The sequence below is a fragment of the Mesoplodon mirus genome, assembly GCF_964341445.2.
Source record: "Mesoplodon mirus genome assembly, chromosome: 3".
Lineage (NCBI taxonomy): Eukaryota > Metazoa > Chordata > Mammalia > Artiodactyla > Ziphiidae > Mesoplodon > Mesoplodon mirus.
In genome coordinates, this window is record NC_138978.1 from 24,580,971 (window position 1) to 24,723,692 (window position 142,722).

General features: G+C 49.1%; 3 protein-coding genes across 6 annotated transcripts; 1 reads left to right on the top strand and 2 right to left on the bottom strand.

The window, feature by feature from the left end:
* Window positions 1-297: 297 nt before the first annotated feature.
* GPR3 (G protein-coupled receptor 3) lies at window positions 298-2,751 on the top strand. Of its 3 annotated transcripts, none has more exons than XM_082615213.1 (3): window positions 298-403; window positions 1,201-1,383; window positions 1,462-2,751. In XM_082615213.1, the coding sequence occupies exon 3, from the start codon at window positions 1,467-1,469 to the stop codon at window positions 2,457-2,459; it is 993 nt and encodes a 330-aa protein (XP_082471339.1). In that variant the 5' UTR covers window positions 298-403; window positions 1,201-1,383; window positions 1,462-1,466; the 3' UTR covers window positions 2,460-2,751. The 3 variants fall into 3 exon arrangements, with proteins under 3 accessions (XP_082471339.1, XP_082471340.1, XP_082471341.1); XM_082615214.1 differs by having other exon boundaries at window positions 1,201-1,313; XM_082615215.1 differs by lacking the exon at window positions 1,201-1,383.
* Window positions 2,752-10,481: 7,730 nt separating this feature from the next.
* WASF2 (WASP family member 2) lies at window positions 10,482-83,235 on the bottom strand. Its single transcript, XM_082611891.1, has 9 exons — window positions 83,064-83,235; window positions 31,947-32,119; window positions 24,876-25,010; window positions 24,197-24,350; window positions 21,969-22,086; window positions 20,815-20,945; window positions 17,939-18,094; window positions 15,454-15,968; window positions 10,482-14,497 (listed from the first exon to the last, which is right to left on the bottom strand). Exons 2-9 carry the CDS (start codon window positions 32,074-32,076, stop codon window positions 14,340-14,342), a joined length of 1,497 nt encoding a protein of 498 aa, XP_082468017.1. The 5' UTR covers window positions 32,077-32,119; window positions 83,064-83,235; the 3' UTR covers window positions 10,482-14,339.
* Window positions 83,236-115,351: 32,116 nt separating this feature from the next.
* Window positions 115,352-131,370, bottom strand: AHDC1 (AT-hook DNA binding motif containing 1). 2 transcript variants are annotated; one of them, XM_082615847.1, is made up of 3 exons: window positions 131,336-131,370; window positions 126,032-130,939; window positions 115,352-115,789 (listed from the first exon to the last, which is right to left on the bottom strand). In XM_082615847.1, the coding sequence occupies exon 2, from the start codon at window positions 130,863-130,865 to the stop codon at window positions 126,075-126,077; it is 4,791 nt and encodes a 1,596-aa protein (XP_082471973.1). In that variant the 5' UTR covers window positions 130,866-130,939; window positions 131,336-131,370; the 3' UTR covers window positions 115,352-115,789; window positions 126,032-126,074. The 2 variants fall into 2 exon arrangements, with proteins under 2 accessions (XP_082471973.1, XP_082471972.1); XM_082615846.1 differs by lacking the exon at window positions 115,352-115,789 and adding an exon at window positions 125,066-125,704 and having other exon boundaries at window positions 131,336-131,359.
* Between the last annotated feature and the right edge of the window lie 11,352 nt (window positions 131,371-142,722).

The following is a 142,722-nucleotide window of genomic DNA, read 5'->3' on the forward strand; positions in this document are numbered from 1 at the left end:
CCGCTCCCCCTACACATCCCCCTCAACCTCCCGTGGACTTCCAGGCTCTCGCACCAGCGCCCCCGAAACCCCCGGCCCCTAGAGGGCGCCGCGTCAAGGACAGCGCGCGCCGACTCAGGAGGGGGCGGGGCCACAGCCACGGTCGCTTTTTATGAATGGGGGAGCGGGCGGCACGAGGCCTCATTACTATGCCGAGCGGCGCGCGCTGCGCCCCAGCGCGGCTCACCCATTGGCCAGGCGGGCCGCTGACGTCACCAAACCGGTGGCCGGGGGCGGGCCGGGGCGGGGTGACTCACGTCGCTTCTCCCGCGGCCGTGGGGGCTTCTCGGGGTCCGCATACACCCTGCGCAGCCTGGACCCGAGCGGAGCCTCCCCGGGGCCCGGCCGCGCCCGGTCCCGAGAGGTGAGTAGCGGGCCCCGCCGCGGGCACCAGGCGTCCGGGAGGGCACTCAGGATTCTGGGGCGCTGGGCAAGCGGTAAGGCTCGCAGCGGCTGACTGGGGTCGGAGGTCGAGACCAGGAACCCTGAGTCTGGGCTAGCATGAGGGGAGCCAGTGTCTGAGTGCTGAGAGCCGTCAGCTGGGTAGCCCGGCGCGGGGTGAGCCCTCCTGCAGAGACCCGAGGCCCTAAAGGGACTGATGGTCATCTGAGTTTGGGCCGGCAGGAGGCGTCTGGGGCAAGGACCCAGGCGTCCGAGCAGGAGGAGGTGTCCGACTTAGGAATCCAGACCTCCGGGCAGGAGGCGGAGTCAGGCCCAAGATCCAGGTGTCCGGGCAGAGGGAGGGGTCTGACTCAGGGATCCACGCTTCCAGCAGGGGGTGTCTGTTCCAAAGACCCAGAGGTTCAGGCAGAAAGAGGGGTCTGGCTGGGGATAGAAGTCTAGGTGGGTGTGTGTTGGGGGAGGCTGAGTTCCCAGGTGTTGTTACCCCAGGAGTGCAGGGTGAGGGCTGTCGGGAGCTTCACGAGCATTCTCTGGGGGCGGAGTCTGGGTTTGGCAGTACTGAGAATCGTGAGGGGTCTGGTGAGCCTCAGAAGCTGAGCGTCATCCTCCCTGGTGGAGAGGGAGCAGAGCTGCTGTCAGTCTTAAGATGTTTTTCCCTCCCCCAGTCCTGGGCCTCTCCCAGCTTCTCCTATGGATCCTATGGGCCTCCATCCACTTACGGTAGTCCTTCGTCTTGTCCTCCTCTGGTCACACATGTAGGAGAAAGAGACCTGCAGGACTCCGGGAGTTGGAAGGGAGAATGAAGAGACCCAAGACAGGGATCCCCAGGAAAAGAGACTCCTGCTAGCCTGGCAGCATAGGAGAGGTTAAAGGTACCCTGGAAGGAGCTTCAGGGCAGGAGTGGGGGCGAAAAGGCATTGGGACTCAGCCAGGTATCCTGAGGTGAGACTCCCACTGTTTCCAGACCCCTCCACTCAGCACCCAGCCCTGCCAGCTTCTCACAGGGCCTTTCTCCTACAGGTACCATGATGTGGGGTGCAGGCAGCCCCCTGGCCTGGCTCGCTGCTGGCCCAGGAAACATGAACATGAGCAGCGTGGGCTCAACAGAGGGGCCCACAGGCCCAGCCACGCCACTGCCCTCACCTAGGGCCTGGGACGTAGTGCTGTGCATCTCAGGTACCCTTGTGTCCTGTGAGAACGTGCTGGTGGTGGCCATCATCGTGGGCACTCCCGCCTTCCGCGCCCCCATGTTCCTGCTGGTGGGCAGCCTGGCTGTGGCAGACCTGCTGGCAGGCCTGGGTCTGGTCATGCACTTTGCTGCTGTCTTCTGCATTGGCTCGGCAGAGATGAGCCTGGTGCTGGTTGGCATGCTGGCCATGGCCTTTACTGCCAGCATTGGCAGCCTACTGGCCATCACCGTTGATCGCTACCTTTCTCTGTACAATGCCCTCACCTACTACTCAGAGACGACAGTGACGCGGACCTATGTGATGCTGGCCCTAGTGTGGGGATGCGCATTGGGCCTGGGGCTGCTGCCTGTGCTGGCCTGGAACTGCCTGGATGCCCGGGCCACGTGTGGCGTGGTATATCCACTCTCCAAGAACCATCTGGTGGTCCTGGCCGTTGCTTTCTTCATGGTGTTTGGCATCATGCTGCAGCTCTATGCCCAGATCTCTCGCATCGTCTGCCGCCATGCCCAGCAGATTGCCCTCCAGCGGCACCTGCTGCCTGCCTCCCACTACGTGGCCACCCGAAAGGGCATTGCCACCTTGGCCGTGGTGCTTGGCGCCTTTGCCGCCTGCTGGCTGCCCTTCACCGTCTACTGCCTGTTGGGCGATGCCCACTCCCCTCCCCTCTACACCTATCTCACCCTGCTCCCTGCCACCTACAACTCCATGATCAACCCCATCATCTATGCCTTCCGCAACCAGGATGTGCAGAAGGTGCTGTGGGCTGTCTGCTGCTGCTGTTCCTCTTCCAAGATCCCCTTCCGATCCCGTTCCCCCAGTGATGTCTAGTCGCATCCTGGTGACCCTTCAGCCCTGATCACTACAGAATTCCAGAATGTTAGGTCCTCCAGGGCTTTGTTCCAACCCTCCAGCTCTGCACCCCAAGACCCAGCTGGTTCTGGAGTTCTAGGACTTTGGGTGTTTCACAGAATTCTGTTCAGATCCCTGCAGGGCCCAGCTGGCTCCATGGTTCTAGAATGTTCAGGTGGTCAGGGTTCCACTCAGAAATGTCCCACAGCCCAGCTGGCTTGGAGTTCCAGTGTGCTGCTGGGTGTTTTACAGTGCCATTCCAAGTCCCTGATCTTCCCCCTCCCTTGACCTTGACCATGTCGCTTTACTTTTGAGTTTCTGAACTAAAGAGTCAGAGAGGTTAGTTACTCCGTTGATAGATAAGAGAAAGATTTATCTGTATATATGTGCACATACAAAGAGAGTATCTATTTATTATTTATTTATTTATGAATTTATTTATGGGTGTTAACGGGAAAAAAAGAGACCCACACCTTGAAATCCAGGCCATACCAGGGTACTCCCAGTCCCCAACACCCTCACTTCTGACCTCAGTTCCTAGACGGGGGAAAGGGAGAGAGAGAAACCACGTATTTTGTTATTATTTTTGCTTGTTTTTTATCAGAGAGATCATAGAAACCAGAGCCTTCTCCCAGGGCCCGCCACCCTCGGGTTTGCAGGGGGAACACACCAGCCTCTGGTTTTTTATTTTTTTAAGAAACCATCACCTGAGAAACCGAGAATTCCTCTGCGCTGGGGGCCGGCTGCCCTCTGGTGGCCATTTTGGGGAAACTGCAGCCCGGCCGGCAGCCGGGACCAGGCCAAGCAACCCCAGCTCCACTCCAGCCTGGTGTCCAGCGCCACAGCCAGAGCCTGGCGGCCAGGCTTCACCCTGCGGTGCCCTAGAGGAGGCAGGGTGCGAGCCAACACCAGACCCCTCTGCCAACTGGGGTATGGTCCCCAGTGCAATCCCTATTCCTGTCCCTGACCCAACCCTCAATAAAAAATGATTTTGTGATAAATTTGTCTGTGTGTGTGGAGGGGGTGGAGTGGGGCCTGATGCGGGACAGCCTGGAATGGGAGGATTATGCCAGGCCTGGGGGCCTGTGGGGTATATGAGGAGCTGGAGACTCAGGTGGAATGTGGCCGGCAAGTGACACCTCCCACCCCAGGATGCCAATCTGATGGGTCCCCCTGCTCAGACACAGGCACCGCCAGGCAAGAACCCCACCTCCCCCTGGGGACTGGAACCCCTGTTGCTAGACCCTTTTGGGTTGAAGATGCCTACATCCTGCCCACATGAGCTTTAGCTTGGGCTTTGGCATGAAGTACATACTCAAAGCATGTAGGTGTTCTAACAACAGCCCTTTCCAGTGATGGGTGTTTGCTGTGTGCTAGGCACTGCGGTAAGTGTACTACACCCATTACCACATTTATGCCTAACAAGCATCCCATGGCACAGGTAATAATAACGTCTCCATTTTACGGATGAGGAAACAGGCCGAGGGAGATTCAGTGGCCAGCTCAAGGTCATACAGCTAGGAAATGATAGAGCCAGAATTCAAACCAGGAACACTTGTTTCCAGAACCTGTGCACTGTCTAGTGGCCGATGCCCACCCCCATCTCCTTCCTTCCCAACCCTAGGGCTGGACTCAGGTTTGTGTTGGGGTTCATTCTCACAGTCAGCAGCCACATTTTGGGAGGTGGCCGGTGGGGGTCTGTCCATTCAGGAGCTGAAAGAGCTTTTTTGCTATGCAAAGGTGAGTGATGGTAAGTGTGTGCGTGTGCCCTTGTGTGCATTTGAGGATGTAAGTGTTCAGAACCCTGAATTTCGGTGTTTTGGAACCAGAAAGGACATGTTCAACAGGCAAGGGCAGGAGCCGGTTTGGGGTGTGGCTGAAGAGGAAGCTCTGACTACCCAAACCCTCCATCTTCCTGGGTGGGCAAAGCCTGGAGGTGGGGCCCTCAGAGCATCTCCACTGTACAGATGGGGAGACTGAGGCCCGAAGAACAGCCACTTGCTCAAACTCACACAGCTGTGCCAGGCTAGGACTCAGGTCTCTCTCCATTTCCCTGGCCAGAGATTTTTGCCTGGTGTTCAAGACCCCTCCCCAATAGTAGCCACAGGAATCCAAGGGGAGTGGACACACCACTGGGTGTGTGGGTGCTGGGTCAGAACTGGTGGAGGGCGGCCCTGGGCCTAGGTACACATAGCTCCAGTCCAGGCACAAAGTGGGGAGGGTCCACCAGATCTGGCTGAGGCTTATCTCTCTCCCCACCTTCCTGGAAGGTCCCTGGGAAAAGACCCCCATTCAGGAATCACCTGTTCTATGCCAAACATTGCACACAACATCACCATGGTCCACTGGGTGGTACTATTGCTCTCCCCACTTTACAGAAGAGAAAGTTGAGGCTCTGAGAGTAATGGGTTTTCATTTATTCACTTCTGTCCTTGTGGACAGCTTAAATTCTAGCCAGGGGAGACAGTAATAAAGAGATAAGCTAAAACATGGTAATGTCAGAGAGTGATGAGTCCTCAGAGAAAAACAGAGAAGGGGCACAGGGAGCGTGTGTAATCTCTAAATGAGGGGGCCCCCAAAAGGCCTTCCTGAAGGTGACGTTTGATTTGCCTAAAGTCACATAGTAAAAGAGTTGAGCTGAGATTTGAACCCAGATCCATTTGACTCCAAATCTGTTTCTTTCCTAGGTGAGGGAATGGGTTTCAGGAGCAGCTCAGAAACAGCAAGCAAGGAAACCAGGGCAGGGAGCTCTGTCCCCAGGCTAGGGAAAATTTGGGGCTCTCCAGGCTACCCCTAGACCTTTGGGAGGGGCGGTGTAGGAACAGGCCTCCTTGCTGCCTCCGCCTCACTCCCAAGGAGCACCCACCAAGGACCAGAAGGAGAGGGGCCAGGTGCCTCTCCTGCCCTGGGTGGGCTTGGCCCTTTGCTTCCCCATCCTAGCTTCTGGCTCCAGGGCCCAGCAGGGCCGAATGCTGGCCAGCCTCATGTCTGCGAGGGCCTGTGATGGACCCTCATGCTGTGAGTCCTTCTCTGTCTGTCTGGGTGTGGCTGTGGGGTGGATCTGAGACATTTCTGGGAGCCTGTATCTGCGGTCTCTGCCTTGGGTCCTGGGCCCACCCTGAGGGTGTCTGAATCTGTCCCTGGGTTGGGGCCTCTGTGCGTGGTGGGGCTAGCTGGCTTCTCCCTGCTCCCGGGATTCTTCAGATACACCTCAGGTCTTCCCTGTGCTCCCCACTCTGTGTTTCCTCCAGGAAGCCTCCTTGGCTAAGCCCTCCTGTGGCTGTAAAGATGCGGTTTATACAACACACCTTGCTACGCTTCTCCTTAGTAAATATTTATAGAGAAGTCTTGCCTTCCTCGTTGGAATGGGGGCCCCTAAAGGCTGTGTCCCCTCTCGAACTGAGGGTCCCTGAGAGAAGGGACATGTCCACCCCCCCAAACTGAAGCCTCTATGTCTATTTCAGCCTCAGACTCATCTGGTGCTCGGCCTGGGGCTGCTCGGCACCACATGCCTGTGTGTGCGCGTGTGCGTGCCTGTGTGTTTTTTGGGGGGGAGTAGTCAAGCCTTCCAGCCTCTCTGCCTTTGCCAGTTGTCCAACCCCCTGCCTGACCCCACCCAGTTGCAGAGGCCTGGGAGGGTGAGCTGGGCAGTGGGGGCTCCCTGGCTTGGGGGAGGCAAAGGCTGGGGTGCAGAACCCTGCCTCTCTGCCAGGGTAGGCCTTGGGGTGGGGGTGGGGCCCATCTCTCCTCCCCTCCTTCCCGGGTCCTGTGTAGAGGAGGGGGGCAGCCCCTGCCACGGCCATGACCGCCTCTCCCTGCAATAAGTGAGGAGACAGCAGCTATTAATATAAGATGAGTTCACGGGCTCACAGCTTCTGCAGGCTGGAAAACAGGCTCCTGGGGCCGGGGGCTACGGCAAGTCTCGTCTGTCAGATTCTCTCCCGGAGCCTGGAGCCCATCAACCCCGCATCCCCCAGCTCCCTACATGCTGAGACCTGGGCGCACACGTGGGGGTCCAGGTCTCTGGCTGTTCAGAGAACACACACACACATGCACACATATCCAGACACGCACATATACCCAGATGTATCTGCATACTGGTACGCACACCTGTGCACACAGATATATCATGGTACACATGTACACAGACCATGTCAACTTCATGTGCACATGTTCGCATGCAGAAGCACATACTTAAATGTATGCAATGCCCTTGCACACACATGTATACACACAGACACACTTACCCTTATATATACATGTGTGCACACAGGTCCAGACACGCTTGCATACCCAGACCCATCTGCATACCACTGCACACCCACATATACACAGGCACAAAACTGCACACGTGCATACAGATGGCATCCATAATCATGTCCATACATTTGCATACAGGACTACATGCAAGGACCTGAATGCACGTACATGTCTTTCGCACACAGTGTACACACAGGCACACAGGCTCCTCACTGTGAGTGCTCAGCAACCAGGAATTCACAGGCAGACCCTTGGCTTCCAGCACCATCCGGCTGGCTCAGCCTCCCCTCCCCCAGCCTCGTGACAGGCAGCTCATGCTCCTGCCAACCCCAATGCCCGCCTTTGGCTTCCCGCCCCCCGGGGGTCCCCAGATCCCTGATTAACCCCCTCACTAATTGGCCACCAGCCCCTTGACTTTGCTGCAGGCCTTCTCGGGAGCTGGGAGCGAGAGGCTGCAAATTGGCCACGCAGGATGGGTCTGGGGAATAGAGTGCGAGGCGGGTGGTGGGGGGTGCTATGAGCTCAGGGCCTGGCTGGAGCCAGGCAGGGCACCCCCTATACCAGGGCTGGGGGGGCACTGGTATTGTATTCTCATGGGAGGGCACTCTAGGATTCGTGTGTACCCAGTCACCTGAGCTTTCCCTGAATGCACTTTTACACACACTTACCGGTCATGTGGGTGGACATGCCCCACCCCACTTCTCCACACAAATGCATGTGAACATTTGCACACACCCAAGTACACTCATGAACAAACCCAATAAGCATACAAGCAAAATCTTGCCTGTTCATAAATTCACCCGCCAGATACACAAAGACCATTTACGTACATACATCCAAACATACTTCACCTAAACACACATATGTATCACATGTATACAGGGTTGCAAACACACAAACTTACATGTTACACATGCCTATGAATGTACACCTAAGTATACCTGTAGGCATGCAAGAACATACATCCACATCTGTGTGTGCACACCTGTGGAGTCCAGGCATGCGTGCACACACCACTCCGGCGTGTGCCTACCTTGATGAACTAGCAAGTAGCCACAGAATAGGGAGAACCCCCATAGCCAGCCACTGGCTTTGCAGAGGAATAGGGAACTTGAGGTTCCTGCAGTCTATAGGCAGGGGTGGGGAGTGGTGGAACTCAACTAATGCCTAAGCCTGGTACTTCCTCTGGGTTCTCCTCAGCCTTCAGGGCAGAGGTTCTGGCTTTTGCTTCTGTAGTTCCTGTCTCCTTGGCTCTGGACCCAAGCCCATAGGGTGTTCTACTTTCTTGTAGGCAGCCTGGGGCATTGGAAAGAAGAGGGTTTCTATTTCCATGCCTGCTGTCAACTTGCTGTGTGACTTCAGACAAGTTGCTGTATCTCTCTGTGCTTCTGTTTCCTCAACTATAAAATAGGAATAAAAAGCTTTTAAAGTGTTGGTAATCCTTCCAGAACTGGCCTGAGGAGTCCACGGGGTCATGTTTATGGATGTGCTTTACTCAGGAACACATCTGGGAGAGGTTAGTTTCCAAGATAGTGAGATACTGGGGGGTCGGCGGTGGGGGGGCAGCATACATCATCCTGGTCAACCCCTCACTGAATAGTGGAAGAAGCTGAGGCCCAGAGAGGGAGCAGCAAGGTGGGAGCAAAAGAGCTGACCTCTGACTTCTCAGCCAGGAAATCTACTCCTCTTTAAATATGTATGCAGAGCGTGAGCAGGTGTGTGCACAATTCCCCAGGTAAGGGTGGGGATGACAGCCTGCTGTGGTGGGAAGGTGTCTCTGCAGGACTCCTGCCACCATGGTACTGACAATTCTACCATGAAGAGATCCTTTTGGGTGTGATAGGCTTATTTTTTGTCTTCCAGCTTCAGACCCCTCACTAGACACCTCTTCTCCTGGGGCTAAGGCTGGCTTTGGGGAGCATCTGAAATAGCTCCTAGCCTCATGATCTGGGAGGGAACTAGCTGACAACCACCCCAGAGCAGAACTTACAGGAAGTGGTGCTAGGTTGCCCTGGCCACTGGGTGACCAGGAGGGGGCAGTGAGGAACTGGCAGAGGCAGCACGAAGGGAGGGGTGGCTCCTGAGGACTTTGTGTGAGGTCTGCTCGCACCTACGTGTGTTCCTGTAACTGTGTGCTGATCTGTGCCCTTGTTTGCACAAGGATAGGACTCTGTGTGCAGTGTGTGCACATCTCCGTGTGTATCCATGTCCGAGTGTGCATAGATGCACCCATCTGAACAGGCGTGTGCACATACTGAAGGCATGTCTGACGGAAGCCCCAACCCATACCTAGGGAACTCACTTTGTTCCAGGCAGTTGAGGGCACAGGGTATTTTAACTCTAAAGGTCTAGGATAGCCGAACCCTCAGTCTAGCCCACTTGATTTCAAAGTAAGAGCAAAAATAACCATCACCTATAAAACCGGGCACCAGGGGGTAGGGTAGACCGTAACAGAAAACCTTTAACACACCCCCTCACACCAAAGACCACGATGCTAGATGGAGAGGTTCTGAGAACGTTTTAAGTTCCATGGTGGACAGAGCACAAGAGACCCATGTGCAAACCATGGCTCTGCTCCTGGCCAGCTATGTGATCTTAAGCAACTCAACCTCTCTGAATCCTTTCCTCATGTGTAAAATGGGAGACCCTTGGTTCATGAGGTTGAACTAAAGTGTATGCAGTCTTGGGCAGGTAGTAGTAAATGCTCATTCTTCTCAGGATTAGCCCAAAGAGCTGAAGCTCCCAAGCGGAGGAGCCGGAATTCAAGCTCAGGCCTCCTTCTTCCCAGAACCACATTCCTTCCCTCCAATTCCCCACCAAGGGCGGCTCCTGACACCACCATTTTGTCTTCTCCCAGGGCGGGCGTCTGGCTGCCTGTCAGTCACGGGCCTCGGGAAGCCAAGTGCTGACTAAACACAGGCCTGAGCAGGAGGGTGGAGCGAGGGGCTCCGCCTGGGGCGAACTGGCTCCCGCGCCCCCTCCCCTGCACCCCACCTCCAGCGATGAGCTCAGAGTGGCTGGCGCAGCACTTGCTGACAATTCAAAACTTCTGCCCCCTCTCCTGGGATGCCAGCGGGTGACTCTCTCTGAACAGCAGGCGTGACCAGCCAAGTCACTAACCCTGCTCCCAACCCTCTCCCGGGGCCACCCCACTGTGTTTGCTGGGCCCAGAATTGGGTGTCTACTCATAAATTACCCCCAGGGACAGTCACCCGCAGCAGCCGGGTTCGGAACAACTGTTGCTTCCTGGGTAGGTCATTTTTTGGGGGTCAGAATATAAACTCAGCTCCCTCACCTTCCCAGGCAGAAGGGGCATGCAGCACCCTAAACCTTCTATCGGATTCCATTGTAAATCATTCTATTTAAGGTAAGTTGCTTGGGTCTGAGAGGCAGACAAGATGCCGGCCAGATGCTGGGAGGCGGCATCAGCATTCAGCCTGTGCTCCTCTCCTGCCTGATGCAAGGAGTCTCCCGGGCCCCAGCACACCCCTCTCAGCCAGCTGAGGGCCTCTAGGTCCCCCAGTTGGGTCTCACCCTAACCCAAAATGATTTCCAGCCTTCACCCCCCACCTCCTGCACAGGGTGCACCATCCAGACCTAGAGGCCTCCCGCCCTCCAAGCCCACCCACACCGACCTCCCTCTGGAGCTCTGGCCACCACCCGTGGCTATCAGTCGCCCCCTTATAAATGCTTCTCCCATTACACACATATACGTGCACACACACACACCCCAGAGGTGGCTGCGTGGTTACAAAGACTTTATCAAATTATTTAAGATGTTGGCATTTATGCATTTGCATGTATACGTAAAACAATTACACAGAATCTTCAGGTCACTGGGGTGCTAATGTGGTACACACATGAGCCTGGCAGGGACTCAACTAGGACCAGGCTTGGAGGCACAGGGCTTTGAAAAACTAGACCTCCTTCTAAGGACCTGAGAGGAACAGGGTGACAAGGAAAGGGTCACTTCAGGGGTCTGGCTTAACCCCTGAAGGTTAGAGCTCAGAGATCCATCTTACGCTCCTTTCCCATCTTCAGGGGAAGGGGGCTCATTTTCAGACTGTAACCCCACTATGTAACAAGCCCAGTCCCTAAAATCTTGATGTGGCAAACACACCCAAGAATCCACTGGACCAGGTCCTCATAAATATGTTTGTATCAGAGAAAACAAGGCACTTCGGGAGCATGACGGCTCACTCTCCTACACATACATCATTCTAGACAGAAAGTAAAAATTGGTTAGTTTCTCAAGTGAGTTAAGTGACTAAACTTAATACAATAACAAAATTGTTCCCTAGCCCTTCCCGAGGCACAGGATGAGGCGCATCTCTGGGTAACACCTGGTCCCAGGTCAGCTGAACCCCGGTAGAGCTCAAAGCCTCTCTCCTGAGCAGAAGCCCCTGGCCTTGGGGTCACTGCCCCCCTCCTCAGGCCCTGAGATCAGGTGAGGGGGTTGCAGCAGGCGGCAGGCTGACAGCAGAGCTGGGACACGGTGGGAATGCTTACGCAGGGTCACCAAAGCCACAGAGACCTCAATCTGTCCGAGCTGGCGCTGCTGAGCCGGAGGATCGGCGCCACGGGAAGAGATTTCACATTAGCCCTGACAACACCGCCTCAGCTCTGCGGTGACACTGGCCAGGGTCGTTTCTGAGGGCGCTTGAGCTTCCGCTGGAGGCGAGCTGGAGCTTGGGCCAGCTGCTCTGAGCCTCCGAGGGATCGCTGAGACTGCCCCCTCCCCGTGGCTGCTCCTCTGGAATGTACTCATCTCACAACCAAGGCAGAGTCACAACTCACTTCTGACACTGCCGAGTGGAAGCTGGGCCCCTGGGCCGCAGGAATGGGGGCAGGTCCCCTGGGCTGGGCAGAACAGGGGAGGGAGGCGGCTCCTTGGCTTCAGCCCTTAGAGTCCTTAGGGTCCATTGCTCCATACTCTTACCAGCCTCAGCCCAGTTTAAATAATCACTAAACTTTGCATTCTACAATTACAGGATTCCAAAGATAACACAATTACCTGCACAGGGTCCTTTATCATCTTAAAGGGCTCTGGGTTTAAAGAAGTTTTTTTTTTTTTTTTTTTCTTTTTGGTGCACATATGCATAAGGAGAGCCCAGAGGGCCTCTCGGCTGACTGGGTCCCCAGCCCCCCGAGCTGAGGAGGCTTCGCAAGCCCGGCTGCTACAAAGCGCCGAGCTTGGCTGCATAGATTTTAATGAGAGCATCGGGCAGAGCTGTGCTGTTGCTCTCCGGGACTTTCAGATCATTACCAAACCAGCTGTAGGATGAGAACACAGCATATCGAAACCCTAGGAGGTCACTGAGCTAATGATCTAATCCTACCTTCTGCAGGCGGTGGCCCTCCCCACCTCCTCCTGCCCCCAGCCCTTTCCAAGGCAGACTCCGTCCATTCCAGAAGCTAGGCCAACACCGCCCCCCTTCAAGGTCAGAGAAGAATGATAGTGAGTAGTGCTGGCTCCCCCTTCTCCGGAAAGGAGGGGGATGGGGGTAATTTAGTCAAAGCCATTAGGCCCAAACCCTGGCCTAGCCAGGCCCCAGGCCTCCTATTTGGGAGAACCACTGCCCTCCACCTGCCACTTTGGTCACCGCTGGGTTGCAGCCGGGGGCACCTTCGACAGCCATTTTAGAGTTCTGAAGAAAGCACCTTCAGCTTCCAGAGTGCACAGTGGGAGGCAAGGAGGGGGTGCACACCGTCTGGTACGCTCAGCACTGGGGCCTGACGCCAGCCCTGTGCCAGAGATGCGTGATCTGGGAGAGGAAGGAGGGCACACTCTGGAGCAGCCCCTGCAGGAGGGCATGCTGGCCTCTAAAGACTCGGTCCCCACACCCCAAGTCCACAGAAAGAAGGCTGACGGGGAGCATTCAGCCAGGGCACAGTGGCAGTACCCACGATTACACCCTCTCCTCAAGCTGGAGGGGTTGATGAGGGCTTTGGCAATTACTATAACCATTTGCTGTGCTGGGTAGACAGATCCTGTTTCTCTTTGTTTCAGGGCTCGAAAAGCCGGAGAAGCCAGAAGCCAGTTTCAGCACAAGAGGCTACACAATAGTTAGGGCAGAAGAGAAGAAACCTCACTGTTGGCCAAAGTTGACCAGTTTTTTCTGAATAATAGCACCTGTGTATTAGCTCTGGGAATAAGGGGGAGTGAGGGAGGGAACGTCACTGTGCAGTGAGGAGGGGAGCTGGAAACAAGACCCAGAGTCCTTCTGCCTTTCGATCCTCCTCATGGCCCCCCACCCCAGGGCAGCTACCTGCAGCAGCTGCCAGCCTGAAGGACTGAAGTTTCTACAGTTGGAAGGACCTATGCTTAAACTGGGGAGATAGAAGGGGGAGGAGTTGCAGAGGAATTGAAAGCAGCACCTGTCACGCTGCCTACCCGCTTCCTTCTCTCACTACCTCTGGTCCCCCAAAAGGGCAGCTCTCAAGGCCAGGTGCTTGGCTGGTGATAGGAAAGGGGGAGCAAACAATTACAAGAGAGGCCATGAGGGTCTGAGCAGCACTGATAGGCCTGGCACAGGCCCTGAGCCCTTCTACTGGGACCCCCACCTGTGGTGAGGTCTGTAGTAGTACAGAGCCAAGAACTGCTCTGCCCGGGCTCCAGCAGGTACCCACCATGTGGTCCCAGAAAGCACAGGTGACTTGGAATCAGGAACTCTGGGGTCTAGCTCTGTCATCATCCAACTGTGTGACCTTGAGCAAGTCACTTCCCATCTCTAGGCTTCAGCATCATTCAACCCAGTTCCACCTTTTTCCAGTCCTGCAGTTACAAGTCTCTAAGCTTGGCTCCCGAGAGCCAGAAGAGGCCCAGATCCCTGTGTGTCAGGGCTAGTTTGGTCATGAGTATTAGAGGTTAGAACCGGGCTGTGGTGCTTGGAGGCACCTGGTGGTGAGGGAGGGGCATTTAAGGAACGTGGAACACCACATTCAGGGGAGGGACCCTGGGAAGGAGGGAACCACCGCTGCCTCCAGAAAGGCACTGCTCTGAGAAGAGGGGTAAGACATTTCTTTGGGGGCTTGATGGCTCCTGGAATAAAGGGCATCCAGACATAGAGATGGCTTAGCAAAAGGCAGCCTCACCCTGCTGATGAGGGCAGAAGGGGGAGGCACTGGGCATGCGGCTGCTCTGCCCTCTCAGTGCATGGGAAAGGGGCCAGCTGTGCCAGGCAGGCTTTAGGACCAGAAGATGGCTGGCATTATCCAAAGTAGCTGAGGGCAAGGATTCTAGAAGAAGACCACAGAAAATGGCTCCTAGGGGAAGGCACCAACTCCAATTTAAACCCAATCAAAGGGATCTGCTTTGGGGTTTTCCCTTCTCTTCAATATGCAACAGTCACTTTAAGGGAAGAGGGAACATCTCAGCTACTGAACCTCAGGAGCCCCATGGGCCTGACCTCGGGGAGATGGGAAATACATGTTGATTTGGAGGAAGCACATGGATATATCTTTGGTTGTTTCAGGGAAGGCTCTGGCCCCTTGAGATTCTTTTTTTCCTCCCTTTTTTCCCCTTGGGACTGTCGGGGTAGGCATCAAAGGAGGCACGTAGGAAGGAAAGAAAAAGGAAGTGGGCAACAGGCAGAAGAGTTAATCCGACCACTCGTCCTCATCAAACTCAGAGGAGTCATCTTCTGAGTCGCTGTACTCCACAGCAATGCGACGTGACAAGATGGTGGCCACGTCATTGCCCACAACATCCCGCTTCTCTTGTTCCCGCTGCTCCTCAACCCTGCGCAGCTGAAAGCCTAGTGGGAGAGAGAGAGAAGGGTTAAGTGGTGCATCAGTCTCCGAATCCATCCAGGACTGTGGAAGAGGGAGCGGCCCTCTTGGTGGTGGGTATTGGAAAGGACAGTGAAAAAGAAGGACCCTCTAGGAAAGCAAGATCCTCAGGACAAGAAGTAAAGACAGGTTTTATGAAATTGTGGCCCCAGTGCTATAGGTGTGTCTGAAAGGAGCCTGCCATTCTTCCCAGTTTCCACGCTTCCCAGTTTCTCAGGCTGGTGAGGATGGTACTTCTCCCAAGACCGAGTTGGGAGTGGCTGCCAATCCCCACCTAGTGGGCACTCAGTCTGCCCAAGTCATTGATTTTCATGAAGCTCAGCTGCCTTAGGTTGTCTCCACTAGACAACCCTTCAGTTCCTGGAGGATCAGACAGAAGAAATCACTCCAGTCCCTTGGGACCAGAACCGGCCTCTGACAGAAAGAGAATAAGTGCCCCATGATAGTGAGATGATGATGAGGGAGGGGAGGAAGGTAGGGTGAAAGGAAGGGAAGGGGATAGGAGAAAAAGGGGAGAAGGAAGGGGGTGGGAAGCGGGGGAGTAGGGAGGAAGGATATGAAAGGCAAAAAAGTGGAGGACAAGGAGTGTCTGAGTCCAGCTGAGGAAGTACCTTCTAAGACAGTGATTCCTGTTTTTCTCTGGGGCACAAAATGGATGCAAACATACACAAAGCATAAATTTCCAAGGAGTTCAAAGACCCCACGTTAAGAAGTCTTTACTTTAAACCAAGGTGGAAAGAATATAAACCTCTATTTTTAGAGTGAAGCCTTTCTTCACGCTGATCTGAGGTCTTAATCTCTCCCCACCCAACGAAAGCTATTCCCTTGGAAGGCCACAGAACCCCCTGTCCACCCTCCAATCAGTCTCCCAGCTGCAGAAAGACAAGGCTTCATGATCCCGGACCCACCACTGGGATTTTACCTTGACGGATGGCTGAAAGCAAGTCGCTGCGGGCATCGCTCACAGGAGGCAAGGAGGACTTGGGCTTGGTGGTGTCAGAAAGTGGTGAAGGTGCAGCAGGCTGGCCGTCTGTACCACTGTAAGGGGGAGGAGGGGGCCCCGGAGGAGGGGGAGGCGGGGGAGGCGGAGGTGTTCCTCCTGCTGGCTGGGACAAGGGAGGTGGTGGCAGAGGTGAGTAGTCAGCTGCTGGCGGTGGGGGAGGAGGTGGAGGGGCAGCAAAATCGGGGTGAGGTGGGAAAGATGGGGGTGAAGGTGGTGGTGGCGTCCCTGGAGACCCAAATCCTCCAAGTGGTGGTGGGGGTGGAGTGCTCATCATCGGAGGTGGAGGTGGAGGGGCAGGTGGTGGAGCAAACCCAGGTTTGGGGCCTGGCGGAGAGCCCAGAGGAGGAGCTGGTGGTGGATGGCTTGGGCTGACCACACTGGATCTTTTGGGTCCAGCTAAGCCAGACCCTCTTTGGTTACTGTCTGCTGGGTAGCTAAAAGGACAAAGCAAAAAGACCCACCGTCACTCTCAGGATGCAAACCTCCACCTTTAGTGAAGCTTATCTATAAGCCTAGGTTCATTTTGGTTGACAGTATCATTTCATTTTGCCTCAAATAGAAAGAACCCGGGGATGGTCAGAACAGACCAACAATGGAATGGGCACCCCTGTAAGGTAATGAGCATCCCATTAGCAGAAATTGAGAAAAACTACCTGAAAAAAGTGGACTTAGGATTTCTGCAACAGGTAAGGGCTGGCCAAGATCATCTCTTAGGTCCCCCTCAAACTTTTCAGCTCTCCAAGGGAAGGCACCCTTCTAAGAAGAAGGGTCAGTTCAAGCCTGGAGCCAGGACTAAGAAGGCACGCAAGAAAGAACTGGAATAAAAATTCAAACACCACTACCCACGGGCTCTGCTCCACAGGCTATTAACATTCACCAGGTCTTATGAGGGCAGGAAAGCCAAGCCAAGCTGACCGAACCTGAGCGGGGTACAGACTTAGGTGAATGTACCTTCAGTGCTCATGTGGAAAAACTTGAGAGAGAACGAGGGTCTGAGGATCAGCAGAGACGGGAAATGAATGTGCTGCCAGACTTGACCCGGGTGGAGAGAGAATTAAGGTGCACCTCTCCTGGGTCAGGCATACTTGACTGAGGCTGCAAGGTCTCAGGCCATGTGTGAGACTGAAGGGATTCTTTTTCCACCTTTTATCTGCCCTACACTAATAGCTTACTCCTTAGAAAAGCATCCATCTTGGAATTTTCCACAGACCTTCGAGCCTTAGCTGCATCCGACACGGCAACCAGCAGGAAGTGATTTGGGAGGCAGAAGGAGACTTGGGATTAGTGGTTTCAAGCGCTAAGAATGGGGCAGGCGGTGGGGGTGACAACACTGCTTTAGGTCTCCATCTGAGGGGTCCTCAACATACCCAATCTCTGATTAAACAGTGTCCAAGAAGACAAGCATACTTTTCAAAGCTCTCACTTGTCAGGCATCGGAAAGAAAAGTAACTATGAGGAAACACTGAAATCTAACACTCCTCAGATCCCTTCCCCTTTCAGCCATTACTTGCTAACTCTTCCTCTATAGACCTCTGCCAGGGACACTGACAAATACCAAAATGGTCAGATTCTAAGTTTCATCTCTTTTTCTTTTGTTTCCTTCTTTCTGGAGATTTTTTTTTTTTTTGCGGTACGCGGGCCTCTCACTGTTGTGGCCTCTCCCGTTGCGGAGCACAGGCTCCAGACGCGCAGGCTCAGCGGCCATGGCTCACGGGCCCAGCCGCTCCGCGGCATGTGGGATCTTCCCGGACCGGGGCACGAACCCGTGTCCCCTGCATCGGCAGGCGGACTCTCAACCACTGCGCCACCAGGGAAGCCCCTCTGAAGATTTTATCCATGGTGAAATGGACCAGAGGCGACAGGAGAAAAGGGTGACTATCTTCTAGGTTTCTAGATAACTGGGGAAGGAGGCTGTTCAATATTTTATGTACAGCAGGAAATTATACCACTTTATGTCATGCTGAGTCAGAGCCAAGTAAAAAAACAAGAGATAAGTTGGTGACTTCTATCTGCTCAGGTGTAGCTAGTAGTTAAGAACATAGGCTCTGGAAAGAAAGCCTGACCTGCTTTCCAATCATGACTGACCTGCTTTCCAATCATGACTCTGCCTCTTACTGGCTGTGTGATCTTAGGTAAGTTCACTGACCTCTCTGTGCTTCACTGTTTACTCATCTGTAAAATGGGTCCCTATCTCAAGAGGACTCTTGTGGGGATTAAGTTAACATATATAGTGTTTGGCATAATGCCTGGCACTTTACAAACACTTAATAAATACTAATTATTTCTATTATCTAGACATACTTGTCTGGAGTCACTTTAGTGGTCCTGGCCTGGATTTAGAACTCTTACTTTGTTCTTGAGCATTTAACCACCCAGAGTAAATGGAAGAGGTATCACCGTTTACCTGAATTCTGCTGGTGGGGGAGGCAAGCTGTCCTCAGAGAAGGAAGGAGAAGGTGGAGAAGTGGAGTCTGACTGTGGTGGTGGTGGGTAGTTGCTTGCATCCACGTTTTCAACAGACCCAACGTTGCCATTCTGGTACACCAAGGCGGATGGATACCTGACAATGAACCCAATGCCAAAACTGTCATTTAAAGTCTGAGTGGTACTCTCTTGTTTTCTTAAAAGACCCCATAAAAATGCATTTGATACAAAAGCTATTAGGGAGAAATAAAATTAGTATACTTCTCATATAGTTTCTGTTGTACTGAAGTTTTATTTTAGGACTAAATATTCTATTGTTAAATATCTCCCAGGACTTCCCTGGTGGCGCAGGGGTTAAGAATCCACCTGCCAATGCAGCGGACATGGGTTTGAGCCCTGGTCTGGGAAGATCCCACATGCCATGGAGCAACTAAGCCCGCGAGCCACAACTACTGAGCCTGCGTGCCACAACTACTGAAGCCCGTGTCTAGAGCCCGTGCTCTGCAGCAAAAGAAGCCACCACAATGAGAAGCATGCGCACTGCAACGAAGAGTAGCCCCCGCTCGCCCCAACTAGAGAAAGCTCGTGCGTAGCAACAGAGACCCAACGTGGCCAAAAATAAATAAATAAATAAATTTAAACAAACAAAAAAACCCTCCCAGATATTTCTTTTGTTTTTTCCCCCACTTGCTGTAGTTGTAATTGTTTTATTTAAATAAATTTTTTATTGGAGTATAGTTGATTTCAATGTTGTGTTAATTTCAGGTATACAGCAAAGTGAATCAGCTATACATATACATATATCCACTCTTTTTTAGATTCTTTTCCCATATAGGTCATTACAGAGTAGTGAGTAGAGTTCCCTGTGCTATACAGTAGGTCCTTATTAGTTATAACATAGTAGTGTGTATATGTCCATCCCAATCTCCCAATTTATCCCTCCCCTCTCCCAGATATTTCTGTTGGATTGTCTGTAGAAATGGGACTGAACCCAGGTTATCAAAACCATGCTGCTCCCTTCCCAATGTTGGCCTTGTCAAACCCAGCAGTTCTTTGAAATTCTCTCCCAAATGTTATGAGCAGCCCAGACCCAAATCCCAAAGTCTGTCTTGCAGCAAAGGGCAAAGCCAAGCCCCAAGGCTAGTGAGCTGCAAGCACGTGACTGGCACACAGCCTGGTTTTGAGGTCGGCAAGCCTCTGGAGTGCTCAAAGGCCAAGGAGGCATCTGATTGCAAAACCAAGCTGAGGACAAATGCAAGTTGCTGTGTGGTAGTTAAGACGTGGTCTCTTATCTAACAAAACGAGCTGCTGATTAAAGTGGGGTGCTAGGGCTTGCCTCATGAAAACCTGTCCCTCATAGCACTGGGCCTTGGGTGAATTTGCTCTGGGTGAACAGCAACAAACTTCTAAACAAGCACAAACATACCAAGCAGCAGCTAACAAAATGTGACCTGTTCTGCACCACCTCCCGCTTCTTTCCACCACTGTTGGGTTATAAGGAACTCATCTAAAGCAGACCCCAGGGAGGGAACTAACTGAATCAAATGATGCTCTGATGTGGAAAATCCCCAAGGCCTGAAGCCCTACAGACCTGGCATATCTCTTTATAGGCTCACCAACAAGCATGTCCAGGTAGAGCAGCCATGCAGCCTGATCCCAAACCTCTTGAACAACAGGAAAATGGGAGGCAAAGTCCTTATTTTCACCACCTCAATACACACACACACACACACACAAGCAGTTGGTTGGCATCCTGAACATGCTTCTGCCCTTAGAGTCCCTGAACCTTCATACAACAAGGGCCTGTCTGAACAGGAGGGACCAGGGAACAAAATGGCCCCTTTTTATTGGGAGGTGAAGATAATGGGGGTACCCTCAGGGCTGATTCCCCTGTAGAAAGAAAGGCTCATTTTTCCTCTCACCATCCTCATCACTCTTTAAAACAAATCTCTTAATCTAGGAAGAACAAGTGTCAGAAGTGTCAAGATTCCTAAAAGTCAAGATTTTCATGGTAGAATTATTCCTAAGAGCAAGAACAACTCAACTCCTTCCTTTTATCATTCCTAGACACCCGGCATGGGCTGGCATGGTTCTCTGACAGCCAGGATGCAAGGTATTTAGGGGAAAAACCAGGGCGACATTTATGCCAAGCAATCGTGGTGACTTGGCTTTGAATGTCACACAGGTTGGACACCAGGATAAGCATCAAACCAAGCTTTAAAACCATTTTTTTCCTTTTAAACCTCTAGTGTGATTTGGTATTGGGAAATGGGGTCAGACTGACATCTACCATTTCTTCACGGAAATATATAGCCTCAATACTGGCCGCGCGACCTTTCCCACACTGTCTCTGAGGTCTGCTTTCAGTCCCTTGGCCAGCCTCTCTCCCAAGACTGACAAAGGCTGACTGAAAAGTTGCTTTGGTGATGTGCACAAATTCTCTGCCTGGCCCTCCCCACTCCCATGAAATGCCCAGCTCTTTAGCCACAACCTTCAAATCAATGCTCTGGAGGCAAAGGCCTCCCAAAGCCACTTTTCTTCCCTTTCTAGTCTTTCCTTTGAGTCCCTCAGACATACCAGTGTCTGGCAGAGCAAGGGCACTAGAAGCCATGGGCTTTATTTTCCAGACCACTCTCGTCACCTCATTTAAACTGCCAAGTCTCTTGATTTTTTTAGCAAATTTTAATCACCAGATGGAGGCACTTTAAAGTAGCTGATTAACAGTGGTATTGATTTAAGCCACACAGCAAGACTTCAGTGGGTATGAAAGGTGTCACACCAGAGCTGTCAGACTGTTGCCCCCAGGTGCCCTGCCTCTTCAAAGAATGCTACCAAGAGGAGAGAAGCATCACCTACCCAGAAGGCCCCAGCTTTTCTTTGGATTCTACAAATTCTTGACCCATCTTCATTTTCTCCCACTCTTCCTTACGTGTCTTGATTTTACGTGGGTTTACATTTCCTCGATTTGGATTATCTTTCTTCTCTTTCTACAATGAAAAGAAACAGAAAGGCCTTAATAAACATTTCCCAAAGTTCTTCATTAAAATTCCACCCAGCTTCATGGATATATACCCAAGAGAAGATCTGCCTAGACAACACACAGTAACTATAGAATTTACAGAATTGCTGGGTTTAGAGTGACCTAGAGGTCATCTAATCCAAACCACCTCCTGGGCTCAAACACATTTCCTCAATCCCATACCCAAACACCTCTACCCACTACCTCTTTGAGCAATTCATTCATGTTTTTGAGCAGCTCTAATTGTTAGGAAGTTAGTAAATAGCTATTAATTATTTGTTATGCCGCAAAGGTCAGTCAAGAGAGAAGAGAAATAATGATAGCTGTAGATATCTGCGACAGATATAAGGAAATAGTTAAAAAACAAACCAAAACAACCAATGAAGAATTCTTCAGCCTGTGCAGCTGCACTAGCCCCTGGCGCTCTCTTGGGCCTCCCGGCAGCCATGCTAATGGGATTGTGAGGTTGCAACTGGTAGGTCATATGCTTACACACATCACTGGCAGCCTAAGGGGAGGGGAGCATCTACCAAAACTAGGCCTATGTCCCCACCACTGCCTCACCCAACCAGTAGTCAAGGTGTTAAACCGCTCCTGTTGCAAATCAAACTCTGTAGAGCCATGTGCTGATCTCTGAGAAATGAGCTGCAAAACTGGCAGGGAAGGGAACTAGCCTAGCTTGAGTGTCCAGCAGAGTCAGGTGCAAATTGCAAGAGAAATAAATGGTGAATAGAAAAGTCAATTTCTAAAACTCAGGCTGAATATACTCAATTGTTAATAGCATCGGGAGGAACAAACACATTTTTGGTGTGATTTATACTTTCATCTTGGTTGTGCTTGGAGTGGACACATTTTTTTTTTAAGAGTCTCACCTGGCATCCACGCAAGCAGCCACTCAGAATGATTACTTAACATAAGACTGGCTTCCTTTTTATCCCCCCTCCACAGTCGTGCCTACTGATGTGTAGAACAGAGGCCCCTTTCCCCTCACCCTATGCTTTCTCTTCTCTTTCATGATATCCTTGGTGTCCTGCAGCATCTTCTCCTTCCAAAGATCAAAGAAGTACGAAGGGTCTGTGTAGAATTTGAGTGCCTCTTTCCCATCGTCCCTTGGACAGAAATGAAGACAAGTAGCTGTCAGTAGACAGATGAGCTCCCAACCAAATCCAATATTCCAAACACCTACCAGTTAGCAGTTTTTACACTGAGGAATCAAGAAGTCATTCAAATCGACTGCATATTTCCTCTCCCATACCAGCGTTCCAAAGCCCCTGAATGGCACGGCACCTCTTTACTTATCTGGCTTTTTAAGAACCTTAGCCTTACTTTCAATTCCTGGTAGAGGAATTTGCATGGTCAGGGCAAGAATGGGCTATAGCAGCAGGGATCCTGATTATGGCTAATGATCTCCATGGCCGCAGACATCTCCCTGAGGACATTCTGATATCTTGGCACATCAGATGGGATTTCTGTCACTGGTTCCCCTACCACCATCAATTGCCCAGGACTCTCTAGGAAGCATTAGTGGCTTTCTACCCACCCAAAACCTGTGCACACATGTGCAGGTTCACATGTGTACATATGTATGCATATACACACATGAATGTGTATATGTGTGCAGCTGTTATTCTTCTGTAAATACAGACAACCACAGCACTCCACCTACTCGCTCCCTTCCGGAATAGCTCAGCATCCACCCCCACCCCCCAGCCACAAGGGGGCCCCACTGAGAAAAGAGGGCCAGCTGTTTTATGACCACAAGATTTCATTACCATCTCTTAGTGGCTGTGAAAGAGGTACAAAGTGAGCTGAGTGTCAATGTAAGAGTCATCTACCAGACTCAATGACCCTGGTTGGAATCCTGCACTTTGGCGTGGCTAAGTCGCTCCCACTCTCCAGAAAGCATGCACTTAGGGGTGGATATTTATTTTAACACTACTCTGAACTAAAAAGAATTAGAAAGGTAATTCTTTCCTAACCTCCAATCCTATCACAACACACAGAAACCATTTCCTAATCATGCACTAATGATCTTTATATTAAATCTTGTTCTGAGTTAGCCACACCACCACTCTTTTCTGTTAGGCTAAATCCAGAAAACTGAGACGAGAATGTTAAAAAGGAAAATACCCTACATTAACTGAAAAATAAACTTGTCTTACCATAGTCCCTTCAATATTATCAGGTGTGTATTCTTTTCCTGCCCTACAACCCCTCTGCCCAGATCCAACTAGGCTAAATGATGCAGGCTAGAGAGTCAAATTTACGCCCTGCTATGTTAGCTGGCCCCTTTGAGAGCCAAGGGGCAAACACAATTTCACACAGTAATAATAATAGGATAGATGCCATGTACTTCCTCTGTATCTGTGTGAGAAGCGACCATGCTCCTATTCTGGCTCTGTGGATCAGGTGGGCGTCCTTGAATTTCACACACATATTCTACTTTGCAGGACACCCATGTCTCAAAGAAAACATCTGCCTCCAGCTATCTGTAATTACTTTTACCTGTTCCAAAGATATTTATGGATGCGAGCAAGATAAATATTCGTTTTCTGCCCCTGCTTGGAAATTTTTTGCATGATAACACTAGAGACCACTAGCGGGGAGGGGCTTTAAGTTGTCTACAAGACTACCTTTTTCAAGTCCAGCCACAGCACTGTAGGTCCTTTCAGAGGGGAACGATGAAAGGATGTTCAAAACGAAGTGAACGACACTCATTTGGAAGAATGCCAATTACTCCTTAAGCTCTGGAAGGACCCTCAGGGCCCAGAGCAGCCAGTCCACAAGGCTGGCCCCACTAACACGCCCAAACATCTGGTAATCTAGTGGTTTCAGAGTAAGTGGGAGCCCTGCTAGAATGTTGCCCCTGGGATGCATGCTATAGGACTGCCTTGTAACAAAGTCCTTTTGGTTCTATAATAACTAAATTCCTTGGATGGAATCCAAGATGGACCTGGCTTGTACCAAAGTAAACTCTGCAGCATGCAATGCTATAGCAAACTTTCAATATATATTATATTCACTATGAGTTTAAGAAACCAAACAATAATAAGTGGCAACTGTTTATATGGTAAACGTTAGCTTCTGCTGCCACAAGCAACTCTGGGGTACATAGTATGCTTTTTGATACAATCCTCTGATGTAAACAACATCTTTAAATAAAAAGACAATCTAGTGTTGTTAACCACAGGCTGAAAAAGGTAGAAGTAGCCAGGTTACCTGTAAGGGGTCAGATTGTTGAGAGGTGGAGGAGTATCACAGGTGTTGTATGTTTCCAAGACAGGTATGGGGAGAGAGTTTCTGTCAAAAAGCTTCTGGTCTTGAACAGTAGAGCTTCTGAAGGCCTTTCGGGTGTTGATTCCTTGTAGTGACACTGAAAGAAGATGGAAGGCATTAGAAAATGGATGACAGGCTATTTGAGCAAACACTGAGTCACACCAGTCGGAGAGGCCTCAGCTGCTGCATTTCTTGGCTGCGGCTGTCTGCAGCCAGGTTTTTTTTTTTCCTCCCCCTCTGGGGAAGCCCCACAAGGCTGTCAGCAGCCCAGCCATTTCATGACTGAACAAAATGAGGCAACACAAAGGTTTACTATGTGGCCAGATCTAGCAGGCCCCTCCTTAGGAGGAATGAATCTTCCAAGTACTTTTATGGTAGCAAAATACGATTCGGGGGAAGGGGAATTTGAGAAAGAGGGGATTGAGGGAATGGGAGAAAGGGAGTGTGTGGAGGTGTGGTAGAAATTAAAAGGTTTCTTTACATCACCCAGGCTTGTGTCGTTTCAAAGCAGAACTCCATAGGTCTCTGTGATTTCTCCCCTCACTTTTTTATAAATCAGGAAAAAAAAAATCCTAAGCAACTGCTCAGCAGAGCCTGCAAATGCTGAGCTCAGCTTCCTTACCTTCTTCTTCCTTGGGATCCAGCTGAGTGACTTTAACTTGTAGGCGGTCGACCCTCTCAGCAAGGGAGCTTACTCGAGAGGCAAAGGTATTTGCCTGAGTGAAGAGCTCTCCAAAAATGTCCTCGGCATATTTACCTGAGAGAGCAAAGAAACTAAGTCACTAGTGCCTAAAAGTGACATACATGGTCAGAAAAACTGGCTACTAAAGACTGTATTTCCCACCTCCCAAACACACCCACCCACCCCTCTAAGATGGTTCAGGCTACATGCAGAGCTTCCTCCTGGAGACAGAGACATACCCTCCAGAGCCTGGGCAGCCTGCATGTGCTCTATAACTAATAGAGAGTCTTCTTGGCAAAATGAACTGACATGAAACTCAAAACAGGATGAATAAAATCAAAAGGTGTGATACAAAAAAAACTAATCCTAAAAGAGTGGAGAGTATGTCTATACATTTGCCTATAGCCCTTAGCCCTTTGCTGCTCTGTAAAAGCACCTTGTAAAAGTGCTTCTGGAAAACAGATTGGGAGTTAGAAGGACCTTCTATGTGTTTACAATTAACATGAAAAATAAGATATTACATCCTCAGTGGAGCCCCAAAAGTACGCTGAACAACCATGACGAGATGTGGTATCTCTGAGGGGCCCTGAACTTACTAACAACTCATAATAGAGACATAACTTCTTCTAAGAGGTGAAAAGGTTATTTTATGTTTTATGACCTACAACTTTGAAAGTCTTTGCTTTAGGTTATAATCCTTCAAATCTACATCTCAGGGAACAAGTGGAAAGCTGAAACATTCAAGCTCTCCCTGAAAAACAACATACCAGTGGTCTCATTCCACAATGTCTTGTTTTTTAGAAAAAGAAAAGAGTTCCGTACTTTCAACCCTGGAATGCAAGGAGAATTTGCAGCCAAAGAAACATAAAAGCAATCTGACACTACCTCCATATTGTCATTCCAAGCCACAAAGCACATTCTTGCTAGAATGAAAAGTGGTGCATACGAATAAATACACCATCTGAGTTTGTTACTTGCAAGGTGAAGGCAGGCATAAGTTACTGTGCCCAACCAAAAGATCATTTCTTTGAGAACTACTTAAAGTAGGCTCTTACTTTAGTTTCTAAACTACATTTATTCTTAGTCCATACTTGAGGGGAAAAAATTAGATCAAAAGGCCAAAACTGCACCTTCAGGGTGAAATGCAGCTCACTCAATGTAACCTGGAAGGAAAGGATAAGACCAATCAACAGCATATTTTGAATTGCTGGTAAATTTAGTCAATAGAGTTTCTAATCAAGGAAGAAGCAAGTCTTTGCATACTGAATGGTTTTGTGATCTAAACAACCATGGGACGCTCCTGAGCTCAAAGGACTGAAATTGGCTAACAAGCTGCACTTCTACTGGGCAGGTTGAGAATCCAATCTGATCCCTGATAATATGGCTAAGTCCTATAAGAACCATACTGTACTGACTCACAGATATAGTGAACAAACTAGGGGTTACCAGTGGGGAGAGGGAAGGGGGGAGGGGGGAGGGGGCAAGACAGGGTAGGGGATTAAGAGGTACAAACTACTGTGTATAAAATAAACAGGCTACGGGTTTCCCTGGTGGCACAGTGGTTGAGAGTCCGCCTGCAGATGCAGAGGACAGGGGTTCGTGCCCCGGAGCAGCTGGGCCCATGAGCCATGGCTGCTGAGCCTGCGCGTCCGGAACCTGTGCTCCGCAATGGGAGAGGCCACAACAGTGAGAGGCCCGCGTACCGCAAAAAAAAAAACAAAAACAAACAAACAAACAAACAAAAAAACAGGCTACAAGGATATATTGTACAGCACAGAGAATAGAGCCAATATTTTATAATAACTATAAATGGAGTATAACCTTTAAAAATTTTGAACCACTGTTGTACACCTGACACTTATATAATATTGTAAATCAACCATATCTCAAAAAAAAACCCCCAAAACCTAAAACCATACTGTGTTATGCTTGCCTAGGTAACGAGTAACTGTGATCGGAAGACTATATAACAGAGAAACACACATTAAGCGTGGAAAATAAACCAGGCTCAAAAATATCTGTTAACCATCCAGCTGTTCTGGAGGAAAAGAAAACCCCAAATCAATTTACCCTTAGGTCACCGCGAGAGTACACAGGATTTCCTGCTCCTCAGTGAAGGGAGCAGGAGGGATAGTGGGATAGTGGGAGTGACACAATGGTTTAAGATGAAATCATACAAAGAACCCCACCATATAAAAATGGTAACATTGAGAATGCTATTTGAAGGGGGAGTGAGGTGGACTGAAGGCTTCCCCACTGTCACGTTACGTCACGTCAGGCCCTAAGTATACTTAGAACTGCAAGATGATACATGGAAGAAGCAGTAGACTTCAAACCAGAAAGTCTGAATTTAAGTCTCAGTTCTTTCTACCTACACCTGTGTACTTTTCAGCAAGTCAAATTCTCCCAGCCTCAGTTTCCTCATCTGCAAAATGGGGACAACTATATCTATCTCACCAAGTTGTCACAGGATTAAACGAGCCAAAAATGTAAACTCTTTTTCAAAATTAATTAATTAATCTATTTTTGGCTGTGTTGGGTCTTCGTTGCTGCATGCAGGTTTTCTCTAGTTGCGGCAAGTGGGGGCTATTCTTCGTTGCGGTGCAGTGCACGGGCCTCTCATTGCGGTGGCTTCTCTTGTTGCAGAGCACAGGCTCCAGGCACACAGGCTTCAGTAGTTGTGGCTCGTGGGTTCTACAGTGCAGGCTCAGTAGTTGTGCTGTACAGGCTTAGCTGCTCTGTGGCATGTGGGATCTTCCCGGACGGGGGGCTCGAACCAGTGTCCCCTGCATTGGCAGGCGGATTCTTAACCACTGCGCCACCAGGGAAGTCCCTGTAAATTGTTATAATGAGACTCCTCCTTATATTGCTCAACCATATCAGATGACTTTTTTTTTTTTTGGCTGCGTTGGGTCTTCATTTGCTGCACGCGGGCTTTCTCTAGTTGCAGTGAGCGGGCGGGCTACTCTTCGTTGCGGTGCACGGGCTTCTCATTGCGGTGGCTTCTCTTGTTGCGGAGCACAGGCTCTAGGCATGAGGGCTTCAGTAACTGTGGCACGCGGGCTCAGTAGTTGTGGCTCACAGGCTCTAGAGTGCAGGCTCAGTAGTTGTGGCGCACGGGCTCAGTTGCTCCGTGGCATGTGGGATCTTCCCAGACCAGGGATCGAACCCACATTCCCTGCATTGGCAGGTGATAATTTCACTTATTAATTAATTAAAAATTAATAATTTCACTTATTCGGATTATCAAGATAGATCCACTATCACATCAGGACATTCATAACAGACATCTACCCCATTTTGCAAAAGATTCCAGAAGCAGTCTTCAACTTTTTTTTTCTCTTAGCAGTACAGTTTTTCAAATGAAATCTTACGTGGAAATGGAACAAGTAAAACTGATTTTTAAAAATATGAAGCTGCTCTTGTTTGAATTTGAGTGGGAGTCTTGGAGCCCCCCAGTGGCATGGACCCACTGTACTCAGAAAACCCAATATCATAACATATCTTTTTAAAATTTTATTTATTTATTTTATTTGGCTGCTCTGGGTCTTGTTGTGGCATGCGGGATCTTTTTTTAGTTGTGGCATGTGGAATCTTTAGTTGCAACATGTAGGATCTAGTTCCCTGACCAGGGATAGAACCTGGGCCCCCTGCCCTGGGAGTGTGGAGTCTTAGCCACTGGACCACCAGGGAAGTCCCATAACAAATCTTAATGACCCAAGAGGGGGTTCCCCTTTCCTAGGTGGTCAGGATACTGATTCAGAAGTGCTGCCTGGCTGGCTGTGCCCACATTTCCTGAGATACGGCAACCTAATATGTGAAATGCCAATCTCACTGCACTGAGGGAAAATGAGACTCCTGGATATGCTATCAGGGAGCAATTCACGGCTGTGAAATCTTAGTTTTGTGCTTTATTCATTCCATAATCAGACTTTCCCTACTAGACCAAGCACTTCCGGCTAGAATATAATACATGAGGTCAAGGTCGTGAGCCTGAAGCACATATGAGTCCATTCTTGCACCCCTCTCTGCTAGATGAAATCCTAGTCATCTTTCAAGGCTCGATTCAAATGTAACCTCTTCTGTGAAGCTTTCCTTGACTCTCCCTATTCCCGCTATGTTCCCATTCCCCATAGGAAATATTCCTTCCTTCCCTGTATTCTCTGTGCACCAACAGCATAGAAGCATGGAAAGAGTACATGCATGAATCATTCAACAAGTATTTACTGAGCTCCTACTGGGTGCCAGGTACTATACAGGATAGACACTGGGGTTCAAAGACAAACAACACATGATTTCTGCCTCCAAAGAACTTTCAATTTAATATAGGAGATAATTTCAATATAATGTGGCAGGTAATAATACAGGCATGTAATAGGATCTCAGAGGGGTACTCAGTCCAACCTGGAGGAGGAGATCCCTGAGCTGGGTGGGCCCTGAAGATCAGCTACAAGGATGGCAGTGGGAACAACAAAGCCACCACGTCGAAGTGCGAGAGAATATGGTCTGTCTCAGAAGCTACAAGTAGCTGGTAATTCAGTTTTTCTTCCTTCTTTTTTTCCCTTTTTAATTTTAAAAGAATCCTTTAAAAAGACTGTAAAATGGGAGAAGACAGATTACAGAAAATGAGGTTGAAAAGAAAGGCAGGTCTTAAAGTCTTGAATGCCAGGCCAAGGAACTTAAATAATTCCATAGTGAGGAAGAGCAGAGATAAATACATAGCTAACATTTATACTCTTATGTTAAAAACACTTTTTAAACTGCAAAAGTTAACACAGACTTAACTTTTAAAAATTCAAACAATTCAGAATCATAAAAGTAAAAAGTAAGATTTTAGTTTTGGGCAGACCACTCTGGCAAGAGTATAGGTTTAAGATTTATAAGATTTTATACAATTTTTAGGTTTATAGAGTTAAGGGGGTTGATCAGAGAAAGGGAGGCCAGAGGGAGGCTAGGACAACAGTTTAGGTGAGAGTTAAAGTTGGTCTAAACCAGGGCAGTGCTGGTAGAGACAGAGAGACAGGAGACAACTGAGAAATTCTTAGGAAGTCTGACTTTGCCTCTGACTGCTGTGTCTGCAGGCAAGTTATGTTACTTTTCTGAGCCTTCATTTCTTCCTCTGAAAAATGGCAATGCCAACATCTAACGTCATAGGATTATTAAGAGGATTAAACGAGATAATCTATGTGAAGATCCTATTAAAACCCAGCTTAAAGTAGGCAATCAACAAACGTGAGTTCCCTTCTCATCCTCTCCCCATTCTCCCCTTAAGAACTATTTCTTTCTTTCTCCTCTGGTAGAGTATGAGCTCCTGGAAGGCAGAGACCATTTCTTACTATTGCTGTATCCTCTCAGCATCTGGCACATAAAATATGGTTAATACATGTTTACTGGATGAATAAAGGGTGAGCTAGCTCTACAACCTGAGGAAATCTTGTTTCCACAGGCACAAGCCAACCCTGGCCCTCAGATCAACTTCCTCAAGATAGGAATGCTCTGATCACAAGTGGGAGAGTGAGCAATGGCATCCAGCAACACCACCCTGGAAAAACACCTGAGAAAGAGCATAACTCCTGCTGAGTGAGAATAAGAAGTATCATTAGCTAGATGTCCTTTGTCCTATAGAGAAGGAACCAGTGTGTGACTGACTTCCACCCATTTGGCTTTCTCAGGGTGACAGAAGCAGAAATGATGCTTTTAAGAAGCAGTGAGGCTCTCTGCAGCCTTCATGTGCTTCCTCGTCAGCCGTACTGCTGTTGCACTGCTGTCGACGTTCCTTTGTGTAAGACAGACACTGGCGGGCTTTCATTTCTTTCTTGACGCCCCATCCAGGTTTCCCTAAGCCCTGGATCAACTGAGATGGCCTCTGAGCTAGGTGATGCCTTAGGAATCTCACACCCCATACATCAAATGGTCACAGACCTCTGTCTCCTCAGGCACCTATTTTCAAGGCAGGGCCTATTACTATCTGGGGGGATGCAGGCTTTCTTGATATTCCACTGTTTTCACTAAGGGCAGTGATGCGATAGGAGAGGTGAATGTCTGAAATAATTCACACCAAGATGCTTTTGCTAAGGAGGATCACTAAAATGGCATTTTGACAGAGGTTCTTATGGGAGCTAGAATGGCACTAGACAAATGCAGAGCCTATCCAAGCATCTGCCCTTCCCATATCTCGGCTCCAAGCAAACAAAGTCAACTTAATTCAGAATGAAATCCAAACCCATGCATGTACCCCACCCAAGGCAGTCTTATTCATTCTTATCAATTAAAAAAAAAATTACAGTTAAGGTGGCTTTCTTTCCCTCAGCTCCAAACCAGACTGGGTTAACCCCCATCTTCCTCCTAGAGAAGAATGGCTCCAGCTCCAATTTGTGTCACTGTGTTCACACAGCTTGCAAAACTCCCAATACCCCAGAGACGACAGAAGTAATTTGTACCCTGAACTTGGACCTGGGGGCTTGCAGCACAATTAAATGTGTACCAAGGCAAACAAGTCAGCCAGAATCTCTCTGAATGCATGTTTGCTTTACTTCTCTTTGGGAAGAAAAGGTGGGGGGGGTGTTGCATAGATGAAGACTATTGGCACATTTGAGGCTTCAACAAAGTCAGGCTACATCGAATAGCTTTGTGCAATTACAGGCACATTCCCCAACCCAAGATACTGCTCTGTGAACCTCCCACTTTACACACAGAGAATTCTGCTCTGTCATTCCATCTGCAGTTTCTGCTGCAGCCCTTCCTGCCACCCTTCCCACAGATTTCTTTTGAAGCAGGTGGAGGGGGAGGGGGAGGGAACCTAGAGGGTGGTGGTAGATGAAGAAAGGGTTGAGGGGAAGAATCTGTACCAAAAAGGAGCCTCGCTTTGGGGAAGCGGTGGGAGTGGGATAAATTTTCGCACTACCTAGGGAAGGCAGATGGGGGAGAAATAGGAACACGGAGGAGAAGGAAACAAAATAAAGAGCACCAACGACCCCTGAGGGCAAAGCACAGGCTCTCTGCGGCACTCACTCAGGCTACCCAGCTGTCGGATGACATTTGCCAGGGTGATGTTGGTCATGCATTCCAGCTCGCTTCTAACGCTAGGCAACGTCTGACGGCACAGGTGCCTTGGCTCGATGTTCCTCGTTACTAACGGCATGGTGGACCTGCTTCAGGCAACGTTCTGAATGATGAAAAACAACCTAAAAAAGAAATAACAGGAAAGTATTACTCAACCACAAATTCCAGGCACACCAGGGCTGTGTGAGTCTTTTTTCCTTTTGTTTTGCTCTGATCTGAACAGCTTTAAAAATCTATCTTTTTTCTGTTTTAAGCCCTCCCTTACCCCTACCACCCCTTTTAAAGGTTTGCCATTAGAGGCTTGCTGGATAAGTTTAGAAATTCTGAACTGGTGACTGCTGACTGAGGGTACACAGGCAGCATAAAAACCTAAAAACCTTAAAATAACAGCTATGCTCCAACTAACAAGAGTCTCCAGAGGCAGGGCTGCATGGTAAGAAAACAGCCCATTCAGCAGGTCCTGGATGGTATAGATCCTAACCTTGGGGGGTCCACAACCAGAACAGATCAGATTCCAAATAATCAATTAGAAGAATCAAAAAAGAGCTTTTGTTATCTGACAGTCTCCACAATGAAATTAAGTTGCCAACAGTGATTCTACTGATCTGCAACAGGACATAACTTCTCCAGTCCTTCCCTGATGGAGGACTGTTAATGTACAGCTAAATACTGCCAGTATCTATTAACACTACCAAAGTTTAGTCTATAAATTGACAGAATGAAAGAATATCAAGGAAAATTTTACACGTTCAATATATCAAACATGATGCCAAGCACCCTGTGCTGTAAGATTCCCTAGTCCTTTCTCTTCTACCCACAGCTCCCTTTCTCTCTCCCATCCGGTTCAACACACCTGGGCCAAAAGGCTCTTGAGACAGCAGGAAGTGGAGCAGATCCGGAAACCTTCCAGTTACTGTTTCTTATCCTGTCGGCTGAGCCCCTTTCCCTAGGAAATCCCCCAGCACTTTAGGTTCATGCTGAGCTATTGTTTTAGAGTTAGATTACCAAATTCCTAGCTTTACAAGGACAGGAGGAGTTTTTTTATCCAACAAAATGGATATGACTACAGCCAAGGCACATCGGGCTGGAACTGCTTCCCTATCTTGTGAAACTAAAGAAATTTAAAACAGCCTAATGGTTTTTGTGCTAGGGAAAATGGCAAATTAAATGGTAAAGCATAAAGGTAACATACCCAAGTCCCCAAGATTGCAAACTCCTCTTTAAAAAAAAAAAAAAAAAAACCCCACAGAGGTTTACTTACATCAAATCTCAAAACACCAGCTCATCACCAAAAAAGTTGATTGTGAATACGAAATGCTTAAACCAAGCTAAACATCATAGATCTTAAAAGTGAACCAACATATTGTCTGACCAAAAGAAAAAGAAAAAAAAAAAAAGCCCTTCAGGCTCAAAGAGGGAGTAGAACCCTTTGGAACAGACTGCTCCTTGTTATGGACATTCTGATCTGCTAAGAGTAAAAATAAAACAGGAAGCCAGCAGCTTGGGAAACAAGATTTCCTGTCACCAACAGCAACAGCCTAAGAACCAAGAGAATCAGCTGTTTGCTCATAACTTAGAACCTCCCTTTAATAGTCACTGTGTGGCAGCTGTTCCTATCTTTGGGGTGCAGAGGTGTTTCCTGAATGTTTGTCTACTGTCTAAGGAAATAATTTTCATTCTGTTCCTCAGCTAAGTTCCCCTTTGACTAAACAGGTTTTCTAATCCAAACTCTGGACTTTCCCTCCCAGTCTACCTCTTCTCCTCTTTTACATAATCTAAAGGGTACTGGGTACTAACATGCAAGCTTTATTAACTCATACTGAAAAGAGAGTTTAGAACAGCAAAGGAGGCAAGGTGTTACAAATAAAAGAACCTCACAGGACTCTGCATCCTCTGGATGCCCTTAGACTCCCAAACTTCAAGCTTTTAGGAAGAACCAGAAATTCAGGGGTACAACCAGAGATGAGTGAAAATAGCCACTATGGCTCCCTCCATTAGCAATCATTTCAGAACTTGTTCTAGCTTCTTAGAGGAGCTACAGGAGCCAGATCCCCTTGAAATTCTGCACTGAATGGCCACTGACAGGGCATTCCAGACATTCTCTTTGGACACTTAATGGAAACTGGATTCCAGATGGCTAGGTAAATGTCAGAGTGGGGGTGGAGCTGGGGAAGCCACTCTGACACCTTGGTACTTTAGCATTTATGCTTTCCCAAGTATCTTGGGTAAGTGGACACAAATGGAGTCAACTGTATGTCTTTTGGGGTGGAGGAACCAAGTTTTCAATAGCAAGATAGCTACCTCTTGCCAAAAAAAGCCAGCTCCCACAACCAGCTAGAGTACTCAAGAAATTACAATATGTCAATATCTATCAAGACAAAACAATTAGAAAAGTGAATCTGCTACTAAAATAAAAGTCATTTTATATGTTTCAGAGCCACCAGAGAAAGACAAGATTCTCTATTATATGGAATTACCTGCATCACTGCTCATTTTTCTTTTGGATAATCAAGGTTAGTTGTATTATGCCAAAGAAGTATGGAATTACACATGATCTGAACCACAATACTAATTTGACCAAGGGAAAAAAAACCCTCTATTCCAGTGAAGATAAACTTAGAAATGGGGCAAAGACTTCCAAGGCTCTTGACTCAAACTCAGCTTCCAGTTGTGGAGTTGAGACTTACTTCCCTTAGCGCCCTGAGTCTTGACACTTTACTAGCTGTGTTATCTTGGGCAACTTTCCTAGAGACATTAAATAATGTAACATGTATAAAATGTCCACTACAGGGCTAAGAAAAAAGGTAGTTATTTTTAGTTCCATGGACCTCAGGCAAATCCTCCTGTAAAATCAATTCTATTCATTGACAAATATTTTAAAACACTTTTAACAATGGACATATTATGTAGTAGAATACAATATTCACATAAATTTAAAGATGAAACCCTAGGGGCTTCCCTGGTGGCACAGTGGTTAAGAATCCGCCTGCCAACACAGGGGACATGGGTTCAAGCCCTCGTCCGGGAAGATCCCACATGCCGTGGAGCAACTAAGCCCGTGCGCCGCAACTACTGAGCCTGCGCTCTAGAGCTCGCGAGCCACAACTACTGAAGCCTGAGCACCTAGAGCCCGTGCTCTGCAACAAAAGAAGCCACCACAATGAGAAGCCCGTGCACCGCAAGGAAGGGTAGCCCCCCCCCGCTCGCCACAACTAGAGAAAGCCTGCATGCAGCAACAAAGACCCAAAGCAGCCAAAGATAAAGAAATAAATTTATAATAAATAAATAAATAAGTGTGTGTGTGTGTGTGTGTGTGTGTGTGTGTGTGTATTTTAAAACATAATAATAAAGTTGAAACCCTAGACTTCAATGAAATTTGTGGGGTTTTATTCTGGAGATTGTTCCCAGCCATGCTTCTGGACCTCTTGAAGAACATACAGTCTCTCTCTCTACTCTTTTATACTGGGTCCCTCATCTGAACCACAGAACAAAGAAAAGAATTTGAGTGACTATTTCCTCAATTCTCTTCAAGAGTGTAAACAACTAGGACCATTTCAGATGCACTGGAAAAAAGTTAATACATTATATACAATGGATGCCTAATAGCATTAGGGTTTAATTTTCTTATGAGAATGCAGTTGAGGAAAGCTCATCTATCATCAGTAGTCATTTAGTGGAAAATTTGTGGAGCACTGGGTGTTGACAAACCACTAAATTAAGGAAGTGACATAGGCAAATCTGCATTTTTAGATAAATCATTCTAACTGAAGTAGGAAGCTGTATATGGGCAGAAGACTGGAGGTAAGAAGACCAGTTGGGAAACTCTTCCCAGGCTGAGAAGGAGACAATAGAAATGGAGAGGCCCACCACAGCTAGCAAATATGAACTGAGAAACCACAGACAGGCTGCAGGGGTGAGTCCAATCCTTCAGCCCTATCTGTAGCTCTCTCCTGATAGCTTTGTACAGTTATACTCACAAAGTGATAAAATGTATGTTTCTTTATTAAAAGTATTATGAGGGAGTTCCCTGGTGGCCTAGTGGTTAGGATTTGGCACTGTCACTGCTGTGGCCTGGTTTCGATCCCTGGCGGGGGAACTGAGGTCCTGACTCTAATAAAAAATTTAAAAAAATAAAAGTATTATGAAAAGAGCTAAATGCTAGTGCCAGTAATGAAAAGAAAGTGAAGAAAACCAAGAAAGTAGTCGTTCTTGGCTGGAAAGAGAAGTCTGGACACATGAAAGTGGAATGCCCTGTCTTTATAGAATCAGTAAAGTTCTTTTTCAGTTATACTTTATTTTGATTAGGGAAATTATATGCTACAGAGATATTTGTTAACTTGGGAGTCTGAGAAGGTCTTACCTTGGGGGATATTACATAGGAGAGGAATTAAATTAGAACCACTGAGAAGATAAAAGTTACAGGGAAGTAGATTTCAATTAAGTTAGCTCCTTTTAATTAGAGCTGTCCTATATTAGAATGGGTTCTCTTCAGAAGTTATAAGTTCCCCAGTATCATCCTCTGGATACCAGCTATTGGGCAGGTTGGGGGAGAGATTCCTAGACTGTAATAAGATGATGTTGAGAGGTCAGACTGGATGACTTCTACAATGCCTGTTAAATCAAAGATGATATAATTCTCACTCTGGGCTTCAGTTTCCCCATCTGCAAAATAAAGAGACTAAGCTAGATGATTTTTAAGAAGTTCTAAAGTTCCTGGATTTGCTTCTACCTAAGCTGCCATAACCTCGTCACTTGGTCAACAGCCACTTGCATTCTGAACACAAGGCCAGAGGGAGGTCTAGGGACTGTAGAGAAGGGCAGATCATGACCATGAATCAAACCCTTCGCCAGATCTAGATTCATCTAGTTACCAGGACGGCTAGGATCCAGAATGGTAAAAAGGATAGTCCAGACAAAGCCCTGGGGTTAAGTTATTTACACTCTGGGAGCCTCCCAAGCCAATCTGGGAGTTGGCTACCCAAAGAAGTCCAAAGGAAAAACTGGCTTTGGACAAGTTCCAGACATCCAGCCAGACTCAGCAGCAACCCCCATCTTTACCCCTGGCTATTTTCAGCCTAAGAAACTTGAGAAGGAGTCTGAGAATAAATGAAAGACTTCAGGCATCCCCTCCTAGCTATGGCCTGGAGTACACTGACCAGTCTAGACTGCCAGTACCATTATGGGATTCATGCTTTGAATTGGAAACTGGATGAGGTGTTCTTTGAGGTCCCTTCACAACAGTAAGATTCTACAAGTCTTTATATTTGAAGTTATCATGAAATATTTATATATCATATTTGGCCAGTGTAAAGGCAAAAGGAGACTTTGACATGTACCCTACACTCTGGACTCTCAACTCTGTTCCCAACAGCCTATAGCAGGAGTGGGGTGAAGTAGGTGAGAGATAGGGATTGGGAGGGTGGAAGAAAATAATAAAGGAAGGCTGCATGTGAGAGGGAGGATGCACTCATCTGTACCCTACAATCTGAATTCCTATTATTACCAGGACAGAAAACAGATGACTGCTCATTCTGGCAATGATATGTACTACTAGCTATTTATTATAAATAAAAAAACAACGCTTCATTTAGAGCCACGGTCACTGATAACACCTGCAGATTTCTATGGCCACATCCAAAAGCAAGTATATCTGAGCTGCAGCAAAAACCGTAACAACAGAAATGCTTCTCAAGGCAGTTCCTCTTTGAAACATACCCCCCAAAATGCTGATCAGCAGTAGCAGGGGATGAGAACATGTGGGGATATTGTATGTGTGGCAATTAGGACTTCTGCTTTCACTTCAGCATTTCCCACTGTTCTATAGTTAACAGCACTTTGGATGGGGGCATATGAGAAGAGCTTTGCTTTGTAGGCCAGTTTCCTCTTTCAAGAAATAAATTTCTTTATGTTTTAGAATGTGTATTTCACAGCGGTTCAAGAATCTCAACTGAAAAGTCAAATAATCATTTGACTTCAAAATAATACACAACACACAGGTTTACTGTAATCTAAGTCTGTCTGTTAAAATGTTTAAAGAAGTATGAATTTACTGTTGCATATAGCACTCCTCACTATCATAAACAATCACAAGGAGGAATGCCTCATTATAGACTTAAGCACCTACTCACTTCCTATTGAAATACAGGGTGGGGCTAAACCTACAAATATAACCAGACTCTCTCCAAACATAAGAAGTTACTGACAAATCAGTTTAGGTCACTAGAGTAATGTTCAAAAGAGCTAGCAAGACAAATGGAACTCCTAGGGTGGACAAAGAAACTATCTGACTGGGAGAACCAAGAAAAAAAGCTTACTTGTGATCTAAAACCAGGAGAAATTTCCAATTTCATAAAGGAATGACAGCAGCTATGGACCTACATTCAATAAATGTAAAGCTCCTTCTTGTCCTAATTTGGTTTTGGGAAAGCAGCCCAGGGAAACAGGACTTCCAAACTACCGTATCTTACTCCTTGAACACACTGTATATCAAGGACCATTCACATCTGGTAATTCCATAACTTTCTATTATCTTTTGGGAGCAATACCACCTTTTGTTCTTACTTTTATTACTCTTCAGGCTCTAACCATAGTTTTGCTCTTAAAGCTAAAATTGGGGGATAACTTTTACTTCAAAATTAGTTTCTTCTAGTATCAACTATTCCATAGAAAACTGCCTTTTATTTTTAAATTTATTTATTTATTTTTGGCCGCGTTGGGTCTTCGTTGCTGCGCGCGGGCTTTCTCTAGTTGTAGCGAGTGGGGCTACTCTCCATTGCGGTGCGCAGGCTTCTCATTGCCGTGGCTTCTCTTGTTGCGGAGCACAGGCTCTAGGCGCTCTGGCTTCAGTAGTTGTGGCACACAGGCTCAGTAGTCGTGGTGCACGGGCTTAGTTGCTCCGCGGCATGTGGGATCTTCCCGGACCAGGGCTTGAACCCGTCTCCCCGGCATTGGCAGGTGGATTCTTAATCACTGAGCCACCAGTGAAGCCCGAAAACTGCCTTTTAAATGGCCAAAATTAGGCTCTCATTTTAGTAGGATTCATCTGGTTGTCCAAAAGAAAATACACTAAAACTGTGAGTTGGAAACCTGGATTCTAGTTCTTAGTCTAATGATGACTAGCAATTGGGGAAAAACTTTCAATTCATCTTTCTAGTTCGGCTGTGAGCTGCACTAAAAAAAATGCTTGAGAGGTGTCATACAAAACCGAGATTTTGTTTGCAAAGTATTCTGAGCTCCAAAGAAACGATTTATTAACGTAAAATATTTACTGGATCTCCACCTTTGCCCAAGTTCCCTGTTCTAAGACAATTACACAGAGTCTACAATGTTATCACTGATAACTTTCAGTAACAGACACAAAATTCATTTTACTTTCCCAACCTAATGCCAATTTCTAGCAATACCTAATTCATCAAAATGGAATGGTCTAGGGGACTTCCCTGGTGGCGCAGTGGTTGAGAGTCCGCCTGCTAATTAGCAGGGGACACGGGTTCGTGCCCCGGTCCGGGAAGATCCCACATGCCGTGGAGCGGCTGGGCCCGTGAGCCATGGCTGCTGAGCCTGCGCGTCCAGAGCCTGTGCTCCGCAACGGGAGAGGCCACAACAGTGAGAGGCCCGCGTACTGCAAAACAAACAAACAAAAATAAATAAAAAATAAAAAAATAATAAAAGGGCTTACTTTTGATCCAGCAATTACACTCCTGTGTATTTATCCAAAGGGGAAAAAAAACCCCACTAATTCAAAAAGATATCTGGGGCTTCCCTGGTGGCGCAGTGGTTAAGAATCTGGCTACCAATGCAGGGCACATGGGTTCGAGCCCTGGCCTGGGAAGATCCCACATGCCGCGGAGCAACTAAGCCCATGTGCCACAACTACTGAGCCCACGCTCTAGAGCCCGCGAGCCACGACTACTGAGCCTGCGTCCCACAATTACTGAAGCCTGTGCACCTAGAGCCCGTGCTCTGCAACAAGAGAAGCCACAACAATGAGAAGTCAGTGCAGTGCAATGAAGAGTAGCCCCCTCTCGCCACAACTAGAGAAAGCCCATGCACAGCAACGAAGACCCAACACAGCCAAAAATAAAAACAAATAAATAAATAAATTTATTTTAAAAAAAGAAAAAGGGCTTCCCTGGTGGCGCAGTGTTTGAGAGTCCGCCTGCTGATGCAGGGGACACGGGTTCATGCCCCGGTCCGGGAAGATCCCACATGCCGCGGAGCGGCTAGGCCCGTGAGCCATGGCCACTGAGCCTGCGTGTCCGGAGCCTGTGCTCCGCAACGGGAGAGGCCACAACAGTGAGAGGCCTGCATACCATACATACATACATACATACATAAATAAATGAATAAATGAAAAAGAAAAAGATATCTGCACCTCTAAGTTCATTGCAGCATTATTTACAATAGCCAAGATATGGAAGCAACCCAAGTGCCCATCAACAGATGAACAGATAAAGAAGAGGTGGTATGGGACCTCGCCGGTGGTCCAGTGGTTAAGAATCTGCCTTCCAATGCAGGGGACGCAGGTTCGATCCCTGGTCAGGGAACTAAGATCCCACATGCTGTAGGGCAACTAAGCCCACGCTGCAACTACTGAGCAATCAAGCCACAACTAGAGAGCCTGCATGCTGAAACTACTGAGCCCATGTGCCACAACTACTGAGCGCCTGAGCCACAACTAGAGAGAAGTCTGCGCGTCCCAGTGAAGAGCCTGCGCACCCCAAAGGAAAGATTCAGCATGCTGCAAGGAAGATCCCGTGTGCCGCAACTAAGACCTGATGCAGCCAAAAATAAAATAAAGAAATATTAAAAAAAAAAAAAGGAAAAAAAAGAATGCAATCTTGCCTTTGCAACAACATGGATGGACCTAGAGGGTATTATGCTAAGTGCAATAAGTCAGACAAATACTGTATGATTTTACTTATAAATGGAATCTAAAAAACAAATGAACAAACTTTAACAGAAACAGGGAGTTCCCCGGTGGTCTGTGGTTAGGATTTGGTGCTTTCACTGCTTTGACCCAGGTTCAATCCCTGGTCGGGAAACCAAGTTCCCACAAGCTGCATGGCGTGGCCAAAAAAAAAAATAATAATAACAGAAACAATTATAGATACAGAGAACAAACAGGTGGTTGCCAGAGGGGAGGGGGGAAGAAAGAAACAGGTGAAGGAGGGACTTCCCTGGTGGCCCAGTGGCTAAGACTCCATGCTCCCAATGCAGAGGGGCCTGGGTTCGATCACTGGTCAGGGAACTAGATCCCACATGCCGCAACTAAGCGTTCTCATGCTGCAACTAAAGATCCTGCATGCCGCAACTAAGACGCGGCACCGCCAAATAAATAAATAAATATTTAAAAAAATACTAACTCACAAAACAAAACAAAGTATCAAACATCAACAAAGCAGCTCACAAGATTATTAGAAATGTGTCAATAACTCACACAAGCCCTAATAAAGTCTTCTTTATTTTTAAGAGCTTCCTTTATTTATAGCCAATAACAGAAAAGAGTGATCACCAGTTGGTGGTGGCCAAAAAGTTGAGATGAGGATAGATACAAAATGCATTCCTCTCCAAGTACACGCGCTTGAGCAGCTGGGAGGAAGCCTAACCTGGACATGTGCTACTGTATGGGAACACACAGTGGGTTTTTTTTTTTTTTTTTTTTTTTTTTTTTTGCGGTACGCGGGCCTCTCCCTGTTGTGGCCTCTCCCGTTGTGGAGCACAGGCTCCGGACGCGCAGGCTCAGCGGCCATGGCTCACGGGCCTAGCCGCTCCGCAGCATGTGGGATCTTCCCAGACCGGGGCACGAACCCGTGTCCCCTGCATCGGCAGGCGGACTCTCAACCACTGCGCCACCAGGGAAGCCCCACAGTGGGTTTTTTATGGAAGTGTCTAATCCCAGTTTACTACCTTACCCAGGGACGGAAAAAATGGGGCTAGGTTGTAACCTTTCTTTCCTGGTTCTTGCAAGTAGTCTGCTGCACTGGGTTAAGCTCCCTACAGACAAGGCACTGGAGCACCCACTGGTGCATTAGATACAGAGGCAAGTTTGAAAATGAGGGAGGAAGGAGATAATCAGGGCCAAACAGCACGTCAGGCACTAAGTCTCATTTCAACCTGCTAGCTCTCTAACTATGCGTGTTAATCTCTATGATACTTCTCTTCATATTTCAAGCTTCTCTCTGCAGTAACTACTCCCTCTCTGGGATAAAAAAGGAACCAGTTTTACACAAATGAGAAAGGCCGGGGGAAAAAAGGTATAGAGAAACACAAAAAAGGAAATTCAGCAAAATGTTTTGCTGACAGCTCAGGGCAATACACAAACACACCGTGTGGTCATGGAGCAGACAGAAGCAGTAGTCCTGGATGTGACTGTTAATATACCAACTTAAGTGAGGAGAGAGACCTAGCAATCACAACTACATCTGAACACCAGGGAGTGGAATTATGAAGCAAACTGCCATGAAATTCCACATCAACTATTCTATTCTGCCAGCTGTAACAAGAATTCATTGGTGAAAAAGGGTCACACACTCATCTGTCACTAACAGCCAAGCTGCCAGCAACTAAGAGCAGCAAAGGGCAGCTGTACATCTACTTCCTCTCATAAGGTCTATTCACCATTCAAAACATGGGATTTATAAGGAAAAGTCCTTGAACAGAGTGAAAAGTGCCCATTTCTTTTCTTTCTACCCTCAGTTTACTAGGTTACCAAAGCCCTCAAAACCTAACAAGCAGTGATGTAGAGCAGCAAGAACATGGACATTAGAGAAAGAGGTGTGGCTTTCAACCCACTACTGCCAAATTTCAGCTTTGGGACCTTGGCAAGCAGTCAATCTCTTAAGTCTTTTTCCTAATCTGTTAAAATTAGTATAATGATCCTTAGTTTTTAAGGCTGTTGTGAAGAAAAATGAAATGATGCATGTATAAAATGCTTAACATAGTACCTAGCTCAGAATAATTACGGTAATAGTCGTAGTGACTGTAATAGTAGTACTAGCAGCAGCAGCAGCAGCAGCAGCAGCAGAAGCACTAATTCTACATCTATCTAGCACTTAGTTCTGGCGCATAGTTAACCATTAAACAACACTATTAATAAGCTTCAGGTCGTATAAATGGCTAATTACTAATTATAGCACACTTATCAATCAATGAATATGTATCAAGTAGACACTAGAAAACACAAAGAAATATAAAATCCCTCCCCTGACTCTAAGAGCTTATAATTTAATTGAGGAGACAGATAAAACACAGTTAAGTAACAACATAGCAAACAGAAGTCCAGTTATCGAATGATGCAATGATGACAATAGAAAGGATGAAAAGATCACTTTGAACTGAACAGACTTCCTGGAATAAAGATTTGAACTGGGCAGGATCTGGATATAAAGAATAAAGAAGGGAAGTTTTCTAGGAAGTCTTGAATTCTACCACTAAGAATTTACGGAAAAGTCACAATTCTAATGGGCTTTTATGGTATTTCATCAAATCTAAAATGCCTCATGATTCAAGAAACGTTAAAATGTAGGGAAAATGTACATCTCAGAATCAATGAAATATAATATTTCTTTTTCTATACTATGAGAAGGTGAACAAGATGATCTTTAAAAGTTCTTTCCAACACTGAAATGCTATGATTCTATGACTCAGACTTACAAGAGAATATTCAAATTTTACCAAATCATCAACAGCATGGGAAGAAGAAAGATAATAAAAATAAAAGAGACTGGAACCAAATTCCACTGTTTATTTGCAAAGCTAAAATGTTTACCTCCTAACTAGTATGTTCATATTTTCCTTTACATGCTTGAACATAGATACATAACAGCTGTTTTAATACCCGTGTCTGGTAATTCCATCACCTCTGTCGTTTCTTTTCTTTTTTTAAAAAATATTTATTTATTTATTTATTTTGGTTGCACCGGGTCTTAGTTGCAGCACGTGGGATCTTCACTGCGGCATGTTTAGTTGAGGCATGCGGGATCTGTAGTTGCAGCATGTGGACTCTTAGTTGCGGCATGCATGTGGAATCTAGTTTCTCAACCAGGGATTGAACCTGGGCTCCCTACATTTGGAGCGTGGAGTCTTAGCCACTGGGCCACCAGGGAAGTCCCACCTTTGTCATTTCTTAGTGTTTCTACTGACTGATTTTTCTCCTAATTATGGGCCACATTTTCCTGGTAACTTTTGATTGATTGGATGTTGGACATTGTGATTTTACAATGTTGAGTAACTAGCATCATTGTCTTGGTTTCAAGAGTGCTGGGCTTTGTTCCTGTAGGCAGTGAAGTGACTTTCGGTTCAATCTGGTATGTCTGAGGCTTGTTTTTAAGCTTTGTTAGGGTGGGTCTTGAGCAGCCTTTACTCTATTGGATCTTTTAGCCCCAGTACAGATGTGGCCCTTCTGTGATCTCTACTGGATGCTGTCTACTGGATCTCTGCTGGAGAGTGAGCCACATGGGCTCTCTCCTCTGGCTGGTAGGAATTCAAACATGTCCCTGCACTGGGAACCAGTTAGCTCATAACTTCCTGGTCCCTCTTTCCCCAACCTCCTGTAGCTTGACCCCACCAGGCATGTGGGTGATCCACCAAGCCTCAAGAGGACCCTAAGAAGACTTCTAGAACAGTTTTCTACATAGCTCCCTCTTTTCCAGAACTCTACCTCACAGCTTCCAGTTGCCTCAGCCTCCCTTGAACTACAATTTCTGTCTCTTCAGTTCAGTAAGACTAATGTGCTCTGCTTGGGATCCCCCACCTTGCTCCATGCTTAGAATATACATCTAGACAGAAAGGGTAATCACGGGGCTCACCTCCTTATTTCCCTTCTCCCAGCGATTAAAGCCACAAGCTTCCTGTTTAAGTCAGAATTGATTTCCACTCTAGTTTTGCAAGGTCCCAAATCATAAAGATGTACTGTAAAATTTTAAAAGTCAGATTAATTTCAATTTATCTTCAATAAGTGTATACCATGGAGTACTTTTAAAAGGAATAACAGGTATCCTGAAATCAAACAAATAAGAAAGCACTGCAAGTAGGTAGGATATCATCATCATACGCATATAACATATTTGAATAACATTTTTTTTTAATTTGGCTGCGCCGGGTCCTAGTTGTGGCATGCGGGATCTAATTCCCTGACCAGGGATCGAACCCAGGCCCCCTGCATTGGGAGCGCGGAATCTTAACCACTGGACCACCAAGGAAGTCCCTTGAACAAAATATTTAATTAATTTTCTGAATAATAATTAATGACAATTTCTCTTTTCTTTTTTTTTTTTTTTTTTTTTTTTTTTTTTTGCGGTATGCGGGCCTCTCACTGTTGTGGCCTCCCCCGTTGCGGAGCACAGGCTCCGGACGCGCAGGCCCAGCGGCCATGGCTCACGGGCCCAGCCGCTCCGCGGCATATGGGATCCTCCCAGACCGGGGCACGAACCCGTATCCCCTGCATCGGCAGGCGGACTCTCAACCACTGCGCCACCAGGGAGGCCCTCTCTTTTCTTTTTTAAAGTTAATACTCATACAGGTGCTTACGACATTCAAAAATCAATACAGCTTGGTGAACCCAGAGGCAAGTTCAGTTAAGAGACTCAAGGATTCCCTGAGCCACCAGTTATGTATGATTTTGGGCTGGTTAATCTCTCTAAGCCTCATCTGTAAAATGGGGAAAATAAAATCTACCTCACAGAATGGTTCTAAGGATAAAATGAGATAACATACGTAAGCCTTCTAGAGAGGTATCTAGCACCCAGTAGGTACTCAATAACTGAGAGCTCTCATTATTGCTAATTCAAAGGAAAGCTGAGTTTGTTTGGACTTACCTCCTAGTGGTAATAAAATAATTTAAGGAGAACACGTCAAATTAAACAGCACTGCGCATTACACAAAGGGCTCTCCTAATTGGTTCTCTTTTCTTTGGTCTCAGTGGAAACCAAGCAGTAGGTGGGCCTCTTACCTTCTGAAACAGGTTCTCTGGGAGTGTGAAGACAAGTGCTGAGAAAGAAATGGATGGCCTCTGCTTACATTATACCAATTTTAAGGATTAAGACAAAGGGTGTCAGTCTTCCAAATCACAGTCAAGAGTCAATTCAGTATTTTCACTTTATGTACTTTGATAGCAAATAGTCTCAAAGGTACTATTATTTGGATTGTGGCATTTCTTAAAAATTAAAAAAAAATTTTTTTAATCCTTTCATCTTAAAGGCCCAAGGCAAATGTCACCACTTCTAAGAAGTCTTCCTTGACTCTTCTTGTCTGAAGTCATTTCTCCCTCTCTGAAAGTGCCAAAAAGTATGCTGAACCTTTTATGGCAGTCACTACATTCTATATTGTAGCACAGATTTTGGGAGTGTATAATTCTTTAAATATAGGAACTGAAAAACAAAACATCCTTAAACCTAACAGAAACAGTAGTAACAGCAGCAGTTATTGGGAGCCAAGGGTGGGATTCTTAAAACTTCTTTGTACCCTGTAGTGTCTGCTGAAAATGTGTCAGGTATTCATTCACATTTTCTTGAACAAATCTAATCTTTAAAACACTTCTGAAAGGTAAGTAGTAGCATTCTGATTTTACAGATGAGAGAATTAAAAAACTAAGAGCAGTTCTGTAACTTTATCAAAGTCACACAGTCAGCTTTTAAACCCAGGTCCATCTGTGTCCATGACTCTTCACAAAACACCCAAACCAAGACTATGCCCATATTTCTCATTTTCATACACAAGTGCCACCAAACCACTGACAAGTTTCTTCCCCCTCGAAAAAAAGACTACGTGCTAACCTAAGAAAGCCTTCCTGACATATTTACCCTAGAACTGAAATGGTGTTAATGAGAATAACACACTGCTTTCTCCCTCTCTACACCCAGTTTTAGCCAGCTGCTCAGGGCCTTCACATCTTTCACTTTAAACAACATAAACACTGGCTCATTTAAAGTGCCAGCCTCAGATAACATGTTCAGATGCTACTGCTTTTCAAACAAACTCCTGTTTTCAAACAGCTAGGCATCTGGGATTCTGTCACTTCTGATGGGTTACTTTTACCTACGGGGTCCCTGAAAGTCACTAAGCTTCATTCTCTGTGCACTGTTGAGCTAATGAAATCTTGTCATCATGGACTTTTTTTTAAGTGCCTAATCTTTCATCTTCTTTTACAATGAACCACAAAACACATTCCTATGGGTATTTCCTAAACTGTATACAGCAGTCCCCCTTTCTCCAAGGGTGATACGTTCCAAGACCCCCCCACGGATGCCTGAAAGTACTGAACCCTATATATACATGATATTTTTTTCTTTCCTTGTTAAGTCGAGAACTTTCACCTTTTCACTTAAAGGAAGCACTTTACGGCCTCTCTTTGGCATATCTGAATTGAAGGTATCACTACTCTTGCGCTTTGGGGCCATTATTAGGTAAAATAAGGATTACCTGAACACAAGCACTGCAACACCTCAACAACTGACCTGATAACCGAGATGGCTGCTAAGTGACTAACGGGCAGGTAGCATACACAGCGTGGATATGCTGGACAAAGGGATGATTCATGTCCAGGGCAAGATGGAGCAGGATGGTGTGAGACTTCATTATACTACTCAGAATGGTGTGCAATTTAAAATTTATGAATTGTTTATTTCTGTAATTTTCCATTTAATAATTTTGGACTGCTGTTGACTTCGGGTAACTGAAACCGTGGAAAGTGAAACTGCAGATAACGGGTGATGACTGTATGTGTATTTTAAAATAATATTCTTAAGATGAAAAAAAATTAATTACGTGGTACTGAGTGAACTGATGAGGATGATTATAATTTTTGTGACTTTCTGTTTGAATAAAAAAAAATCCCCCCAATAAAATAAAATAATATTCTTCTGAGCATTTTTCTAAAAAGCACAATTGTTTTTCCTTTTTAGCCCAAGTAAAGATAATTATATCAGAAATGAGTCTCCCCCCCTCAATCTCTTTCTGCATATGGGGAATACTGAAAAGATGTCTTTTTTTAATTATTAAATGTAAATAGCTCATTAAATATAATCCAATTACTTTAATTGTAAAAAGGAAGTAATTACAATATGTACATATTCTTGCCTAGTAGATTTAATATCTTAAATTAATCTTTTCAGCATTAATATTTTAAATTAACCTTTGACATTAGAAAAATTCAAGACACTGATGTCTATTTTAAATATATATATAAAGCTGTACTTTATGGATCTTTGTTGTGATTTCACCCACAAACAATTTTAGTGGGAAAAGCCCCACTCCCAGAGAGAAGGGTAATTAAATAACACCTGCCCTAACTGAACTGGTATTTCTTGTCTGCCATAAATCATGTCAGAGTCTGTTTTAAATTCTAATACCTTCGTGGGACAAAAAGCCAAGAGATGAATTCTGTGGCATTCCAGTAATCACAAAAGCTTTACTTAGAAAGACAATTCCAAGCCAAAATTTGTTAGGAGGATCTCTCTGGTATAGTAGCCTACATTTTCCACTACCTAATTTCTATTCTGTTACTAGCAATTATAGTTCCCTGAGACTACCCCCAAGCATTCTTCTCTTGCTCTCTGGTCTAGCCCCTCAAGTTTGATGTTACAACATTTTCCCTTAGCAGCCATCTGGTTCTTTCATTTTTACTCTTTCTTGGTGACCAAGAGTAAGTAAATTGCGTACCTAAATCTCTATGAACTGCTTTGAAAAGGGGATCTGCCATGGTCTTTGCACTGAAGAACTTCTATTAAAACAGAGGCAAAAGGCTTACACAGATGAGGAATTAAGAAGACTGAGCTTTGTTTTTCTATCTCCTACCAAAATCTATCAATAAGTGTTGTTTTAAGATATGAATATGTGTTTAGAAAAATTAAAATTGTATTTAGATTAACACAGAACTTTTTCCAAACTTTAGAAATAGCAACAGCTGTATGAATATATATGTTGTACCAGTAACAACTGGGGCCACGTTTGTACAGCACTTTCCCTCCAAAGTAGAAAAGTTCTATTTAAAGTACAAAGAGGGGGACTTCCCTGGTGGCACAGTGATTAAGAATTCACCTGCCAATGCAGGGGACATGGGTTCGAGCCCTGGTCCAGGAAGATCCCACATGCCGTGGAGCAACTAAGCCCGAGTGCCACAACTACTGAGCACGCGCACCTAGAACCCGTGCTCCGCAACAAGAGAAGCCACCGCAATGAGAAGCCTGCGAACCTCAACGAAGAGCAGCCCCCACTCGCCACAACTAGAGAAAGCCTGCGTACAGCAACAAAGACCCAGAGCAGCCATAAACAAACAAACAAACAAATAAATAAATAGTTAAAGTACGAAGAGGGACTTCCCTGGCGGTCCAGTGGTTAAGAATCCAAGCTTCCAATGCAGGGGGCACGGGTTCAATCCCTGGTCGGGGAACTAAGATCCTGCAAGCCGCGAGGTGCGGCTGAAAAAAAAAAGTACAAAGAAGCATCATGTGTTTTCTGCAACTCTCAAGGATTTCACTGAAATAAATTTTTCTGTGCAGACCCCTGTATTAATGAACCAAAGGTGCAGCTCTGCCTCACTGATGCGACTTCTCAAAACAAATTAATGAAATGGATAAGTCTAACTATGACTAACTCCTTTGGTCATTCATACTGTAGCCACGTTGAAGCAGTTCCTGACTACGTAAGGCTGGCTTCTGCTGTCATCCAGGCTAACTATGGAAGGCTACTTTATGGTCCAAAAGGATAGTGACATGGGTCACTGTGGGTTCCCTCATTCCAAACACTGTAATGAATTCTGAACAGTTACCAAGGGTTAGCAGAAGGAATGGAGCCTGATATCTGATGATGCTCACAGAACTCCAGAAGGACAGTGCCATTAAAAGACAACAAGAAGTAATTTCACAGGTAAAAGGTGTACTAGCAGCTAAAACTAAGCCCCTTTCAAGATTTAAATGATTCAAGTCTCATCTTGGTTAACACTGGTATTTTTGTACAAAATATATCTTATTAGGCCAGCCCTTAGAAGTTAAAAGTTGTCTTTAAATGCCTGCTGACCTAAAATTGCCATGTTCCATGCTTTAAAGGGATTGATTTTCTAGAAAAGAACAATAAGATGCCAAATTCTGTTCAATGGAGATCAGAATACTATTTGCTGAACCTATTCTGCACCTGTGAAAGCAAAAGAGTAAGACTGGCTCACATACCGCAGAGGGAGGATGGTATTTATGTGGACTCTGCCTATGACCTCTTTGGCAGCAAATGTAAGAAAGTCCTTTTTTGAGGCTAAGGGGCGGATGCAGGACTTTCAACCACCCATTCAAGCCGGGTTACGATTCCCCTCCTCCATAATTAAGTTCCCTTTCCCACTCTCCATGCATGCATGAATTGCAGTGACATTGACGTGGGGGTCTGACATTAGTCTTTGAAGGTCATTTAAATCCTCCTCCTTCCAAGCTGCCTTAAAAGCAATGCATCATCCTCTCCACAATGCCTGAGTATGGGGTTTGACTAGATGGTACTAAAGTGGAGTTAACCTAAAGAATAAAAGGAAAGAGGGCTCCAAATTCAGGGATCATAAAAAGAACAAACCAAAGAAATAAAACATTAGATAAAACTCAGTTGCTCAAGAGACAACAATAAAAGAACAGTAAACATCTAACATTAGATGAATGAAAACACTTCTACTGATAACCCTTTTTATTTAGGAAAGTAGAAAAGGTCATTCACAGTATGGTCCCTTTCTTTGGCCCCAGTCTCATCTCCTGTCACATCTTCATATATACATACCCTTCCCTGAAGTCCCAGGGACCTTCCCATGGCTCCCCACTGCATCACATTCTCTCTTGCCTCCATACTTTTGCTCAAATCTAACCACCTACCACAACCCACAACTTCTAGGGTCTTCCAAAACTGAGCTCAAGTGAAACATCTCTTGACATGCCTTGCCCCAAAGGAGATTGGTGCCCCTTCCCCACACACTCTTTAAACTTTCATAACGTCCTGTGCATGCCCACCCATCCCATCACACTGCTTTAAAATGACTGATTTTCTTACTGCTCTCCCACGAGACTGGATTCTTTCAGGCTGGTGATCAGTTATCTATAATCCTAGTGCCTACCACCATACTAGGCACAGAGAGAATGCTCAATAAGTATTTACCAAGCGAATAAAGCTACAGGTAGTGGCTCCTGTGCTTTGGCCCTCACAAAGGTGAGGATGGGGAGAATGTCTGGACCTCCAGTCTTATTGCACTGCTTCCTGAAGGAAGAGAACCCAATCTGAACAGTCCAAGTTTAAACTCTGTTTTAGACTAAGATTCCTGGTAGCTCACCAGATCACAAGACAGGATCTACATACACTATCCAAGCCCTAGAAAATATCAGGGGTCTAATCTGGTACAAAAAAAAGCAAGGCCACCCTGACCAACATGAGCAATCTGCTACCTCCCTTCTATTCATGCACCTCAAAGCTCTTACTTCCTAATGTAAAGAGAGATGAATGATAGAGTTATCAGTCAAAGATAAATTTTCAAAAAGGCTAAGGAAGGTTAGAATGAGGTAAGTCATGAAAATCAGCACATGCCCTCAGCTTGAAAGAAATCCAGGCTGTTATTAAAATCTCCAGGCACTTGGCCTAAAATGTTAATAGCCTCTGAACCTTTCCTAGCTTCCCTCCCCTCAATACTTCTTCCCCATCTCATCTACTCACTCACCAGCCTGCCTGCCTTTCTTTCTTTCCCTTCTTCCCTTTCCCTCTTGCATTTATAAATACAGATAGAACTGGTGAGAATTTGTCAAACAGATGACAACTTCAAACTACATGTGGCATTCGTATAAAGTGATATCCAATTATTCGTTTGTTCGTTCATTCATTCATTCATTCATTCATTCATTCAACGAACCTGACATACCAGACACTGTGCCACACACTGGGGATAGAATTCAACACTGCCCCTATCTTCACGAAGCTCGAAAGCTACTGAAGGAGACAAATTAAAAAGGGGAACAATAACATTCAGTGATAAATGTGGCCACAAATGTTAAATTCAAGGTGTTATGGGGCTTCCCTGGTGGCGCAGTGGTTGAGAGTCTGCCTGCCTATGCAGGGGACACGGGTTCGTGCCCCGGTCCGGGAAGATCCCACATGCCGCGGAGCGGCTAGGCCCGTGAGCCATGGCCGCTGAGCCTGCGCGTCCGGAGCCTGTGCTCCGCAACGGGAGAGGCCACAACAGTGAGAGGCCCATGTACCGCAAAAAAAATAAAAATTAAATTAAATTCAAGGTGTTATGGAGGCATCCAGCTCAGATCAGGGGTGGAGGGGGTCATTAAGAAAGTGTGTCTTAGGGACTCCCCGGTGGTCCAGTGGCTAAGACTCCACGCTCCCAATGCAGGGGGCCCGGGGTTGATCCCTGGTCAGGGAACTAGACCCACATGCCACAACTAAGAGTTTGTATGCCACAACAAAAAGATCTCGCATGCCACAACGAAGATCCCACACGCAGCAACTAAGACCCCGTGTGCCGCAACTGAGACTTGGCGCGGTCAAATTAATTTAAAAAAAAAAAAAAAAAAGAGTGTTTTAAAAGACAAAAAGGGTTAGTTAAGAGAAGTTTCAGGTGGAGGGAGCAATGTGTGCAGAGGCAAACAGCGTTCCAGAAACAGCAAATAGCCTGGTGTGGCTGAAGTGCAGGAAGTCACGAGTGGTGAGGCTAATAAGGCAGACAGAAGCCCAGGCACAGAGAGCCTTGTATGCTGCACTATAGCACTTGGAGTGTGCTGAAGGCTACTGGGAACTATTTAAGACTGAGGCCAGAGAGTGACATGATCGGATTTGCATTTAGAAAGCTCTCTCTGGCAGCAATGTGGAGAATGTATTACATGAAGGGGAGAAAGACTGAGGCAGTAATCCAAGTGGAAGCACTTCTAATTGATCCGATAGAATCTACAATGGGAAAGTTGCAACATAAGATGACAGAAATTGCTCTATACTGAGTTTGAGACCAGGTTGTCACTGATAAACTTTCTCTTTTGAACAATTAAATTACTTAATCTCAGTTTTTACATTCTGAAAAATGTGTCTGTGTGTGAAAGCAGAACTGGGGGAACACTAGACTAGAGCAGGTATCACCAAACTTTTCTTAATGCTTTAAAATTTATAGATATAAAATATTACTATTAGCTTTAAAGTCCCCTGCATGTCTCTCCCCAAACCCATCTCCCTCCATCACCATGAGATAACACTACCCCAAATAGTGGAAACTTTATCACATCTTATCTCTAAACATTATATTTTTAGTCTCACATGTTTCTTTATAGGGATCTAATCATAATGTATATTCTGCAACTTTTCACTCTACAATTTGTTGAGATTCATTCATTTTGCTATAGTTGCAATTTACTCATTTCCACGGTTACAAAGTGCTCTACTGTATGGCCACACTGTGATTTATTTATCCGATCTAGAGTTGATGGATACTGGGATTTTTTCCTAGTTTGGATTTTTTTTTTGTTTTTGCTAATGCCAACCAACAGTGTTGCTATGGACTTTTTTGTACTTGTCTCCCACTGCACATGTTCAAGAGTTCTTTAGGGTAGATAAACAGCAGTGGAATTGCTGGGTCAGAGGGTCTTCAATCATGAGATAACGCCAAATCATTTTGCAAAACAGTTGTACCCATTTACACTACTGTTTGCTGGGTTCTGGTTGCTTCATATCCTAGCTGACATTTTTTGTCAGACTTTAATTTTTGCCCACCTGATAGACACAAAACAGTACATCACTGTAGTTTTAATGTGCATTTCCCTGCTAATGAGGCTGAGCATCCCCAATGCTTTTTGTAGAAAGGAGCTACTTTTTATTTTTCAGAAACCTCTGAAAGCCTAGAATGGCTGGAGGTCATTCAGAATGCTGCCTCCCAACAATGAACAAGATGAAGATTGGTCTCTCTTAGCACTAAGCTAAAACAGTATGACCAAATCTCAGCCACACTGACACCTGACACACAGGCAAACCTGAAATTTTTCATCTGAGAATTGAAGATGAGTTAGAGATTTTAGAAGGACTAGACTGAGCCAGAAAAATCAGAGAGGGGCAAATATTGTGGTACTTAAGGCCTCTGACTGTCTGACATCAACATACTTCTTCAGCCTCCTTTCTGGTCACACTTTTACAATGCTCTACACTGTACCCACTATTGTACTCTCATGCCTGTGATTTCAGTCAAGATATTTCCTGCTTCTTGGAATACCTTTTTTTCACTTTTTTTTTTCCCCTGCTTCTTGAAATTTATTAACCCTTCCCTGCCCAGTTCAAATGTAATTGCTTCCATGAAACCATCCTGACCCTGTTCCCCAGAAAGAATTAATCAAGCTCTCCGCTGCTTCAATAGCACTCTATTATTCCTCTATTATGACATCCATCCCATATTACAGTTGTAACAGGGGTAGACTGTGAACTCTTTGAAGGAAGGTACTATCTCTTAAATCCTGAGGTGCTGAGCAGCACTCGGTCACCCATCAATTCTTCATAAAATACTGGATAAGTGGACAGGATGAACAGAATCTGCTAAGAAAAAATCTCTAGGGAATTCCTTGGTGGTCCAGTGGTTAGGACTCCGAGCTCTCACTGCCGAGGGCCCAGGTTCAATCCCTGGTCTGGGAACTAAGATCCCGCAAGTTGTACAGCGCGGCCAAATAAGTAAATAAAGTAATTCTTTAAAAAGAAAAGAAAAGAAAAGAAAAAATCTCTAAACAATGAAAAGGTCCTTTCTGACTCTTGCTGACTATGAAGAAAAAAATCAGAGAAAAGGCAAGGTAGGAGAAAAGGAGTGAGAGCTAATGAAGAATAAACTGTAACAATCCACTCACCTTAATAGAGATCCATGTCAGGAAGGCCAGGAAGTGAAAATGTAAACCATACAGTCACCTTCTTAATGGGGGACAATAGTATGAAAAAGGGGGATTTATAACTGAATCTAAAACCTTAGGCTGTATCTTGAAATTCATCTGGAAATTATTTGGGCCTGGTGTTCTCTGTGGGAGAAGTTGTTTAACTATAAATTCAATTTATTTAATAGTTAAATGTCTTCAATTTTTTCTTGAGTCATCTTGTTTTCTTTTGCTGGAAGTTTGTCCATTTTATATAATTTTAAAATAAACTGGCATAGTATTCTTTAAATTGATTAGCAAAAATTGTTATTAGGAATAAATGGCTAGAAGGCTAGATAGAATAAGGGCAGAGATAAGGATCCAAAACAAAGATCTGAGATTTCACAATACTGTGACATGTTCAAGTGTCTCTGTGTTCCTAGAATATAGGGGTTCTTTTGGACAGGGATCACGTCTATCATAGTTTTTTGTACATAATGTGCTCTAAAAGTATTTCTTAATTCCCTATATCAAATAAAAAAATACAAGGACTTCCCTGGTGGCGCAGTGGTTAAGAATCTGTCTTTCAATGCAGGGGTGAGGGGTTCGATCCCTGGTCTGGAAAGATCCTACATGCCATGGACCAACTAAGCCCGTGTGCCACAACTACTGAGCCTGCGCTCTAGAGCCCACAAGCCACGACAACTGAGCCCACGTGCCACAACTACTGAAGCCGGTGCACCCTAGAGCTGTGCTCCACAACAAGAGAAGCCACCACAATGAGAAACCCGCGCACCGCAACTAGAGAAAGCCCACGCCCAACAACTAAGACCCAACGCAGCCATAAGTAAATAAATAAATTTATTTTAAAAAGATACAATATTGATAGTTCAAGTCAATAGGTATTTTATTATTTTAATAGTTGATTTTGATTAATACATGGTTGACCTGAGTAATATCTGTAGCTGTCTTTAAAATTTAAAAAACCCTTTTTTTCAATCAAGTAAAAATTGGTTTCAGAGGTTACTCTCATTCATTAAACTAGATGTTAAAAAAAAACTATCCAGGGACTTCCCTGGTGGTGCAGTGGTTAAGAATCCACCTGCCAATGCAGGGGACGCGGGTTCGATCCCTGGTCCAGGAAGATCCCACATGTCGCGGAGCAACTAAGCCTGTGTGCCACAACTACTGAGCCTGCGCTCTAGAGCCCGCGAGCCACAACTACTGAGCCTGCATGCTGCAACTACTGAAGCCCGCAAGCCTAGAGCCCGTGCTCTGCAACAAGAGAAGCCACCGCAGTGAGAAGCCCGCACACCGCAACGAAGAGTACTCCCCGCTCGCCGCAACCAGAGAAAGCCCACGCACAGAAACGAAGACCCAACGCAGCCAAAAATAAATAAATAAATTTATTAAAAAAAAACCAATCCATTTAAATATAGCAATTCCTTGAATTTAAAGAAAAAAAACAGCAGGAATAAGAAATTTAACAGCTTTGAACTACAAAATACACATTACTTTAAAAAACAAAAATGTAATTATTAAGACTATTGCTACTATAAAAGCACATTTCATGATTTAAGGGAAAAAAAGTCATCTTAGTGGTTTAAAAAAAAGTTATGTTAGTCATCAGTTTTATCCACTCCTTCCTCAAACCTTATAACATAGTAGGTAACTGGAAGGAAAATTATCTGATTTACATTTCAGAGTCCCTGCCCTGTCCCACCCTCTCCTGCCCTAGTGGATGTGCACTTGGTTAAATGCATTCTGTATGAGAAAGGAGAAGCAAAGAGGTAGTTTGACCTGTATTGGAATAATTTTGAAAGCTTCTTTAGAGATTGACCAAAAAATACTAGTCCTCTATTAGTGAAGGTCAACATCTTTAATTGGACACAGTCCAGGAGAGTGTTATTGCAAATAAGTACAATCAGAAGAACGGCAATGGACACTACACCTGGGCAACAGATCAGTGAGGCAATACACACACCTTTGATTCTAGATTGGTATAATCCTTTTTAACAGGCATTATCACAGCCTCCAGTACCACACAGTAAGGATTTCCCAAATGTCTATGGGAAGTTGACCGTAGTAATACTTCTCTACCTATCTCATAATACAGATGCATTTTACTACTACTTTTCCTTTTAGAAATCACGTTAATAAAGATGTTTGGAGGAATTCCTTGGCGGTCCAGTGGTTAGGACTCTGCGCTCTCACTGCAGAGGGCCTGGGTTCAATCCCTGATGGGGGAACTAAGATCCCACAAGCTGCACAGCGTGTGGCCAAACAAACAAAACAAAACAAAACAAAAAGATATTTGGGCATTTCTGGTTTTAAATGCCAGTATTTTAAAAAAGTGGACAAGTGTTACAGAAATTTTTGTTGGCATTTTTCAGACTTGGAGGAAACAGAATTTGACAAAAAATATTTCCCAAGTGGTCTGGAAGGAAGCAAAAGAATTAGCAAAATCTAGAGAAGAAAAAATGAAAATGCATCAGGTGAAGGCCTGAGGTTTGCTGGCAGGAGAAAAAAGTGTGGATGCTGTGTAAACAAGAATCCATGGTAAACAAAATTTAATTAAAATGAAGCAATTATCATGTTTTGTCACAGGTGTCCTTTTAGGGTGTCCATCGTCTTGATTTCCATCAATTGTCCCAGAGAAATTATTAATAGTGTTCCCCCTTACTCTTAAAAGTGAACTGTTTTAAAAAATAGCAAACCACTATGTTGTACACCTGAAACTAATATAACACTGTAAATCAACTATACTTCACTTTAAAAAGATTTTTTTAAGTGAACTGGTTTACACAATAAATTATATGATCCCCCTTTCCTTGAAGAACCAGGAGGCAGAGCTGCTAAAACAGCTCAATGTTCAGGATCCAATCATAGACCCAATTATTTAAAATTCAGTACAGGGCCTCCCTGGTGGCGCAGTGGTTGAGAGTCCGCCTGCCGGTGCAGGGGATACGGGTTCGTGCCCCGGTCTGGGAGGATCCCATGTGCCGCGGAGCGGCTGGGCCCGTGAGCCGTGGCCGCTGGGCCTGTGCGTCCGGAGCCTGTGCTCCGCAGCGGGAGAGGCCACAACAGTGAGAGGCCCGTGTACAGCAAAAAAATAAAAAATAAAATAAAATTCAGTACAGATTTACCTCATTTATCTAGCACCATGAATATAACAGCAGAATAGCAGAGTGACTAAGAACATGGATTCTGGAACCAAATGGCCAGAGTTCATGTCTCAACCCTGCTATATAAACTCTAGCTGTGTGACCAAGAAAATTTTTTGCTGTTTTACTTTTTACTTTGAAATAATTTCAAACTTGGAGAAAAGTTGAAAGAATAGTACAAAGGACTCCTTTATGTCCTTCACCTAGGTTCACCAATTATGAACATTTTGCCATATTTACTTTTATCTCCCCACCCACCCAATTTCATTACTAGTTTTTTAACCATTTTGATAATAGGTTGTAGACATGGTGCCTCTATGTCTAAATACTACAGAGAGCAACTCCTAAGAACATACTACAGTCCAATTATCACATTAGGAAATTTAACAACAATACAATATTATTATGTAACATAAAGTCCATATCTAAATTCTACCAATTGTCCCAATAATGCTCTTTAGAGGAATTGTTTTCCTCAACCCAGGATCCTAATCCAGAATCGTGGGCATGTTTCTTAATCTCTCCCTCATGGGATTATTGGGAGAAATAAAGGAGTAAATATAAAGAATTTAGAACAGTTTTTGGCACTTAGTGCAGGTGTTAGCTGCTGCTTTTAGGGAGTGATAGACTCCATACAAGGTAGAATTGTCAGATAATGGAAATAACTCTTTAGACACTATACTCCTTAAAGCCATTTTAATGAAAACCTCTGTAAAATATGTTGTGCTTATCCATTATTTCTTAAACAGAATATGTTAAATATAATTTAACCTTTTCTTAGTAACTCAGGGTCTTCACATCAGCAGTGGTACTATGCTATAAAACCATGATGCTGTCAAAGTCTCCTAAGGTATGAGGTGCTATATGCCTCTGTAGTAAAACAGCTATAAAGTCTGGACAGACATCTTGAATCTCTTCCTTCTGCTGTCATGCTTTTGATCACTAGTATGTATTAGTGCATCTAATCTATATTATTCTAATAATGTTTACAGTCAAACAAGGCTTTTAGTTTAAAAAGCACTTTCATGTCATCTCTCATTAATTCAATAAATATCCACTATGTCATTTGATTAATTAGCTGATTTGAATTTCACAAGAAGTCTGTGAGGTAAAAAGAACATGTATTACTACTCCCAATTTTAATTACCTCATTATAGATGAATAAATTAAGGCTCAGATAGGTCAAGTGACTTACTCTGGGCCACAGAGCCAACAGGCAACACTGATAGGCCTAGCACACCTAGATCCTCTGTCCCTCAATATACACAGTTGTCTCTGAGTGAAGTCCTAGGATGATACGACTTTTTAGATAGTGAACGAGCTTCCTGAAAGCTTTTTTTGACTCTTAAAAGTACTTTCAGCTTACTTTCAAACACAAGAAGTTGCATTCTGGTTGGCTGAAAATGCCAGATGTCTGACTTTCAGATGCTCTTCCTGTGCACTTTCTCAAATATTCTTTCCAAAATTCTCTGAACTTTATGGCAACACTTTATTAATATAGACTCCACACCCATTTGAAAACTTGAGACAAATTCAGACCTGAGCTAAAGTTTACCTCTGTACTCTAATAAAGAAAAGCCTGGCTAAGAAACCAGTGTAAATAAGATTGCAGGGAGAAATGTTTAATGAGCTGTTTTTAAGCATTTCAGGAGTCTAATTTACATACAATTAAAGTTAAATTGCACATCATTCTCAGCTATTCATTAAACCAGGTACAGGCACCTCTACCTAACAAAAAAACCTGGTAACACTAATAGCCTAGTTTCAATTATGACTCAAAGTAACAGTCGCACCTAGAGAAAAACAAAACACAACACTCTCACTAGGATTTACCTCAATTAGCCCAAATTAATGAGGTCTGATTGTACCTCCAATGGTGACCCACAAAAACCTATCTTCCCCTGATGGCCTAGAGTAGAAGCTCAAATGCAGTTAAAACTCCTGTCACAGAAACTAGGTAGAGGAAGCAAGACAAAATGGCAATGGCATACAGTTAAGAGCCACAAGCCTCAGGTTCTAGGTCGGATGATGCTGCTAAATCTGTGTGACCTTGGTTAAATCGCTCTACTTCTCCAGCCTTCAGTTTCCTAGGCAATAAATGTGGTCTTTAAATACCATATCTCACTAAAAGCATCCAGAGCTCCTTGACTAAAGGGCAGGAAATGTACAAGATGAGTCTGGAACATCTTATCATAACTATAAACCAAGGAACACTATCAAAGATTACTGCAGTCATGTCAAAAGAAATCAGGAGCCAACTTGAAGAGGCTCCCGTTGGTCCAAGATGGAACAAATTGAACATCAGTAAGAATAACTACAATAGGGCTTCCCTGGTGGCACAGTGATTAAGAATCCGCCTGCCAATGCAGCGGACATGGGTTCGAAACCTGGTCTGGGAATATCCCACATGCCACAGAGGAACTAAGCCTGTGCGCCACAACTACTGAGCCCATGTGTCACAACTACTGAAGCCCGTGTGCTCTAGGGCCCGCGTGCCACAACTACTGAGCCCGCGTGCTGCAACTACTGAAGCCCATGCACCTAGAGCCCGTGCTCCACAAAAAGAGAAGCCACCGCAATGAGAAGCCTGCACACCACAACGAAGAGTAGCCCCCGCTCGCCGCAACTAGAGAAAGCCTGCGCGCAGCAATGAAGACCCAACACAGCCAAAAATAAATAAACAAAATAAATAAATCTATTTTAAAAAAAGAATAACTACAATAGATTAAAACATGTCAAATATGTTAATACCCATAAATTCATAATGATCCTTTTAAAAAAACCTAACAACTCACTGATTCCCTTTGGAGTATATCAGGGAACCAGCTTACCATTTTGAAAACTTGCAAATAAAGGACTAAATGTAAAGAATCAAGTATTTATCCTGCCTTTCCTGTACAAATCAAAAACTTCAGAGTAACCAAAGAGTTGATTAGGGAAAGTTTTTCTTTTTTGAAGTATTCCAGCTCATAAATGAAGAAAGAATGATAGCGCTAGAATATCACCATTTTGCAAACACCTAGGTAACCATTATCCATGACCACTTACAACACGAAAAGAGACATCTGGACATTACAGGCCTCCTGATAGAAGAATACAACAACACTTATGAAGCATTATATTGCCAAAGCAGGAACCTGATTTAGGTCAAGCCTCTAGAGTTGTGCTGACCAACAGGAGGCCACTACACACATGTAGCTATCAAGCACTTGAAATGTGTCTGGCTCATAAGAATTGATATGTGCTGTAAGTGTAAAACACACACTGAATCACAAAGATTTAGTATGTAAAACATCTCAATAATTTTTATATTCATTACGTGGTGAAATGATAGTAACTTGCAACTATCAGGTTAATTTAAAATATTATTAAAACAAATTTCAACTGTTTTTTCTTACCTTTCTAATGTGCCTACTAGAAAATTTAAATTTCATTTGAGGCTTGAATATTTCTATTAGACAATGCTGCTCTAGATCTAACAACCAGTTTACAGGGAATACAAGGGACCGAGAAACAAATAAATCATAGAAATTCAATTAGCAAAATCTAGAATGGGAAAACTTGCTTCTTCAACAACAAAAATATAAAGGAAAAAAGGCAAGAGAACTGAAAGATTAAAAGAAACTTAAGAGCCACAGAACCCAAAAATTAAAAGAGATTTAAGAGCAATATAAATCAAATCAATGTATGGGTATTTTTTGGAACCTGATTCAAATAAAGCAAATGTTTAGAAAGAAAGGAAGGCAAAGATGAAGGGAAGAGGGAAAAGAGAAAGCAACTGTGGAAATACGAACATTAACTGGCTATCCAATGATGTTACTGTGTACTGTGTTACTTTTTTTAAAAAAAGAGTATCTTTTATAGCTACATAATGAAATTATTTACAATTTAAATAATATGGTGTCTGGGATTTCTTTCAAAAGAATCTTGTGAGGATGAGACAGTAGGTAATAGTACAGATGAACGAAATTGACCATGAGGTGATAACTGTTGAAGTTGAGTGATGGGCATGTAGAGGTTCATTATATCATCTTCTCTACATTTGTATATGTTTGAAATTTTCTATACATACTTTTTAAAAAATATTTTACTTATTTATTTTTGGCTGCGCTGGGTCTTCATTGCTGTGCGCGGGCTTTCTCTAGTTGCGGCAAGCGGGGGCTACTCTTCATTGTGGTGCGCGGGCTTCTCATTGCGGTGGCTTCTCTTGTTGCGGAGCACGGGCTCTAGGCGTGCAAGCTTCAATAGCTGTGGCACGTGGGCTCAGTAGTTGTGGCTCACAGGCTTAGCTGCTCCATGGCATGTGGGATCTTCCCGGGCCAGGGCTCAAACCCGTGCCCCCTGCATTGGCAGGGAGATTCTTAACCACTGCGCCACCAGGGAAGCCCCCATACTTTTTTTAATGAGAGAAAATTTTATCTACAAGAACACTTCTAGCTCTAGAATCTACAAAAACCTATGACAATAAATGACGGGGTTGGCAAGTACCTCAAGAAGTCATTCAATCTAGTTTTCTGCCTCCAGGAACATTACTTGCAATATTACCTCACTCAGCAAACATTTATTGGGTAACCACCAAGTGCAAAGGCCACAGCATTGTAGAAGATGTATACAGATAGAAGAAACAGTTTCTGTTTAAAGTTTCCTAATATAGGAGAGACAAGAAAAGAACATAAATATAAAACAAAGTAAAAATGATGAAGTTATGGTTTACTCCTGGTTAAGTAAATCACGAAAGGCATCGTAGAGGAGTGTCATATAACTGGGTGTTAAAAATAGGCAGGAGGGACTTCTCTGGTAGGGCAGTGGTTAAGAATCCACCTGCCAATGCAGGGGACACGGGTTCGATCCCTGGTCCGGGAAAGTCCCACATGCCACAGAGCAACTAACTAACTACTACTAACTAACTACTGAGTCTGCACTCTAGAGCCTGCGAGCCACAACTACTGAAGCCCGCGCGACTGGAGCCCGCGCTCCACAAGAGAAGCCACCACAATGAGAAGCCCATGCACCACAATGAAGTGTAGCCCCTGCTCACCGCAACTAGAGAGAAAGCCTGCGTACAGTAACAAAGACCCAGTGCAGCCAATAAATAAACAAACAAACAAACAAACAAAGGCAGGATTTGGACATGTAAAGACAAGGAGTATTATGTCTAAGGTGGACAGCGTGAGCAGAGGTACGTAAGCAGAAAATAATGAGACATTTCTGGGGAATGAAGATGAGTACGTTATTGCAAAAATAGTAGGAAGCAAGGCTGGAAAGACAAGTAGGGCCAGATCACAGAATCTTAAATATCAGGTTGAGTTTGTACTTTAGTCGGTAAGTGCTAGGAGTCACACAAGTGGAGTTATAGATTACAGAATATTTAGGAAGATGCTATACATCTCACTTAAGCAGAGAAAAGAACGGAGCTGGGTGGGGGGAGACTGGAAGAAGCAGCAGCAGTCAGGGCAACCAGTAACAAAGGACTGAAACTGACCTAGTGGGAGAAAAAGACAGGGAGGGACCTGAGAGTGTGTTGGCATGAAAAGAGATCCGGAGTTCAGGGAAGTCAACAGCAACTAAGGCCTTACATCTGAATGAACTGGGAAAACAGCGGAGCCAATGTTTGGTATGTTGGCAGACCTATACTAGCCCTGAAATGTGCTGAATAAATGACTGAGTGAATAAGTAAATAGAAATATGTGTCAGGACAAAAGGCAGCAAGTCAGGGGACTGGGGGTGGCGTGGGGGGGGGCAGGCAGAAGAAAGGCTCAGCCTTCCCGTTTTAACTTATGAGGAAGTCAAGGTGCTGAAGGAAAATGCTGTCCAGGTGTGCTAAGCATCTTTCTCAGAAAAGCAAAGGTTCCATCGTTAAAATTTGTATAAAATCCATCCTTAAAACCTATAAACATGTCTCCCAAGCAAGAAGGAAACAAGCTGCACCAATCTGACCACTGGTTCCCAAAAGCAAACAATCCATGAAAAGCTGAAGGTGCAGAGGGATATCCAAGTGGAGGGATTCAATAGGAACTCTAGGACTGAGGTTCAGAGGTAGAAATGCAGATTTGGGAGTTACTATTGATACAGGAAGGCTGTAGTCAGAGACATGAGAGAGGAGATGACCTCCTAACACAAAAGCATAAACAGAGAGGCAAGGACAGAGGACAACTTGGAGACTGACAAAGAAAGAAGCATCAAGAAATGTAGGAGAATCAGAACAATGCCTTGTCATAAAAGCTAAGAGAAGAGTTTCCAGAAGGAAGGCATGCTCAATCCTCCTTTTCTTCCTTGACCCACACATCCAATTCACCATCAAGCCTATCAGCTCTACCTCCAAAATACATACTAAACACATCTACTTCTTTTCATTTCTTTTTCCACCAACCTAGTTGAAGTCTCCATCATTCCCTGGACTTCTGTTATTCACCTTAGTCAATTCCTGCCCCCAAATAATCCATTTTCTTTGCAGCAATTGGATTAATCTTTTAAAAATGGAAATCAGGGCTTCCCTGGTGGTGCAGTGGTTGACAGTCCGCTTGCTGATGCAGGGGACACGGGTTCATGCCCCGGTCCGGGAAGATCCCACATGCCGCAGAGAGGCTGGGCCTGTGAGCCATGGCCGCTGAGCCTGCGCGTCCAGAGCCTGTGCTCCGCAACGGGAGAGGCCACAACAGTGAGAGGCCCGCGTACCGCAAAAAAAAAAAAAAGAATAAAATAAAAAAAAATAAGGGCAAACAAGCCTGAACTTATTCTATGAGACCAGTATTACTGTACTATCAAAACGAGACAAAGACTTTCCCTTAAGGTCAGGAACAAGACTACAATATCCATTCTTATCACTTCTGTACAGTATTGTACTGGAGGTTCCAGCTAGGGCGATCAGGTAAGAAAAAGAAATAAAAGGCATGAGATTGGAAATGAAGAAGTAAAACTCTATTTGCAGATGACATGATCTTATATCAATAGAAAATGCTAAGGAATCCACCAAAAAAACTGTTAGAAGCAAGGCAGCAGGATACAAGATCAATACACAAAATTCAATTTTATTTCTACACACTAGCAATAAACAATCCAAAAATGAAATTAAGGAAATAATTTCACTTACAAATGCAACAAAATAAATAAGTTTAGGGCTTCCCTGGTGGCGCCGTGGTTGAGAGTCCGCCTGCTGATGCAGGGGACACGGGTTCGTGTCCCGGTCCGGGAAGATCCCACATGCTGCGGAGTGGCTGGGCCTGTGAGCCATGGCCTCTGAGCCTGCGCGTCCGGAGCCTGTGCTCCACAACGGGAGAGGCCACAACAGTGAAAGGCCCACGTACCGCAAAAAAAAAAAAAGTTTAGAAAGATTTAGGAATAAATTTAATAAAAGAAGTGTAAGACTTGTACATTAAGGCTTCAAAACCTAGAAAACATTTAAAGACCTAAATAAAGGAAAAGACATCCCATATTAATGGACTGAAAGACTTAATACTGTTCAGATGGCGATACTCCCTAAATTAATCTACAGATTCAATAAAATCCCTATCAAAATCCCAGCTGGTTTTTTTTTTTTTTTTTTTTTGCTGAAATTGACAAGCTGAGCCTAAATTCATATGGAAGTGCAAGGGACTCAGCAAAGTCAAAACAATACTGAAAAAGGAACAAAATTGAAGGACTCATACTGTTTTTATATCAAAACTTACAAAAGAGCTGCAGTAATCAAGACTGTGTGATACTGGCATTAAGAACAGACATCCAGATCAGTGGAATAGAACTGAGAACCCCAAAATAAACCCATACATTTATGGTCAATTTATCTTGGAAAAGGATGCAAGAAAATGCAATGGGGAACAACTTATCTTTCCAATAAATGGTGCTGGGACAACTGGATATTCATATGCAAAAGAATAAAGTTGAACCCCGGGACTTCCCTGGTGGTGCAGTGGCTAAGAATCCACCTGCCAATGCAGGGGACATGAGTTCGATCCTTGGTCCGGGAAAATCCTACATGCTGAAGAGCAACTAAGCCCGTGTGCCACAACTACTGAGCCTGCGCTCTAGAGTCCACAAGACACAACCACTGAGCCTGCATGCCACAACTACTGAAGCCTGTGCGCCTAGAGCCTGTGCTCCAAAACAAGAGAAGCCACCGCAGTGAGAACCCTGCGCGCCACAATGAAGAGTAGCCCCCACTCGCCACAACTAGAGAAAGCCCACGGGCAGCAATGAAGACCCAACACAGCCAAAATAAAAAATAAATAATTTTTTTAAATTCTTTAAAAAAAATAATAAAGTTGAGCCCCTACCTAACACCATACTAAAAATTAACTCAAAGTGGATCAAAGGCTTAAATATAAGATCTAAAAGTATAAAACTCTTAGAAGAAAACACAGGTGTAAATCTTCGCAATCCTGGATTAGGCAATAGTTTCTTAGCTACGACACCTAAAAGCACAAACAACAAAGAAAAAATAGATAAACTATACTTCATCAAAACTGAAAAACTTCTGTGTTTTAAAGGTCATGGTCAAGAAAGTAAAAAGACAACCCACAGAAATGAAAAGAAAATATTTACATATCATATCTGATAGGGGACTTGTACCCAGAATATATATAAAACTATTACAACTCAATAATAAAAGGATGAATGAACCTACTTATGAATGGGTAAAACATTTAAATAGACATTCTCCAAAGAAGATACACAAATAGCCAACAAACACATGAAAAGTGCTCAACATCACTAGTCATTAGGGAAATGGAAATCAAAACATGAGATACTGGGGGGAGGATAAACTAGAAGTTTGGGATTAGCAGATACAAACTACTATATATAAAATAGATGAACAGGGACTTCCCTGGTGTTCCAGTGGTAAAGAATCTGCTTTCCAATGCAGGGGACGTGGGTTCGATCCCTGATCGGGGAACTAGGTTCCCACGTGCCATGGGGCAGCTTAAACCAGTGTGCCACAACTACTGAGCTCGCGCGCCTCAACTAGAGAGCCCACGTGCTGCAAACTACAGAGCCCAGGAGCTCTGGAACCTGCACGCCGCAACTACAGAGCCCACGCACCCTGCAGCCTGCGTGCCACAACTAGAGAAGAGAAAGCCTGCATGCCACAACTACAGAAGAGAAAACCCGCACTCCACAACTAGAGAGAAGCCTGCGCGCCACAACAAAAGATCCCACATGCCTTAACGAAGATCCCGCATGCTGCAACTAAGACCCGACAGAGCCAAAAAATAAGTAAATAAATAAAATAAGTGAATATTAAAATAAAATAGATAAACAATGAGATCCTACCGTATAGCACAGGGAACTATATTCAATATCCTGTAATAAACTATAATGGAAAAGAATCGGAAAACGAATATACATATATATGTATGTATAACCGATTCACTTTGCTGTACACCAGAAACTAACACAACATTGTTAAATCAACTATACTTCAAAAAAATAAATAAATAACACACAAAAAAAAACCCCACGAGATATCATTTCACACCCACTAGGATGGCTATCATCAAAAAAAACAGATAAGAAATACTGGTGAGGATGTGGAAAAACTGGAATCACACACTGCTGGTGGAAATGTGAAATAGTGCAGCATGGGCTTCCCTGGTGGCGCAGTGGTTGGGAGTCCACCTGCCGATGCAGGGGACGCGGGTTCGTGCCCCAGTCTGGGAGGATTCCACGTGCCGCGGAGCGGCTGGGCCCGTGAGCCATGGCCGCTGGGCCTGCGCGTCCGGAGCCTGTGCTCCACAATGGGAGAGGCCACAGCAGTGAGGGGCCCATGTACGGCAAAAAAATAAAAATAAATAAATAAAATAAAATAGTGCAGCTACACTGGAAAACAGTCTGGCAGTTTCTCAAAAAGAGTTATCATATGACCCAGCAAATCCACTCACAGGTACATACTCTAGAGAAATGAAAACATATGTCCACACAAAAAATCTGTACAAGAATGCTATAGCACCGTTATTCATAACAGCCAAAAAGTAGTAACAACTGAAATGTCCATCAACTGATGAATAGATAAATAAAAGTGTTACATCCATACAACGGAGTACTGATACAAGCCTACAACATGATGAACGCTTGAAAACATTATGCTAAGTGAGAGAAGCCAATTACAAAAGACCACACATTATATGACTGAATTTATATGAAATGTCCAGAATGGGCAAATTCACAGACATAGGAAGTAGATTAATGGTTGTGTAGGGCATGGGAAGCGGGGAATGGGGAGTGACTGCTAATAGGTATGGGGTTTTTTTCTGGGGTGATAAAAATGTTCTGGAATTAAACAGTGGTGATGACAGCATAACCTTGTGAATATACTAAAAAACACTGAATTCCATACTTTAAATGGCAAATTGTTTGGCATGTAAATTGTATTTCAATTTTAAAAATTAAAAAGAGGGCTTCCCTGGTGGCGCAGGGGTTGGGAATCCGCCTGCCAATGCAGGGGACACAGGTTCGAGCCCTGGTCCGGGAAGATCCCACGTGCCACAGAGCAACTAAGCCCATGCGCCACAGCTGCTGAGCCTGTGCTCTAGAGCCTGCGAGCCACAACTACTGAGCCTGTGAGCCACAGCTACTGGAGCCTGTGCACCTAGAGCCTGTGTTCCGCAGCAAGAGAGGACACCGTGATGAGGGGCCTGCACACCACAGCGAGGAGTAGCCCCCGCTCGCCACAACTAGAGAAAGCCCACACGCAGCAACAAAGACCCAACGCAGCCAAAAAAATAAATAATAATAATAATAATAATAAATAAATTCTTAAAAAAAAAATTTAAAAAGAAATGTCTCGGGTTCGATCCCTGGTCCGGGAAGATCCCACCTGCCGTGGAGCAACTAAGCCCATGCGCCACAACTACTGAGCCTGCACACCGCAACTACTGAAGCCTGCGCACTCTAGGTCCTGCATGCCGCAACTACTGAGCCCGTGTGCTGCAACTACTGAAGCCCGCATGCCTAGAGCCCGTGCTCTGCAACAAGAGAAGCCACTGCAATGAGAAGCCCGAGCACCACAACGAAGAGTAGCCCTCACTCACCACAACGAGAGAAAGCCTGCGCACAGCAACAAAGACCCAACACAGCCAGAAATAAACAAATAATTAATTTTTAAAAAAATGTCCACAAAAAGACTTGTACACAAATGTTCACAGCAGCTTAATTTGTAACAGCCCCAAACTGGAAACCACCCAAATGTCCAGCAACAGGTGAATGGATGAACAAATTACCATATTCATGTAATGCATTATTACTCAGCAACTAGTGAAACTTGCAACAACATGGATGAATCTCAAAATAATTATCCCAAATGAAAGACACCAGACCTCCGCCCCCGTCAATGAGCACATGCTGTATGATCATATAAAATTCTAGAAGATTCAAAATAATTTATAGTGATAGCAGATCAGTGGTTGCCTATGGCCTGGGGGTGTGGGCGGAGGCATCGGAGCAGGAGGGAGTGATTACAAAGGAGGAAAGATTTAGGGGTGATGAATATGTTCATTATCTTGATTATGGTGGTGGCTTTAATGGTATATACATATGTCAAAACTTATCAAATTTTATATTTTAAATGTATGGGGTTTATTGTATGCCAATAATATCTCAATAAAACTGTTGTAAAAATGAAACGAAAGCACTGTTAATTCAAGTATTTAAACTGCTGCAGTCTACAGGCTAGATAGTAATTTTAAATAAAAGTTACATTATTAATGGTTACTACTTGAGGTGATGCATCAATATGGTTACTACATGAGGTGATGTATCAATATGTGTTAATTGGCTTGATTGTGGTTAATCATTTCACAACATATACATGTATCAAACTATCATGTTGTATACCTTAATATACAAGATTTTTGTTTGTCAATTATATCTCAAAGCTTAAAAAATAAAAATAAATAAAAGCTACATTAACTGTTGAAAAAAATAACATTAGGGGAGGAGATAGGATATTAGAAAAAAGATTAGTCATGCATTAATAATTGTTGAAGTTAGAAAACAGATACACAGGGGTTCATTATACCATTTACTTTTATATATGCTTGAAATTTTGCATTAAAACGTTTTTTTAGGGCTTCCCTGGTGGCGCAGTGGTTGAGAGTCCGCCTGCCGATGCAGCGGACGCGGGTTTGTGCCCCGGTCCGGGAAGATCCCACATGCCGCGGAGCGGCTGGGCCCATGAGCCATGGCCGCTGAGCCTGCGCATCCGGAGCCTGCGCTCCGCAACGGGAGAGGCCACAACAGTGAGAGAGGCCCGTGTACCGCAAAAAAAAAAGAAAAAAAAAAAGTTTTTTTAGGGAATTCCCTGGCGGTCCAGTGGTTAGGACTCCATGCTTTCACTGCGAAGGCCTGGGTTCAACCCCTGGTCAGGGAACTAAGATCCCACAAGCCTCGCAGTGCGGCCACCAAAAAAAAAAAAAAAAGTTAAAACAAAAACTTTTCAAGTACCTCAATTAAAAAAAAAAACTCACCAAGACTTCCCATTTTATTTAAAAATAAAACTCCTTTATCAGTCCTACAAAGCTTTGAAATACCTTTGCTCTTAGTTCCTTCTATGTTGGAACTCTTTCCTCACCTCTTCATTTGGCTCATTCTTTTTCATTCTTCAGTTTTGGTTTGTCACCTCCTCAGAGAAGCCTTTCCTGACCATCTCTAAGTTCCTCTATTATCTCTATTATAGCACCCTATTTTACTCTCTTCCTAACATATCACAATCTTTCAATATTTTATTTGTGTTTATTTGTTTATTGTCTACCCAAGGCTTCTTAAACTGCATGAGAGCAGGGACCTTGCCTCTCATAGTCACTGAGTTGTATTCTTCGTATTTGGCACATAACATATACTCAGTAATTATTTGTTGAATGTTAAACTAATAACCCAATACTGGGCATTATCTTATTGTTGAACATTTAATATATCAAAGCCTTACAGAGAACCTACTGTTTGCAAGGTTTCAGGTAAAACATATGCATATCTGAAGTGAGAGGATACGTGATATAATGTAAATTAAACAGAATTAAAATTAAAAAAAAAAACTCTTCCAAAGGCAACTGAAAACAGTAAATAAATATTATTTAAGAAGACTAATTTTTTTTCCCCAGAGACTTCATTTAGAAACAGAAATAAGAGTGTTCTGATATAGTACCTTCTCTAGATAAAGATGTATAAACAAAGCGGTCCCCCAAGGATTAATGCTGAAACCTATCACAAGTAACATTTTTAGAAATTATCTAGAAAAAACTGTCTAGGGCTTCCCTGGTGGCGGAGTGGTTGAGAGTCTGCCTGCCGATGCAGGGGATACGGGTTCGTGCCCCGGTCTGGGAGGATCCCGCATGGCGCGGAGCGGCTGGGCCCGTGAGCCATGGCCGCTGAGCCTGCGCGTCTGGAGCCTGTGCTCCGCAACGGGAGAGGCCACAGGCGTGAGAGGCCCGCGTACCGCAAAAAAAAAAAAAAAAAAAAAAAAAAAAAGAAAAAACTGTCTAGTGACATCTTCCCAGTTTGCAGATGACTCTAAAGCAGTAGCTAGAAATATGATGGTACAAAGTTGTGTGTTGAGAAATGTGGAAAACAGCTTCCATGTAGACAAAAATAAGGTAATGCAGTAATGGAAAAATAGTCCAAATTATAATTATCAGATGATGAGCTATAAAGCTACCTGTTACAATACAAGAAAAGGGTTTCAGAGTCCCTGGACTTATGCTGAATACAGCTACAAAAAGGCAACAAAATGCTGGTTGTTATTACGAAGGCTTTGAAAACAGAGAACACATTATCCTGCCCTTGTACAAACCAAAGCATATCTGTACCTAGAATAGAATGTGCAGTTGTGGCCATCATAGCACAAAAAAGGTAAAATAGATACATAAGGCCTAGAAAGGTATATCCCAGAAGACCAAAGGACAGAGAAGCTTATGTATGCATACATACTTTTTAATATAGATATAGATATATAAAGGACACATTAGTATGAAACAAAAAGGGTGTGAAATGGTAGAGACTGCATCAAATTTTAGAAGTTACAATGTAGTTAGAAATCTAAAGAAACAATAAAGTATATTTAAAAAAAAATTTTAAACCTAGGTTTTAGAATCACAAAGACAGAAGTTTTATGTAGAAAAAGGGAAGGGAAGGGGTAAGAGAAAGGGAAAGGAAGTGGAGGGAGGAAAGAATTGAGTTCTAATCCCAGTAGGTTTAGCTGTGTGACAGTGCACATGTTGCTTAATTTCTTTGAGCCTCGCTTTTCTCATCTGTAAATAACTAATTTGAAGGATTGCTATGAGGATAGAAATAGGCGCAATGCCTGACACATGGTATACACTTACTACTTTTATTAGGACTAATAAAAAGTAATAGTTTACTGCCCAATCCAGTGTATAAAGTAATAAAACTCATTACTCAGATAGGGAGTACAGAATGTAAGAAAAAATAATTCAAAGATAGTCTAGATAAACTCATAGGCAACATTTCCATAAGAACCTCCTTCCTAAGAGAAATTATAAACTTTAGGCAACATAGCCCTAAATTTTGAAGTTGACATTTTCATCCCTTTCCCACAAGCAGCAGAACTCTGGGCTAGATAGATGACATATCCAACCAAACATGCCATTGATTGTCTTAATTTATAACAACTGTTAACATTATTTGAGCAATGGACTAAGTAATGATGTCATTTAATCCTTCTAAAATCCTTTGAGATATGCTCCATATTTTACAGTAAAATTAGCCAGGTCCCCATCTTTACAGATGAGAAAACTGAAACTAAGAGATTCATTGCCTAAGGGTACATACAGAGCTAGTAAGTGGAGGAGCCTACATTTGAAAACAGATGGACTGACTCCAGAATCTATACTCATAACGACAGAACTAACTGCCTCCTACTTTGCAAGAAATGTTGGGTGTTGGGTATGCAAGAATAAGGTGAGTGATGAAGGAGTGTACAGTTTGCTTGATGAGCCCAGCCCAGCCAAGGTCACACCGCCAGGTAGATACTCAGATTTAGGGTGGCCACAAGCGTGAACACTGAAATAATAAGAAGTGATTAATGAGGATGTGAGAAACCTAATATAAGAAGGGAAGCCTCAGACTTCCCTGGTGGCGCAGTGGTTAAGAATCCACCTGCCAACGCAGGGGACATGGGTTCGAGTGCTGGTCCGGGAAGATCCCACATGCCACGGAGCAACTAAGCCTGTGCGCCACAACTACTGAGCCTGCACTCTAGAGCCTGCGAGCCACAACTACCGAAGCCTGTGTGCCCAGAGCCTGTGCTCCGCAACAAGAGAAGCCACCGCAGTGAGAAGCCCGTGCACTGCACCGCAACAAAGAGTAGCTCCCGCTTGCTGCAAATAGAGAAAACCTGCACGCAGCAACAAAGACCCAACACAGCCAAAAATAAATAAATTTTTAAAAAGTAGGGAAGCCTAAAAATCCCTCAACTGTGGTCTCAGCCATGGTAAACAAAGTGCAGAGAAAGAGGAAAAGATATCAAAATGCTAACTAGTGGGATTATGAGCGATTCTTATTCTCGGCTTCATATTTTTTGAATTTGGCTTTTTTTTTTAAACAAAGAGCACTCATTTTCATAATTGGAAAAAGGCAGAAATAAAAATAAATCTGAGGAAACTTTCACGCTTTATTCACTTCTAATTGTGTAATTTGTTGCAATGATCATGTATTACTTTTGTAATTTCGAAGCGATTTTAAAAACAAATACATCTAGTATATTAGAAAAAGGAAGTAAATTACATGCAAATACCAAAGCAAAAAAAAAAAAAAAAAAAAAGGATGTGTGAAGTAAGAATTAGCAAATGAGCAGTTGTAGTTTGTTGGAAAGAACTCTAGATATGCACCAAAAGGCTTGGGTTGATACTGATATACACATCAACATGGATTAATCTCAAAAACTTTACGTTGAACAGAATTCAGACACAAGCGTGCATATTGTATGAGTGAAGAACAGGAAAAATTAATATGTGAGGATAGAAATCACAACAGTGGTTGCCTATAAGATAGCAGGGACTGACTGGAAGGGGGTATGAGGGAACTTTGGAAGGTTATGGAAACATTCTATCTCTTGATTGGGTATTGGCCACACATGTCTTTACATTTGTCAAAACGTATCTAATTATATACTTGCATTTTTATGCATTCTAGCGTGTGTAAATCTTACCTTTAAAAAAATCTCATTTTAAAAAGAAAAAGACAGGGTTCAATCTCAAATCTGTTATTTATTAGTTGAGTGACTTTAAGGAAGTTACTTAACCTCTCTGAGTCTGTTTATCTGTATAAAATGTAGCTACTGGGATTTCCCTGGTAGTCCAGTGGTTTAAGACTCCGAGATCTCAAAGCAGGGGGCCTGGATTCAATCCATGGTCAGGGAACTAGATCCCAAATGCCACAACTAAGATCCCGCATGCCGCAACTAAAAGATTCCCGCATGTCGCAAGGAAGATCCCACGTGCCGCAACTAAAACCCAGCGCAGCCAAATAAATATATATATTTTTAAATGCAGCATAAAATAAATAAATAAAAATTAAAAATGCAGCATAACATAATTTATCTCAATGCTGGGGACGGACTGTAACAATACATATCACTGTGCTTTGCAAATTATCACCCAATGAATGTTGAAGGAACTTTAAAGGTATAAAGGGGGCAAAGTTGGTCTTATACTTCTCATAATTCCACAAATGGCTTTGTTATCGGGAAAACTATTCTTTAAAGAGTAGCAGTATTCTAAAAAGGGAAATTTACTTACAGTTCTCAATTGTGAATGGAAGGGAACATCATGGACATGACCTAAGACCTCCTTCTACACAGTTAAAAACAATTACTCAAGATACGATTTGAAGAAAGCTTTCTAGACTGAGGACTTGCTAGAACAATGGCATAATCACAGCAGAAAAAGGTCTCAATTTTAATACTGAGAGTAAAAGAATTGCTCACTACTTTACTATGTCAATTACAAAATTTAAATGTCCCCGTAAGCCACATCATAAATATGTGTGTAAGTATGTATGTGTGCATATAAACACACATATTCACTCAAACTGGAACTGAGTTGAACCACTGCTTCTTCCCAAAAGGGCCTCTATATTCTAAAAATAAGAAACTTGGACTTTCCTGGTGGTGCAGTGGTTAGGAATCCGCCTGCCAATGCAGGGGACGGGTTCAAGCCCTGGTTGGGGAAGATCCCACATGCCGTGGAGCAACTAAGCCCGCGCGCCAAAAACTACTGAGCCTGTGCTCTAGAGCCCATGAGCCACAACTACTGAGCCCGTATGCCACAACTACTGAGGCCCGCACACCACAACTACTGAGGCCTGTGCGCCTAGAGCCCGTGCTCCACAACAAGAGAGGCCACTGCAGTGAGAAGCCTGCACACCACAACGAAGAGCAGTCCCCACTCGCCACAACTAGAGAAAGCCCATGTGTAGCAACGAAGACCCCATGCAGCCAAAAATAAATAAATAAAATAAATAAATTTAAAAGTAAGAAACTTGGGCTTCCCTGGTGGCGCAGTAGTTAAAAATCCACCTACCAATGCAGGGCACACAGGTTCGAGCCCTGGTCCAGGAGGATCCCACATGCCACGGAACAACTAAGCCCGTGTGCCACAACTACTGAGTCTGCGCTCTAGAGCCTGCGAACCACAACTACTGAAGCCCGCGGGCCTAGAGCCTATGCTCCGCAACAAGAGAAGCCACCACAATAAGAAGCCCACACACCGCAACGAAGAGTAGCCTCTGCTCGCCGCAACTAGAGAAAGCCCGTGCGCAGCAACGAAGACCCAATGCAGCCAAAAATAAAATAAAATTAAAAAAAAAAAAAGTAAGAAACTTAACCTGGTTCAACTAGAATTAATCTTATAACTAAGAGACTATGTCTCAAGCTTTTCCATATTTTACCAGAAAAGAAAAACAGCTTGAAAGGTAATATCATAGGCAAAGTTTAATAGCCTCTCCCATCAACCTCAAACTGTTTTTCTTTATTAGTGTATAGAAATCATGATGGAGACCAAAGTTTTCTGAGGTACTTCTTTATCTGAACATTATTTCCTCTGCAAGCATTCAACAATTCTTGTTTCTATTCTTCTCTTTTCTAATTCAATTCTGTTTGGTTCCTAAGTTAAGAAGTGTGTCTCACTTGCATAAATGGTAACTATTCTGAGATACCATTCATAACTATACATTTGAATTCTCTAGAGTACTATTCATAACTTCAAATGGAACAGGAAAAAAAAACACTCATTCAACTTCACTTTAATGGTGACTAAGACATGAATGATTATGTTATATTGTAGAAGGCTGGCCAAAGGAGTGAAGTTCCCCAGTGTTACTACTAATCTGTCATCATTTTATGAATGCCCACTGGGACCACTGCCTTGACCAATCTACCTATCACAAAAAATACTGAGCTTAGAAAAACATGCTCATTAAACATGTTTTTTAGAGTTATAAAGTATCTATGTAGGAACACTAAAAGATATATTATATCTTAGCCATGAAGCTCAAAAGTTAGCTGAGAAGAATCCTGACAAGTCCTGGCAAGTTCTCTAGAAAACCAATGCTGGGGGCTTCCCTGGTGGCGCAGTGGTTGGGAGTCCGCCTGCCGATGCAGGGGACGCGGGTTCGTGCCCTGGTCTGGGAAGATCCCGCATGCCGCGGAGTAGCTGGGCCCTTGAGCCATGGCCGCTGAGCGGGTGCGTCCGGAGGCCACAACAGTGAGAGGCCCACGTACCACCAAAAAAAAAAAAAAATGCTGGTTATTCTTTAGGTGTTAAACAGCTTTTCTGAGAAAAGCTGAGTCTTTTATTGAAGGTAGTAATATTCTAGTAGTTCTTTACTCCACCTAATCAGTGGTGGAAACTGAATTTACAAAAATCTGTGTAAATAATTCAGTTGTCTGTACTGCTCTAATATATTTAAACCAAATAAAATAAAGTTTAGACAGAAAAAAAAATGGTGCTTTTTTAAGGCTGTCACCTGCTGATTTCCTTCATTTTTCTTTCTTATCCAAAAGTCAGAGACAAGAGACTGTATAACCAGAAAGAACAAATGAAAGGATAGTACACACGTGAGGACATCTACACTTACTTCCCTCTATGAACCCACTACCCCTACCCTTGACATAGTTTTCAACAGGGGGCAATTCTGCTCCCCAAAGGACATCTGACAATATCTGGAAACATTTTTGGTTGTCACAGCTGGGGTGGGGGTTGGGGGGGTGATACTAGGTAGTGGGTAAAGGTCAGAGATACTGCTAAATATCCTACAATGCACAGCACAGCCTATCACAATACAGGGTATTATCCAGCCCAAATGTCAACAGTACCGAGGATAAGAAACCCTACCCCAAGGCCCAACAAAGACCTACCTCTCAATAAATGTTTGCTGATCTGAACTGAAAAGTAAAGACCATGAACTGGAAGAAAGAGAAGCCTACAAGAATGAAGTAGAAGACAGAGGTCTAAATTAAACATTACTAGAATCTATTTTGCCTTTATTGGGACTTCCCTTGGCAGTTCAGTGGTTAAGACTCCTCATTTCCAAAGCAGGAGGCACGGGTTCAATCCCTGGTCGGGAAACTAAGATACCATGTGCCACATGACCAAAAAAAAAAAAAAAAAAAAAAAAAAAGCCTTTATTCTGTGTTGCACACCAGTCATACAAAAATGAACAATACAGCCCAGCCCTTATGGAGCTCATTATTAGGTAGGGAAAGAGTTTTATAATTTGTCTGATATCTGATTTGACAATACCTGATAGATGCTTTAATGAAGGAGAAGACACACAAGGGAGTCACTCAACTTTTCCTAGGAATGATTCATGGAACAGATGACATCTTAGTTCAGCTCTGAAGGATGAGTAGGAAGCATCTTATTTCACAACTTATATGCCTCTTTTCAAACAAAGAGCCATTCATTTTTTCAGTCAACAAAAACTATGGAACACCAATTATGTTCCATACATTGTGTTATGTGTGGAGACACAGTCAAATTATAACTTTTTACTTCTGCCCTTGGCACTGCTGGTGCCCAGGAGCCTACCTCCCCAACCCAAATCCCCAAGAATTCTTTCAATTTAGCGACTGTCACCCCAACCAATCTTATTCATCAGTAAGGCCACTACCCAAGGATTAAATAAAACTTTCAGTTGCCTGTTGACAAGACTGTATTCAATCTTGCCTAGATCACAAAGTCAGGGTGGTTATGCTGGTAGAGTAACTAGCAATGAACTGACTATGGATCCAGATCTGCCAACTGTTGGATGCGTGTTGGTATCCTGGAAAGCTATTTTACTTTATCAAAAATCTGGGTCCTCTTCCACCCTACCCAATTCATGCCAGAACCAAGAGCAAATTTATCAACATATATTTATTGAACACCTACCATGTGCTTACCTCAATGGTTCTCAACCCTGGTTGTTTACTGACAAAGGAGTTCCCAGATATAATTTATTTTTTGATGGTAAATTCTGATGCAACAAGTCTGATGCCCTGGCCTTTAGGCATTAAAGAATACAAAAGAAGTATAAAATACAGTTCTTGTGTTGAAGAGCTTATCCACAGTCACAACAGAGGAAATTGTAATAGTATGTTTGTTCACTAATTCATAACCCTTTTATAATATTATCAATCCTTATGAAACAAAAAAAACTGAGGTAGTCTGGATAACAACTGCTCTTATTCCCCAGTCCAGTCACACACCAACTGCACCTGCAACTCCTGATACACTGTTCCATACCCCTTCTATCTCCCAGACAGTGAAAGTACCATTCCCAGGAACTATGGAGATAACCCAAGTAGGAAGATGAACTGAGGCCCTCAAAAGAGGTGGTTGTTTGTCCTGAAGACCAGAATCTCTCAAATTCATGCCATCAAGGGCCTTCTTTTAAAGAGAAGAAATAGAGGGACTTCCCTGGTGGTGCAGTGGTTAAGAATCCGCCTGCCAATAGAGGGGACATGGGTTCGGGCCCTGGTCCAGGAAGATCCCACATGCTGCAGAGCAACTAAGCCCATGTGCCACAACTACTGAGCCTGCACTCTAGAGCCCGTGAGCCCCAACTACTGAGCCCACGTGCCACAACTACTGAAGCCTGCATGCCTAGAGCCCATGTTCCGCAACAAGAGAGAAGCCACCGCAATGAGAAGCCTGCGCACCACACTGCAACAAAGACCCAACGCAGCCAAAAATAAATAAATAAATAAATATATAGGAAAGAAAGAGAAGGAAGGAAGGGAGGGAGGGAGGGAGGGAGGGAGGGAAGAAACAGGGACTTCCCTGGTGGTCCAGTGGTTAAGAATCCACCTTCCAATTCAGGGGATGCGGGTTCGGTCCCTGGTTGGGGAACTAAGATCCCACATGCAGTGGGGCAACTAAGCGCACGCACTCTAGAGCCCGTGTGCCACAACTAGAAACCCTGAGCACCGCAGCTACTGAGCCCGCACGCCACAACTAGAGAAGACCGCACGCCGCGATGAAAGATCCCATATGCCTCAACTAAGACCTGACACAGCCAAATGAATAAATAAATATTCTTTAATAAATAAATAAAGAGAAGAAATAATTCTTTAACCTCCAATACCAGTCCACCTCACTCTATAGTTGAAGTGCCCAAGAAAAGCAAAGAGTAGACTGAATTTCTGTAAATTTGCTCCCAGAGGTCCTTGGCCATTTAAAGAAATCACCCAAATTCATAAGACTGGTAAACTCTAGTTTTTCAAGTAGCATACACTTGAAATAAAAAATACTCTAGGGCCTCCCTGATGGCGCAGTGGTTGAGAGTCCACCCACCGATGCAGGGGACACGGGTTCGTGCCCCGGTCCGGGAAGATCCCACATGCCACGGAGCGGCTGGGCCCGTGAGCCATGGCCGCTGAGCCTGCGCGTCCGGAGCCTGTGCTCCGCAACGGGAGAGGCCACAACAGTGAGAGGCCCGCGTACCACAAAAAGAACAACAACAACAACAATACTCTAAATATATTTTAGTAAACTCCTTACTGAGATGAACAAACTGTGGAGGCTTAAAAAATTAAAAATTAAAAGATTTTGATCTAAATCTCATCCAGCAGTAATGACCTTGTACTAAAGACCACCTGGAAGGGAACATCGGCTTTAAAATTCTGCAAACATGAATCTACAGATCCTCACCTGATTCGTCTCTCTCTGAATTATATGGGAAAAGGTACAATTCTCTTAACTGCTGTACAAAAATTGAGGGGCACAAGACCCCATAAATTACTTTTTTAAAAAAGAGGGCAGGGTGTCCTTCAAACATCTAAAACAGGGCCCAATGATGGTATTAAAAGGTAAAATTTGGTACTTAAGGAAAAATGAACATTGGCATATATTAATTAGAATAAGACTGCCACATGAAAGAAAGAAAAAATGTGTCTTCTATGTAATACTGTTTTTAGGATCCGTGACTTTAAAATTAGCTTGGTTTACAATATTTGTCCTTGTAATTGTTATTGTCATCATATATGTTTTATCCATAAAGGTCCACAATCCCTTAACTGCAATTCCAAAATCCAAAAGGCTATAAAAAACAAGTTTTTCATTATTCATTTGGAGGCAAATCCTGACATGAAATGACATGAGGCTATGTATAGTATTTATTTATCCCAGTTGGTGTGAACATTCTGATGTTTTACTGAAGAAATAGTAATGCATTTGATTACAAGGTGCTGCCCCACACCTTTCTGGGATGTTACATACCATACAGGATACGTACCATATTCCTTTTCCAAAATTCAAAAAATTCTATTTTCAGAAGCACAACTGGCCCCAAGAACCGTTTTTTTTTTTTTTTTTTTGGCCCCAAGGTACTGTAGACTGGTATACTAATTAAGACTAAATCTTACATAGAAAATATAACTAATGCTGAGAGTGAATGTAGATTTTACATGCAATAAACTCAGTGTCTTAACTATTCACACATACACAATCTGGTAAATAAAGCATTATAAAGACTTAACAAACGTCAAAAAACAAACACACCATTACGTGTTTTTCAGGTGATGGAGCCATTTGCATTATGCAATATCTAGATCAATTCCTCTTAGATTGAAATCTACTAATTTAAGTCACAGTTTAAAAAAAAAACAAAACCCAAAGACTGCAATTGGTAATTATGTTGAAACAATCTTCCACTAATAAACAACATATTCGGTTCTGATTTTTTTTTAATTATCTCAGAAAGTTTAAGATTTAAAATTCTTTCATTCTAGAATACAACTTCTGAACGTTGAACAAATTACAATTGACTTTTTCTGTGAAAGCAGAGCCTTGGACAGGGGACGGCAACAGAACAGTCCTTAAAGATATTTCAAAGCGAAGAAGAGTTTCACAGTTTTCCTTCCTTCCTCCTTCAGTTGCTGCTTTTCTGGTTTTAGAATTTCAAACAAAGAAATACATATTGGCTCCAATGCTAAGAAACGCCCTCTTTCTCAGCAACTTCCTCTTCCAATTTTCTTCCCTACCGTTGACATATGAGAACAATACACACTGCCGTCCTACCATTTTGATTAACAAAAAGCTCTGAGGCTTGGAAAAATTAAGGGCTGCAATTTATCTATAGTACCCACTCCAAGTCCACAATCTTCACTCATCTAGAAGTCAAATAACAGGGAGCACAAAGAAAGGAGTATTTCACTTAATCAAGAGGCCGGCTATTGAACCTTTCACCCCAGGAATCCAAAGACTTTGGGTTGCACTAACAAATGGGAAATTTCTTCCATCCCAGGAAAACTTGGCCTTCTTAGGGAAGAGAAAAAGCTACTGAGCTAGCACTGCTCTGAACCAAGAGTCAAGTCTATGCACCAATAGTTGGTGAACTTTCTTCCACAGGCCATGCAGTCAGGATTCAAACTGAGTTCTCTGAGGTTCTGACCCACTTCAAAGTGACTTACAATTTAGTAATGGTCCTTTCCAACTCACAGACTGAACAAAGGGGATGTACTTATAATTAACCATCCAGAGATCGAGACCCATCCTGTCTCCATGCCAGAAGTCAATTCAAGTGTCTGGGACCGGAACCTGCCCCCCATCTGTGACAAAGCAAACTTCCTTTAAGTGGACAATTCCCCCTTGCCCAGTGACTGTCAAAGGAAACACCTTAATGTTGGTAAGCTGTGTACCTTACTGTGTGACCTCGGGCAAGTTACTTAACTCCTCTGAAACTTAGTTTCCTTATGTGTAAATTCTCAAGTGAGGCTGTAAAAATTTAACAAGAACATATGTTTGATGCACAGGAGGAGCACCATAAATGTTCCCCCTCCTCCTCTTCCTAACCCTCCTGAATTCTTTGGGGCCTAAATTTCAATCATAGCCCCAAAAGGCTCCAAGGACTCCTTCCTCTTCTCTGATTCTATGGAGAACTAACTGTATAAAACTTCCCCCATCTCAGAGGCTCCAGGATCCTGGAGGACCAAGACATCGGGACTTCACCTCATCACAGCCTAGGGTCCATCCAGAGCCTTCCTCAATGGGCCCCTTTAGCTAACTCTCCTCCTTACTCTGCAGACCATCCTGTACACACACGTACGTACGTGTACACACACACACACACACACACACACACACACACACTCCTCCACACACACACTCCTCCACTCTGCAACTTAGACCAGAGGTCTCAAAGAGCACTTCAACGCCTTCATGGTCCAGATATGGAAACTGAGGCTCCGCCTGGAGAAGAACTTGCCCAAGATCTCAGACAACGTCTGGGATCCAATTCATGTACATCTGTCTTCAAAGCCTTCGTTTTACAAATGGGTAAAACGAGGCCCAGAGAGGGAAGTGACTTGCCCAAGGTCACACGACGAGCTGGTGGCAGAGCTAGGTCAGCCTGGGACACTTTCACAGCTTCACAGACTCGCGGGCCCCTCCAAGTCTCCTAGGGGATCTCCGACACACCTCTCCCTGGGGAGGTGAGTGTATTGTAAGACGCCACCCCTCGCTGACCGCTCACCGGTCTGCTGCAGGAGGCGCGGCACCCACTCCCCCAGGACCCTGCGCTGCTTGGGAGGGGCGGCCCGACCAGGCCCGGCGCCTCACGGCCCGGCCAGCCCGCGGGGACTTGATGCTCACCTGGTCTCGCGCGGTCGCCCTCAGCAACAGAGGGGCTGGCCGGCCGGCCGCCCTTCTCCGCACGGGGTCTGTTCTCGCCGGCCGCGTCGCGGGCTGCCACACAGCCAGACCCCCCCTCAGCGCGCTACGCCCCCAGCCGCACTAACTAGGCCCGCGTCCGCCATTACGCGATTCCCCGCCCCGGGACGCAGCCACACCCCGCCAAACGCCCTGATTGGCTCTCTGCCCCACCCGCCTGGGGCTTCCTGGCATTCCATTGGCCTGAGTAGAATGTCAGTTAAATAGTTACGCAAACGACGTACTCAAGGGTACTGTCCCGGGAGCTCCACCCGAGCTACTTCCGTAATCGGAGTAAACAGCAAGGGGCAAACCAAGTGAAGTGGGGGTGAATTTTAAACTAAACCAATTCCTAAATTCAAAGTAGGAAAACCCCATCTAAGAAAGTGTAAAAACGCGTACAAAGTGTATTGAGAGGCCAATTCGTCTTGTTAGAGTCCAAATAACCGGTACCTTTGGTGGAAGGAAGGGGCCAAGCCTATGAACTTTCTGTGCACACCCCTAAAATTGGTGGTAGTTTTATCCCTTCCCTCCCGGTCTCAGGCCGGGCAAAAAGTAGGGTGGGGAGAGTGAGTCATAGGCTCCAGCCCACTATGATAGGATCCGTCCGGGGCGAGGCTAGGGGTCCTGGGGTTGGGAGCTGGTTCTGAAAGGCCAGGGTCCGGTGAGTTGGACCCTGGTTCAGCCGGCACCGCACTCTGCGACCTCAGACAGCTCTCTGAACTTACCTGAGTCTCAGTTTGTCCTGCAAAGTAAGAGCAGTCATATCTGCCTCGTGTCCTGGGGTATTTGTTAAGGATTCATGCATGAGTGTGTATATGTGCGCCTTGTCGATTATAAAAGGTTGCAGGCTGGGTATCAGTGTGACAAATTCACCTGTACCTCAGTTAGTTCTCTAGAGCAACTTTGTAAGGCAGATACTGTCCTCGTTTTGCAGAAGAGAAAACTGAAAACTCAGTGACTTACCCTGAGTCACCCAGGGAATTTGAAACGACCCTGGGACTCAAACCTGTATCTTTTGGCTTCCATTCCCGTATTTCTCCCTTCCAGGTGTGGTGTCCCTTGAGAGAGACTTCCCTCCCCCAACCCCTTAGCACTCCAGGGAGGGACTTGAGGGTGCCAGGCCAGTCCCCCATCTCTCTGGTCACCATAAACTTAGGCACAGGCCACCCCCCAGCTATTGTTAATCACCAAGGTTCCTGGGAAAAATGATCCTAGGGATGCACCCGAGCTGTTTCTGGGGGCCTAGGAATCAGGAAGTGGATAAGGGATGACAGGTGGTTCAGAAACCCAGGTAGAATCCAGAACAAGGACGCAGAAGCTCCAAGAGGGGCAGTCTCCATTCCAGGACTTAAATCCATGTCTCTCTGCTCTCAGAACTGGGCTCTTTTCACCACGGAATTGTTTTCCTCAGAAGGGCTGCCTTGGCTATAATTCCTAGTCCTCTTCCCTCTCTGGAAAGGAAGGAAGCCAAAAAGGGAGTGGGAGGGAGAGCAGCCTAAGACTTTAGAAGGGCAGAAACTACCAAGTGGGTGGTGCCGACAAGGCCCCAGTGCCTGCTGAGTCAGTGACCTCCAGGCTCAAGTTGGGCAGTGTGGTCTGACAACCAATGACTATTTAAATCCTGACTGTGGCCACTGGGTGCTGGGAGGCAGCAGGTGCTATGTAGAGAGGTCAGTGACTTTAGGGGCAGACTGACCCAAGATTGAATCTAAGCTCCACTACTTTCTAGCTCTCAGCCTCACCTAAGTCTTCTCTAAAATGGGAACAGAGCAGTTGTGAGGATACAATGAGTTAATTGTGGAATTAATGAGTCATGTGTGTAAAGTGCCTGATAGCTATTTATTCATTCATGGATTCATCCATTCAGTAAAAAATTATTACACATCGACCATGTGTAGGGCAGCCTGCCAGTGGTGCAGCTACAATGGGGAGCAAAACAGACTCAGACCCTCATGGAGCTTACAGTTTGATGAGGAAACAAGTTGTTAAACAAATGACCAGACAAATCAAAATACAGTTAGAAACCGTGATAAGGAACAGGAGGCAAAGTACAATGTGTTTATGAGAGTAAATGTCAGGGAATGGGGTGGGGACACAGGAAGCTTCCTGAAGAGGTGAGTTGGTGAGTGGGGGTTGACTAAGCCGCTGGTAGTTGGGAGAAGTTTTGCAGGCCAAGAGAAAGGGTGTGGAAGGCATCTAGGCCAAGGGGGATAGTGGCATTGGGGAGGGAGGGCAGAGCTGTTGCTTAGAGCCTAAACAAATAAGGTGTTACAGGGGAGGGAACCTGGCCTTGAAAGTGAGGCAGTTCTCCAAGGGTCTGTGTTCTTTTCTGATAGTCCCTGCTTTGAGGCCAACCCACCTGGGTTTGAATCTTGGCTCTGCCATCTCACCCTGGACTGTATGACCTTAAGCAGTCACCACACATCTGTGCCTCAGCTAATCTTCTGAGAAATGGGAATAGTGATAGAAGGGCATAAGGTGGAGAGTGAGGATTCAGTGTGGAAATGTGTATAAAACATTCTGGCGCATAAAAGTCACTCCATAAATGATGCTTGGTCTTCGCAGCATGGAAGGAGGTGAGCCTGAAGCAGCAGATGCATTTGGAGATGCGTTTGGGAGAGAGCTGATATAAGCACCTGTGCACTGGGCAAGTTGTCATCTGACCTTAACTGTGATAGAAGACCGGAGTCAGGCAAGCCTGGGTTCAAATCACATCTATACCAATTCCTAGCTGTGTGACCTTGGGCAGGTGACTTCACCTCTCTGAGCCTCAGTTTCCTTATCTGTAAACTGGGGATCATAATTGCTTCTATTTCCCAGAGCTGTGAAGATTAAATGAGATAATAAATGTGAAGTAGTTAGCACAGTAGTTGGCACATAAGTAGCAGTTGTTGAATGTTCACCTTAATAATAGTTATTATTATTATTGATGTCAGCAGTTACTACCCGTACTAGATAAGATTCTGGGGCTTTGCTTGAAAGTTGTCTGGCAACAGGAGCCTTCGTTTCTCCTTTTAGGCAATGGAGATAGGTTGCTTTCAGAGGGAGTAGTGTTGTGCATCTTAATACTAATACTGGGAATTCCCTGATGGTCCAGTGGTTAGGACTTTCACTGCCGAGGGCACGGGTTCAATCCCTGGTCAGGGAACTAAGATCCCACAAGCCGCACAGCACTGCCAATAAGCACTAACATTGAACATGTGCTATGTGCCAGCCATGTGCTAAGTGTTTCATAGGTATTAACTCATAAATTCTTACAGCAGTCCTATAAATTAGGTCCTGTTATTATCATCATTTTACAAATGAGATAAAGGAAGCACAGAGAGGTTAAGTGACTTGCCCAAGGCCAGCCAGTCAAGAAGCAGCATGGCTGGAGTTTAAAACCCAACCTTGGAACTTGAGAGGGCTTGCTGGTCTTGAGGGGCAAGCCCTCCCTCTACTACCCAAGGAGTTATCACCTGGAACGATGAAATAATTCATTGCCCATAAATCCCAGGTTCTGAAGACCAAGCCCCATTCCTTTCCCCCCAGTTCTAAAAAATAACCCCTGCCTGTTTTCTGTCCCCTGAGGCTGATAAGATCAGGGAACAGAACTTCTCCCTCTGCAAGGGGAAGCAAAAAGACATGTAGAGTCACCAGAACTGGGTTTGAGTCCCAACTGTGCCACTTAATGGTTCTGTCTTAGCCAAGTCACACCCTCTCTCTGAGCCTCAGTTTCCTTATCTATAAAATAGGGATGATAATAGCTCTGCCTACAGGGCTGTTGTGAGGAGCAGAAAAAACAAGTCCTGCAAAAACTATAAAGTGCTCTCAGCACAAGCCTTCCTCTCCTGTTGCTATGGGGATGGCAAGCACTCCAGGAAAGCAGCTGAAGCCAGTATAGCGTATAGCAGGAAAATTGCCATCTCTGGAAACAGTCCTGGATTCGAGTCCCAGAACTCCCTTTTATGCCTGAGTGACCTTGGGGAAGTCTTAGCCTCAGTTTTCTCATCTATAAAATAGAGTGAATAATACTGATCTTGTAGGGCTGGAGACAAAACATAGTGAAAGAATGCATAAAAAGCCATGAGCCAATGCCTGGTACAGAGCTGGCAGAGCACAGTCGGCTAAGGGATTCTAGGGATTCAGAGCAGGGGGACCAAGGAGAATCACCCTGACCGCTCCACACCACCCCTGCCTGAGGGCAAGAGGGTGGAGAGTACTGTGATCAGAGCCAGAATGGACTCCAGCCACTGCCCTGCCTCTGGCATCCTCAGCTCTGGCTGGGTCCACTGCATCTCTCTCTCTCTCTCTTTCTCTCTCTCTCTCTCTCTCTCTCTCTCTCTCTCTCTCTCTCTCTCTCTCTCTCTCTCTCTCGCTCCCCCCTTCTCGTCAAACAAGTTCTTCTCCACTGAGCAATCCCAGGGGGCCCCCGAACCTCAGTTCCAGCCAAGCTTGCAGGCTTTCCCCGCCTCCACATCCTGAATCCACAGCCTTTGCATTTGCCATTCCTTCCACCTGGAATGCTCTCTCCTCCCGGAGCGACTTTGATGGGGAAGGTGGGGGGCGGTGCTGGAGGGAAAGGATCTGGAATGATGCTCCCCCACCACCTCACTCCCCTTTGCTGCATCTCCCACACTGCAAGCCTGACCTCCCCCCTCCCAGCGTGGGGGACGAGGCAGCGCCGGGAGGGGTAGGGGAAGGGGGAGGGCTCAGTGAAGGGCCCTGTATGGGGTTTTTCACCTGCTCAGAAGAGGCAGACAGAAATGAAAGCTCTAGAAAAATGCCTGCCGCTCTGATCCCGAGGCCCCAGCTCGGTGAAGCCTCCCTGCCTTCCCACTGTGCCATCTTCTCTCCCTCCCCCTCCTCCTGCAGGCAGGTGCCACACAGTCAAGGAACATGTGTGGGTGGCAGGCCAGAAAGACTTGAGTTCAAATCCCATTCCTGCTGCTTACCCAGTGAGTGGCCTTAGCAAGCTGTTTGGCCTGCTTACACCTGATTTCTTTGTAAAAGGACACAACAATCCCTTCTTCTGAGGCTGCTGTGAGGACTAAGTAAGATGCCAGATGAAAGTGCCGGGGCACAACCAAAGCGCTCAGCAATGGAGATAATAACAATGATGGCAAACACACCCAGTGCCCATGTGTGCCTGGCACAGCTCTCAGTACCTTGCATATATTAGCCTATTTAATTCCTGGTGAGGTGGATACCATTACTATCCATTTTCCAGATGAGGACACTGAGGCACAGAGAGGTTCTATAACTTACACAAGGCCACACAGGCAATGAGAGACAGACCTTATCTCTGTTCTTACCCATCATACTATGATGCTCTCAGTGGTAGTTTTATTTGCTTTTATCTGTACTGACTCTATGCCCTCAGTAAGTACATGTTATTCTTTTTTTCCTCCCACCTTCAAAATCCTGCCTGAATTTTCCCTCCTTTGTTACATCTTCCAGTCTATTCATTTAATGAGTATCTATTGCTGACAGCTCTGGCCAGGCCTGGGCAGGGCACTGGGGACCCAGGGATCAATCCACTCAGTCTCTGCCTCGAGTGGTTCCCAATCTGGTGAGGGAGAAAACACATACATAAAAATTACAGTAAAAGAGGCAGACACCAATTGCAGCAGGAGCTGTGAGCTCACAGAAGCATAGAGCTTAACTGGAGGAGTGGGGCAGGCTTACCAGAAGAGGAGTCATTTGAGTGGGGTCTTGAAGGGTGAGTAGGAGTTCCTCAGACAGTTATGAAGTAGAGACATAGAATATGATGTATAGTGCAGACCCTGCAAGGGAGACTGAGTCAATAAAGGCTAGAGAATAACATGCTGGGGTCAGTTCTATGCCAGGTCTTGTACTGGGCACTGCAGATACAGAGGTGGAAAGAAATTAACTGGGCCCCCAGGGAGCTTACAGACTTAGCGTCAGGGGTTGGAAAGCAACAAGTAAAGCAAAAATATCAATATTAAAGAAAAATCCAGAGGGGCTTTGGGACTACCAAAAAAGAGACCTAAACTTGTCAGTGGGTCAGTGAAGCCTTCCTGGAGGAGTGGTTGATGTCTAGGCTGAGATTTAAAGATCAGAGCCAGGGCTTCCCTGGTGGCGCAGTGGTTGAGAGTCCGCCCGCCGATGCAGGTGACACGGGTTCGTGCCCCAGTCCGGGAAGATCCCACATGCCGCGGAGCGGCTGGGCCCGTGAGCCATGGCCGCTGAGCCTGCGAGTCCGGAGCCTGTGCTCCGCAACGGGAGAGGCCACAACAGTGAGAGGCCGGCGTACCGCAAAAAAAAAAGATCAGAGCCAGATTATATCACCTACCACCACCCCAGCCCATACGAAAATTCAACATTAAAACAAAACCAACTGTAAAATGAGAGTAAGGAACTCCAATAAACTTCAGATTTTTCCCATGAATACTGTATAAATGTTTTTTAAATTATCAAACATCAAATTATTTTTTTTTAAATAATGTTTCTAGTGCCCCTCCTTTGCTGGTGTTCTAAATACATGTTGCTCTGCTCATTGGGTAATCTGCCGGGGTGACAGGCCAGAGGGAGTCAGCCAGGGGAGAGTTGGGGAGGGTGTGGCGGGCAGGGGGAATTTCTCATAAGTACAAAGGCCCAGAGGCAAGAGAAAAGATGGCATGTTGGGGAAAAAAGGAAATCCTTTGATGAGAGCTGGCAAATGGGACGAGGTAGGGACGGAGAATCGGACTGGATTCTAAGGGTGCTGGGGAGGCATGGAAGGGTTTTAGCTGGATGTGCCATGATCAAATGTCCCTTTTGCAAGCTCATTCTGAATATTGCTAGAGATCTTTTCGTGGTTTGAATTCATTCATGCAAGAGACACCAAGTACCCACTATGTTTCAAGCACTGACCCAGATGCTGGGGCTGCAAGAGATAATTAATTAAGGGTTCTGCAGACAGAGCAAGATGTGGCAGGGACACTGAGTGCCCCTTCTACAGAGCGGTCTGAGTGTATAGCGGCTTGGAGTGTGAAGGGGTATGGCTTTCACAAAAAGAAAGCCAAGCCCTGTGCTGGACAACGAAGCAGTGAGATGGGATATGGCACTCAGGGAAACTGCAGGGTACTTGCAGTGGAGAGACCGACAACTCCTAGGAGAGAAGAAGGAAGGAATGTAAGGAGGAGTAGAGGCAATGGGTTAGGGGTAGAAAATCCTGATCCTATAACCTCCCTAGAAGGTGGCCAAGTGGGCAGAGGGGCAGAGGCCCTGGCCAACCCCGTCAGCACCCCCATGCTTTCTTAGCCCTGCTGAGCCTTGCAGCTTGTCTCCTGGCTCCAGAAGTCAGACCAAACCCTGAAGGAGAACAGAGGCGGGTGAGGAGGGGGCGGGCGGGAAACAAGCCCAGGCCTCTCACCCCAGCAGGGCCTTCCTTCCCAGTGGCTGGAGCCAACCCTGCTGAGGAGCCAGAGGTTACAGGGGAGGATTAAGGAGTTGGTTGCTTTTTTACCCAAATTGTGGCTGCATTTCTCTCTCTTTCTTTCTCTCTCTCTCTTTTTTTTTTTTAAGAAAGAAAAATGTTCCTGTACACGCACCCAGAGGCTTTTGCAGGAGGCGGCTATTGGAGAACCAGGAAAACAAGCCAAGAAACAAGAGAGAGGAAAAAGACCACGCCTCGCTTGGCAGATTCCTAATGGCCCAGGAGACCTGAGGCTTTACAGTGGGAGGCCGGTGGGGGCTGGCTCGGGTGGGAGGGAAGGGCAGGCCGAAGGACAGCCACTTGCTGGCCAGTGACCTTGGGCGGGATGCTGCCTGCTTCCCTCTGGTGAGAATGGGGAGGAGGGGGCAGGGGCAGGGCTGGCTGGCTGAGGTCACAGGAAGGCCTCTTCCAGCCTGAAACGCGATCTCGGGATGTGGGGCCTGCCAACCTGCAGCGACCCTGGGCCAGCAGAGATGAAAGGCTGCCTGTCCCCAGCTTCCGGACCCCCGAGGCCCCAGTGCCTCCAACTTGAAGGGCAGCAAAGCTGCTGCAGCTGGCTGAAGCCAGTTGCTTGGCTCTCCCCCTCCACACACCTGATGTCATCCAACCCTCCCTTCCCTGTTTTGCAGAGGACACTCAGGCCCAGAGAGGGCTGGTGGCCTGCCCGAGGTCACACAGCAAGTTGGAGTCTGAGCCAGGACTCACCACAAAGTCTTTGGCCTCCAAGTCCAGGCCTCATTCCCTTTCCCCGAAACTTGGCTGCCTGGGGGCTTACCCTGGGGAGTTGGAGAGACCCAGGTTTAGGGGGGACAGTTGGGAGCTGTGTCTGTTTGAAGTCACGACTTAATGTTGATTAAAGTGCCTTTTTAAAAAAAAAAAAACAAAAAACAAAAAGAACGTTCCCAGCCCTTGCCATGAGCCTGGACTTGCTCTGCTGGCAGGGGAAGGAATGCAGCTCTGGCCGCCACAGCTGCTGGTGGCCAGCTGCGGCCTCAGCTCCTGCCGCTCCCACCCCAGCAGGCAAAGGGACAAAGGCCTCTTCTCAGCCTGTCCCCTCCAGCCCCCTGGATCAGTGGGGGCAGAGCAACAATCAGGAGGCTCTGTCACTGACCAGTTAAGTCGCTGTTCCTCTCTGGGCCTTAGCGCCCTTTCTGGAAAATGGGGGCAGAGTATCTGCCTGACCTACTTCTCAGCACCATTTTGAGGTTTCAAAGAGGTAAAGTTACAGAAATACAGACCTCTCAGCACCTTCTTCTGCCTGAGGGTCAGCCTACTCAGAGACCCCTCTGCCTCAAATGTCCCTCCCTTCCTCATGCTTCACCTGGCCAGCCCCAGCTTGCTCAGCTCAGCTCAGCCGGACCACCCCTCGCTCTGGGGATCCCTCCCTCACCTCCAAACCGTGATGCTCCTTCAAGGTATTTATCACTGTTGTAATTAAATAATTAATTGTGTAACTGGATCTGTCTCCCCACTAAAATGTGAATTCTGTAATAATAATAGCTGACACAAAAGGCTTACCCAGTGCCGGAGACTTTCCATGTATTAACCCATTTAATCCCTATGCCAGGTAAGATTAGTTTTCCCATTTTACAGATGAGGAAACTAAGACAATGAGAGATTTAGTAAATAACCTGACGTCACAGCAAGCTGGAGGCTGACCCAGGCCTCAATACAAAGAAGTTGCAGAACGAGGATTCAAATCCAGACCCCAGGCTGCCCCACTAGTCAGGCAGATTCAGCTTGTTCCTTGTCCATCCCAGCTCCCAGAACATCTGGCATACAGTTAGTGCTCCATATACATTGGGTGAATGAGGACACAAACAGGTTATGAATATACACATGAGTATTTGGAGAAGACTAAAGCACCTTCCAGGAGTGAGTTTTGCAGGTGCCATGTGTAGAGCCATGGTGATGGGAAGGGGTACCCAATATATTTTTATAGACCAATTATTGGGCTTCTTTCTCGAACATACAGGCCAAAAAGCTGAGACATCATCTCTGATTCCTCCTTCCACTTTATCTGCCGGAGCCATTCAGTCCCCCGGTTCTGCTCGATGTTTCCCAGTGTACCCCTTCTTCTCCATCCTTCAACCCCCATCTTTTCCTTGGATGTTTATAGCAACTCTTACACAGGTTTCTCTGTCTCTAATTTCTCCTCCTGCAAAGTGGGCCTCTAAAAACAGAAAGCTAATTGTAGGTGCTACGCCTCTTTACCCCCTCCCTCACTAATGAACCTTCCATGGCTCCACTTTGCTCTCTGGATAAAGCCCACCCTCCTCACCAAGGCTTCTACCACCCAACTCCTGCCTCCACCTGTCCAGTCTCACTTCCTGCCCCTCTCCTCCACATGTCCTTTGCCCAAGCCACTCTATGCAGTAGAAGTTAAGAGCATGGAAAAAGACAGACCTGGGTTCGAGTCTGAATTTTGCCACTTACTAGATGTGGAAGTTTGTAAACAAATCAGTTCCCTTCTATAAGCCTCAGTTCCCACATCTGGGAAAATGGGCACAATTATGATACCTCTTCATAGAGTCAGTGTAAGGATTAAATGAATACATACAGTGCTGAGCACAGCACCCAACATGCCCAATAGTTCCTGTAATCCTTTTTTTTTTTGCAGTACGTGGGCCTCTCACTGTTGTGGCCTCTCCCATTGCGGAGCACAGGCTCCGGACGCGCAGGCTCAACGGCCATGGCTCACAGGCCCAGCTGCTCCACGGCATGTGGGATCTTCCCGACCGGGGCACGAACCCATGTCCCCTGCATCGGCAGGTGGACTCTCAACCACTGCGCTACCAGGGAAGCCCAGTTCCTGTAATTCTTATCCTTTCCTCTGCTACAAAGAGCATTTCTTTTATTTTTTAATTATTTACATATATATTTATTTATTTATTTATTTTTAATTTTTTAATTTTTAATTTTTGGCTGAGTTGGGTCTTCGTTGCTGCGTGCGGGCTTTCTCTGGTTGCGGCGAGCAGGGGCTACTCTTCATTGCAGTGCGCGGGCTTCTCACTGCGGTGGCTTCTCTTGTTGCGGAGCACGGGCTCTAGGTGCACGGGCCTCAGTAGTTGTGGCGCGTGGGCTCAGTAGTTGTGGCTCGCGGGCTCTAGAGCGCAGGCTCAGTAGTTGTGGTGCACAGGCTTAGTTGCTCCGTGGCATGTGGGATCTTCCCGGACCAGGGCTCAAACCCGTGTCCCCTTCATTAGCAGGCAGATTCTTTTTTTTTTTTCTTTCTTTTTTTTAAAGAAGATGTTGGGGGTAGGAGTTTAGTAATTTATTTATTTATTTTTGCTGTGTTGGGTCTTCGTTTCTGTGCGAGGGCTTTCTCTAGTTGGGGCAAGCGGGGGCCACTGTTCATCGCGGTGCGCGGGCCTTTCACTATCGCGGCCTCTCTTGTTGCGGAGCACAGGCTCCAGACGCGCAGGCTCAGTAGCTGTGGCTCACGGGCCTAGTTGCTCCGTGGCATGTGGGATCCTCCCAGACCAGGGCTCGAACCCGTGTCCCCTGCATTAGCAGGCAGATTCTCAACCACTGCGCCACCAGGGAAGCCCAGCAGGCAGATTCTTAACCACTGTGCCACCAGGGAAGCCCAAGAGCGTTTCTTACTGTCAGTCTTACTATTCTTTATGACCCAGCTCAAATGTCACCTCTTGGAGGAAATTTTTCTTGATATTCATACTCTGTTCCCTAAGTGAAATCAGTCTCACTTTCCAGACTCGCTTGCACTTTGCACCTCTGTAAAGCACTTGTAATATTGTTGTTGCACTCTTTCCCCCATTACCCCACGAGCTCCAGGAGAGCAGGAACAATACATTCTTAATTCTAGCCCATGCCTGGCATGCAGCAGGTGCTCAAGCAGTGTTGGTAGAATTGAATGGAGTCACCACTTGCAGTGCTTTTCTTGAGTGCCTTGCAGGGAGGAGGCCTGAGGGATTCTGGGACCTGGTTGCCTGAGTCCCACTCCAGCTCTGGTGTGGGGTCTGTTGGTATGTGTGAGAGAGTGGAAGTGGGTAGAAGAAACCCCTGACCTCTGGGCTCTTTCTTCTGGCCAGGACTCTTCAGTCCTCTGAGGGAGGAAGAGAAGGGAGAGGAGGTGAGGAGGTCCAGGTGCTAAGCAGGGGTGAGGTAGGGCTATAACAGGAGCTGGGGCGTGGGTGGGAGCTGGGAGACTCCAGTTGCTCTAAGACCAGGGCTGGGCCCGCCAGGACAGGGCCTCATAGCCCAAGTTGCCGCCTGCTATGCCCCGCCTCATCCTGGCACCTGGATTAAGTGACTTTTCAGGTTGTAAAACTACATCTTGATTTGCAAGGAAGCAGAATCCAAGCCTGGCCTTGTCTGGTTGCTGAGCAGGGAGGAAGGGGAGTGTTCCCTTTTATTCTCCTTTTTGTGTTGGCAACCCCTTGCACTCCTGGGCACATCAAAGAAGGTAGTACTCTTTGTAAACCCAGGTTAAGATCACATTATCCCCAACTGTTGCTTCAGTTGGTGCTCCTGTCACTCCCCCTATTTAAAACGCTTCTCTCACTGCTTAGTACCCTCAGGATAAAGTCCCAACTCCTAATACAACCCAGAAAGTCCTGGGTAGTCTGGCCCCTGCCTCCTCGTGTACTTTCTCTCGCTTCCCTCTCCCCCTGCCTCCACGTCTTCTGGCCCTTTCTCAGTTCTCTCAAGCACACCTTCCCCCTTCCTCTGGGTCTTCACACATACTGTTTTCCCTGTCTCGAATGCTTTTCCCTATCACCTGATAATTATATTTTATGTTGAGTGCTTTTGATGCCTAAGAAATCTTTGCCTATCCCAAGATCATGAAGATATTGCCATATGTGTTCTTCTAGAAGTTTATAGTGTTAGCTTTCACATTTAGGTCCATGATTCATCGTGGATTAATTTTTGTGCGTTGTCAGATAGAGGCTGAGACTCATTCCCGCTTTGATTCCTACTCATTCTTGACAGTTCAGCTTATCCCTCACCTCCTTTGAGAAGCCTTCCTTGACTGCTCCCAGATTAGATCAGTTCCTCCCACTCCACAGCCCATAGCACCCTGTACTTTATTGTAGCACTTGTCACAATTATAATTAAACAATTATTCGTGTAATTAGTTGTTTAACATCTCATCTCCTCTTCTATACTGTAGCTCTCTGAACTCAATGCTTGTGATGGTCTTCTTAAAAAGCTTTGTACTGGGGCTTCCCTGGTGGCACAGTGGTTGAGAATCTGCCTGCTAATGCAGGGGACACGGGTTCGAGCCCTGGTCTGGGAGGATCCCACATGCCGCGGAGCAACTAGGCCCGTGAGCCACAACTAATGAGCCTGCGCGTCTGGAGCCTGTGCTCTGCAACAAGAGAGGCCGTGATAGTGAGAGGCCCGCGCACCGCGATGAAGAGTGGCCCCCACTTGCCACAACTAGAGAAAGCCCTCGCACAGAAATGAAGACCCAACACAGCAAAAATTTAATTAATTAATTAATTAATTAATTAATTAATAAACTCCTACCCCCAACCAAAAAAAAAAAAAAAAAAAGCTTTGTACTGAAATATACATTCAGAAAACTGCACATATCAAAATATATAGCTTGATGAATTTTCACAAACGGAACACACTATATAAGTGGTACCCAGATCAAGATGCAGACCGTTATGATGCTAAACATTTTCTGTACCCAGGAGTCCCCTCCCCTCAGCTATGGCTGTCTTTTTTTACCCTTATATTCTTAGCTCCCAGCACAGAGCTAGGCATTATTAAGCTCTCAAAAAAAAAAAAAAATCCCAACTCTTCGCTGAATGAATGAATTAGTTGATGATGCTTAATTCTTCTTCAAAGAACTAGACATGTAATCCAATTTTGGCTCTAGGTCTAGCTCAGTGTGACCTTGAGGAGGTCCCTCTGCTTTCTGGGTCTCAGGTTGCTTGTTTACAAAATGGGCGGGTGGGGGGGTGATGGAGGGAGTTTGGATAATAATCCCTTTGGGCCTTTTCCAGATATGACATTTGGGGCAGAATTAGCCCCCTTAGGTTCTGACAATACATTGTCGGGAACTATTTTGGTTTCCTGCCTGGAAATGAGGACCTGGCGGGATTAGAAACTATATCCACGTAGAGCATCAGGAGCCTGGGCCTAAGAGTCAGAGGACGTAGGTTTGAGTCTTGGCCTGGCCTGTGGGTGACCTTGGGCAAGTCCCTTCCCTTCCCTGGGTCTCCTTGGTTTCTTCCCTTAAAATGCGGGGTACGTTGACCTCAAAAGCTTGACGAACAGTGATGCTGGCTCCAGGCCTCTGAGCACCAAGTTTCTGTTCCTGGAGCACGGGAAACTGGCTCTGGGCTCCTCCCTGCCAGGCACTGTGCGGGGAGAGGAGAGCACTAGATGTGATAACCACCCTGCAAAGGGAACTCGCAGTCTGGCCAGGGGGACCCAATGTTCAGCCAGGAAGCAAATGGAAAATGGGCTGATGGTCCAAGTGATTCTCTACGTGTGGGGCTGAAGGGAGAGGAGCTGGAGTGTTCCAAGTAGGGGTAGGAGACCTGGCAGTGGGGGTTGGGAGAAGACAGAGACGGCTTCCTGGGGGAGAAGCCTTTGGAAATTGGCAGGGCAGCCCAGGGGCGCTTCCCAGAGATGGGAGGAGGCAGGAAGGAGGAAATTGGGTCCAGGTGACCACAGAGCAGCAACTTGGCCAGGGAGTAGGAGAGGCGGGAGCTTGGGCAGCCGCCCCACAGCTGAGCCTTGAAGGGGAAGGGGGGGCTGCTTCCTCTGCCTTGGCCTTGGGAAAGCGCCATCTTCTCAGGCCACAGGCTAGGAAGGAGGGCATTGTTGTGAGCTCAGGCTAGAGGGGCCTCTCTTGGAGCAGCCCCCCAGGGCCCTGCCCAGCTATGCTGGGGCTGCAGGATGGAGGGTGAGAAGCAGAGTCAAGCCCCAGCCCTCAGTTCCTTCCACAGGGCCCTCCCTTCAGCTTGGATCACATTTCTGACTCTTCCTGGCTTTACAACCAGGGGGCACTCAGAGCATCTTTACTGAATCCCATTCTTCAGACCGATGACTGAGGCAGAGTGGTCAGTGGCCAAGTTAAGGAGCTGAGTTACAACTATGCAGATGGTAATAGACAGCAGAGCCTAGAGTTAAGAGCTTGACTGCCGGGGTTCAACTCCCAGCTCTGCCACTTATGAGCTGTGTGACCTTAGGCAAATCCCTGAACCTTTCCGTGCCTCAGCTTCCTCATCTGTAAAGTAGGATGATAATATTACTTATATCATAGGGTTGTTGTGAGGATTAAATGAGGCAATAGATATAAAGCATTAAGATATAAAGCACTGCCACCTCAGAGGCAGCAAAACAGACAGTCTTTGGAGTCACTCCTCTAGTCCAAGCCTTAGTTTCTTTATCTCTAAAATGGTGCTAATAATTCCTGCCTCTCGGGGCATATGTGAAGATTAGTAAGGACAAGCTGGCCCCTAATAGGAGTCCACTGGAGGCCTCTCTCTCGCATCTCTTCCCTGCCTCATCGTTAGCATGTTCAAGCTCTATTCACCTGTCCCCAGCAAACAGTTGCCCCTTGGCCACCTTGTAGGCCTAGGAATCTACCCTGGCAGTGGGGTTTGGACTAGACAAGGGTCATTCAGGCTCTGGGACCTAGCTCAAGGGATTCTAGGATCTGGGTACCCAGAGGTGGTCTAGAGGGGGTGGAGGTGGGCTCCAGGTGGGCATGGCCTCTTGGCTTCTCTCTGACTCCTCATTCCATGGGGAAGGGCCCAGTAGAGGAAGCCTAGAGTGGGCCCTCTGAAAGGGGGGGTTCCTACCTCCATGGTGGCCTGGGCCTAAGGGCCAAACTAATTAAGAATAAATGCTAGGGAATTCCCTGGCAGTTCAGTGGTCAGGATTGCACGCTTCCACTGCAGTGGGCACAGGTTTGATCCCTGGTTGGGGACTAAGATCCCACAAAAAACAACAACAACAAAAACTCTGAAAAAAAAAGAATAAATGACAAAGTGCATAGTAGACCCTTGGGAAATAGTAAGAATGGCTGCCATCCCTTATCTTCACAACATTCCTGAAAAGCAGGCACTATTGAGCCCATTTTGAAGATGAAGAAACTGAGGCTCAGAGAGGTAAAGTCACTTGCTTGGGGGTCACACAGCTATATCTAAGGGCACAGCTGAGATTCAAAGCTGGATCTGTCTGATCCCAAAGGGGCTGCCAGCCAAAGACTAGGAATCCCAAGGTCACCAGCAGACTCTTGTTAGGGCTGGACCAGAAGCCAGGTGCTGGACTGGGCATGGTGTGGTCCCAGGATGATGAGCAGATCCACTCAGGACAGAGGAGTTTAATGTACCCTCAGAAACCTGCCTGTGAACCCAGCTCCCAACCCTCTAGTAATGTTCTTACTAAAGTTATTTATTCATTCTATGCACATTTGCACACCCCTTCCCTAAGTGTAGCTATGTGCTGGGCCCTGGGGACCCTGGATAAGTCAGACTTGGACATTGCCCTCTGAGTGCTGCTAGTCTGCTAGGGGAGACAGAGGCATGGCTAGAGACTGTACTATAGGGTGAGGTGGACTAGAGAGTAAGCACATGAGCTGTGGCAACCAACTCCCCGGGCCCCAGCTCTATCACTTATTACCTTTAGAAATGGGGCCAGTTACTAAACCTTTCTGAGCCTCAGTTTCATGTGTGTAAAATGGAGATGATGATAAGATATTTTCTTTCTTTTTTTTTTGGCCGTGCCACACGGTATGCAGCATCTTAGTTCCAGGACCAGGGATCTAACCCGTGCCCCCCTGCAGTGGAAGCATGGAGCCCTAACCACTGGACCGCCAGGGAATTCCAAGATATTTTCTTTTAAGATAGCCATGAGGATTAAATAATATCATGAACATGATATGCTTATATAAAGTCTAGCACATAGAAAGAAGCATCCAGGGGACTTCTCTGGTGGTCCAGGGTAAGACTCCACTCTCCCAATGCAGGGAGCCTGGGTTTGATCCCCGGTTGGGGAACTAGATCCCGCACGCATGCCGCAACTAAGAGTCCACATGCTGCAACTAAAAGATCCTGCATGCCACAATTAAGACCCGGCGCAGCCAAAATAGATAAATAAATAAATATTAAAAAGAAAGATAGAAAGAAAGAAGTATCCAATGTGTATTAGCTGTCTGTAATTAAGTGTAATGGGGGCATAGAAGAGAAACCTATTTTTTGTTGGGGAACAGGGCTCAGGAGAGGCTTCTTGGAGGAAGGGACATCTGGATTGGCCCCTGAAGGATGAAGACTTCACCTGGAGAAGTGGGGGAGGGCACTCCAGGAGGATGTACCACAGGGACAAGGGCCCAGAGACCGGGAGGATATAACCTGTTTGGGTGTGGCTGAGCAGAGTCAGCTGGGAGGAGTGACTGGAAATGAGGCTGGAAAGGCGGTTTCAAGGACCTCGAGAGTCTGGACTTTAAAGGGCTGGGGACGGAGCAGGCCTTTAAGAGCTGGGAAGGGACATGATTGTGCCTATTTTAGGAAGATGACTCTCACTGTAGTGTGGAGAGTGAACCGGAAGGGGAGAGACTGGATGTCAGGGAGCGGATCTGAGTGTGTGCCCCCCGTGGGTTAAAGTCCCCCAGGGGTTCCCCAGCAGCCTGCAGATCAGGCTCTGACCTCTTGCTTCCCACCTGCCCACAGGCTCTCTCCTTTGCATGCGACATCAACATCTTCCCCCTCGGTTCGCCCACTAATTCCTGGTCCTCCCTCTGGTCTCCGTCTAGCCATGCTTCCCCCCCGGAAGCCCTTCTGGGCACCCCAGGTCTAGATTAGGTCTTCCTCCTCCTCCTCGGGACGTGTAAACTTGCCCAGACTGGACTCTGGCCGAGGGCAAGGACTGTGTGGTCCTGCTCAGGCTTGAGTCCACAAGGCCCAGCAGAGCGTGCCCAGCACATAGGGGGCGCTTATCCCACGATTGGAGGAATGATTGAACCGCTGAGTGAAGGGACAAGCCCCTTAGGGGGCAGGTGTGATAGTCAAGTGAAAATGATGAGGCCTGCGGTGCCGTGAGGAGAGAGATCCAGCGGGTGAATTGACAGGACACACAATTGATGAGAGGTGAGCACGGGGAAAAGAAAGAGTTGGCGATAACTCAGAGGTCTCTCCCTCTGATAGCCTGATGCCTTTAACCAAGATAGGAAACATGGGTGGGGGCGGAGGTGGGGAGGAGGAGGCCTAGGCGGGAGATGGGGCCCGGGTGCAAGCTGTTCCCCATAATGCCCTTCCTCCCTATCTCCCCACTGGTGGGTGCCCATCAATGTCTGTGACTCTGTCAAAATGTTGCTTCCTCAGAGAGGCCACTCTGGCCACCCTAGGTAGGCTGGCCCCCTGTGGATCACTCTCTACCAATGTACCCTCTCCATTTCCTTCCCAGCCCTCTTCATGATTGTCATCATGTATCTATTGATTTGTATTTTGTTTGTAGTGTGTGTTTCTCAATAGATGGGAAGTTCCACGAAGGCAGGGATCTTGCTTGTTTCATTGACCATGTATACCTGGCAGGTTTCATGAAACACAGTAGGTGCTCAAAACAAGATTTATTGGTATGAATGAGTGAATGAAGGAAGGAAGGAAGGCCGTGAATGCCATGATAAGGAATTTTACTCTTAGCCTCAGAGGAACGGGGAGCCATGGAAAGTTCTTAAGGGAGGCAGTGTCAGGGTTCAGCTTGTGTTTTAGAAAGCTCACCCTGGGGGCTGTGTGGAAGATGAATTGGGGAGGGAGGCAGCGGGAATTGAGACAAAGACGGTACCTGGGGCCAGGCTTGGAAAACCCCTGCCTGTGGGGACCTGGAGGCCCCTCCCTGTCCTTCCCCACCCCCGGCCAGGCCTGTTGTCTCAGACCCCAGCGGCGAGCAGGCGGTGGGAAGAGCAGGGCTGGCAAAGCTGACACTCACTAATCACGGCCCTCACCCCGGAGCCGCACTGACTGTCTGGTCTCCATGGAGACACGGCAACCTCCGGCCACTTGTTAATGGCAGCTCAACAAGGCTGCAGCAACGGGGACGGGCCTGACCAGCATGCCCCAGCCCGGCACCACCTGTCCCAGCCTGGGCCTCTGCAGCAAACCCCAGGGGCGCCTGAGCTGGGGGACAGGACCGGAGGTCTGGTGGCTGGGAGGCTCCCCCCACCCCTCCGGAGCCCCACCTCTCTTGGCACTGCCAAGCAGTGAGAGGGCAGAGGCAGCCTCTGCCCTGGCTGACTCCTCCGCGGGGCTGCTGGGAAGCTGAGCTCATGCAGGTCACCGAGGCAGGGCCAAAGGGCTGGAGGGGGATGGTGAGGAGAGTGTGTGTGTGGGGACCTGCCTGCATCCCACACACAAGAGGAACGGAGGAGAGGGCGCTTCGCCTGCCATGACAAACCTCTGCTCTGCTAGCCCGCGGCAGGGACCCGATTGGGAACCATCTGTCCAGAACCTCTTCCCTAGTTTGCTGTCACTACATCTGAAATCTGAAATGCCACCATTAGCAATTCACTCCTTCGGGAGGCAGCGTGGCATAGCACAAAAACACTGGCTTTGCAGTCAGGCAGGCCTGGATGTAAGGCCTGGCTCTGTCTCGCCACCTCTGAGCATTGATCTCCCCATCTGTAAAATGGGATAGTAATTGCACCCACACAGACACACATTCGAACATGCACACTTCTCTGAGCTTACTCTGAGTTATCCTAGGAGGCTGAGCTCAATACCTGTGACTCCTCCTCCCACAGGCCTTTCTTCACACCCACAGCTGAGTTGGGTGTCTCTTCATGGTCCCCAGGACAGCATTCACCCTCCTCCTGTAACTGTCTGTCCCACCTTTATCCTCCCCACAGACTGCCCTGTGGGGCAGGGCAAAGTGAGCAGCAGGAGAGGTTTGTCTAGTAAACAAAGGAGGCGGGTAGGGGGAGCCTCCCTCTGCCTTTTGTCCTCCTTCCTCCGCAGGGGGTGCTCAACCCCTAGAGCACTGCTTGAGGGCCTCCTTTCCCTCTCTCCTTCATACCTTTGTTTGTCCATCTGTCTGTCCACCCAGCCATCCTGCAAAGACGTGTGAGAGGGCGCAGACGTGACCCCCACAAGCAGGTGAGGCAGAGGCCAGAGTCCTCGGGTCAGGCACCTGAGGCCCACCCACGGCCGCCCCCAACCGTGTTTCTCCTCAGTCACTCCCTAGGCAACATTCCAAGCTGAGAGGGCCCTTGGAAATCAGCTAGTCTAATCCACTGCAGCCAGATGAAGAAACCAAGGCCCAGAGAGGACTGGGGCTTGCCCAAGATCCCACAGCAGCTCTGTTTTTGGGTTGACAATGTACCAATTATGTGGGCCTCCTTGGGAGGTGGCTTTTGGCTCTCTTGGCCCTGCCGACAGCCATGTTCCCAGTGGCAGCTGGAATGCTGGTGGGAGGCCTGTCTGGCCTTTGCACCCTGACTCCCCAGGGCAGAACCAGGTGGCTCTGAGGGGGCTCAGGGCCTGGGGGGGTGGGGGGGGAGTGGGAGGATCTCAGAGGGGCAGCCCGGATACCAGCAGGGGCATGGGATGTCTGAAAGATAAAGGAAGCAACATTGATCTTAAAGACTAAATCAGAAGCCCTGAGCGTCTGTCCCAGCTCTGCCACACTCACTTGCTGGGTAACCTTGGGTGCATGATTTGACCTCTCTGAACCTTAGTTTTCTTACCTGCAAAATGGTGCTACCTTTGTAGAATGAAAACCGTATTGTCAATGGCAACAGCAGTTTAGAGGTGAGAAATTTTTTTTTTTTTTTTGCAATATGTGGGCCTCTCACCACTGTGGCTTCTCCCGTTGCAGAGCACAGGCTCTGGACGCGCAGGCCCAGCGGCCATGGCTCATGGGCCCAGCCGCTCCGTGGCACGCGGGATCCTCCCGGACCAGGGCATGAACCCGTGTCCCCTGCATCGGCAGGCGGACTCTCAACCACTGCGCCACCAGGGAAGCCCAAGGTGAGGAGTTTTTAACTGCTGGACTGAAAAGCTAAGTCTCTGAAAGGGGAAGGGACTAGCTCGAGGCCACAGAGTGAACCCACAGCTCCCTCCCATGAGGTCTTTGCACTGAGTTGGATACAAGGTTTAGGAGCTGGAGGAAGCATCCAGCCCAGGCTGTTCGCTTGCTGAAGGAGAAGGAAACAGGATCAGAGAAGGGGAGCAAGTTCCCCAAGGTCACCCAGTGAGTCTGGGGCCAATGTGGGCCCAGAGCCCGGGCTGGGCACAAAGTCCCCTTGCCCAGCTGCTTCGCTTGCTCATCCAGCCCCCTTGGTTTTGTCTCCCCCAGTGAGTGGGCGCAGAACGGGCCCAGCTTCCTTCCTGCCGCCCTGCCCGCCGTCTGCCACGTTGGCAGCCGCCCGCAGCCTTCTCGCCCCTGCTGCTGCTGCTGCTGCTGCGCATCAGCCGAGACCAACCCGCCGAGAGTTTGCCCAGAACAGCCAGGGCTGCCGGAGCCGGGGCTGGGCTGGCTGACTCTGCCAGACAGGAAGGAGCGAGCCAGCCGGCGTAGGGAGGGAACAAGGGTTGAGCCAGCCCCCAACCTTCCCAGTCCTGCCCCACCCTCACCAGCCAAGAAAGGGAGGCAGGAGGCTTGGGTTGGGGGCCTGGGGCTGGGGTGTCTGTGTGTGAGGTTCAGGTAGCCGGGTCTGTCTGTGGGAGTGTGCACACTTAGGTGTGCAGGGGGGAGCATGCTGGGGGTGATTCGTGAGTCTGTGTTTGCCTCAATGCACACAGGTGACTGTGTGTGAGTTTGTGCTGGTTTGTGATACACAGGGGCCACTGCATGTTTGTGTAAGCACAAGGGAGGATGACAAGACGACGACTATTAGTGATAAGGAATCTGTGTGCGTAAAAGGCTCAGCATGTGTGTCTGAGTCTGTGTACTCACCTCATGTCTGGGTGCGTTGGGGCCCCTGTGAATTTGTTATTGTGTGCAAGAGGATAATGACGTAACTGTGAGTTTGAGCTCCTCTGTGTGTGCCCAAGGGACGGCGATTGTATGTGCACAGCAGAGTCATGTGTGCAGCTGGGATTTTAGGCAGATCTCCATGCCCAGGAAGACACTGTGTAACAGAGTGCGCTGGTCCAAATGTCCAGGGCGTGGGCACGGGGTGTCTCTGTGCCCGGCGGGCTTTGTAAGCATGGTTATCTCTGGTGATGCAGGGGATGACCGTGTGTGATTGTTGATGCTCGGCTGTGTGTGCAGAGAACAGGCGGCACGGCTGTTGTGTTCCTGGGGTCGCATCCGCACGGGGCCAAAGCAGCCGTGGTGGAGGTGGCAGCTGTGCTATGCAGGGAGAGACAGTATGCTACGGGTTTGCACTTGTTTCTCTGCTCGGCAGGGCCCTGTGTGTGACTGTGTTTGTGCGTGTCTGTGAGCACCGCGTGCTGGAAACTGCGTGCTTCTGAGTCTGTGGTGAGCTGAGTGTAGGAAGGGGGAGTACATGGCCGTGTTGGTACTTGTCTGTGAGCCCCGGGTCGGATGCGCTCCATGTGCTGCCTCCTGTGTGCACAGGTGGCCGCTGTGTCCAACCGTGTCTTTGTGTGTTTCGGGTCGTCTGAATGTGCACAGGAGGAGGACATGGAGGGGGGGGGATTTGAGTGCGTGCCTGTGCAGGCCCCTTTAACGTGGCAAGTCGAAGAAATGTCGGCCTTCTTGGCAGCAGATCTGGGCTTGGTTCCACTGGGGGTGTCTGCAGAGAGGGGCTCTTAGAAGGGACGTGCTTGAGCGAGAGAGACAGGAAGGGAAGCGGGGGCCAGCCCCAGCTCGGGGTTTCCAGGAGGGAAAGCCAGACATTGGAACTTGTCAACGCTACCTCCTTCCCCGCCCCCACCTCCCCTCCTGGCGCCTGAAGGCTGCTGGCAGCCGGACAGACAGACAGACAGTGCACACATAGACTGGCTCACCGGCACAGAGCCCGAATGTGAGCCCCTAAACACACGAGCCTGGACGCCTAAGGTCCAGAGAGGGCAAAAGACGTGGGCACATGTGTTTATACGTACTGGGGGGCAGGGATGCTGTTGGCCTCTGGTGCTTCAACCCAGACTAGAGCCCAGGCCTAGAGGGGGGAGGAGGCTGTCGGGGAGCCTCTGAGGAGGGGGCTTCTGTTACTCTGATCAGACTCCCGAGGCTCCCAGGCCCCCGCCCTGTTTATACAACTGCTGCAGTGACTTTGGGAATCTCATTGCCTCAGAAATCACCAACTGCAGCTCTCTCTTTGTTAGAAGCAGAAGAGAGATCCAGAGAGGGGCAGCAGCTGATCCAGGGTAACACAGCAGAGTCGGAAGTCGAAGCCAGGGCTGCTTCTTCCCCTAGCTGTGTCTGCTGTGCCCACTGGCCCGTGGCCCGGTCTGTCCTATCCTAGCCTTCCCATGGCCCATTGAGCTGTTTCTCCCTCCCAGTTCTTCATGATACGACAATGACCTCTGGCTTTTGCTTTTCTTTTCTTTTTTTTGTCCCAAGTGATGTGTTTGTGTGTTTGATAGTCCATCTGTTTATCACAAGGGCTCCAACACCCTCTAGGGCAGCAGAACCTGGAAGAGAAAAGGAGAGTTTGGTTCTGGGCCAAGGGCTACTGGGGAGGTGGTGATGGGATGGGGAGATAGAGAAAGAGAAGCATAGACTCTCCTGGCTCCACCTCCAGTCTGGGCACCAGGGGCAAACTCTGAACTCAGAGGGAGTCCTGCCCCTTGCTGGGTTTCTCTAGGGCCTGGCCTCAACCCCCAGTCCCTGGGGTCAGCAGGGTTGGAATCTTGGGGGCAGAATTTTGGGTGCACGTATGGTGTGCAGTGACCACACTCACCTTGAGAAAAGAGGGAAGGGGCTGGAGGGTGGGAGGATGGGCGTGAACCTAGGTGTGTGGCCTCTTTGCAGCTTGGGAGTTAGGTGTGTATGTGAAGTTGTGTGATAGGGCTCCGTGTGTACATCTGTGAACATAGGCAAACAGGCTTGGGCTTCACTGGGTGGGGGGAGGATTGTGGGAATGTGTGCATGTGTGTGTCTGCTATAGGCAGGGAGAGGAATTTTACCCTGAGGGGATAGTTGTGAGCATGTGTGTGTGTGCACACGGGCATGTAGAGGGGCGTGTGTGAACCTGCACTTACATGCTTTTGTAGAGGCTATATTCTGTGTACGAAGGTAAGTAACTTATATAGTTATGCACAGTGTGTGTGTGGTTGGATTTGTGCGTGTGTATCATGTGTTTGATTGCATGAGTATTTACACGTGAAGTGTATAACTGCATATGTGCACAGCTGTGTACACGTCTGTGATTGTTTTGAGGGACAAGGTGGAGTTGTCTGTATGAGTCCTGACTGTGGGTTGTGTGTGCAGTTTTGTATATTTGTGGGACAGTGACTGTCAGGGAGCTGTTCACACGTGTGGTTGTGTGTTTGGGGGGATTGGGTTAAATGGGTGGTTCTTGAAGCAATACTTTATTTATTTTTTGTTTATGGTCAAACATTTCCCCCCCCAGGATGTAAACTCTATGAGGGCTGGAATTTTGCTCTGTATGTTCACAGTACCGTTTGTGTCTAGAACAGTGCCCAACACACAGCAGGCACTGAATCATACTTCTCAACTGAATGATGAGCGAGTGTGTGCGTGCTCGGCTAGGTGTGGGAAGTGTGTTATATGTCTGAATTGTATGTACATGTATCTGGGTGTGTGAACAGGTACATTTCGTGTTGTCCGGGTGTGTGAGGTTTTAGGCATAAGTGGCACGTGGACCGTGTGTGTGCACAGGTGCACGTGTGTGTGTCTAGATCCGCACATAACTGTGTCCCTGAAGCTGTGCCCCTTAGGTGAGCATTGCGAGTGTTGGGGGACGTGGCTGTGTGCGTGCACAGTTGTGTGTGCATGTGCAACGGGGGCGGGAAGGCGCTGGCGGCTTCTCCCAGCCTTCAGCACTCACTCAGCTTCACCCCAGGTCGCCTGCTGCGAAATGTCAGTGGCAGAGAAGCTAAAAATACCCGCTCTCCTCCTCCTGCTCACTGCTTGGGCTGACAGGGCTGTGGGGCCCCAGCAGGCCCCTTGGGCCCTGGCGGGAGGAGGAGCTGCTGGGTGAGGGGCGGGTGTGGGGTAAGATAAGGAGGCCCTCCTCAGCACACTCCCTCCCCCTTTCCTCCCGGGCTCCAAAACCAGGCGCCAGGCTCACCTCTGTCAGGAAGCCCTCCAGAACCCCCCAGGAGCTGCCACATGCTGGTGTGTGTATATGTGTCCATCTGTAGTGTCCAGAGCTGCCTGGGAGGGAGATACGGCCTCCGTCAGACCGGAGCTCATCTGGGCAGGACAGTGCCTCTTCTGTCAGTCCAGACAGGGACTGGGGAGGACAGAGCTTCAGACAGGGCCTCCTGGGGATGGGCTGTATCTTTCCTCTCAGTCTGAGGGCTCCCAGGGAGAGAGCTGGTGCTGTTTCCTCCCTAGTGCTGAGGGTACAGCCCAGGCTGTATGGGTTCATCTGGAGCTGGTACTGAAGCCACTAGGGCCCTCTGACCTCAAGGCACATCTGCTGCTCCTCAGGGCTTGTGGGCAGGGAGGAGTCTCCGCTCACACCCTAGGCCGGCATGTGTTTGTGCTACGGGTATTTGTGTGGGTGTGGGTGCGGGTGGGACGTGTCAGGGCCCATGGTCCTTCAGGGACTTGTGTCTCTTCACATGTTGGGCTCCTGGGTGTGTCTTTGCTTACATCCGTGCTGTCAGCAACTGCCTGCCTTAAGCATTGTGGGCAATCAATAAAAGTTTGGGGAGTTGTGTGTTTCTCAGCGTGCGTGTGGGTGACTCCATATGTGAGGCTGGGTTCCTTTCATAATGCAGACCTGCCAACTCTAGCTGGAATGAACTGCGTTAGTATGATCGCTGCTGGTGTTACCACATGCGGATTTTGGTGTGTCAGTGTTTTGGAGTGTGTGTCTCTTATCAGATGGTCAGTGCCTGTTTGTCCTCTGTATCAAGAGGTCTGTGCATATGTCTGTGTGTTGGGGTTTCAATCACTTGATTACTGCACTTCTGTGTGTCTGTGTGTGTCTACCTGGATGTCATTATGTCAATGGGCATCTCTGTGCCTATGTCAGTTTGATTTCGTGGGTCTCTGTGTCGATGTGTCCCTGCAAATGCTGGAGTTGTCTGTGTGGGTTGAAATCTGTGAACAAACTGGGCACCCTCATCCCCCAGCCCTTTATCAAGGAATTTTATTTTTTCAGCCATGCCACACGGCTTGCAGGATCTCAGTTACCCCACCAGGGATTGAACCTGGGCCACGGCAGTGAAAGCCCAGAACCCTAACCACTAGGCCACCAGGGAACTCCCCCAACCCTTTCTTAGTCTCCCACCATTTCTATGTTGAAGGCCTTGGGTGTGTGTGTGTGTGTGTGTGTGTGTGTGTGTGTGTGTGTCAACTGTCCCCAGCTCCAAAACCTCCAGCTCTGCGCTCTGCCCTCCCACTCTCTCTCCAGTTGGACTTGAGGTAGGAGCTGAAGCAAAGAGGGCAGGCAGGCACCAGGCGCGAAGCCCACCACAGCCAGGGGCTGGGGCCAGGCTGCCACCAGGGCACTGCCTCAGCTTTCCTCCAAGCAAGCGGGTAAGCCAGAGCCTCGGTTACATGTAAACACCAGCTGTGTCAAGACAGCGCAGCTTCTTCTAGGTCAACAGACAGCTGTGGGGTTGCTAGGCAACTGCCTGGCTCCCCCCCATTAACCCCCCCACCCACTGCCTCTACCTGCAAACCCTCTGCTGGCTCCCCCAACCCCAGAATACCACCACACCCCTCCATGCCAATTAAAACAGTGGGCCTGAGTGGGTAGGGGGTCAAGGCTGTGTGAAAGGGGGGCTCAGGGACTGGGATTAAGGTACGGGGAGTTGTAACCCTTTTGGTGCCAATGCCCCCCTGCCCTCAGTCCTCAGCACACTCCTCCACAGCCCCACCTCACCAGTCAGACGAGCAGAACTGGAGTGATGGTAACTGATTCCCCCACCACTACCACCACCATAGGCCAAGCCAGAACTGGAGAGATGCTGGAAGCAGATGGAAAGTGAGGGGTGTAGACTGTATTAGTGATTGGTCAAGTCCCCTCCCTCTCCCCAGCCAAGCCTGGGGAAGACTGGCTGGAGGGACCTCTGGCAACAAAAGCGTTAAATTCCCCCTTTATTTTCCCCCCTCCCAGGATTGCCACCCCGGTTTCCAAGACAGCACCTGCGCTCCCAGCTGCCGTGCCCGTTTGGTGCCCGTGCCCAGGCCGGGCAGCGCCCCAGGCCCTCGCCCCGCGCAGCCTTTCACCTGGCCTCCTCCGGGAGTCCCGCAGCCCCGAGCTTCCCAACCGCCCCAGGCCCCAGGCCGGCATGGGGAGGCGGGGGGGAGGCTCTGGCTCTCTGAGCCGGGTGCGCTGGCCAAGCCTCGGGCCGGGGCGACTCGGGCTGAGCTGGAGGAAGGAGTGGGAGGAGGGAGCGGGGCGGACAGGGGGCAGCGCCAGTGGCCGCCCCATTAGTATGCGGCCGCGCTCTGCGCACCATGGCAACCGCTCCCCCAGCGCCGCGCCGGCCAGGCAGCCCCGGGCGCAGCGCGCACCTCTCCTCCCACAGGTGGCGGCGCGCACGGGGCGGGCACGCTCGCACGGGTACGCACGCGCGGGCACGCACACTCGGGGCGCCTGGGGCCGCCTGGGGGCGAGCCGAGGGCGCCAGGTGCGCTGGGCCGCCCGGGCCCCGCTCCCGCCGCCTGTGGGCGTGTCCCCAGGTGCTCCAGAGTGAGCCCCGAGGGGGGGTGTACCTGAGGATGTTCTTCCTGTGCCTGGGTGTGTCCCTCAGTGTGCCTGTTGTGCCTCTGTCTCTGGTTGTCCTTGAGGCTATTTGCCTGTCTGTGCTCATTTGCCTCCTTACTCCTGACTGTATGTGGCTCTGAGTGTGACTGCCGTGGTGGAACTGAGTGTGCCTGTGCCTCTGTATATTTGTGTTTCAGTGTGTGATTGTGTCTCCTATCTTTGTGCCGGTGTGTCTGTATGTTTCTTAGGGTGTGTGTATGGTTGTGTCCGTGTGCGTGCCCATGGCCCTGGGTTTTCCTCTGGAAGAATGCCCTGAGTGCCTGTGACTGTGTATCCCGGTGTGCCTAGATGAGTATTTGTCAGTGTGTGTGTGTGTGACTTCTTTGCATGTGACCCTCGGTGTTTGGCATCCGTGTGTTGTGGGGTGCAGCTGTGTGTTGAATTGTGTACCTGGGTGTATGTCCCCGAGGACCCATCTCTCCATGTATGACACTGTGCGTTCCTGTGAGCTCCCTGAGTATGTGTCCTGGAGTGTGGCTGTGTGTCCAAGGGCTCCTGGCTCTGTGCCCTTCTCAACTTCACTCCCTGCTGCCCGAGTGAGCTGACACCTGCTTCCTGAGCACTGGGCCCCCTCCTCCCACCTGGCAAGGACAAGGAAGGACACGGAGACAGAGGCGTACATAGAGGCAGAGACAGACAGACTTGGAAGGGGACACAGAGAGCCAAGTAGGCTGGAGAGGTGGTGACCCAGAGTCATGTGATCAGCCTCAGAGCCCAAGACCCAGAAAAGAGAAACAGATCCAAGATCCAGACATTAGAGAGAGGGAGACCCAGAGTCACAGAGAGACCCGGAGCACTAAGTCCGGAACTGCTGAAACAGACCAGAGATCAAGGATGTGGCTCCCCACCCTCCCTCTCTGTCTCTCCCTCCCTTCCTCCCACTCTAGAGTTTCCAGCCCCAGCTGTGCCTCCTCCACACACCCAAAGCAGAATTCTCTTGGCCCTGGGAGTTTGTGCCCTGGGACTGGAACCCAGCCTCCTCTTTGCAGCAGCTGTCTGTGTGTGTGTGCTTGAGTGTGCATGTGCCACCATCTGTGTGCTGTTCTAGGCTGGTGCCTACTTTGCACACAGCCCTCCCCCATCACCCCCTCCTAAACACACACACACACACACACACACACACACTGTTGTCCACACTTTCACCTGCCCAGATCATGCACACCTTTAAACACATGCCACATAGTCAGCCACACTCATTCAAACCCGGAAACATGCCCTGGGTCTCCCTCTCTCAAACACATCTGCACACAGGGCCAGAAGATCCACCCTGCACACAGCCAACCAGCAAGTCTCACCTTCCTAAGCCCTCCCAGCCAGCCATTCACCCCTTAGCAACCCCTGAGGGGTTCCCAACCCCTGCCACCCACAGGGAAAGACGTAAGACCAAATTTGTCAATACTATCAGACCATACACACAAAGGCAGGGACCCCATTTGTCTTGTTCACTGGTGTATCCCCAGGTGCCTGGGACAGTGCTTGGAATCTTATAGATGCTTAAGAAATATCGGTTGAATTAATGTGTTCACACAGTGTCTCTAACAGTCACTGAGAAGGACCCATGGTAATTTACAACCAGCCACTCAGTGATAAACACTGATGGATACCACAGTGTACACTCAAGAAAGCATCTTATGCACACCTAGGACAACTCATTAAATATAGGTGTGTGCACACAGGTGGCTGCTTGTACGCACTCAGCACAATAGCTAGATTAGAGGTTCTCAACTTTGGCTGCACATTAGAACCACCTGGGGAGCTTTTAAAAATCCCCATGCCCAGGCCCCACCCAGACCAATCAAATCTCTGGATTGAAAACCAGTGATCTAGATGAATGGACTCGAAAATGTTGACACAAGGATTGTTACCAGGAATGGGGGTAGAGTGGGTTTTCACCTTGAACAGTATAGTGAAGCAGACTCCTGAAGGAGATTGCTTGGGTTTCAACCCTGGTGTCATTATTTACTCACTGAGTGGTCTTTGTAAATTACCTCTCTGCACTTGAGTTTCCTGTCTGTAAAATGGGAATGATAATCATTACAGTAAAGCCTCACGGGATTGTTGTGGGGATGGAATGAGTTTATAGATATGGTTTAGAATAGTAACTAGTACATAGTGTTATATAATTTTTTCTTACTCTTATTTCTATCATTTAAAAATTTTATTATAGAATAGATGAATTTGGGGATGAACTTTATAAGCAAGATTTTTTTCCCTTTAAATTGTTATGAAAAAGGGCTCAGAGCCAGACTCTGGGCCAACCTGCTTCTGCCACCTCCTGTGGGATCTTGGACAGGTCACTTACTCCGTGTCTCTTAACCTGTCTTCCCATCTGTAAATGAGGTGAGTATTTTTCTCTACCTCACGGATTGTCTTGAGGAATAAAAACCTCAGGGAAGCGTTTAATAAATGGCGGCAAAACCCAAATATCTAGGAGCCACATTGCCTTGATGAATTCCAGGATCAGGTGTGGGATTGTGGCTGCGAAGGCCCTTCCCCCAGAAGCCCCAGGGCCCAAGGGCCAAGAGAAGCTTCCATCCCAAAGGCTGGGCCCTTGGCCATGGCAGATGTCCCTGAGCCTGCTCTCCAAATACACCTCGGCCCTCCTCAGCCCTCTTCAGCCCAGACTAAGCCACAGACCCTGGACTGAGACCCCTCCCCTTCCTGAGCTCCATTCTCTCCAGGAGCTCACCCTTAACCTTTCAAGGAGCCCCAGTTCTCGCCAAGCCTCCCTCCCATCCCGGAAACCACAAGGCCTTCTCTGGGTTCCATCCCTCTCCAGGTGCCCCTCTCTTTTCAGTGAATCCCCACCCCTCCTACAAAGCCCTCTTCAAGTTACAGAGCCTCCTTGCTGGGCTATAATTTCCTCCCTAAACTCCCATTTCCTTCCTGGGTCACCCCTCTCCACCCCCACCCCAATTCCTGGGCCCACAAGCCTTCACTGTCCCTCCTCCCCATCTTGCAGAGCTGCAACAGTCCCTTCCACGGAATAATCCCCCCACTACCCCTTCCCCACTGTACCTCCATCCCCCAGCCCTCAACCCCCTCAGCGAGCCCCCCCCTCTACCCAGCCTGCCCCACCTGGACAGCCTTCCCTGATCTCTTCCGCTTCCTCAGCAGTCCTGAACACACTCATTTTCTCCCTGCGGGCGATTCTTGGGGCTGAAAACAAACTTCTCCTGGCCTCTCTCACTGGTGCCTTTGAAGCCACCCACCCCTTCCAACCAGCCTCCCCCCTGCCCAGGGGTGACCTTTCCAAAGCCCTCTCCCCTCCCCAAACACACACACAGTGTCTACTCCAAACAGACCTAGCCACGTGTGGCTTCCACCCCCTGGCCTGCTCTTTCCTCCTCTGGGAACTCCCTCATTCTTCTGCACCCCGGTCTTGGCCTCCAGGAAACCCTCGCTGGGTCTTACTGCCCCTGCCCCGACTCCCAGCCCCACCCCGGGCTGCAGCTTGAGTGCAGTGGATGCCTCCGCCCTCACCGCGCAGGAGGGTGGGAACAACGGCGTCTTCAGCTGAGTCTTGGGGCTGCACAGAGGGCGCTTGGTGGGAGGCTGAACCTTCACATCCAGCACAGAGAATGCAGTTTTAGGGACTGTTACCTGCTCCTGTCTGAACCCTCCAGCGTCCTTTTTCAGACAGGGGTGCCCAGAAGGTGGGGGTCTGTCTCCTGCCTCAGGCGGAGGGTTCCTCTGACCCTCCCAAGGCCTGGGCCTTGCCGGTAGGGTGAGGGAGGGGGGCAGGTGGTGCAGAGCTGTCCCTTGGGGTCTCCTTGAGCTTCAGCAGGGAGGGACAAAGAGCAGAGCTTTAACATAAACTGGGTCTATGGGAAAAGCTGCTTGCTAAGGACCAGGCAGCCCAAAGTGGGCTTATTTGGTCAAGGGCAGCCAAGAGCTCCCCAAGGTCAGGGGGTGTGATACAGTTCGGCCCTGCCAGGTCCACCAGAAATAGGCACAGGATTAGGAGTTTTCTTTTTCCAAAGTTTACAAAAGCTGGGAGGAAATACAGACCCAGCATTTGGGGTTCAGAGTGGAAAGAAAGGAGAAGGCAGATGGGTTTGGCCTAGTCAAACCCTGGAGTTTGCATAGGCAGAGGCAGGTGTGTTAGGATAAAAAAGAGGGGGGCCTGGAGACAAAGGAGACCCAGGCCCTGGGGTAGATGGGAGACACACAAACAGGGGATACTCCAGTCTTTGTGGGAAAGGGGAGTGTCCCACAAGGGTTCTTGCACTCAGGATTGATGGGTGTCTGAAAGACAGGTATCCTGAACCAGAGTACAACGGTGGGGCCCAAAGGCTGAGGGGACACAGGACAAATGAAGGGGCTGGAGTCAGAGACCTGGGACAGAGGATGGAGTAAGGGGGTCTAGAAGCAGGGGAGACCCAAGACCGGATTTATAATGGGGGCTCCTCAGGGAGAGGAAACCAAGGACTTGGGGGAGAACAGGGGTCTCAGAATCATGGGAGACCCAGGACCTAGGGCAAAAGAAAGCTCTAAAAGGCAGACTCCTTGGACCTGGGACAGAAAGCATGGACCAGGGGCCACGAAACCCCAGGGGGCAGTCTGGGGAGCCCAGAGGCAGGGGAGACCCAGGGCCTGGGGTGTAAAGGAAGGGGCCCAGATGCAAAGGTGACTCAGATCTCAGGCAGAAGGGAGAGCTCTGAGGGAGGGAACATATGAAGGTATTTCAACTCCTCTGGGGACCCAGTGGCTGGTGACGACCCCCAGCTGTCACACCCCTTCCACTCTGTCCACCCTCACTCACCCCCTTTCACAAGACACGAGGTTGTTTTTTTGTTTTTGTTTTTGTTTTTTTTTGCTTTTTTTCATTTCTTTTTAATACAAACTTGGATCTTTGGGTGTGTCCTGCCAACAGAAAACAACAACAACAACAGAAGAGAAAACCCAAAAGAGTGAAAAATAAGAAAAAAAAAAAAAAGCTCCCCCAAGAGGTTCTTCTCCCTCCCCCCCACCATGCGAATTTGCACACCACGGGACCACAGCAGGTTTACAGAATGCAATATACAATCCACGATTTATAATAAAACAGTATATACAATAAATAGGATATTGTTCATTTTTGTCAAACGACCTGTAGATAAATTTCTCAGTGCATACTTGCAGGGGCTCTGGACACCTTGAGGCCCTGCTCGCAACCTCTTGCACACGCTCGCGTTCTCTCTCTCTCTCTCTTTTTTTTGTCTTTTTCTAAAACTGTGTTTTGTTTTTAAGTTTTGTACATTTTTAAAAAGTATTTACAATTGCTGGTTTTGTGCAGAAAGGGCTCACCTTCGGCTTCTGCGTGGAGGAGATGGGCAGGGAGGGGTTGGGGGGCGATGGGGCTGCAAGGGGTGCAGGGGAGGTGGGGCGGGAGGCAGAGGGGCAGGCGCCTGCCGGAGGACCATGTGGACGCTGGGAGGGGTCTTGGCGTTGGTTTTCTGAAAGCTGCAGAGAAACACAAGAGAAGAGGCAGAAGTCAGCGGCAGGGACAGACCCTGAGCTCTGGGAACAGGGAGGCTAAAAGCGGGACCTCTACCTGGTTCCTACCAGGATTCTGAGAGAAGGGAACTGCATTGTTCCTTCTCACAGAAAATTCCAAGTGGCCCCATCCATGAGCCTCTGGACTGCTTCTGGCCTGCTCTGAGCTCACTTTCCCCATCTGTAAAATAGGTGTGTGTCCAAGGCCCACACCACTGAGAGGTAAAGGATGTGCTGGATGAGGAGCTGGGATTCCAGGCAGTGCAATCTGTTCAGAACTTGAGCTGAGTCAGACACAGCTGAGTTCAAACGCTAGCACCACCATTTAATAGCTCTATGACCTTGGGAAAGTCAGTGAATCTTTGTGAGCCTCAGTTTACTCATCTGTAAAAAGGGGATAACAGAACTATCCCGTAAATTTGTTGGGAAGGTTCAGTGGTTTGAGGCAGATTAAGCCTGGTCCATAAATGTGTCATAAGTGATTCTAATTAGTACTAGTCATTATCTTCATGAGGCGTGGGCCAGCTAGGCTCCCCAAGCCTCGGCTTCCTCATGTAACAGTCCGTTTAGTAATTCCTCCTACCTAGGCTGTTCTGAGGAATGACATAATGCGAAGACAGGGCCTTAGCACAGCACAGGTGTGAACCACTGCTTTAATTTCTTCCAAATCCAACCTTCTCCCCATTCCCTATCAATGTCATTCTGTTCCTTAGAGAGGTGAGGTGATGAGGAAGTCGGTCTGAATAAAGGAATAAAGAAATTGCCCAACACAATACCATCTGTGTTTGGCTGCACCCCGCCTTCCTGAAGCTCAGAAAATCTCGAGTCCCCAGTCCCTACAATCACCAGACAATAGAGATCTCAAGTACCCCCTTTCCCTAGACAGTCAGTCCTAATTATGTTTGCAGGGCTCTGGGGACCTGACTCCCTATCCAGACCCCTAGCTTTGCTGGGGTGAGTGGGAAGATGCCCAGTGGGAAAGGGGTGGGCTCAGTTATTCTCAAGACCTCCAGTCGTTAGCCTGGCTCTTTTAGAGCTCTGTGCTCTTCTCAGAGCCCTGAAATTCATGTCTCCTACACTGGGTGAGTGACCAACCCACCAAAATTAAGGGGCAGGCGTGGGGGTCCTAAAACCACCTTCTGAGACTCCTCAGCAAGCCATCCACCCTCCCCCACCCCTGCAGGAACCAGGCAGCCACAGAAAGCCTTCCCTCTCTTGTCCTCTTTCTTGGCTTCCCTTTCCAACGGGGCCACATTTAAATTCTGCTCAGCCTTGGCTGCTGTCTCCTGGGCAGTCAGCCCCCAGGAAGACTTTTGTCCCAAGGCTGGACTTGCCAGGACTCCCCTCAGGGAGCCAGGTGGGCTCCTGGGAGGCGGGACAGCACCCCATCCTGGTGCCTCAGCCCAGGTGGCATGCAGAGGCATGAGGGGGAGGGTAGGAGCTGCATCTTTGTTAAGCTGTCAGGTCTCCTGCTGGTGAGGGGAGGATGGAATATTAGCCATAGGGGTAAGAGGTGTGCTTGTTATGGCGACAGCTGTATTACAACTGGGGTGATGGGGAGAAAAGCTGTATTGCAACTGGGGTGATTGGGGCAGGGGATACAGTTGGGGTGGGTGTCAGTTCTCCAGTTAGGGTGATAAACAGGGTGGGGAGACAGGTTCAGCTGGAGGGCTGGGGGCATCTGTAGGACAGCTTTACTGCAGTTGAAGAACAGCTGCCAAGCTAAGGCACCTCTGTTGGGGTGACAGATATGGTGTATTGGGGTGACAAGTGAGGGGGCGATTTAGGACGGGCGGCTCCAAACTACTTAGCAAGCGAACTGTGCTGAACCCCAGCCTCCCCTGCTCCCCTTAAGGGCCCCGGGGCAGGCTGGGAGCCTCTGCACAAATCCCTGTCACCCCCGCCCCCTCCAGCCCTTAGCCACTGCCAGTGACCCTCTCCAAGCCAGGTCTCCATGGTGATCTCAGCCCAGCAGGCAGCTCCTGCCAGAACCATTCCCGTGGTGCCGGCGGCCAGGCAGCAGGGAGGCTTTCTCACCCTCTGCTAAGCCACCGCTGTCTCACCTTCCTCCTAACACCGCCCTCCCCAGCTTTCATGACTTGGCCAGAATCTGGGGGGATGGGGGGGGTGGGGGATGGGGAGAGAATCAAAAACAGAGGTTCCTGAGCCAGGGAGAAAGCAGAATGCTATGGCCGTGCAGAACCCTGACTTCACCAGGTTCAACTCGCCACGGAACAGAAGCAGTGCTGCTGGGCCAGGTGGCCCAGTGCTGGGCACTGGAGACAAAGCAGAGAGCAAGATGGATCTGGTCCCTGCCCTTGAGGGGCTCACAGAGCACAGAGGGAAGCAAAGCGGACCCCAAACCAGGCGATCACATGCAGGGAGATGGGGGTGTGTCAAGAGGAGCCCTGGGGGACTCAGGGAGCACAGTGGGGGCACCTCACCCAGCTTTGGTGAGAGGGACTGTGGCTCTTCAACACACTGCTGAGCACGGCGCCCAGCACATGCTGGGGTCAACGATGTGTGCCGACTGAACGAAAGAGCCATGACCGGTCTAAGTCCGATCGGCGAGTCAAGGTCCAGGTCAGGTGTTCCACATCTCCGGACGCCTCCTCAGACCGCCCTGTTACCATAGCTACTGGGGCACTTATCATTCCCTTCTGTGCTCCTCCTGGGCAGAGACCTGCGTGGGGTACCTCCGTATCCCCAATGCCAGCATGTGGCTGGCGCCCCAGGATGCCAGCCATTGTTCACGAGACTTAACCTTTTAGTGCCGCCATAACGAAGGACTGCACGTTCCAGAGTCTCATGCTCCAGCAGTTTTACCATCTGTGAGGCCAGGGCTTTAAGTGGTCTCTGCCTGTCAGTGGGCGCTGGCGCTGGGGGTGCCAAGGAAGAGCTGAGCAGGGATTTAAAATGCTACAGATCACATATAAATCAGGTTGTCCAAAGAGAGCGGCTCTCCCCGGCAAAAGGAGCATTCATTCAAGCAACCAGCAGACATGTATTCATAGCCACTAACTGCCAGGCCATGAGCTAAGGTCTAACCCCACCTTCCAGTCTCTACCCTCCAGAAAAGGGTCTCAACATCAAACAAGGCAGTGGAGCAGAAGGCAAAGAGTGCATGAGGATTTGAGAGACGGATATGCTGTGTGACCCAGGGCAAGTCCTTTCCCTCTCTGGGCTTCAGTTTCTATGTAAAATAAGGGGGTTGAACAGGGAATGGCAGAGATCTTCAGGCACTGAGATAGAGCACCAAAGACAAGGGGTCAGAGACAAATCACAGCTGCCCAGGGAGGCTGATCCAGCCCTTCTGATGTCTTCAGGCAAAGTCAGGCTTTTGAGTCCCTTAAATGTGGAGAGGATACTGCTTCCCTGAGGCCCAGACCATGCCTGACAGATGGAGATACCCTCTGGACCCAGAGTTCTCTGAGGGATGAAGCTTCCAACTGGGGATAGGTAGGCTGTGGCATGTGGGTGGGTGTGTGGCTCTCCTCCTCACTCCAGGGAAGTTTTTCAAAGTCTGTCCACCAGTGACTAGAGGCATTCCTTAAACTCTAGCTCTGCCAGTCATTCCCTCCTTAGAGATCTTCTCCTACCTCCCCCCACTGCTGGGCATAGAGAGGGATGCTAGTGGGACCAAATGGGGTTTACATCCATGGTTGCCCACCAAGCTTGTGTGACCTTCTGTGTATCTCTCACCTCTCAGAGCCTCATGCTCCTTACCTGTCCTGGGAGGAGGCTATACACGCCCCCACCCCAAACACCCACACTCTCCACCCTCCTGATCGGAGATGCCTATGTAAGGACAGGCATCTGTCCCACATCTGGGTATGTGCTGGGCTTGCAACTGAGTGGAGGCTGAGGAAGCGGCAAGAACATGGAACTGGGTGATCCCCAAGGGGCCTTCCTGGCTCTACCTTTCCGTGCTTCCCTGCCTGGGTGGCTCTGTGTCTTTGGGCGAGTCCCTCTTCCTCTCTGTAAACTGGGAGGCACTGAATTTACAGAACTCCAAAAGCTCAGTTAGCCTGAGAGTTGGAACTGGTTTATTTATACACCCCTCATCCTTAGGAGTGCATCTGATATCAGTAGGGCTGAGAGAAACCAGTTCGTGCCCCGTTCCCCGATGCCTAACCTTTTCTCTCACAATTCTTCCTAGTCTACATGCCCTTCTTTGACTCCAGGAAAAAAAAAAAAAATCCTGACCCTTGAAGTGTCCCCGGCAAGATGAGACACTGGGGAGACAGGGACAGTGCACAGAGATGAGTAGCACAGAGATGAGTAACCAGCCTAAAGGAGCTGATGGCATGGTGAGGAAAACATTCCCCGGAAGGGCTGTCATGGATGCATAAAGGGCTGGAGATTAATTGCGCCTGGGAAGGATCCTGGAACGCTTCTTGGAGGAGGCAGTGTCTGAGTGAAAGATAGGAAATGACAGGTGGGAGATGGATGATGACTAGGAAAGGGCGGCCCAGGCCAGGGAACAGCTAAAGCAAAGATGCAGGGCACACTGGGGAAAGGGCCTGGAAAGCTCCCTCCCGATCCCACAGTATAGAGCTGGAAAGGGAGGCTGTGTGAGCAGGAGGTCAGGGCTGAAGAAGCAGCCTTGAATACCCAGAATACCAGGTGAGGAAGTCGGGCCTTTATTTTGGAGGCAAGGAGGCTGGCGAGGGGAGGATGCAATCAAAACGTGTTAAGCAATGAAGTCACAAGAGCGGACATGTTTAAATCAATTCATCCAGTAAATATTCTGGGGCGGGGGGGAGGTTGCTCCAGACACCATGCATCCCAAAATGCTGAAGGACATTCAGCAGCCACAATGGGGGCTGTGGGCTCAGGAAGCGGGGGCAGGTGTTGGAGCAGAGACCTGGCACACACTGGCTGTGCTGACCCAGGTGGCTGAGCTAGGGCTATAGCTTCCGAAGCCTCAAATTTGTTCAAGACCCATTTTCTGCCCTCCCGGCCCCCCCAGGAAGCTCTTGCTGTCTGCCCTGCCCGTGGTTCAAGAGGGTGGTCCCTGGTATTTCCGGTGGGAGCATTTCAGTCCCTCCCCTGGAGAGTGATGCCCACATGGAGGCTTGAAATGAACACCTGCTTCAAGGCTGTAAACTCCATGAGGGCAGGACACAGCTCATCTTGTTCAGTGGTACCTTTAGTACCAGATGCAATGCCTGGCCCAGGGCAGGCGCCTGGTTCATGCTGGTTGAACACAGAATTAACCTACTTCCTCCTGCCCTCCAGCACAAACAGAGGGCACTATGGCAGCAAAAGTTAGGATGACAAGGAGGGCAAATCTGCTGGGAGAGAAATCACGATGTATTACAAAATCACAAGGCAATCTTCTTTCAGATTATCTGTACCAAAAGAGAGGACTGCTGTGGATAACTGTGTGTGGATAGAGTTTCTAGCTGACCTGGGTCATTTAGGAGTCTGGGTCCTGTTGCCCAACAGGCTTTAGGTCCCTTGGTGTGGGGTCTGTGGCTTACCTTGTCTCTGGACCGCCCAGGGAGGACTCAGCCCCACTGTTAAGGCATATAACTAGGTGGTATTTCACAGCCTCCTGCCAAAGGCCCCAAACCCATACTAGAATACAAGCTCCTTCCTAGAAGGGAAGCATGAAGAGCAGGTGAAGGAGTGCTGGCTACGGAGTCCTGAGATTGGAGGAAAGGGTCAGAGGTGTGTGACGCGCACAGACGGTGGGGAGGTATTTTATTCACCCATCTACCAACCACTGATTACATGCTTCCTGTGTGCCAGGGACAAGCTAAGTGCTTCACGGGTAATCTCATTTAATTCTCACAAGAGATGCAGTGAGGTGACATGACTCACCAGGTCACACAGCTGGTAAGGGATGGAACCAGGCTCTGCACGGAGGCCTGTTTGTGCCCACAGGCATGCTCCTAGCCAGCACCCTCCAGTTTCAGGGCCTTGCTCCCTTGGGTTCTTCTGTGTCCACAGGGATGTGGGGAGATGGGAGAGGAGGAGCGTGAGAGGGCATGCTCATGGAGAGATTATATTTCCAGGAAATGAGGGCTCAGCACAAGAAGGCCTGGCCTGAAAATGGCTGCAGGAGAGGCAAGAGATAGGATTGGAGGGAGGATAGCCCCAGAGAGTGGGAAGAGGAGCCCAGGAGCGGCAGGGCAGGCCTGGCTGACCCCTGACGTGAGGGCCTCTTGCCTAGGGCCAGAGACAAGATCAGGTGACCTCTTGAGGTTTCAAGACATGGAGAGACAAAGCCCAGAGCGGCCAGTGCCTGGCCCAGGTCCGGCCATGCCTGCTGACCCTGGCTGGTTGGTGGCCTTGGAAGCTGCCTTCTGCTCCGGTGAGGCCCCAGTTGGTGTAACCTTGGAGGACCTGTGACATTTCTCTTGGCCTCAGGTCCAGGCCTGAGAGGGAATAGGGAGGAGAGGGGGGACTCGAGATCCCTAAACACCTTGGAGGGCCCTTCCCACCCTCCCACCCTTTCCCCAGGGTCTGGAAGGGCTGATCTTCAGCCGTGAGGGCCCAAGGCGGAGCCAGTCTGTCTGGCTCTGCATTCCATCTAAGGGACTAGAAGATGTTTGCAGGGCCCAAGTCTCCCTCACCACCCCCATCCCCACCCCACCCCGGCCCCACTTCCCTCTCTGTCCCATCAACGCAGCTCCCAGACCATTCAGGTCCCACATTCCCCACTCTGGCTCCTCCAAGCTTTCTTCTTCTAATTCACATTGGGATGTGACCTGCCCTGGCTCACGGTTTCCTCAGCCTGGAATGCCCTTCCCCCCGTCTCCATCTCCGTGTGTCCAAATCTTGCTTATTCTTCAAGGACGAGCTCAGATGTACCTTCTATCACAGAACCTCAAAATCCATTTAAAACGTCAGACCCAGAAAGGGTTGTAGTGAGCATCCAACCAACCCGTCATTTTGCGGATGGGGAATCAGGGGCACAGAGTGGAGGGGCAGCAGAGCATCCAGGCTGGGAGGGGGTGCAGTACTGGGTTCAAATCATGACTCTGCCATTTACTACCTATGGATCCCCTGGGCAGGGTTCAGAGTTGTACCTGTTTCCTCAACTCTCTGATGGGGGGGTGAGGGTGAGGACCCCGCACCTTCCAGGCTGCTGTGAAGGGTCAGTGAGGCAGTGTTGCACAAAGGGCCCAGCATGAATATATGTCCCTTTTCTCACCAAAGGGACAGAGAGGTGACTTCTGACCCCATGGCCTACCTTCCTGGTGCACGAGCTTTGCTTCTCCCTGCCACTTCCCACCAGGTGTTTTGAGGCTCTCTGTGTGCTTGTTTTAGCTTTTTTGGGGTGGATGGGCACTCTGAGGACAGGGGCCACGTTTGCTTTGTCTTCCCCGTGCCTGGTATCGGGACGGGCATGGAGGGGCTCAAGATGTGAGGCTAAGCTCAGTGACTGCTCCCCCTGTGCCCAGGGTCAGAAGGGCCCACTGCCTGTTGGTGAATGAGTGTGTCACTGTCCTCCCTGCTTAAGCCCTCTGTTGACAGTGACACTCCCTCTGTTAACTCTTTTTCCTCACTGTTCTCCTCCCCTATATCCCCAAGGCTTCTTCACTCCCACAATGATTGTAATCAGTCCTTGGGCGGGGTGCGGGGTGGTGGTTTTGCCCTAGATGAGGGAGTGTTTGGATAAAGAAGGCGGACAGCCCTCCCACCACCATGGTCCAAGCCACCACCACTGCTTGCCTGGGCTACTGCAGCCGGTCTCCCTCCTTCAACACGGGCCCTGCTCCACTGTGGCCCACGACATTCCAGCTGAGAACGCTTCAGTGGTTCCCCATTTGTCTTGGGACAAAGTTCAAACTCCTTCCAATGCCCTGCATGATCTGGCCCTGCCCCCTCACCCCCTCACGCAGTGTTGCCATCCTCCCATCGGCTCCTCAAAGCTGAGCCGCTTCCTGCCTCAGGGCTTTACCCACTGCTGTTCCCTCTGCCCAGAATGCTCTTCCCATTTCCCATTTGGCTGACGCCCCCTCATCTTTCAGGCATCAGCCTCAGCATCTGGTCAGCTGGCCGCAAGCCCTCACGGCCTCCTAGCTTTTCTCCTCTTGCACTGTCCTTCCGACAGAGATAATTACCAGATGCTTTGTGTCATTCTGTTTCCTGTCTTTCCCGCTAAGCTGGAAGCCCCGTGAGGACCAGGACCTTGTTTGAGGTGTTCACTGCTGTGTCCCCAGTGCCTGGCGTGCAGTGGGTGCTGGACAGACGTCTCTGGCTGGAACAACTGAATGCATCGGTTTGAGGACAGTGCTGTCAACTCCCAGCTCTGAGTGGGGAGCGGGGCCAGAATGTGGGGCTGGATGGCATCCCAGTTCCTCCTGCGTTCAGGCCTCACTGGGTGGTTCCATTATGTATCTCACTGAGCCGTGACCTGCCCAAACACCCAGCCCCCTCACCCGTTTATTTTCCCACCCAGAGCCCAGGAGGAAAGGTTTTCAGATTATTTCGCATGTCTGGATTATCCATGAGACATCTCCCCTCCAGTGAGAAGGATCAGGAGTTTGACATTTTAAACCCTAAGCAGCTTCTCCCTGGCCTGCTTCAGATCTGTGGCTCTGCTGCTTGCAACGAGGTGCATGGGGAACGGAAGGCCATTTTAATCTTGGTCTGGTTTCATTAGGAGGAAAAATATGCTGTCCCCCAAGGAAGTCTGGTCCACTGTCTATGCCATGCAGAGTTTTAAGAGCCCAAGAGATTATCAAAGTCAACTGCCTTCAACGGATGGGGAAACAGAGGTGGGGGGGTGGGTGGAGTAGGGGCAAAAGCTTGGTCAAGGGCATGTAGCAAGTTGGCCAGTTGGGGAGTGGTCTTTCCCCAGGCCTCTTGACTCCCATGTGCTGCCCTTTGCCATCTTCAGGCACCAAGGGAGCTGAGGTCAGGCAGAGAGGGGGTAATAAGTTTCCACTGACATGACTTCAGGACCCTGAGTCACCCTGGCTTCGAACAGTCTTCCCAGAGCAGGGACGGGGCTTTCCAGGAGCCCTGCTATTCATTCTCCAAGAAAAGGCACTCCCAGGAGGCTATAGTAGTAGCAGAGGTGGCAGGGAGTGAGGGGCTCAGACAGGCCCCCAGCCCATTCCATCACCACCCACCACGTCTGGGTCAATTTTTGTAACAGGTCTGTTCCAAAAGTGGGATCTCATGGGCCAGTTACGGCTGCATTTCTGGAGCAGGTTGTTCATCAAGAAAATGATGCCTCCAAGTCTGTCCCGTTTTACCACTTTGGGGGCATTTCCCCTCTTTTATTTTCCTTTGCCTAAACACAAAATCTTAAGAAAACTCAAGGAGGTGACAGTACCTGATAAAACAATATCTGAATACCTAACAATATTTAACGGAATTCTTTTTTTTTTTTTTTTTGGCCGCGCAGTGCGGCTTGCAGGATCGCAGGATCTTTGTTCCCCAACCCGGGATCGAACCCACGCCCCCTGCAGTGGAAACGAGGAGTCCTAACCACTGGACTGCCAGGGAGTTCCCTAATGGAATTCTTAAGAAAAGCATTTGGCTTCATGAAAGGGACTGGCTTTTTCTAGGTAGGAAACATCCTGCCTGGGGATAGATCTGCTGGCTACAGGTCCCCAGGCACAGGGAGATCCCAACACCCCTGTTGAAAAATAGCCTTTGGGGTACCCTGGGAGAGCAGAAAAGGACATACTGACCACACCCTCAGTCTGGCCCTTGCCAGACTGCATCTTGAACTAAATGAAGCTCCCAGGGAGACAAGGAAGCAGGCAGGGTCAGTATCCTGGATGGGCCTCGGCGGATAATTATCCAACCTGCTTCCTTCTCCATCTGTCACATGCAGGGCGATGCAAACGCCCTCCCTTGCAAGAGGTCAAGTGGTGAGTGCTTCCTGGGACTCAGGTGGTCCCTGCCCAGGACCTAGCATGGATGAGGGAAATGAACGCTTGAGGAACCGAACTAGATGGCCCCATCCAGTCTATGGTCCTCCAGCCATTTCAACAATGGGACCCCCTGAATGCCCAAGCCCCACACTGGGCTCCCCACCCACGGCCCCATCTCCTCCCTAGGACTGTTCCTAATGCCAGACTCCCTGAATCCCAACTCGGGTCCCCAGTCTTGTCCTCAAATCCTTCCTGCTCATTGCTATACTTCTTCCCCATGCCCAAGCTCTAATGTCCTCATCCCCCACCCCACCCCCACCCCACCCCCCGCTTCTTCCCACCGCACCCACATCCTCAGACTCACCCAGGAACAAAACCTCGAGGTCCAGTCGGCACTTCAGTTGGCACTACAGGGAGGTGACGGTGAATGTGTCCTCAGGGTGAGGTTCCGCCATGGGCCCCAAGAAGCCGCTCTTGGGGCCCCCACCCAGGCCGGGATGCGCCTGCGGCATAAAGCCTGGATACCTGTAGGCGGTATCCTGCAGGGGCAGCAGCGAGTCCCTCGGCACGGGGGATAGGGTCAAGTCACTAAGGAGTGGGCAGCCATAGCCAGCAGCAGCTGCAGCGGGGCCACGGGGTGGGCCGGGCGGCCGGGCCATCTCCAGTGGCTCCTTGTCGGCCTTAGGTGTGGCCGGTGGGCTAGCCAGGTGTGGGGCACTGAGGCACGCGGCCTCCGTCCTGCCCAGGAAGTCAGCCAGCAGCCCTGAACCCACCTTGCCTTCATAGGGCGGGCTGCGGGCGGCCGAGCCTGGCGGGTACCAATACGCCGTACCCTTGCAGCTGGGGGAGTCGTAGTGGGGCTGGCCCAGCGGCAGGTCCCGGCAGCTCAGGTGGGCCTGGGCTGCAGCTGCATGGCTCAGGCTGGCCCCCTGGAGCCCATGCTTGAGGGGCTCACAGGCAGCCAGCTTTGTGGGTGGCGGCCGCAGCTCTTCCTTGAAGCCCAGGGTCGGGGAGCAGGTCGGGGAGTAGGCCTTCTGCAGGCCAGCATCAAACACCGTGGGCGGGTGGGCCAGCGGCGGGAAATGCTTGCCATCCAGCTCAGGGGCACCGAGGCTGGGCGAGTCGCAGTGGAAGCCTTGGCCGAAGGTGCCGTCCGATGGCGTGGACGGGTTCATGGAGTAGGGTCCCATGAAGTCACAGGGATCTCGCTCGCCCACGCTGAAGGCCCTCGACTGCGAGGGCAGTGGTGACATGCTGCTGTCCCCGCTGTAGTAGTCCAGGCCGAGGTCTGGGCTGTCCTGGAACAGTGGGTTGACCGGCTGGGGCTTGGGGATGAACTTGGCTTTGGCCGCCGCCCCGCCCCGCTCCTTCTTGGCTGAGCAGGCCCCGCCACCCCGTCCACCCCGAGGCTGCCGGGGCCCGGTGCTCCGTTTGGATGGGTAGCCCGCGGCGCTGGCCGAGGCAGTTGACGGGAAGCCCAGATGCGAGGCCTCGAACAGGTCCACCTTCTTCCGCCGTCCGCGGCCTGGCTTGGAGCTGCTCTGGAAGAGGACGCTCTGGTTCCAGTTGTAACCGGGGGCGGACGATGCCTCATTCCAGTCCATCATCAGTTTCTCCAGGCTGGACAGGCTCGACTGGCCCTCGCTGCTCGAGGCCTCGCTGTTGGCACGCCGGAAACCGCCGCCGACGGGCTGATTGAACTGGGTGCTGTCGGAGGACGACTCGGAGAAGGTCTCGGACACGGCTGTCTGCTGCTTCACCTTCTGTGGCGTGTAGTTGGAGATGTCCAGGATCACGTTGGGCTCGCTGACGTGGCAGTCGAAACCGGGATTGTAGAGCTGACTGAAGGCCTCCGAGGCCCAGTCCAGGCCTCCATAGCCCTGCCGGAAAGGCCACTGAGAAGCCCCCGCAAACTGCCGACAGTTCTCAGGCGAGGGCTGGAAGGAGGAGGACGACGAGGACGCGGCAGAGGTGGCAGAGGCTGTGGTGCCCTTGGGTACCATGTAGCCGCCGGGTGAGACCGTGCTGGCCCGGCTGTCACAGCGCAGGGGTGTGGGGGCCGAACCAGAGAAGGGGCCCCCCTCAGAGCTGTTGAAGAAGGACGCCTTGCTTGGTGGCAGGCAGGGGCCACCGGTAGGCGGTGGGGCGTAGCCAGCGCTGTGGGCGCTGCTGGGTGAGGCAGGGAGGCTGTTGCCACTGCCGTAGGCAAAGCTGCAGTCCTTGCTGTTGGCGCAGTCCTGGCCCGTAAAGGGCTTAGCGGGTGCGAATACACTTTGTCCAGCCCCGTAGCCCCCGTACTGTGGGGGGTAGGTGTTGGTGGGCGGGTGTGCGGTAGGTGAGCGAGCCACGGCAGAAGGCAGAGGAGCCAGCTTCGGGAAGGTCTCGGCTGCCCGGCAGTCTGAAGTGCCGGGGGTTAGCCCATAGCTCGCTGCCCGGCCCGGCGGGAAGGTCTGGCGAGTGGGCAGAACAGGCTGGAAGGAGGGGTCCGCCCCAGCCCCGCTGCTGCCCACCGCCACCGGGCTGGCCTTGGCTCCCCGGCTGGGGAAGGTGGCCAGGCCCCGCTGGGCGGGCAGGGCGCTGCTGGGGGGCCCTGTGTAGGTGCCTGATGCCTTCCGGGACTCGGGGCGAGAGGCTGAGAGGGCAAAGTCCAAGAGGTCGGAGGAGTCATCCGAGTCGAGCAGTGAGCGAAAATAGCCGGTGAAGAGGTTTTGGCGCTCCTGGCTGAGCTCCGTCTGGCCCGCAGGTGCGGCTGTGCTGTAGTAGCTGCCACGGCCCGAAGCCCCGCTCTCTAGCCCAGTGGAGGAAAAGGCCCGGGCCTCGGTACCCTGGAACCCGCAGTTTCGGCCAGCTTGCCCGCCTGGGTGCCCATGGTGAGGGGCCCAGCCACCACCCTTGTCCCCGGCCCACTCAGTGCCCGCCTCCCCAAAGCCTGGGCCGCTGGGCACCTGTTCCGGGAACAGAGTCCCGTTCTTCCGGGACCGCCTCTTGCGTTTGGGCTTCCCAGTCACAGCGTCTACCTCCCCCCGGCCCCGTTTGCGCGGGTGCCCCAACTCAGCGAGCCCAGGGCCCCCGACCCCAGCGGCTGCCACGGCCACCACCTTCTTTTTCTTGCCGATGCCCTCAAAGAAGTCGCTGAAGGAGCATCGGGCCGCCTTGGCCGCGTGGCCCCCACCCCGGCCACCAAAACCGCCTGCTTTGCCACCTCGCCGTCGGAAGCCCTGCACACGGTGCAGGAAGTGGGAGATGCTCTGTGTGTCGGGCGCCTGGTGCACTGACTCAGGCTCACTGGGTGTCCAGCAGCGGGGCGGTGAGCACCGCCCAGCGCACTGGCTCTGGCGGTTCAGGAAGGCCAGCTTGGCGAGGACGTCTGAGTACTCGGCCTTGCTGTCGTTGGCATCTGCTGCGTAGGACGGCTGGGGAGATGCCAGCTTCTGCTTCCGCCGCCGCCGCTTCTTCACCTCCGGCATGGCCATGGTGGCTGCCGCCACAGTGGCTGCCTCGGCTGCCACCACCGCTGGCTCCTTGGGCTTGCCGGGGCCCAGGAGGAGGTTCTTAGGAGGGCGGCCGCGCTTACGCTTGAGAATGATGGGCATCTCGCCGGGTGGGAAGACCACCACCACGTTCCGCCCATTGTTCTTCATCTTCAGCAGCGGGGTGGGCTCTGTGGACACGCGCAGGCCCAGCTCCTTGCCCTCCACGCTCAGGCTGCTGCTCAAAGACGACACCTTGTACGTGGTCTTGTTCCGCCGGCCCAGTGACACGGGGATCTTGGCCATCTTCACCACCATGCGCCGCACGCCCCGGCACTTGCCTCTGCGGGTAGGGACCACTGGGGTCTGGGAGGATTCGGGCTCCAGCTCTGGGACTGGGCCTGGGCCGGGCAGGGTGTGAGGTGGGGGTGGGGGCGGGGGTGGGGGCTCAGCCAGGGCAGCCGCCAGCCCTGTGGGCACAGGCAGGGGCAGCAGACGGCCCTCGGGGCCGGCGTCTGCCTTGCGTCCCCGTCCGGCTTTCCGTCGGCGACACAGGATCTTTGGCCTATCAGTGCGCCGCAAGGCGTATTTGGGGTGACCCTCAGGCCCAGGAGGGCCATGGGGTGAGCACAAGTCCAGGCGCAAGGGCTCAGCCAGCGGGCAGGGTCCCAGGGGCTGCTGGGGCTCCAGACGGCGGCTAGGGACGTCAAGCAACTTGGGCAGGGGGTCAAGTGCCTGAGGGTCGAGCAGCTGCGACTCCAGGGAGTCGGGCAGGGTATCTAGGGCCTGTAGAGCCAGGCCCGGCAACCCCAGAGGATCAGCAAGGGGTTGCAGGGGCGGCAGCTCCAAAGCTTCCCCGAGCGGCTCTAGTGCCTGCGGGTCCAGGAAGCGGGGCTGGGGGTCTAGGAGCTGAGGCTCTGGCTCAGGCGACGGTGGCTCGAGGGCCTGGGCCTCCAGCAGCTGGGCCTCGGGGCAAGTAAGGGAGGCCAGCTCACTCAGGATGTCCGCGTCAGCGAGTTCTGAGTAATCAGGGCCGTCAGGCTCGGGCTCTGGTGGCAGACCGGTGGCCGCGGCCGTGGCTCCGGGACTATGGCCTTGGCCGGGCTGGGGACTGTCCCTAGGCTCAGGCTCAGGCTCGTAGAGGGGGTGGCTGGACCGCTCAGACTTGGCATGGGGAGTGGCCCGCTCCTCAGGGCTGCGGATGCTGTTGGCCAGGCTGGGTGAGGAGAAGAAGCTATACTGAAGGTCCCCGGGGGGCGGGGCAGGTGGGCGGCTGAGCCGGAGGCCACCGCAGTCCAGGTGCACGCCGCTGTGCTGCAGGTCCTGGGAGAGCCGGGTCAGGTCCTTCATGATGTCAATCAGCTGGACCACTGGACGCAGGTTCACCCGCCCGTTGTCCCAGCGCCGTCGGGAGCTGCTGCCGTCTCCCGCGGGGGTGGGGCAGCGGGCCTGGGAGACAGGACGGGCCGCCCTCGGGGGCAGCGGGTCGTCCCCCTTGGCAAGGACTGGTGGGCGCCGGGTGCTGGGGTCCCGGCGTGGGGGTGGGCGCGGGTTCTCGGAGAAGGTGTGGGCGAAGGCCTTGTCGGGTGGGCTGGCAGGGGGCCGGGCGGGAAGCAAGGGCCGGGGGGTGGGGGGGCCGCCGGGGTAGTACTTGGGCTCCCGGAGGTAGTCAGGAGAGCTGCACACGGCACTGGAAGTCACCACCAGGCCCTGGGGCTTCACACGCATCCTGACCTTGTCCTCCGCGGGCCGCCGGGCGGGGCCGGGGCTGACATGAGGGTGCGAGAAGCCGGGACCAGGACCTGCCGGGCAGCACAGGCAGGAGGTCCCTCACCGAACGCCTAAGTCCTCATCAGATTCCCATGTCCTCAGTGATCCCCTGCACCCCTCCCCTGAGTCCCCTCCCGAAGCCCCATCCCCTTGTTGACCCCCAGCTTTTCCTAAACCACCACACACATCGTGAACCCCCATGGGCTCCGGTTCCACTTATTGACAGCTCACCCACTTTTGTCTAGACTCTGGCTAAGGGCTGCGGAAGAACAGTTCACCCGCTTTTGAGAGGGAAGCCCAACAGCAAGGTGGATCAAACGTCAGGAGAGGGCCAGGCCCCTGTCAGAGGGCCCGGAAGTCCTACCAAGGACACGGCCTCTTCCTTCTTGCCCCATCCCCAGGGCTCTAGGAGAACCCCGGCCACTCACCCTCGGCTCTGTCGCCTGGGCTGTCACACTGGAGATCTCTGTGGGCAGCGAGACAGGCAAGAGGAGATCTCAGCGGTCTGCTGGCCACAGCCCAACCACTGCCCACCTGCCCACGGGGCCCGGTCTCCCCCACATACCAATCCCAGCTCCCCCAGTACTCCCTCCAGCGCATACCCAGCTGACCTGAAAGAGAGAGGGCCCCCGTGCCTGGGGGCTCTGCCAGTCGCTGGCTGTCAGCTGGGGGTGCTGTGGAGCAGCTTCGGCCTGCGCCCAGGCCTCGGGGCGTGGACAGCGCCTGGAAAGGACCACCGCAGCTCAGGTTTAGTAAGCACCTACTGCGCGCCAGGCACTGGGCTGGAAGCTGTCCAGGCATCGTTTCATTTAATTCTTCATACCAATCCTGCGAGGTAGGGGCTATTAATAACCCCATTTTGCAGATGAGGAAATGGAGGCTGAGATGAAGTGACATCATTCACTCATTCATATACTCATTATTTATGGAGTGCCTACTTTGCACAAAGACTGGGTAGACAAACACTTATCACATTATTGTAAGTGACTTAATTATTAGTGGGATAAGAGCTGCAAAGAAAAACTGAAGAGTGCCTGAGGTCAGAGGTTTAACAATCATACCAGGGGGTCAACAACGACAAAAGCTCATATTCTGGGGACACTTTCTCTGCTGCCAAACACTGGACTAAGTGCTTTATATGGATTACCTCATCTCACCCCCCTGCAAACCTGAGATCAATACGATTATCATCCCTGCTTTCACAGTCGAGGAAACCATCCGCTGGAAGGTGGTAAGCACCATGAAGGCAAGGATTTCTGTCCTGCTGACTTCTGTGTATATCTCCCAACCCCCGGATCAGCACATGGCCCACAAATGTCCTTCAAAAAATATTTACTGGGCTTCCCTGGTGGCGCAGTGGTTGAGAGTTCGCCTGCCGATGCAGGGACGTGGGTTCGTGCCCCGGACCGGGAGGATCCCACATGCCGTAGAGTGGCTGGGCCCGTGGGCCACGGCCGCTGAACCTGTGCGTCCGGAGCCTGTGCTCCGCAACGGGAGAGGCCACAACAGTGAGAGGCCCGCGTACCGCAAAAAAAAAAGAAAAAAAAAAAAAAAAGAAAAAAAAATTTACTGAACGAATGAATGAATGAATGAGGCACACAGAACCATCAGCCCTGCCTTTCCCCCTGAGCCTCTCTCTCTTTCCTCTCCAGACCGAAAAGTGGGACCCAAGTAGGATGTGGAAGGAGGAAAGGAGATTAAGAATGTGAAAAGGGACATTCTCCGCCCTCCATGCCACCTCTAGCCTCCATCCGGCCCCTGCTACATATTTTTAGAGCCCTCTTTATTTCACCTTCACAGTATTTATCATGACTGCAGTCAATTACTTGTATAACTGGCTGTTCAGTGTGTCTGCTCCCCAAGTATGGGCTCTTCAGGGGCAAGGACTGTGTCTGTCTTGTTTACCGTTGTATCCCCTGACCCCAGGACCTGGGTTATGGATGCTACATAAATATTTACCGACTGACTCCCTGAGCTGGTCAGGGCAGAGTTGGGATTTAGATCCAGGCCTGTCTGACACCCAAGGGAGCCTGGGGACTCAGGGCCCTGGCTGATCCCCAGGAGCTGGGGTTTGGGGGAGCAGGGAGCTGAATGGTCCCTGACCACTGGGAGGATCGCTGCCCAGAGTTGTTAACTCCACAGGAAGACTGCAGAGCTGACTTGGGGACAGGAGAGTGTGGGCAGGGACACTCGTCCACTCGCCTTTGGTGGGCGGCAATTTGCAATCTATGAAGCACCTCCACATATATGACCCACTGAATCTTCACCTAACCTGGGAGACATGGTTTACTGTCTCCATGTTACAGAGGAAACAGGCTCAGAGCAGTTGTATAACTTGCCTGAAGTCACATAGCTGCTAAGTGGCAAGATTCCTATAATTCTATCAAGTCCAAAGCCTCCTTCCACTCCCAGCCCCCGCAACTCTCCTTCAGCCACTCCTGAAAGTGCTCCTTCTAGAGCTGTGGTCTCACTTAAGGCTGGAAGGAACCTTAAAATCATCTAACCCATTGGCATCCAAACCCTGGGCCTGGGGAAGCTATGTAACCTTGCAGACACCCAGACCCTAGTCCAGGGGAGTCTGACTCATAAATCTGAAGGGACATCTGGGAATCTGTATTTTTTTTTTTGCGGTTCGCCCGCCTCTCACTGTTGTGGACTCTCCCATTGTGGAGCACAGGCTCCGGACGCGCAGGCTCAGCGGCCATGGCTCATGGGCCCAGCCGCTCCGTGGCATGTGGGATCTTCCCGGACCGGGGCACGAACCCGTGTCCCCTGCATTGGCAGGCGGACTCTCAACCACTGCACCACCAGGGAAGCCCAGGAATCTGTATTTTTAATTGGCTCCCCTAGTGGCTACGCTGTTCTAGTGCCACCTCGTGTGCCTCCCATTTTACAGATGAGGTAACTGAGACCGGAAGAGGGAAAGAGACTTTGCCCAAGACCACAAAATGGCATGAGGAGGGCCTCTTTGTTGCTCATCCAGGCAGAACATCCCCTGTCCCTGCAGGTCCCAGGCCTCAGCTGTTCCTCACTGTCCCATTTACTCGATCACTCAGGGTTCTGTTCTTTCTCATGCCTGCCGGCAGACTGTGGCCTGGCCCCTTCCAGGCTAGGCTCTCTCTGCTTCAAGAATCTCACTGTTGCTCTTGCAGGAAGGACTGTGGGTAAGACACTCACAAAGGAGGGAAGGGGCTCAGACTCTGTGGAGTCTCCAGGTCAAATTTCCAACAGTACGGTTGATCCACAAGTGCTGCCCTCTTTGAGATGCCTACCAGAAGCCATCATCCCTCCCTTACTGAGGGTGGGGCTCACCAACCCTCCTTGCTCTGGAGACCTCCCACTTGGGGCCTGAGGGTGTGATCTTGGCAGAAGAGAGAAACCTCCTCTCCAGCGGTTGCTTCTGTTCCACCCACCCGTGAAGACCTTTGGGCACGTCGTCCTGCCAGACCTCCTGACTCTGTCCACTGCTCTCTCCCGCAGCCTCCAGGATCTGAGGGAAGCAGCTGGCACCCCTCCCCACCACACCCAGGCATCCATTTTCTTGGACCCCTCCCAAGGGCACCACCTATCCCACGTCTGTGAACAAAGTCGAAAAGGTTCTTCTGTCCATCTGTCTGCTTCTGGGTCAGTGTGTCTGAGCCTGCCTATGGGGACACCAGCTGGCTGGGAGGGAAGGGGGCTGGGGGCCCCAACCTGCTGTGCACAGTGCCGGGAAGGGCCAGCCCACATCCTTGAGTCCCCAGCCCCACCCTCCCCCGCTGCGGCTGTGACCACCCCACCCCTTCCCCAGGCAGCCTCCCCTCCCCCACCCACAGCCTCCCCAGGGGAGCCAGGCTGCCAGCCCCAGCTCTCACTTCCGGCCTCATGACCCTCTCTCTAGCCTGCATACTCCTCCCCCCACCCCCCAACACCATTTCCCTCCCAGCCCGGACTGAAGGCTCAGGGATGTCCTCAAATGGAAAACTCTGCATCAAAGGGGCTATCACTGCTGCTGTGAAACTTCCCCCATCACCTCCCTTCAGGGCCTTTATCTCCCAGGATCTGCCCCCTTCAGGAACTATGCATCACCCCTCTCAACTTCCTTCTCTTCAGCCCCCTCCCAGCCACCCAATTGTACCTGAAGATCTTCTTCCAACCTGACTCCAGACCAAAATCATAACAAAAATACCAATGATGAAAAAAATAATGGCAGCTGTCACTTATTTGGCATGTAAATGGAGGCTCAGAGAGGTTAAGTAATGCCCTTAAGGACAAACAGCCATGACAGGGAAGAGCTGGAGTCTGCACTTAGGTTTGTTGGGCTCCTCTAAACCAAACTTCTTCACTGTCCAGAGAGTCACCCCCCTTCCCTGAAGCTTCCTCTAACTGTCCTAGTCCCAACCACCAGTTCTAATTTTCGACTTCTAATCTACCCCCACTCAGCTTCGGCACCCCTCCCACCTAGGTCATCCCATGCACTACCCTCCCTCACCACTAGGTGTCCCCTTAGAGCCACTGACGCCCCCGAGGGGAGCAAGCCCCGCCCCACCCCCTGGAATCATCAGGGCTCCCCACCACAGCACAGCACACCCCACCCCACCCTACCCCCAGCCACACAGAGCTCCTTTGTGCAGCCCTTGTCCACCCCCTTCCTGCCCGGAGCGGGGCACCTGGCAAGCAGGTCTGCCCCAGACCCGCCCCCTGCCAGCCCCCAGCCCTGGGTGCCAGGTGTGTGGGCACCAGCGCCAGCTCTGGCTGAACCTGAGGGTCACCCTGCCGGGCAGCCCTCCCTTCCTCTCTCCGAGGTCACCCAGGGACTGTGCTTCCCGCCCTGCTCCGCCCCCATCCCCTCCTGCCCTTGGCCCTTCCAGACTCCTGTCCTTGTCTTTCCTTCTGTCTACTGGAGGACTTCCCTCCTCCAGCCCCACCAGGCCCTCCCCACAGCCTCGCACCACCGCCCACCTCCTTCCCCTGAGAGCTCCTTGTTCTGCGCCCCCCCCTCCCCGCCCAGGTCTGAAGAACTCCTCCTCCTGGAAAGTTGCTGCTGGAAAGGAAGTGACTTCAGCAATTTGGCCACAAGGCTGGGCACTGCTGAGCCCAGCTCAGCTGAAGGCTTGCCCAGCCCACCTCCAAAGCACAAACGGAGCCACGTGCACACACCACCCCCAGTGTGCAGCCAGAACCCTGAACACACGCTTCCCCGGTGATACGCCGAAGATCTTCGTGTACACACCCTACCCCACTGTACTCACACATCACCCCAGTGTGTTCAGATTCTTGTCTACACACCTCTCCAGTGTACACTAGAGCCCTGCACACCGACACCATCCAGCGTGGCACACATAACACTCCAGTATCCCCACACCTGCCCAGGACACGCTCTGAATCCTGCACACTCACTCCGATGTACCACATACACAGCCTCTGAATGTCCCCCAGCCCAGTCTACTTACTCTTGTGTGCAGAACCCTGCACACCTACGGACAGAGTCCTGCATGTGCCTGCTTGCACACAAGCTGGAGGACTTGCACACGAGATGCCCTGTGCATATACAGTCAGGTACATCCAGCTCTGCATCCTCCCACAGCTGAACCTCCCCACCCTTACAATCCCAGGAGGCCCCGCCCCCAGACCTCAGGCCCCAGGAATGCTCTTTTGGAAGTTGGGTGGGGTCCCCAGGCAGGCTGGACTCTAGGGAGCTTCCTGGAGCCCGAGGCTTGAGGCTTCATGTGTCAGTTCGGGGAGTTGCCTCTGCAGGGCAGGGCAGCCCCACCTGGCCTCTGTGGCTCGAGCCTGGGTGGGCTAATTCGGGCCCAGAGTTGGGAGGTGGGTCCTGCCCCCACCCCTGCCCCATCTCATATCAGGAGGGCAGCCTAGCATGCCCAAATTACCCAGGTCCTCTCAGCTTCCACAGACTCTAGAAGAGAAGGGTCCTGCGGGGTCAGCTTCACACATCAGGTATTCTGGTCTCTACCTCTGTCCTGGGTTCTGGTCACTGTCACAACCCCTTTCCCTTCCCAGTTCTCTCAGGTCATCCAGGTGCAGGGGAGAGTCCCCAGACTAGGAGGCAGGACTCCAGGGAACCGCCTGTATATCCATGGACCTCACCTTTCTGGATAATGGGGAGTCTGAGTAAGTTGGGTTAAAATATTTTGATTCTAAAGGGCCTCTTTTTGGCCTAAGCTGGGAGGGGGGAAATCCCTGCTAGGACTGGGAAGGAAGTACCCCTGATCCCCACTTCCTGGGGTGGCCAGGCACAGACCCAGCTTCCCTATACACTGTTACCTGAGCAGGCTGTGCAGACAGGCCCAGCTCAGCAAGAAAGGCCTGTCTTCGCCAGTGATTCCAGGGTGGTCTCTTCGGCGGCCTGAGAGTCACCCCAAAGCCGGGGCCCTCTGCACACACTTAGCTGGGCAGGCTCTGGGGTCCAGGCCAATGGGCAGACAGGCAGGCAAGCTCCCATCTGTGGAAACAAAAACAGCACCCCAGACATAAGCATGGATACAGGATGAGTCAGAGAGAGGGACCAGGAGGCCATCCTAGATGGGGTCCACTCTTGCACAGGATGAAATTGGCTCCAACTTCATTTCACTGGGGAGTGTGAGCCTATCTCTTGAAACCCCAGGTAGTATCGTCGTGCGGGTAGGTACATGTATGCGTGAACATGAACACACATGCTATGGTGAAAAGAACCTGGCCTTGGGAGTCAGAATGGTCCTTGGCTCAACTCTCACCAACTATGTGATCTTGGGCAAGTCAGTTAACCTCTCTGGCTCTCAGTTTTCTCATCTAAAAAATGGGGAGAGCTTATGAATGGGGAGAAGCACTCTGGGGAAACTATAAGTGCTAAGAGCTCACTTACAACGTAGGTGTGAAAGTTGCTGTTCAAAGTGATGGTGAATGCAGATTTTCATGAGAGGTGTATACGCAGCTGGCATTTACCCTTCTCCATCAGCGACTGGTTATATGTCTCTTGTTTTCTTTAATAACCGTGGCCCTCCTTACCACCCCTCCCCCCCCCCCACCGCTTCCTGCCCATTTGTCTGCCTTCCTGAGGTCTGTACTGAAGCCGAGAGTGGGTCTGGGAACCAGGCCTCATGGACTGCTTATAGGTTTTGGTTGCCTGGGAATGTGTGTGTGTGTGTGTGTGTGTGTGTGAGAGATCCTGCCTGTACAAATGCACATCTGTGAGCGTCAGCTGTCTGGGCAAATACACCTGTGTGGGGCTTCCTGGGTCTACTTAGCCTTCTGTATGCTTCTCTGGGTGTATTTGTATGTCTATACGAGTATATGTGTAAGAGTGTACACATATGGGACTTGTGTATGCGTGTGTGTGTGTGAGTGAGCTGATACTTACTTGTGTTCGGTGTCTTCAATTATACGTGTGGGTGTGTGCACCTGGGTCTGTTCAGTTCTTTGTGTGTGTCCAGCTGAGCCTATGTTTGCACGCCTGTGGGGACACAGAGGTGTGAGTGTGTACCTAGTGTGTGACAAGGTGTGCCCAGCTGTGGTCAGGGGGTGAGTGCCCGTGTGTGCACACAGCTCTCTGCATCTCACTGCTGTCAGGAGCTGAACCGGCTTCTGCCCATCTCTGACTCTCTGGGCGTGTGTACTGGGGCGGGGCGTGTGGCGGTGCCTCTGCTGTCCCTGCAGGCTTCCAATCTCAAGGCCTGTGACTGCGGGCACTGGTGTCACTGTGGATCAGTGTTGCCTCCCTCCTACCTCTGCCTTTCTCTGGGTTTTCAGGGTCACGGTGTGATGGCATGACTGGTCACAGTGTCCCTGTGGGTCTGTTTCACTGTGGGTCAGTATGTGCTCACGTAACTCTGCGTGTGTGTGCTGTATGACTTTATCGTTGTGCATCTGTGTATGTCAGTGGGTCCTTGTGCCATGTCATTGTATGTCTGTGTCAATGTCAACATGGGTGAGTCTGTGTGCCATGGTATGCCTATCAGTAAAACGGTGCCTCAGTGTTTGTGTGGTGCCTTTATGTAACTTGTCAGTGCGTGTGCGCGTGCGCATGTGTGTGTGCATGGGAGACCCTTTGTGAGACGGTGTGTGTCTGTGTCACTGTTTGTGTGCCTGCTTCCCTCCTCCCTCCCTATCTCCTGCGTTTTCTCTCTCTCTCTCTCTCTCTCTCTTTCTGTAGGAGCCAGACAACTCCCCAAGCCTGGATTAGGGACAATTTATCCACAGGCAGAGAAGGAGAATTCCAACCTGCCAGAGCCTCCCTCCTCTGATCCGTCCCCCCTTCCCCCCTGGTTGGGTGGGCAGAGAAATGCAGCCGGGCAGCTCCCAAGCCCTTGGGGAGCCCCCACCTCTGCAGCTCCCCAGAGGCCCAGGAGGGCGGAAAAGATGGAAATCTGGGTGGCCCCAGAGCCCTCCAGTGGGGGTGGATTGGCTGCCCCCCACCCCCAGGCCGCCACAGCTCAGCTCATCTTGGCCCTGTTCTCCTACATATGGTGGTGGTGGGTGGGGGGAGTCTGCATGAGGTCTGCCTGGCCCTGAGGGCTGGGGCGACCTAAGGAGTAAAGCTGCTCCCAACCCCTCCACAGCCTGATACTCCCCAACTGATAAACGCCAGCTCCGACACCCCCGGAAATGTAAATGACTGGGGAACTTGCGCCCGCACAGGCTGGGGGGATGCTGGGAGGCAGGGGACAGCGTGGTGGGGGGAATGCAGCAAGGGGGGAGCAGGGGCTGAGCTGGGACTAAGGCTCCCTTCACGGTGCTCCAAGCGCAAGGCAGAATCACATGTTTCCCATTAGCTGCTCTGGCCTCCTTGTTCAGGGGGTGTTGGCTGGGGGAGATTTGTTCTGGTTGCAGACACCAGCCGAGACCACACAAGAGAGAGAGAGTAAAAGACAGAGAGAGAGAGAGAGAGAGAGAGAGGAAGAGAGAGAGAGAGAGAGAGAGAGAGAGAGAGGAGAGATTGAGCGCCAGAGGGAGAGGAAAAGACAGAGAGCGAGCGAGAAAGAGACACAGAGACACACAGGGAGAGAGACAGAGACAGAGAGACATGAGAACAGAGACAGGCACACACAAACACAGAAGCAGAGGGACAGAGACGGGTGATGGGAGAGGCTAACAGAGGCTAACAGAGTGGGGGACAGGGAGAGCGACAGGGAAGACGAGTCAGAGGCTGAGGATCGAGTCAGTGAGGCACAGAGTGCGAGTCAGGCCAGGAGGGACAGGGGGCGGAGGGCGGCACTGGGGTCGCAAGCCTGATGGAGGGGACCCGAGGGTGACAGAGCGGGAACCTGCTGCAGGGCCAGGGAGGGCAGGGGCGGTGGGTGGGGACGCGAGTGGGCAGGGGGCGTGGCTGCTCCGGAGCCGCCGGGCGGGGCGGCCAGGAGCCCGGAGCCTCCCGCCTCCTGACCCTCGAGCCTGGGAGAGATAACAGGCCGGAATAGTGCTGACTTGCGGTTCAGAAATCCAATATCCTCCGCGGCGCACTAATCGACTACCTGAGCTCCCGGCCCGCGCCGCCGAGCTGCCCCGATTAATCCTGCGGCTCCACAGCCTTAATTAGTTTAACAGTTTCAGGGGCAGGAGAGGCAGGCAATAGGGTCTCCCAGACCTGCGGGGACACAGGCCCCCATGCCGGCCCTGCCTGGCACCCCACCTCCCCGGTCACACCTGCCCCAGCCCCAGAGGCCCCTTTCCACACCATCTGCAAAACACTGGGTCTTTCCTCCTGGGGGACAGTCCCAAGGGCTGGCACCTGGGTCAGAAGGTAGGTCTTGTGGAACAGAGACTCCCCCATCCCAGCTTGTCCCTGTGCCCGTGGCCTGGGTGCTTGCTCTGGCCTGCCCTCTGGGGCCCTGCCAACTGTCCGCCCCATACCACTGGGCAACATGTCGTCTCTTTAGGGTGACAGACAAGCTCCCGAGTTACTGACAACCCCCCAACAGCATGAGATAATCACACATGTCACTCCCCACACCGGCATGAGATAGGCACATGGTGACATCTCACACATACCCAACAGTCAGAGAGACAGGAGTACGAGTGGGTGACTACCCTCCTAACAGGATGAGCTAAGCACAGAACCTGTCACTTCCTCCAAAGCCTGAGATGGGCACATCTGATACCCCCAGACAGTATGAGACAAGAACACAGGTTGTCACCCTCACAATGGTGTAACTGACATACAACCAGGCGCCCCCTCACCCACTGATAGGATGTGAAATGCACAGAGAGCCTGTCTCTCACTCACTGTCTCTCTCTCTCTCTCTCTCTCTCTCTCCACACACACACACACCCCTCACCTTCCAGGTGTGACAGAGGTACGGACCCCTCCCCCGAACACACAGAGTATAAGCCAGGGACACAACCTCACCCCTTCCCCATCAGTCCTCCCTCCAGATTGCAGGATGGGTAAACGACATGTCACCCTGGCTGCTTTGGACGGGTGACAGCCCACCCCACCCCTCCCCCGTCACTGCCAGCCTGGTGGTGCCGTCCTCTGCCTGCAGAGGCGTCACAGCTCACAGGGCATGAATGTCACCCCAGCACTGCCAGAGCCGGGCCCAGCCACATGTTGCCCCAGTGACAAACACCACTGGCCCCAGGAGGTGGAGGTGCACAGGGCTCTGGGCGTGACCTTGGTCCCTGAACACCAGCAGGGGAGGTGCCGTGGCTCCCTCCTGGGTAACCCACTGGCCCGGAGCTGGGGAAGATGAGTGCTGGGAAGAAAGCCGCCTGGGCACACAGACAACCTGAAAATGCCACCTCCCCAGGCAGCCACCCCCACCCCACTTCTAACTGAATGTAGCTGTTATCGAGGGAGGGGGCAGGCTGTGTAGTGGAGGGAGGCTGTCAACGAGGCCTGAGGAGCAGTTCCTGCAAGACTTCTTAGAGGTGGGGGAGGGGAGGCAGGGTAGGGGTTGCCGTCACCATGCCCTCGGGGGCCCAGGACTGAGGGAGCGGGACGATAGCTTCAGACTCCCGCTGTGGCCGGGGGAGCCCCTCTTTCTTACAAGGGCCCCCTCTCCAAATTCAGGCCACAGAGCCTGACAAGGAGGCCAAAGTCCAGGGGCATGACTCACCCAGGGAACAGGCCCAGCCTGTTGGCCAGAAAGTGAGGGAGGACAGGAGCCAAGGGGCCTGGGTTCAAGTCTGAACTCCTCCCAGGCCAAGCGGAGTGACCTTGCAGCAGAGGCTCAGTCTCTTTGGCTTTGGGGAGGTGGGGAAGAGGCGGCAGCCAGGGAAGCACTGAGGCTGCAGACCAGCAAGCACAGTCCTGGGGCCACGGGAAGGAGGACACAGCGGGTCCAACCCCTGGCTCCACTGCTTCCCCACCAGGAACCTCAGCTTTCTGTACCTCAGTTTCCTCAGCTGTAAAGCAGGAATGATAACGTCAGCCTCATGAGATAACGCAGCATGAAGTGGACAGGTGCTCAGGAAACGGGAGCTTCTTATTGAAGAGGGGAAAAGAGACTAAGAGAGGGCAGGAGATGTGCCCAAGCCACAGATCAAGCTCGTATCGGCTGAACTCAGCCACCACCTCCAGGCTTCCCACCTGAAGCTGTTTCTTAAGACTGCTTGGAGATTGATTGTGTGTGCACGTGTGTGTTAGGGTGTTGTTGCTTATAGAGCTGCCCTACTGTCCAGTGAAGATCAAGGAAATGGGTAGGAGTCTGTCATATAGCCTGACCTTTACCCGAAACCCCACTTGGCCCACCTTCAAACTTTGGACCAGAGGGCCAGCTCTAGGGGAGGGAGGCAGCCCACACTCCAGCCCCCATGACCAGCACCAGCACCTGGTGCTCGGAAGGACTGGGGGACTGGGAGGTCAGTGTCTGGGGCCCTCTCGTTGTACAGAAGCTCAGAG

Excerpts from the sequence above, each read along its gene's own strand:
- GPR3 (XM_082615213.1), top strand. The coding sequence starts at position 1,467 with ATGATGTGGGGTGCAGGCAGCCCCCTGGCCTGGCTCGCTGCTGGCCCA.
- WASF2 (XM_082611891.1), bottom strand. The coding sequence starts at position 32,076 with ATGCCGTTAGTAACGAGGAACATCGAGCCAAGGCACCTGTGCCGTCAG. Across the intron at positions 24,351-24,875 it reads GGATCCCAAGGAAGAAGAAG|TGTCACTACAAGGAATCAAC; the intron begins GTAAGGAAGCTG and ends ATCTTCTTTCAG. Across the intron at positions 14,498-15,453 it reads GCTTTCAGCCATCCGTCAAG|GCTTTCAGCTGCGCAGGGTT; the intron begins GTAAAATCCCAG and ends CTCTCCCACTAG.
- AHDC1 (XM_082615847.1), bottom strand. The coding sequence starts at position 130,865 with ATGCGTGTGAAGCCCCAGGGCCTGGTGGTGACTTCCAGTGCCGTGTGC.